General features: G+C 51.0%; 4 protein-coding genes across 7 annotated transcripts; 1 reads left to right on the forward strand and 3 right to left on the reverse strand.

The window, feature by feature from the left end:
• Positions 1-24,463: 24,463 nt before the first annotated feature.
• Positions 24,464-57,741, reverse strand: LOC133340152 (cadherin-4-like). The gene is made up of 17 exons (XM_061548224.1): positions 57,224-57,741; positions 46,224-46,328; positions 45,022-45,177; positions 44,423-44,725; positions 43,146-43,280; positions 42,214-42,399; positions 41,569-41,891; positions 40,791-40,933; positions 39,748-39,963; positions 38,503-38,751; positions 34,590-34,711; positions 32,970-33,068; positions 31,139-31,372; positions 30,181-30,243; positions 28,904-28,969; positions 28,098-28,235; positions 24,464-27,782 (listed from the first exon to the last, which is right to left on the reverse strand). Exons 1-17 carry the CDS (start codon positions 57,305-57,307, stop codon positions 27,669-27,671), a joined length of 2,736 nt encoding a protein of 911 aa, XP_061404208.1. The 5' UTR covers positions 57,308-57,741; the 3' UTR covers positions 24,464-27,668.
• An 11,854-nt stretch (positions 57,742-69,595) lies between these two features.
• DCAF11 (DDB1 and CUL4 associated factor 11) lies at positions 69,596-90,679 on the reverse strand. Of its 2 annotated transcripts, none has more exons than XM_061548232.1 (15): positions 90,078-90,679; positions 86,123-86,247; positions 84,416-84,534; positions 83,913-83,977; positions 81,557-81,657; positions 80,049-80,195; positions 79,507-79,561; positions 79,035-79,103; positions 77,167-77,224; positions 76,892-76,984; positions 76,245-76,337; positions 75,549-75,704; positions 75,157-75,316; positions 73,879-73,985; positions 69,596-70,905 (listed from the first exon to the last, which is right to left on the reverse strand). In XM_061548232.1, exons 1-15 carry the CDS (start codon positions 90,278-90,280, stop codon positions 70,795-70,797), a joined length of 1,662 nt encoding a protein of 553 aa, XP_061404216.1. In that variant the 5' UTR covers positions 90,281-90,679; the 3' UTR covers positions 69,596-70,794. The 2 variants fall into 2 exon arrangements, with proteins under 2 accessions (XP_061404216.1, XP_061404223.1); XM_061548239.1 differs by having other exon boundaries at positions 75,157-75,309; positions 75,551-75,704; positions 90,078-90,669.
• A 1,526-nt stretch (positions 90,680-92,205) lies between these two features.
• On the reverse strand, positions 92,206-106,091 carry METTL3 (methyltransferase 3, N6-adenosine-methyltransferase complex catalytic subunit). 3 transcript variants are annotated; one of them, XM_061548231.1, is made up of 13 exons: positions 106,006-106,090; positions 103,162-103,268; positions 102,402-102,649; positions 101,734-101,911; positions 101,207-101,403; positions 100,527-100,679; positions 99,244-99,564; positions 98,493-98,680; positions 97,534-97,572; positions 96,835-96,943; positions 96,039-96,104; positions 94,110-94,222; positions 92,206-93,733 (listed from the first exon to the last, which is right to left on the reverse strand). In XM_061548231.1, exons 2-13 carry the CDS (start codon positions 103,262-103,264, stop codon positions 93,628-93,630), a joined length of 1,821 nt encoding a protein of 606 aa, XP_061404215.1. In that variant the 5' UTR covers positions 103,265-103,268; positions 106,006-106,090; the 3' UTR covers positions 92,206-93,627. The 3 variants fall into 3 exon arrangements, with proteins under 3 accessions (XP_061404215.1, XP_061404212.1, XP_061404211.1); XM_061548228.1 differs by having other exon boundaries at positions 92,207-93,733; positions 101,207-101,409; positions 103,162-103,271; positions 106,006-106,091; XM_061548227.1 differs by having other exon boundaries at positions 92,208-93,733; positions 101,207-101,409.
• Positions 106,092-111,135: 5,044 nt separating this feature from the next.
• LOC133340359 (sorting nexin-21-like) lies at positions 111,136-113,702 on the forward strand. The gene is made up of 3 exons (XM_061548503.1): positions 111,136-111,148; positions 112,011-112,183; positions 112,974-113,702. The coding sequence occupies exons 1-3, from the start codon at positions 111,136-111,138 to the stop codon at positions 113,700-113,702; spliced, it is 915 nt and encodes a 304-aa protein (XP_061404487.1).
• Positions 113,703-122,111: the final 8,409 nt, after the last annotated feature.

The raw sequence follows: 122,111 nt of genomic DNA on the forward strand, positions 1-122,111 counted from the left end.
GGTAATGTATCCCTCCCCCCCACGATAAAGTTCAGCGCTTTGAAAAGTACGGTACGAGGCGTGACAAATCTGCATATGAACCAAACGTCTGCGGTCATTTGTTTTCCAATCGAGTGATAACGAGGCTTTGAGAAGCCCAAAGTAAGTTTCCACCCTTCACCCCCCACGAAGACCCGATGATATTCATGAAGAATGAGTCACCGCATAAAGAATGCGTTCAAAGCGGGAGTTTAAACAAGGGACTCATCAACAAATGAAAGTACAGTAATGCGAATAAAAAATCAAACTGTGCGTCATTACGACTGGCCTCACCACGATTGTCATTCACTTAGCGAGACTCCAATTCGTATGACCTTCAACGAGTTTCAAGGGCCGTTTATCTGAATAAAAGGTTGTTTTGTTATGGGATCGCTACAAACATGTGCACGTTGTTCCAAAAGAGGCATCCTAAACTCGCGGCCACAACGACAGTGCTCGAGCCCTTGATGTCTTGTCGAAAACGTGTGTTTAAAACGAAACTTTATTTTATCTCTAGATTTTAAGCTTTCGTGACTGCAAGGATTCATACTCTTAGGGTTTTCGGTAAAGTCACGTAGGTAAATTTTAAAAAATAATAATAAAGTTATTTAATTGATTTATTTTTGTCGCCAGGTAAGGCCCACTGAGCCATGTAGCTCTTTTTCAGAAGCGACCTGGCCACAAATGATAGCTCAGTGCAGTGGCGTATCACGTGGAAAGGGGCCGTCCATAAATGACGTCACGCACCTAGGGGGGGGGGGTCAGACATTTGTGACGATGTGTGATGATGGGGGGGGGGGGGGGTGAGAAATATGACGTCACATCAAAATGGGCAACTATAAATAAATATAGACAACACGTTCTCCTTAATTAAATATACTTTTTAATAAATGTTTTCTCCTACAACATCAGAGTGCAGCGCCACATTAAGTACGCACTACAATGACAATAGTTTAAAGCGATTTGAAGCATGGTTTATTTTTTTTGGGGGGGCAGAGCTTCGTGACGTCATATTTGAGGGGGGGTCTGACTTTTTGTGACGCCGTGTGACGAAGGGGAGGGGAGGGTCAAAAATCGTCCAAAATCGCGTGACGTCATTAATGGACGGCCCCTTATCATGTGTAAATGTATAGCAGTAGCCGAATACTCTGAAGGTTCATGAGGTTCACGTGGAAATGGGTCACACGTTGTCAGGGATTCCATCCAATCCCAGTTATAATCATCGGCCCGAGTACGTATGTATGTACGTGTATGTAGGGAGCGGTGGTGTAGCGGTTAGCGCGTTTCACTACGAACCTGGCCACCCGGGTTCGATTCACGCTGATGGCCAACACCAGTGACGATCATGTGAACCGGTCCTGGACCTCCACTTGGTGCGATGTGTAAACATCGCTACAAGGGAGACAAAGGCGGCCGGGCGTGGTGTTAATCACCCACCCGCTTGCGTGCCGTGCCGGCCTTCATAGTTGCTGCTCGCCAACAGCACTTGCCCCAACAGTATGTTAAGGCTATACGGGTGATCTTTGTCTCTGTTTTGTATGTTTAACTTCTTTCACACCGTACCCAGCCAGCCGTGCTCATCGTAGGTGCTTAGAAACACAACGGAGTTAAACACACGCGCAACAAAAACATTCCAAAGAGATTAACATTCAAACATGCTAACAGCACTTGCCCCAACAGGCTTTTAAGGCTATACGGGGGATCTTTGTCAGTGTTTTGTATGTTGAACTTCTTTCGCACCGTACGTAGCTAACCGTGCTAATCGGAGGTGGGGGGGGGAACACAACGAAGTGCACACGCGCACACACAAAACCAACAGTCCCAAAGAGATTAACATTCGAACATTCTCATCAAGTCCGGCAGACAGCGATTGCTGCGCCATTAGAGAAGGGCTCTTGTTCAAAACGTCACCGATTCAATGTTTTCCTTTTTGCGGCCACAGTGCTACGGGCGAATGTGTTGGGATGCTGTTGCTTGTGCTACATGCACCAGTGCCAACGCAGCGGAGGCATCACCACGCCATTCGCATGCATGGGTGGAAAAAAAACGATTTTTCCAGCGGCAGGCATCGGGTTTCTTCTTTAATACAATTAAACCCGATTTAGGGGAATTAAAACCTGGTTTAATGAATACGAAACTCTGATAGGCTTAGGCTGCTTCCTCGTCGGTGCTGCTATCGTACTCGGGGGCCATCGGGCACGGGGTAGTCGTAGAATGCGGCGGGCAGGTTGGTCGTGATGAACACGAGCTTCTCCACAATCGTGGGCGCCAGTGAGTTCCTTAGCTTGGAATGGATGAAGCCCATTGTTGAGAAGTGCGGTTCTGAAATTAGAACCAATTAAACCGGATTTCTCCCAATCTCAGATAATCGGGTTTAATATAAAAATACAATTAAACCCGATTGTAAAAAAAAAACCGACTGTGCCACCCATGTTCGCATGCGATTGGTTACCCTGATCCCGGCCGTGTAGAAACTAACATGTGCCACCCACCATCTTTACACTCAAATAAATGACTGATTCGTGATATTCATCAGTAATTAGTCACAGGCCTCATCTTTACAGTGAGACGTCGGTTTGTCCGTTCGTAAGATAATGTTACTGACAACAACATTAACTGTGGGCTGTTGAGAACGGAAATTAATATTTAAATACACCTGGGTTTGTCTCTCCACACAAACGGGAATTCTGTTTTAGTCCGTTAGCCTCAGAGATCCTAGACGAATATGGAAAGTCAGTGGTTGTATTCACTATTTCAGGCCTTTGTCAGTCCACTTTTGGAAGAAGACCTCCCCATGCCTGTCCATACTTCACCATGCTGGTCAGTGCGAGTTAGTAAAGTATGGGGGTGGGAGGTCCTGAACCAGTTGCATTATTACTCTCGCTACTTGTGCGAACCACGGCTGAAAATTTAATAATTCACCAAAAATGTATCCTTCTTGTGTGTGCTTTTTTTGTTCAGTAACCGTCTTTAATGAAGAATGGGGGTTAACAAATTAAACTGATAGACATTGACTGCAATAATGGTTCACCAGGTGATATGTTACCGATTATGAATCGTCACTTCCTTATGGACCTTTGCCCTGACAGTGATCCATCTGCCGCGTATTATGGTACGCGTCATTGTTTGTGGGTGACGGCATCGGTTAATTATTGAACACCGCGGGCTTCTCACAACCGGCGTCTCTCGAATATGGAGTGTGCGTGGTTTAAATTTCCAAGTTAATGCTTTTGTTTGTTTGTTTAACCAGGTCAGAGACAACTCAAGAAGGCAGATAATTTCAGGTGACTCGTGTTCATCGCCCAGTAGAGCACGCGGCCCACGTGTGTGCACTGTTCACACCAAAAGTGACAGACAGCCATGTCCTCAAATCCGTTGGGGGGGGGGGTATTTTGGCCATACTTCGCCACACGAGTCAGTGGGGGTTTGTGATGGCAGGGATCATTGAGACGTGGAATCCAGGGATTCATTTCAGTCGGGTCTACACTGGTAGGCGATGCCAACATGTGTCAGCACCGGGCACACTTCATAACACCTTATACAGGCACAAGAATTACTACTATCGCCTCCTCCACGCCATGATGGTGTGGAAGAGGTGAACGAATCACCTGGTGAACGATGGCGGGGAGGATGCCGTGATACACTCACTCATCTTACACTGACTCACACATCATACACTGACTCACTCAGACATCATACACCGACTCACTCATCATACGCCGACTCACTCACACATCATACACTCACACAACCACTGACCCATTCACTCATCATACACTGATTCACTCATCATACACTCACTCATCATATACTGACTCACTCACATGATACACTCACTCACACTACCACTTACTCACTCACACATCATACACTGACTCACTCATCATACGCTGATTCACACATCATAGACTCACACTACCACTGACTCACTCACACATCATACACTGGGAGTGTCATGCTGCCAGATATGGCTGCAAGTTTGGTCGTACATGTTATGTATATCGTTTATTGCTAAATTTGAATAACAGTTCCTATGATTATTGTTGTTACATTGTATTTTATAGCTTTATTTTGGTGATTTCGAAAACATATGGTTAAGCCATGTTTCTTGCGGAAGTGCAGAGTTGGCCTGATGACTTTAATCTAAATTGTCTTATGGTTGTTATTGTTTGACTTGCATCACACTGGGATTTTGCACACAGCGTTGTAATACGGTGTTTTTTTCTGGACGATTTGCTGGTTTATCCAGGATGTTTCTGTTGCGCGTCGTCGCTTTAAGATGTTGTGTGTTCATATTTAGTTTGTTGCGGTTGCACCCGACTCAAGAGCCGCATGGCTCACAGGGCTATACCTAATCAATGAAACTTGAAACTTGAATGATCAAGTGTACCTCTAGCGATGTCTATGAATACTAAGGCACCTGCCACCTCCCGGAATGTGTATCCAGCGATGACCCGGGACATATTCAGTGACACATTAATTAGGCCCTGCGTGGAAGCATAGAAGTACAATACTACCGATTATGAGCGATGCTCCCAACCACGTCGCCTCGCGACAGCCGACGACAAACCTGTGTTTAATGCACGCCGGCCACCAAAACAATAACTCACCAGACTCAAACCTGCCGAGCCCTTCGGACGATTTGCCCACATTCACGAGTGCCCGTCCAAGGTGAGTGCAATTCGTTTACACAGCACGGGTGTCGTGTTCGTGCGGCTCACACTTAATTGGCCAGTCAGGTGTGCTGAGATGATTTGGCTGCTAGACATTTCCACATAAGCCGCTTCTTTGAGCTATCATTTGTGGCCAGGTTGCATCTGCAAAAGAAGCTAATAGCTCAGTAGGCTTTACCTGGTTAAAAATATATCTATATATATTTTAGTGATTTGCTTACTTTTCCTATACAGTACTTTGCACGCTTTTCGTGTACTTTGTATTGTTCGTTGCAACCTTCTGACCCGCACCCACTTGGACATCTGTGGAAAAAAAAGAGCTTCCAAGCTCATCGGATTCCTCCCGCAGTCTAAATAAAGATTCGGATTCTGCGTTGCTCAGACAGTCCGCGCGTGGGTTAACAGGCGCGTGGGCGAGTCTTGAGTCAGCACAGGTGAGCGGGTGAGTGCGAGCGAGTGAGTAAGCGCCCACCCGCCAGAAACCCCGGGGCTCAGCCGTTTATGGAAGTCAGCGCCTCGCGTCGCGTCCTGCTCGACGGAGTCATTATTCAACACTTCGGACCGAGACGGCTCACGGGCCGATGAGTCATCCACACGGAGCTTGTCTGCAACCGGTCCAGAGTACTTGCTTGGACTGAATCGATGCGGCTAAAATGGTTCACTCGCTACACGCAGTGGGGTTGTTGGGGTGTGTACATTGTAAATAATACTTTTACAGGTACTGTCTCGCCACATTGTAAGGTGGTCTAGGAACGCCGCGTTGAGTCATCGGTCAAAACAACGCTCACCTAACACGCGTCAGATCGATAGATCTTCTGTTCCGAGTGGCTGGTTCGGTTAAGTTAAGGGTGCGAGTTCAAATCCCCGGTCGGGATGTTTGAGTCAACTCGTCATCTCTCGCGAGTTTAAAACGTGGGAGCCACGAAGTTGGGGGACAGTCAACAGAGGTTGTCGATACGGATAAATATATCTGTGAAAGCTACTGTTCATCTGTGAAAACGAGCTTTATAGCTCATCGGATTCCTCCAGTATAAATACATATTCTGATGATTCTGGTTAGGTGATGGGCAGGGGTCCTACGATTGGCTGGTTGGCTAGTACCATATATTCAAGGAAAATACATTTCGGCCAATGAACCTTCATAGCACGGTGAATGGCCATTGCCCGAAACGTCGCCTATTACATATTTTTCCTTTTGAGGCAGTGCTATTAACGAATGTGTTGAGTCTCCTTTGTCTCTGGTTCAGTCGCGCCCTCGCCATAGGAATGTGGAATATCCACACCTGGCTCAGGGTCTGTAAACGCTCACTTGAGCTGCAAAATCACGTTGACTGTTGTTCTGATTATATCTCCTCCAATGCCGCCTGCACATCGCGTTCATCACAAAGTAAACAACGAATCCATCGAGTCCAAACGTGGAAATGCAAACCGCGGGTTGGCTGATCCAGAGCCAGTTGCGAAGCGAGCGCCAGGTGGGTGAGACGGTGGGCGTGTGAGTGAGACGGTGGGCGTGTGAGTTAGACGGTGGGAATGTGCGTGAGACGGTGGGCACGTGAGTGAGACGGTGGGCGTGTGAGTGAGACGGTGGACAGGTGAGTGAGACGGTGGGCGTGTAAGTGAGACGGTGAGCAGGTGCGTGAGACGGTGGGCGTGTGAGTGAGACGGTGGGCAGGTGCGTGAGACGGTGAGCAGGTGCGTGAGACGGTGGGCGTGTGAGTGAGACGGTGGGCGTGTAAGTGAGACGGTGGGCGTGTAAGTGAGACGGTGGCCAATGTGAGTGAGACGGTGGGCAGGTGCGTGAGACGGTGGACGTGTGAGTGAGACGGTGGGCGTGTAAGTGAGACGGTGAGCAGGTGCGTGAGACGGTGGGCGTGTGAGTGAGACGGTGGGCAGGTGCGTGAGACGGTGAGCAGGTGCGTGAGACGGTGGGCGTGTGAGTGAGACGGTGGGCGTGTGAGTTAGACGGTGGGAATGTGCGTGAGACGGTGGGCAGGTGCGTGAGACGGTGGGCATTGGCGTGAGACGGTGGGCGTGTGAGTGAGACGGTGGGAATGTGCGTGAGACGGTGGGCAGGTGCGTGAGTGAGACGGTGGGCGTGTGAGTTAGATGGTGGGAATGTGCGTGAGACGGTGGGAATGTGCGTGAGACGGTGGGCATTGGCGTGAGACGGTGGGCGTGTGAGTGAGACGGTGGGCGTGTGAGTGAGACGGTGGGCAGGTGCGTGAGACGGTGGGCAGGTGCGTGAGACGGTGGGCGTGTGAGTGAGACGGTGGGCAGGTGCGTGAGACGGTGAGCAGGTGCGTGAGACGGTGGGCGTGTGAGTGAGACGGTGGGCGTGTAAGTGAGACGGTGGGCGTGTAAGTGAGACGGTGGCCAATGTGAGTGAGACGGTGGGCGTGTGCGTGAGACGGTGGGCGTGTGAGTGAGAGGGTGGGCAGGTGCGTGAGACGGTGGGCGTGTGAGTGAGACGGTGGGCAGGTGTGTGAGACGGTGGGCGTGTGAGTGAGACGGTGGGCAGGTGCGTGAGACGGTGGGCAGGTGCGTGAGACGGCGGGCAGGTGCGTGATACGGTGGGCGTGTGAGTGAGACGGTGGGCGTGTGAGTGAGACGGTGGGCAGGTGCGTGAGACTTTGGCCAATGTGCGTGAGACGGTGGGCGTGTGAGTGAGACGGTGAGCATGTGCGTGAGACGGTGGGCGTGTGAGTGAGAGGGTGGGCGTGTGAGTGAGACGGTGGGAATGTGAGTGAGACGGTGGGCAGGTGCGTGATACGGTGAGCAGGTGCGTGAGACGGTGGGCGTGTGAGTGAGAGGGTGGGCAGGTGTGTGAGACGGTGAGCAGGTGCGTGAGACGGTGGGCAGGTGCGTGAGAGGGTGGGCGTGTGAGTGAGACGGTGGGCGTGTGAGTGAGACGGTGGGCAGGTGCGTGATCCGGTGGGCGTGTGAGTGAGACGGTGGGAATGTGAGTGAGACGGTGGGCAGGTGCGTGAGACGGTGGGCGTGTGAGTGAGACGGTGGGCAGGTGCGTGATACGGTGGGCGTGTGAGTGAGACGGTGGGAATGTGAGTGAGACGGTGAGCAGGTGCGTGAGACGGTGGGCGTGTGAGTGAGACGGTGGGCAGGTGCGTGAGACGGTGGGCAGGTGCGTGAGAGGGTGGGCAGGTGCGTGAGAGGGTGGGCGTGTGAGTGAGACGGTGGCCAATGTGAGTGAGACGGTGGCCAATGTGAGTGAGAGGGTGGGCGTGTGAGTGAGACGGGGATCCCTTTCAGCCAGAGATGTCCGGAGCAGAGGGCTACGTCTCGTGGCTGGCTGGTTAAGTTATGGGCAGGGGTTCTCCGATTGGCCGGTTGATTAAGTTATGGGCAGGGGCACTCCGATTGGCCGGTTGGTTAAGTTATGGGCAGGGGTTCTCCGATTGGCCGGTTGGTTAAGTTATGGGCAGGGGTTCTCCGATTGGCCGGTTGGTTAAGTTATGGGCAGGGGCACTCCGATTGGCCGGTTGGTTAAGTTATGGGCAGGGGTTCTCCGATTGGCCGGTTGGTTAAGTTATGGGCAGGGGCACTCCGATTGGCCGGTTGGTTAAGTTATGGGCAGGGGTTCTCCGATTGGCCGGTTGGTTAAGTTATGGGCAGGGGTTCTCCGATTGGCCGGTTGGTTAAGTTATGGGCAGGGGCACTCCGATTGGCTGGCGAGATGGTTACTTCAGGGGTCGGCAGCCAAAATGAACAAAGAGAGACACTTTTTTGGAATTCGGTAAAAACGAAAACAATAATTTTAAGAGACGGGGCGGGTCCTGAACGTCACGAAGCGGCCCTCGGAAGAGCCGCAGGTTTGCCGACACCTGGTTGGGGGCCGTCCATAAATGACGTCACGCGATTTTGGACGATTTTTTGACCCCTCCCCTCGTCACACGGCGTCACAAAAAGTCAGACCCCCCCTCAAATATGACGTCACAAAGCTCTGCCCCCCCCCCCCTCAAATAGAAAACATGCTTCAAATCGCTTTAAACTGTTGTCATTGTAGTGCGTATTTAATGTGCCCATGCACTCTGATGTTGTAGGAGAAAACATTTATTAAAAAGTGTATTTAATTAAGTAGAACGTGTTGTCTATATTTATTTAAAGTTGCGCATGTTGATGTGACGTCACATTTCTCACCTCCCCCCTCGTCACACATCATTAAAAATGTCTGACCCCCCCCCCCTCCCAGGTGCGTGACGTGATTTATGGACGGCCCCCTCTCTGGCAATAAAACAGGTGTTAAGACGTTCAAACGCCAAATAGAAACCTAAAGCGGGGAATCAAGTACTGCATTGAGCACACTTGTGGTGAGCTTGCAAGATGACTGCCTCTGGTGTAAGGCAATCGGTTTCAAAGACAATGCAGATATAATTATACTTTTATTAGACCATGTTTATATTCTTGGTTCTTTCAGGTAAAGTCACGTAGAATGGAAATAATAAAATAATAAAATTTCAACGTATTAAAAATTCTCACGACGTTTCGGCCACAACGCAAGCAGCCGTCCTCAGGTGAAGAACAGAGCTGTCGGAAAGACAGCGTCCAATTTTATTATTTCCCTTCTACGTGAAAGGACCAAGAATATGAATCCCGATTTAAAGCTTTCGTGACTGCAGGGATTCATCTTCTTGGTTCTTTCGGTAAAGTCACGTAGAAGGGAAGTAATAAAATAATAAAAATGAAACATAATAAAATAATATAATAAAATAATATCATAATTATTATGTTTTATTTTTATAATTGTATTACTTCCCTTCTACGTGACTTTACCGAAAGAACCAAGAAGAATATGAATCCCTGCCGTTGGTTCAGGCTACGGGGGGGGGGGGGGGGGGGGTGGCCCAGCTGAGTTCTGTCGCTCATCGTTTGCTGTGCGCGTGGCGCCACCGACTGCACGAGACGAGCTCACTGCGACTGCGGCTGCGGCGCTGGGAGCGGTGAAGTGGTGGAGCTTGCGGGAGGGCGGTCGGAGCGTCGCTGCGCTACGAAACCCGGCGCCGCGGAGTTGCGATTCCCGTTCGCGGCCAACGCCGGTGACGAATATCTGAACCGGTTCCGAGAGTCTGTGAAGGCTACACAGCAGCAGTGCGGGATTAAAACACACATACATTTGTTTTAATTCGCGTAGTAAAGTAATTGTATTTTTTCATTTGCTATACCGCCAGATAATACGACAACTCGCTCACCTTAAACACCCAGTCGTTCATAAAAGTCGAAGGCAGTATAGTACTATAGTAATAGAGCAGGTGCAGAATCACTGAACCGGAAATGATAGCTTGAGAGCTGCTGCTGCCGCGTGCTGCTGCAGCTGCTTTTGCTGCTCGGATAATACTGGTAGGAACCTCCTGGTGACACCAGCCCACAGGGGATTATTGTGTCCGTCGTGCAGGGAGGGGCTGGGTTGGGAGGGAGGGGCTGGGTGGGGAGGGGAAAGTGGGGAGGGGCTGGATGGGGAGGGTGGGGAGGGGCTGGGTGAGGGGGGAGGGGCTGGGTGGGGAGGGTGGGGGTTGTGAGGGGTGGACCCGGGTGGGGAGAGGCTGGTCACCCCGTGGTGCCCTTATAAAACTCAACGTTTAACCTACTCACGCCGGCTTGTGCCCGCCCTCACAGTCGGGCATATTTGCGGGATACACCACGCCGCCGTTGACCCTGGCCATTGACCGAGCAACCCAACGTTCCTACCAGATCCCTCCGCAGGAATGTGTTCCGGCACTGTGCCGCAGTATGCTTCACTAACTTTCAGAGCGGTGGAGAGGGGGGGTTGTGGACTTTCGTCGTTTAGGCATCGTCACTGTGAGGGTCCCGCCGCACCATTTGAAACCACTGCTGGGTTTGGCGCCACGACCGTGATGATGATGATGGGATGTTCCCGTGTGGTGTATCGTCAGGGGCCGCACTAAAGCCCACCAGGGGGCGCCAGTGGCCCCGAGGCCCTTGCAACGAAGAGCGCTGCGACACGGCGAATCGTCGTCTTCGCAATGTTCATCATCATCAGGCCTGGGCGAAGTTCTCCCCAAGCCTCAGCAGTCTCTCAGTCGCCAATTGCATCGCTTCGTCTCCTCAATGGACGTCCTTCTCGAGCGCATTCAATTCCTCGGCTGTCGCTCCGCCACTGTTCTTGACCATCGATCATCACCCCCCCCTCACCCCCGACTTACGAACACGGAGAGGGCCCGGAATGACCGTGGAGAGGCACGTGCTTTGAATCACACAGAGCGACATCGTTCGTGCAAATTAGCCTCTCGCAATCGCAGACGAACCACAGACCAAGCTGGAAGGCTGCCGGGCGGGCGGTGAGACGCACGACGATAATCGCTCTGCGGTTTTCTCTAAGTACGGAGATGATTTCAGCCGATTAATGAGTGGCTACAAAAATGGTACCTTTTTGGCAGTATCAAAGTATGAAAAAAACACATTCATGCAGAGGGAGATGGTAGGAACGTTGGGTTGCTCGGTCAATGGCCAGGGTCAACGGCGGCGTGGTGTATTCCGCAAATATGCCCGACTGTGAGGGCGGGCACAAGCCGGCGTGAGTAGGTTAAACGTTGAGTTTTATAAGGGCACCACGGGGTGACCAGCCCCTCTCCACCCAGCCCCACCCCACCCAGCCCCTCCCCACCCAGCCCCTCCCCACCCAGCCCCACCCCTCCCCTCCCCACCCAGCCCCTCCCCATCCTCCCCACCCAGCCTCTCCCCACCCTCCCCTCTCCACCCAGCCCCACCCCTCACATTTTTGGATGCACGACGGACGGACGGACACAATAATCCCCTGTGGGCTGGTGGAACCAGGTGGTTTTTAAATCCTTTATATTAAGTTCGCTTGCTTGCTTGCGTGCTTGCTTGCTTGCGTGCTTGCTTGCTTACGACCGTGCAAAATTTTCGGTCGTTTTTTAACCCACTTCCCGTGATCCAATCGAGCTGACATTTTCCACACAGACTCGTTGTGTGTGACAATTAATTTTCGTGAAATTTTTTTTCTAAAATTTTACACTGTTTAGGGCAGGGGTCGGCAACCTACGGCTCCGGAGCCGCATGCGGCTCTTTACGGGCTGCTTCTTGACGATATGTACGTATGTACAGTATGTACTCAGATGCATTGCGGCTCTTGAAATACTGAATTTTGTACCGAATTGGAAAGAAATGGCTCTTCTTGTTATTTTGGTTGCCGACCCCTGGTTTAGGGAAAACTAATTAAATATTTAATTACCAATTGCTTAATACTGGCAGACAATCATCTGACCCATAGATTGCAGCCATCTCAAGCCAGAGGACGAGAGGACTCTAGCCGCCACGCATATAAAGGATTTAGAGTGAAAAACTTTGTTTTTACGGGTTTACTTGTTAAATCCTTTATATTAAGTTCGCTTGCGTGCTTGCGTGCTTGCTTGCTTGCTTACGACCGTGCAAATATTTCGGTCGTTTTTTAACCCACTTCCCGTGATCCAATCGAGCTGAAATTTTGCACACAGACTCGTTGTGCGAGACAATTAATGTTCGTGAAATTTTTTTCAAAATTTTACATTGTTTAGGGAAAACAAATTAAATATTTAATTACCAATTGCTTAATACTGGCAGACAATCATCTGACCCATAGGTGGCAGCCATCTCAAGCCAGAGGACGAGAGGACTCTAGTCGCCACGCATATAAAGGATTTATAGTGAAAAACTTTGTTTTTACGGGTTATACTTATTACCAGTAAAAAGGCAGGTGTTAAGATGTTCAGACACCAAATAGAAACAATTTGCAAGGAATCAAGCCTGGATTAACCACACATAGCTTGTGGTGAACATGCAAACAGACATGGTATAAATTTCGATTTAAAGCTTTTGTGACTGCAGGGATTCATATTCTTGGTTCTTTCGGTAAAGTCACGTAGAAGGGAAATAAAAAAATAAAAAATATAAAACAATAAAATAGGACGCTGTCTTTCCGACAGCTCTGTTCTTCACCTGAGGACGGCTGCTTACGTGGTGGCCGAAACGTCGTGAGAATTTTTATGAATGTTGGAAATTAATTATTTTATTATTTCCCTACTACGTGACTTTACCTGAAAGATCCAAGAATATAAACATGGTCTAATAAAAGTATAATTATATCTGCATTGTCTTTGAAACCGATTGCCCCACACGAGCGGCAGCCTTCTTGCAAGCTCACCACAAGTGTGGTCAATGCAGTACCTGATTCCTCGCTTTAGGTTTCACCTGTTTTATTGCCAGAGAGGGGCCGTCCATGAATGACGTCACGCACCTGGGGGGGGGGGGGGGCAGACATTTGTGAGAATGTGTGACGAGGGGGGGGGGGGTGAGAAATGTGACGTCACATCAAAATGCGCAACTTTAAATACATATAGACAACAAGTTCTACTTAATTAAATAGACTTTTTAATAAATGTTTTCTCCTACAGACCTGTAATAGGAGCAAGGAAAGAGGGGGCGGAGTCTGGGTCACGTGAGGAGAAGGAGGAGTCAGGGTCACGTGAGAGAGAGGATTTAGGGGGAGAACCGGAAGGGATCTGGGAGTTGAGAAGGAGTGGAAACAGAAGGAGGCCACGCTGGGCAGTGGCGAGAGGGTGGCGCGACTGCCACGTGGTGGGAGGCCACGGCACCGTCGGCCAGCGGTGTACGTGGGGCACAGCAGAGCTAGTGGGCTAGAGTTAGTGGAGTAGAGCTAGCGGAGGAGAGCTAGTGGAGTGTGGGAAGCTAGTCGGGAGTGAAGAGCTAGCAGAGTGTGCGGGGCACACACAGCAGCAGTGTGGCTGCATAGCGGAGCAGCGGTGTGGCTGCAGGGTGCACGGTGGAGGAGGTGCGGGTCTGAGCGAGGTCGCCGTAGGGGCGAGAGAGACAAGAACCCGAATAAAGGACAACGGAGACCTACACTGTTTGAAGAGTTCTTTATGACAGACCTGCAACATCAGAGTGCAGCGGCACATTAAATACGCACTACAATGACAATAGTTTAAAGCGATTTGAAGCATGTTTTAATTTTTTTGGGGGGGGGGGGGCAGAGCTCTGTGACGTCATATATGAGGGGAGGTCTGACTTTTTGTGACGCCGTGTGACGAGGGGGGGGGGGGGGGTCAAAAATCGTCCAAAATCGCGTGACGTCATTTATGGATGGTCTCAAGAGTACAAACTATTATTTTTTCCACCCTCCTCCCCGCCATATAATTAAGGAGTGCCTGCCCAACATCCCCGCGTCTCTCCCGCCAAAATGAGGGGCGATGGCTCGTTGGATGTGGATCGATAAATGTGCCGATGGCGAGCACAGCGGAAATCCCCTCGCTCCACGCGGTTCACCCAATGATGTCTGTTTTCTCGAACACGGCAGTGGCTGGAGGTCAGGGACGTGCGGTCAGGGGAGGCAGGGGAGGCAGAGCTTCACCTGTCATCCTCCAATGAAAATAGCTGTTACGAAAAGTAAAAACAAAGAATAATCAAATAAAATAAATATTAACATTTTTCCACTGATCTGTGTTATAAATGTAATCTATGTACGATTCCAAATATTTTTAGTCAAAATCGTCAAATTTGAGGAGCTCCGCTGCAAATACAGGAATAGACGAGAGGTGAGGCAGCGACGAGCTCAGCCTCCCCTCTGATTGCGCAACCCCTCAGTAACTGGATGGAGCGAGGGCAATAAGCGCGTGCCTGTTACTATCTCAGTATGTCACCAATGTAATGTTTGTAGACTCCGTCATTTCATGTCCTCGTCTTCCATACTCCAGGTAACTTATTTCACGTATGTGTATAAAGATATTTAGGCTCGCTGTTCTCGTCATGAAACTGCAATGAAAAAGCACCAGGGGAGGCAGCTATCACATCTGCCTCACTGAGGGGGACGTGTCTAACACGCCCCCCTCCGCGAGACCACGCACCTCAACGAGGACACGCCCCCTCAGTGAGGACACGCCCCCTCCGTGAGGCCACGCCCTCCTCAGTGTGTGAATCTGACTCTGACACGAGCCAGTGCCTCCCCAGGCATTGACCTCACCGCACGTCACTACTGGAGGTGCACGTGTTGCGCCTAGACGCGATTTGACGCTGCCAAGACTCTCATCGCCGCGTCGAGAAGCAGTGCTGCGAGAATGCTGCATCCGTTCGAAGGTGGTAATGAATCGACCGTGAGGACGGTTCATTTGACCACGCCTGTGTGTGTTTTTTGTAACGTGTGTGTGCGCGCGTGATGATGTAACCAGTGCCGGATGAAGCTAGTGCGAGACCTGTAGCATATGTTATAAAGGGGCCCTAAATAAAATAAAGATACATTTTAAAACACAATTCTTTTTACTTGCATAGTAAAGTAATTGTATTTTTTGATTTGCTATACAGCCAGATAATATGACAAATCGATAACCTTGAACACCCAGTCGTTCGTAAAAGTTGAAGGTAGTGGGACCTCCTTTGCCAGTACCAAAATATGAGAATAAGGTTTCTCCCCTTTTATCTGGCAACAAAACAGGTGTTAAGTTGTTAAAACACCAAACTGAAACCTTATACGAGGAATCATGTCTGCATTAACCACAATACTTGTGGTCAAAATGCAAACAAAAAACACACTGATAAGAAATGCATTGTCTTTGAAACTGATTGGTCCACACCAGAGACAGCTTTCTGTTGAGCCTCGTCTCAAACGGTGTTAGACCAGAGGACGCCAAAAGGCGTACTATAGTAATAGAGCAAGGGCAGAACCACTGAACCGGAATTGATAGCTTGAAAGCATTTAGCGCGGGGCCCTTAAAATTGCGGGGCCCGTAGCATATGCTACTATTGCTACGAGGATAATCCGGCACTGCATGTAACGCGCTCAGCACGTGCGCATCTGTGGGGGCCGTTGGCCCCCGGGGTCCCTCCCGCCTGCATCCCCTATTCCGTTTACGTTACCCCACCTCCCTATTACCCGCTACGGTTTCGCCGGCATTCGAACGCGACGCCCCTACTATTACAGCCTCGCGCCGCGCTCCCACGCTACGAGCATACGTGCGCACATCATCATCAATCAAACGCCGTGCTCGCAGTATAGCCCTGTGCGGCACGTTACCAATGCGCATCCGTATCCGACACGTAACGAACGTATGCGCACTCCCACACACAGATCTGCGCGGCACTCACTCAACACTGACCACTCGCGTTAGGATCGCGCACCTGTATTATACACGTAGTGAACGTGCGCGCACACACGCATACAGCTCCACACGCGATACCCACTCTTGCGCCGCTCTGCGCAGCGCTCGCCGCCTGCTGGCCACTCACGTTATGATCGCGCACCTGGGGTACGCCGATTACGCACGCCGCGAGCTTACGCACACACAGTACCACACGCGTTCCCACACGCTCACACTGCACGACAAGATCACGCGAGACCACGCTTCACTATTAATGATTTATTACCTGGTAACTAATGTTCAATCAGTGAGTCGACGAGGCTGGCCTATTCCACTAAACCGGCACCTATTCCCTATTCCCTATTTATCGGCTATTATCCTACTTCACCTCCCCACTCACTGTTTGGCGCCTGCGGAGGTTCGCTGCTCCCTGCGCTAACAACGTACCTCGATGCGTCTCACGGACGTCCGGGTCGCTGGCTGGAGCTGCTGCTGGTCCGCTGGCCTGGAGAGAAGAGAGCGATTTCCCCTCTGCGCCCCTCTATTTATCCTCCCTACCTCAAAGGGGATGCTGCGCTGAACAATGGGCTCGTGCACCTCGAGCCCGCGCACGGCGGTTCCGGGCGCTTTTGATCTGCTAATCAGTGAGCTGCGTTGGCGGCGTACATCCTAATTACTCCCTTACCCTTCCTAACAATGGGGCCTGCGCGCTCAAGCGTAATTATCCCAACCCTCCATGACTATGCGCAACAACTCCTGCGGTCCCGCTATTCATGCTGTCCCGTCCCTCCCCTGCTTGCCCCGTCGACCCGTGGAGGTGTGTGTGGGGGGAAATGCGCCTCAACCGCGGTGGCCGAATGCCCCATGCCGCGACCACACCATATTAAGGCTGGTCGCAGCGCCGCGGCGCAACGTAGCACGGGGGAGGTCGTCCAATTCCCTGATCGCCGGAAACCGTGAGAGTTAACCCCGATAAGGGTTTCTCGGATAAAAACCGGTCGGCCAGGTGACCTCCCCTCGGAGCTCTATGGGGGGAGGGGGGGGGGAATGCGTGCGGGTGTGTTCGTGTGAGGTGAGGTGAATGCGGGGTCGGCTCCGTTGCTTGGTGGTGGTGAGGTCGGGGATTTGGCGCCTGCCGAACGGCTTCGCGGCGGCGGCATCACATAGCCCCCCGAGGTGCCAGTCCCCGTCCCGGGTTGACTGGAGCACCTCGCTTGGGCCGCGCCCACGAGGAAACGTTGCGGGGTCCGGGGGATCCGTCCGGACCTGGTGGCTGGCCTCGGGGCGGGTGGTTCCGTCCTCTGTAGCTCCTGCGGCGGTCTCCTCCTCCACTCCAGCGGCTCTCCCCGTCCTCCGGCACCTGTGGGCTGGGGCACAAACTCAGCAGCGGAAGGGTTTAGAGGCCGTCGTCCGCGCCGTCTCCGGACTGGATCGGGGCGTCTCGGGGGCCCGGCGGGGCCCATGTAGTGTGTGAGGCCCCCCAACACGAGGGGTGCGGGTACTCCGGGATTTCGGGGCCTTCGGGTGACGGGGTTCTCTCTCGCCGGGGCCGCTTTCCATGGTTTTAAGCGGCGGACATTGACCACCGTCTCTCGACCCCCCTCCCCGCCATAAATTAGTACCGTCCAGGGGGATATCTGCCGCACCACGGTCCAGGGTCCCCGCCAGTAGGTCGTCAGTTTCCCCACCTGCCCGGCCCCGACGCGAGGGGTGTGTAGCCACACCTTAGCACCTGTCAGGAATAAGGGGGGTTCCATGCGGGGTCGGGTGCCCTGTTCCTGCCGCCGATGCGCGGCTTCCCCTTGCGGGTATGCTCGGCCTCGGGCTTCTCGCAGGGTCTCCAACAGGTGTTCCACGGGGCGGCTTCCCTCCTCCGGCTGGGGGGAAGGGACGCCGAATAGCAGATCTGAGGGTAAACGAGACTCGCGGCCGAACATCATTAAAAACGGGGTTTGTCCCGTCGACGTGTGTACGGTGGTGGCGTAGGCGAAAGGGCGTAGGGGAGGTGTTCATCCCAATCCCGTTGATTTGCGGCCGCCATACGTTTGAGTTTCCCCGCTAAGGTCTGATTCATGCGCTCCACCATACCGTTCGCCTGGGGGTGGTACGCTGTGGTTCGGTCCTTCTGGATTCCTAACTCTCGGCACAGTGCCTGGAACAACTCGGCCTCGAACTCGCTACCCTGGTCAGTGAGGACTCGTTCTGGGATCCCGTGCTTAAGTACGTAGTGTTCCACAAATGCCCGGGCCACCACCAAGGCCGTTTTATCAGGGATGGCCACTGCCACGGGGTAGCGGGTGAAATACTCTACTGCGACTAGAATATACCGGTTGCCTCGATGGGATCGTGGGAATGGCCCCTGTAGATCGATCCCGACCAGCTGATTCGTGCGGCTGACGTGGAACGGCCTTAGGGGTACCTGGTATCGTGCCGGTTTCGGCCCGCACTGCTGACAGGCGCGGCAGCCCTGTACCCAGGCCGCCACGTCTTGTGCCAATTTGGGCCAGAGATACTGGCGACGCAGGGTCTCTCGAGTGCGTCGTTCCCCATCGTGGCCCCCGAGTGGGTGGTCATGCACCAGCCGTAGCAGCTGGGGTCGCACCTGGGCAGGAACACAGATGCACCCCGGCTGGCCGGCCTCGGTTAACTCCCGTACCACTCCGTTCTGCACACACAACCGGGCATACAAACCGCTCCAGGGTCCTGGTAGGGCGCTCTTTTCTTCCCGCAGTGCCGCCTCCACTACCGCCAGATCGAGATCTCGCTGCTGGGTCTGTCTCAGCTGCTCGTCGTTTAGGCCCGGGAAGGCGCAGCCGACGTCCTCCTGGATCCGTCCGATCGGGTTCCGAGCCGCGGGTCCCGCGCTTGCCGGGCGGTCGACGGGATCCTCAGTGCCACCTGTGAGGGTCTCTGTGGCGCACACTGCACTCTCTCTCACTGGGGGGGGGGGGGTCAGTGGCCGCGGCCTCTCGGGGGTTCGTTGCCTGCCGGCAGCGTCCCCCCGTGAAACACGGGCAGGCCTCCTCCGCCCTCGTCTCGGCGTACACCGTGGGTCGCCTCGACAAGGCGTCCGCGTTTGCATGCGTCCGGCCAGCCCGATACTCGATTTGCAGGTTGTACTCCTGCAACTGCGCCAACCACCGGGCCATCTGCCCCCGCGGCTCCTTGAATGTAAGAAGAAACTGCAGAGCATAATGGTCAGTGCGTACGCGACATCTCCTGCCGTACAAATACGGCCGGAACTGTTTGCATGCGAAAATCACGGCGTACAACTCTTGGCGGGTCACGCAATAGTTCAGCTCGGCCCCACTCAAGGTCCGGCTGGCGTATGCGATGACTCGTTCCGTCCCATCCTGTACCTGTGACAACACCGCGCCCAGCCCGCTGCTGCAGGCGTCGGTGTCCAAAATAAAATCGGTGGTAAAATCGGGGAAAGCGAGGGTGGGGGCGTGGGTGAGGTGATCTTTGAGAGTGGTGAAGGCCGTCTGGCAGGCCCCCGTCCACTGGTAGGGGTGCTTAGGGGAGGTGAGTTGGGTGAGAGGGCGTGCAATCTCGCTGAATCCCTTTACAAATCGACGATAATAGGTGGCGAGCCCCAAAAATGATCTGATCTCCGTCAGATTCCTTGGCCGTGGCCACTCCACTACGGCGCGTACCTTCTCCGGATCGGTGTGCACGCCTGCCTCGCTGACGCGATGCCCGAGGTACCCCACCTCGCGTTGTGCGATGTAACACTTACGTGGCTTGAGCTTGAGATGAGCCGCTCGCAGTCGCTGGAACACCTCTCGAAGCCTGGACCAATGCTCAGACAAAGATCTACTGAACACTATCACATCGTCCAAGTAAATCAGGCACTGTTCCCATTGCAAGCCCCGCATCACCAACTCCATCAGCCGCTGGAACGTCGCAGGCGCATTGGTGAGTCCGAACGGGAGTACTCGAAACTCGAATAGTCCCATCGGGGTGGTGAATGCGGTTTTCGGCCGATCCTCCTCCGCCATCTCCACCTGCCAGTACCCGGACGCGAGATCGAGGGTGGAAAAATACCGCGCTCCGGCGAGGCTGTCGAAGGTGTCGTCGATGCGGGGTATGGGGAAGGCATCGCCGAGCGTGACTGCATTTAGTTTACGGTAATCGACGCAGAACCGGGTTGACCCATCCTTTTTCGTTACTAGTACCACTGGGGCTGACCAGGGGCTCGCCGAGGGCTGAATTATGTTATCGCGAAGCATGTCCCCAACTGCCTCTTTGATTTGGGCGCGTTCGGGTGCGCCCACTCGGTACGCAGGGAGTTTGATGGGTCGGGCTGCACCGGTGTCAATTTGGTGCTTAACAAGATCGGTCCGACCCACGTCCGAGTCGTGTTCACTGAATACGTCGGCATACTCCCGCAGTAACTCGCGCAGCCGATCGCCCTCTCCCTTAGGTAAATCCGCCCATGGTACATGTAACGCGTCAAACAGGGGAACGACCTCGGCTCGGGGAGTCGGGCCGACTCGCCAGGCCAGGTCCTGGTCACCCTCAGGACGACCGGGGTCTTCAGCCCAGAGTGCGAACACCGAGTCGTTAGAGTGGCGTGCGTGCAGGGGGTGTACGGTGGCTATCGGGGTGCGCCGTCGCAGTGTCGCTGGGATATTGTGGGGGTTAAACATCCGCATAAACAATCGGTCCCCATCTGCGTTTACCAACGTGGCGGATCCCACTATCCCATACCGTTTTGCCAACTCCGGGTGAGGAGTTAGCATTACCTCTCCTGATGGTCGGAGCGCGGGGTCGGTGGGGGATGTTGCCACCGGCACCAACATCTCGGTGAGCGGGCCGATGGTGACTGCCGTCGCCAGGATAGCGGCCACAGGTGCGAAGCGGGGGCGCGTTGGTTCTCATCCCAGGAACGGTATCCGCTCGCCGTTGCTCTCCATGGTGGCGCATCGCTGGCGGGGTTGCACGTTGAGTCCCAACCGTTCTAGGAGGTCGGTGCCTGCGATACACTCGTGACACAACGCACTCGACACGTAGAACTCCTGCGTGCACACCTGGCTGCCTATACGGACCTCTAGGGTGGCTCTCCCCAGCAGCCCCATTCCGGCTCCGCTCGCAGTGTGCAGCGCGCGGTCCGGGGCCTGCAGGTGACGCACGTCGACCCCGATCGCGCTGCAGTGCGCTGCGCTCACGAGCGAGGCCACCGCCCCCGTGTCCAGCAGGATTCGGGTACGCACTCCGTTTACCTCCCCTTCCACCAGCGATGTGGCCCCCGTGATCCCCGCCACCAGCTCCCGTAGCCAGTCGCCAGGAGTCACCGTTTCTGTGGGCGTTGTTGCTGGAACCTGTGTGGAGATCACTCGCTCGCCATTATTCTCACAGCTTGTTTGTGTTGGGGCTACGTCGATTTCACCCCGGTGGTCCCCTCTCTAGGGGGGCCTTAGTGTTTGACCTTAGCTCTTGTCTAGCTCGGGCGACCTGAGGACAGTCCCTCCTGAGATGCCCTCGCCGATCGCACACATAACACGCCCGGGGAGGGGTGGCGGCTCCGTAGTGGGCTCTCTGCCCACTCCCTCCTCCCCCAGTGCGCTGCTGCTCATATTCTGCTTCTAGAAGCGCTACTCTCCCAGTTAATCCTCCTACCTCGGCCTGGACCGTCTCTACCATTGTCTCCAGCGCAGTCATGTGTGCCCGTACTTGGGTTACCTTGTTGTCTACTTGGGTTACCCTGTCACCTATCTGGGTTACCCTGTTGTCTATCTGGGTTACCTGGCCAGAGACATCATTTATACCCGTTTGTATACCGGCAACCCATCCCGGGGTTGTCTCGCGGGACACTGGAGGCTCTCTTTCCCGGCCCCTTACCGTCCTCGCGAGCTCCTGTTCCTCCTCCTCGTCTTCCGAGAGCAGGCTCGCAATGGCGCGCTCTCGTCCCAGCCCCCGGAGCTGCGCGCGTTCGCTGTGAATTCTTTCACACTTACGTGCGCGCTCGACAAGGGCGTTAAAGGGAAGACGTGGGCAGCTCATGTCTGGCTGCCACCACGCCGTGCGAGACAGGTACCGCTGGATTTTCTCGGCGGCCAGTTCCTCAATAACATCAGTTGCGTACCCCGGGCGTGCAATCTTTGTTAACTCGCGCACATCCTCGGCGTAATCACGTAAATCTTCGCCAGGTTGGCGACGGCGCGCCTCTAAGGCCGATTTTGCTTCCTCCTCGTCACGCGTGCCAAAACGCTGATCGAGTCGGCGCATCAGCTCCTCTAGCTGTGTCTGTGCGCTCGCGGGTAACGCTTCTACAAAATCCCACCCATCAAGATTCATATTAAGTTGGCGTACTGCCTGCGCGTCCGTCCATCCATTAATTTCCTTGGCCCCTAAGAGATTGCGGGCGAATGCCTTCCACGAAGGCGCCCCCCGGCCGGTAAATATTAGTCTTATTTTAGCGTGAGGTAACGCGGGGGTCCATCCCACTTCTGACACCAATTTGTGGGGGCCGTTGGCCCCCGGGGTCCCTCCCGCCTGCATCCCCTATTCCGTTTACGTTACCCCACCTCCCTATTACCCGCTACGGTTTCGCCGGCATTCGAACGCGACGCCCCTACTGTTACAGCCTCGCGCCGCGCTCCCACGCTGCGAGCATACGTGCGCACATCATCATCAATCAAACGCCGTGCTCGCAGTATAGCCCTGTGCGGCACGTTACCAATGCGCATCCGTATCCGACACGTAACGAACGTATGCGCACTCCCACACACAGCTCTGCGCGGCACTCACTCAACACTGACCACTCGCGTTAGGATCGCGCACCTGTATTATACACGTAGTGAACGTGCGCGCACACACGCATACAGCTCCACACGCGATACCCACTCTTGCGCCGCTCTGCGCAGCGCTCGCCGCCTGCTGGCCGCTCACGTTATGATCGCGCACCTGGGGTACGCCGATTACGCACGCCGCGAGCTTACGCACACACAGTACCACACGCGTTCCCACACGCTCACACTGCACGACAAGATCACGCGAGACCACGCTTCGCTATTAATGATTTATTACCTGGTAACTAATGTTCAATCAGTGAGTCGACGAGGCTGGCCTATTCCACTAAACCGGCACCTATTCCCTATTTATCGGCTATTATCCTACTTCACCTCCCCACTCACTGTTTGGCGCCCGCGGAGGTTCGCTGCTCCCTGCGCTAACAACGTACCTCGATGCGTCTCACGGACGTCCGGGTCGCTGGCTGGAGCTGCTGCTGGTCCGCTGGCCTGGAGAGAAGAGAGCGATTTCCCCTCTGCGCCCCTCTATTTATCCTCCCTACCTCAAAGGGGATGCTGCGCTGAACAATGGGCTCGTGCACCTCGAGCCCGCGCACGGCGGTTCCGGGCGCTTTTGATCTGCTAATCAGTGAGCTGCGTTGGCGGCGTACATCCTAATTACTCCCTTACCCTTCCTAACAATGGGGCCTGCGCGCTCAAGCGGAATTATCCCAACCCTCCATGACTATGCGCAACAGCTCCTGCGGTCCCGCTATTCATGCTGTCCCGTCCCTCCCCTGCTTGCCCCGTCGACCCGTGGAGGTGTGTGTGGGGGGAAATGCGCCTCAACCGCGGTGGCCGAATGCCCCATGCCGCGACCACACCATATTAAGGCTGGTCGCAGCGCCGCGGCGCAACGTAGCACGGGGGAGGTCGTCCAATTCCCTGATCGCCGGAAACCGTGAGAGTTAACCCCGATAAGGGTTTCTCGGATAAAAACCGGTCGGCCAGGTGACCTCCCCTCGGAGCTCTATGGGGGGGCGGGGGGGGAAATGCGTGCGGGTGTGTTCGTGTGAGGTGAGGTGAACGCGGGGTCGGCTCCGTTGCTTGGTGGTGGCGAGGTCGGGGATTTGGCGCCTGCCGAACGGCTTCGCGGCGGCGGCATCACACATCGCTGCACGCGTCTTAGCCGCCGCCCCTGTCGTTGAGCCGGCAGCCACGTGGACGCCTCGATGGCGATCCGCGTTTGGGGGCGAACCGGCGGACTGGAAATTCAGTGTCAGAGGGCCACCGGCATTGGGGGCGGGAAGAGGGATGGAGACGGGGTTTTTTGTTGTTGAATAAAGATTGTACACACGCAGGGAATGGAGAGCGACTCGGTATCCGTTGGTACAATGATAAGGGGGTGTGGATCATGTCGAATAAGTTGAACTAAGAGTGAGGGGGTGATAGTTTCGGACGCAGGAACGCAACCCTATTTGTCCCATAAGGTCTGTTATTTGTCGAACGCGGTTTTTGCCGAACGCGGCATTTTCCAGGAATGTCACTCCCGACTGTTAACATCATCTTTACCGGGGCTGATTTTGAGGCCATGAAAATTTCAAATATGGCATTTGAAAAAAAAAAGCATTGTCCTCTTTGCAGACCACACCTTTCCACTCCACGTCAGTCATGATTATTTTTGGACGAAATTCCATCCCGCGGGCCAGTGTAGGTTGAAGGGAAGATTGGGACAGGGGGGGCTCGGACTAGTTAAGGCAGAACTCGTCACCGATGTTAGCCGTGATCAGGAATCCTGCTGGGGTCACTGGGCTTGTAACGCAGCACGCCCAGAACTGCACCATTGCCCCACAAAAAAATCAACATCTTCAACAACAAAAACCTCGCGGCAAAATGAACGGAAAACAACTCAAACGTGTGACGATAAAAAAAGGGTTCTTTATTTTCATTTTCAGACGATTTTGTTTTTCCTTTCCTACCGCTGAGCCACGCGCATGTCGCCTCTGCTCATTGATCGGTTCAGCTCCAGGTACGGCGTGACGAAAAGAGAGATAGAGGCGCGATTTATTCACACTCAAGTAAAAAATATTATCCCGTCGTGATCTCGCGAGGCTCGAAGCCGCACGCGACGAGAAAGCGCAAACAAACGCGATAACACGCCAACAACACGGGGACGTGTCAAAACACGTGACAACTTGGACAACCCTATCGATCTGAGAGGCAAGCTGCCGATTTCTAAACTCTTATGAACCGCATACCGATTTTCAAAGCAAAAATTGCATCAGACTGTAGAGTCCATAGCAGTGGTGCTAGCAAGCAGTTGCAGGGCTAGACCTTGAACTATTTTTCACCACTTAATCTGGCAGGGCTGGCAACTGTGGAGAACATCAACCAACAGTCGCACGAGGCACACCGCGCTGCCCATTAAACCCTCGCCACTGAACGCTGTGTACAATTGCGGCCCTTTCCCCATAGATAAAAAAACGAACGATGAAAAGAACGGGAAGTTGAACAATGTAGTGAATTAAAAATATTACACCGTGGCCATCTGACAAAAAAACTATGACTGCTGCGTGACTCAAACGCCCTACAAAAATGGGTTTAGAATTGAGCTTTTAGTGAGATTTATGGGTTTACGCCACTCTAGTCCTGGACTAGAATGGCGTAAATCTCATCATAATGAGTGTGAAAGTCAGACATTGAATCCCACTGAAATTCGGGTGAATATCACTGCCTGAATCCCACTAAAATGACTGTGTATGTCAGTGTGAATCCCACTGCAAACAGCATGAATGTCAGCCTGAATCCCACCGAAATCAGTGTGGATGTCAGAGCCTGAATCCCACTGCAGCCAGTCTGAATATCACAGCTTGAATCCCACTGTAATCAAGAGTTAAACCTGCAGTGTGATTCAAATGTCAATCCCACTCCGACAAGATTCCTTTTGGCGAGTCAGGTTTTTGTGTGGCTTCTGCGCACTCCCACGCGATCTGACGCTGTCAGCCACCTCTCACCCGCGCGCGACAGCAAAACAACAACAACGGCAGCAGCAGCAGCGAGAGCAGCGGCCGCCCGACGTCAAGTAAAACAAACCCATAACTTAGATCTACCAACAACCCGCAACATCAAACACACAAGGGCACTCGGGAGCATCGTGCCCTCCCCACTCACTCCCACAACACCGACGGCCACTTGCAGCCGGCACCTCCCATCGCCCCCCCCCCAGCCCCCCTGCCACCGCCCCACAATTTCTCTCCCACTGATGGAATCCCCCAGACTGGTGTAAGTCTGGGACGATGAGTGGGACGAGTCATTGGATCTGCTGCAAATCGCTGCGTCGGCATCGGACAAAAAAGCACAAATAACAACAAAAAAACCTCATACACGTTCTTCAATAATACCGCGTGTGGCCTTGAAAGTTGAACTATGTAATAGGCGACGTTTCGGGCAATGGCCCTTCATATCACATACATCAAATTCAAATGTGCTATGAAGAAGGGTCATTGACCAAAACGTCGCCTATTATATTTATTTTAGGGCCACAGCATTATTGCCGAACGTGTTGAAAAATTGCAATCGACTGCTTTATACTAAGGTGGCTTTCATTGTCGACCGCCAGCCAATATCCCGTCTCCTGAAAGCGGGAAACCCCCAACAAGCCACTCCCAAAGGGACTCGGCTGATGATCAATAATGCCATCACCATCGCCAAGTCCATCACCTCCCGTCCAGCAGCACACGCGGATAAGAGGCGACATTTTTTCCCTCGACTACGTTGGAGTTATCCGATTGGTCGAGTGACCGAACAGATACTGAGTAGAGTAAATCGATGGCTTCAATAATCGAATATCCTGGGTCCAATCTAACTTCAACTTCCAAGAGTTTAAGGTATATTGAAATCTTCGTCAAGTTTTTTTAATCATTCAGCATATTCAATGTTTAAATAATAATAGCAATAATTATATTTATTTACCCACAAAGCCTGGGATTATTGACCAATTTTTTCTTTGCGGAATAATTTTGTTTCATGTTGTAGCAAGCCGGCAGTGCCCAGAGAAGACCCTCCCACACATGCAAAGGGGATGACGGATAACGAGGTCTTCACACGTGAGTTCACATCCCATGTTGTACTCCACCATCTCCTGGCCACCTGCGCCATTCGGGAGTTCCGCAGATCTCCGCGTGATCCCACGAACTCTTTCCACCGACGCGCTCGTTCGCAGGCGCGTGCCGTGGGCCCATCGCATCGTGCTCTGACCTCACGCCTTCCTTCTCCTCCATCCGTCCTCCACCGCCACAGGGACACGACCGTAATAAAAATTTTTTTTTTTTTAACAAACTATTATCTATTTGTCGGTCAAAATTTCCCACCATGTTTTTCATTTCAAAATTAACTTATTAACACAAGGCCCAGACAAGTGAGCTACCCGACGGTCACCGCCGGATCGCTGGTTTCGCTCTGCCGCGTCGACCCTGCCGACATCGCGGCGGCTTCCCCGGGTGGCCCAGGTGAAAGTGCATCGCTCGCTTCTGGAAAGGGGGCTACCTGGGCCCACTGAGGGGGGTCCCTTTGCTTGGCTAAGGCCCAGGTGGGGGTGCCGTGGTCACCAGGGGCCGAGCCCGCTAGTCCGGTACGTGGGGTTGCCACCGGAGGTGCAAAATCGCGGCGTACGAGGAGTGCTGGGATCGGGGGTCTGTGTAGCGAGACTCCACGGTTAGAATAGGAAAGGGGTTAGAGTTTTGCAACGTGGGTAGAAGAGCCGAGCGTGGATGTGGAGTGTGCAGGCGGTGCAACTGCAATGGGGCCCACAGACCAGAGGGGCTCAGGCACTGGGCTCTGAAGAGGAGGGGATATTGGACAGGGGGCCGCATTTCATTCTTTACACCAGGGCCCATGCCAACCATGAGCGGTTGGGGTACATGGGATCTAGGGGTTAGCATTGGGGGATGGGGGTGCGGGGTGTGGGAAGCTGGGGTTAGCACGGAAGGAAGCTGGGGTTAGCATGGAGGGAGAGTTGTGGTTAATAAGGGGAGGGAAGTTGCGGTACATGTAGCTGGGGCCTGGAACGTGATAGTATTTAAAGGAAGTTGGGCGACACAGCGTGAGAAGGGAGAGCCGGGAAGTTACAGCATGTCTTGGCACACAAGGGAGAACTGGGAGCCGCCCATGGTGCCCTCCTGGTTGAAGATGAGCAGTGTGTCCGGAGCAGCCACATCCTGGTCCAGGATCTTGAGGCTCTGCAAACGACCAATCGGAGACCGACAAATATAAACAACCAATCGAGAGATGGTGAAACGACAGCCAATGAGGGACGGCCAATGATCGAGCAATTGTTGAGACAATCAACAATCAGAGAATGACAAACACCAATCAAAGACCAACAAATTAAAATCAGCAATCAGAAACCATAAATAACCAACCAGTCACTGAACCAAACATAAAGCAAAATAACCGACGACAGCTAAGTGGGTGTCGCGTAGGTGTCATGGGTTAAAGGCTCGGGGTTGGGATAACAGAACGGGGATTGAGGGTAGGGGTCATTGAGTTCTGACCTCTGTCATGAAGTAGGCTGTGTCTCCTCCGCCCTGGCCCATCTGCCCCCCACTCTCCATTAAGGCCATGTCCGAGTGTTCCATGGTTTCCCCAGAGTACTCTGCAAAGCCACCTTGGAGCTGCTGCTGCTGCTGCATCTGTAGTTAGAGAAAATGGGCAGATATAAAACATTCATAATCAACGTTGATTATGAATAACATTGGTCGCGAAAGCCTACGTGTTAAACAGATATAAAACATGTTATTATCATAGTATCACCTTTCTTATCATCATAACTACCATGCCCATTGTAATAATTGTACACGACATCATTGTCACCATATTACTTATATTCATCGCTGTCATCATTATCATCGTCGTCACTGTCATCATCATTGTCTCTTGAGCAGGACATGTCGCTAGAAGAGACGATGACTGGTGGTCGATATTAACGACAGAGTGGAAGTCAAATGACAGAAGGCGCTCAAGAAAGAACGTCCCCCCCCCCACCGCCCCCCCCCCCCCCCCCTCCGTTCAGGTGCTGCATGGCTTCCTTGTGTTGCATGACCGTAAGAGATTGCTCAGGGAGGAATTCATTCATTTAGCAGTGGACAGATCACGGCCAACAAGGTCACCAAGACAAAGTTGCGTGCTGCGCCACGAGCCCGGTGACACGAGTTCGATTCTCACTCGCGCCCAGTGGCGATTATCTGAACTGGTCCTGGGCCAGTCCCTAGGTCGACTCAGTCTCAGATGTGTACCCGGTGCAGTGTGTAAACATCGCCACTTGGGAGACAAAGGCGAAAGGCCAAGGTCAGAAACTTACGTCTATACCGCCGTTGACGCAAGATCCACGTGCGAGCGTGGTGATTGGCCACCCGCCACCACCGCCCTGCGCGCGTACGGACAACACAGAGACAACGGTCAGCCTGTGTGGCAACGCTGGAGCGAGTCACAGTTAGCGAGCACCTATTAACCCCTTTCCCATTCCGATGATGTATACGTACGTCATTGGAACGGAATCAGAAGAAAAAATAAAATAACTTTATGGGTACTGAGGCTCCATAAAGCCAGGCGGGAGGGCGTGGCACAGTTTGGCGCCAGCTATCATAGAGTGCGGTCGTGTCGCTACGGTTCTCTGCGGTGAGTACACGGTCTTTAAAAAAATTGGAGATCCGCCTCTCTAAATAAAATTCATGTCAACTGCTTGCGTGTTCTGAGATTCACCGGCGAACGGGACCCCCCACGCTGCAACTTGCGAACGTCTGGGAACGGGAAAGAGTCAAGGCCGCAGGTGTAATGGCTGAGGCTAATAACAAAGTGGCAGCCAATAGAGGGAGTGCGTCCGAGAGGACGTCCCACGTAGCGCGCGGTGCGACGAGATGGGCTCAGAATCTTTATTTATCCTGCAGAAATCCAATGAACTATACAGCTATACTCTTTGGTTCTTTTGGTAAAGTCACATAGTTAATTTTATTTTATTCATTTATACCTACTGCCTTTACCGAAAGAACCAAAGAGTATGGATTTCTGCAGTCACGAAAGCTTCAAATCAAGCTATGCAGCTCTTTTTCACAGACGTGTCTGGGCTCGTGGGCACAAGCTCGCCGACGGATTGTTGCGTCGCAAGAGTCGGGGATGGAGATGCCTTGCCAAGAACCTTCAGCGGATAATTAATGAGTTGAATTCTTTGATTACATTTGTTCTTCCCAGAAAAAGCCTAATTTTGATTGTCTTGACTTTTACAGGGGGGCCCTGCCATAGTGTCCGCAGTAAAGGGCGACGATGAGTGCTACACATCATCCCATATTTAATAATTTGGTTGATGGTGACGATGACGGAAACCACTTTCCACCAATTTTTGGCAAAAAAAACGGCCCGGTCATCAAAAAATGGTGGCGATTGGGGTTTTGGTAAAGGTTGATGCTGCCGTTACTTCTGGCTGAACCTGTGTGATTGACAATGATAGTGATGATAATTCTGCGTATGATGATGACAATTTACGCGTATTTACGATGACAACAACATTGATGAAATATGAATATGAGGATGACGACGCTTCTGATGATGCTCATGATGATGATTGGCTGTTTCATGCCGTACCGCATTGACCATGTAGCCCGAGCCGTCCATCTCAGTGTCTGACACGGAGCTGTGGAAGGTGCCCTGGGAGAGACAAACACGGCGGAGGGGGGGCGAGAAATGTGTTCATCAGACCTGTCGTAGATTCAATGAATAATGACAGCAGACTCGTGTCCGAGATCAGCATCCACGTTCAAAAGCCAAGTTAAAAAGTCATGCCCAAAAGAGCAATGATGTCATGCCGTTCTATGATATCCTGCTACAATGCAATGACAATCCACACATCATGTGACTCCCCAACAATACCAACCCACTCAGCTACCCTCTCAATGAGCCCATCACTCAACCAACCACTCAACTACTACTCAATCAACTAACCGCTCAAACACACAACCAAATACCCAGTCACCCACTTAAACAACCACTCAAACACTCGATCGCTCAATCAGCCACTCAAAACAGCCAAACACTCAACCACATGATCAAACATCAAAATAACCAATATACTTGTATGATGATGATGATGAAGGCAATGATTACAGAGATAATGAAGATAACTCTCATGGTGGTGACGAGTGCTGCTGATGGGTTCACTGTTCGAGATGACTCGTTAATGAAATGCATTTTAGATGATTTGTCTGTTAGAAATGTCCACGTGATAAGTCACTTTGTTGAGCTATCATTTGTGGCCAAGTCCCTTCTGAAAAAGAACTGACAGCTCAGTGAGCCTTACCTGGTAAAATAAAAAGAGTTGAGTTTACATTTATACATTTTTTGTGATTTGCTTATCTTTTCCTATACTTTGCATTCCTATCGGGTTTTTTTTGTATTGTTTGTTGTTGTAACTTTCTGACCCCCCCCCCCCCCCCTACTGGGCATCCGTGAAAAAAAAGATGAGCTTCGCAGCTCATCGTATTTCTCCAGGATACATTTTTTTTCTTAAATCTGATTCTGATCTTGACGACGACGAAGCGCTCACCATGTGTCCGTTGCTCATGTTTCCAGCCGCGCTGTTCTCCACGTAAGCGCCGCCTCTCATCGCTCCGGCCCCTCCGCCCGCTCCGGCCCCCATGCCTGCCCCGAAGCCCGCCCCTGCAGCTGCCCCTGCAGCTACCCCTGCAGCTGCCCCTGCCGCTCCGGCGCTCTTGGCGAACGACCGGCCCTGGTTGAGCCCGGACTCGCTCTCCGTCACGGTCTCCACCTGGTTCACGTACTGCCGGCGGAAGTGGGAATGGGACGTCGTCAACAAGCCGGAGGGCCACTCCGGTAAGCGAGGCCTGCTGCTGCCCTGCAGGCGAAGCTAATGCATTTCCCGAGAGACTCAACCAGGACCCATGCATGGTGAGCGGATCTGTTCACTCAGCTAGCCCTACCCACACAGGCAGTGGCCTCCTCACCCTGTGTGGCCACAATGGACCCACACCCACTGCTCTTCAGCCCTGCCAGCCCCTCCCACTGCTCAGGTAGCCCCACCCACTGCCCAGGTAGCCCCTCCCTACTGCTCAGGTAGCCCCACCCACTGCTCAGGTAGCCCCTCCCACTGCTCAGGTAACCCCTCCCACTGCCCAGGTAGCCCCTCCCACTGCTCAGGTAACCCCTCTTACTGCTCAGGTAGCCCCTCCCACTGCTCAGGTAGCCCCTCCCACGGCCCAGGTAACCCCTCCCACTGCTCAGGTAACCCCTCTTACTGCCCATGTAGCCCCTCCCACTGCCCAGGTAACCCCTCCCACTGCTCAGGTAGCCCCACCCACTGCCCAGATAGCCTCACCCACTGCCCAGATAGGACCTCCCACTGCTCAGGTAGCCCCTCCCACTGCCCAGGTAGCTCCTCCCACTGCCCAGGTAGCCCCTCCCACTGCTCAGATAGCCCCTCCCACGGCCCATGTAGCTCCTCCCACTGCTCAGATAGCCCCTCCCACTGCTCAGATAGCCCCTCCCACGGCCCAGGTAGCCCCTCCCACTGCCCAGATAGCCCCTCCCACTGCCCAGCTAGCCCCACCCACTGCTCAGGGAAACCCACCGGCTGCTCACAATGTTCTGGGGGGGGGGGGGGGGTCGGGGCACTGGGACAACCTTTATTAAAACCACGGGGGTTGTCAAACAACAACAACAGCAACATACAACAACGATTAACAACAACAGCAAACACAACAATAAGCCTTGCTTGGGCTCCAGCACTGATGGACAGTTGTACAGGTCCTGGCTGTGAAGAGTCAGTCTCATGAGTCTCACACACACTGATCCCCCATATAGCCTCTAACAACCCATTGGGGCAAGTGCTGTTAAGCGAACACCTATGAAGACCGACATGACACACGAGGTGAGTGGTGTGGCTAAGCACCACGTCAGGCTGCCTTTCTCTACCTACTTGTGAACTTTATACACAACACAAGGTACCTATTTGAGGCTGAGACAACCTAGCGGAAGCCAAGACCTGTTCAGATATTCGCCACTGATGTTGGTCCTCAGTAGGAGATGGAACTCGGGTAGTGTCCTAACCACTACAACTATTGCTGCGCACCAGTGAATCACTGTGGAAGACAAATATTACCCCTATAGCCTTAACAGACTGTTGGGGAAAGTGCTGTTTAGCGAGCACCTACGAAGGCCGGCACAGCACACGAGGGGCTGGGTGGCCGGCACCACACCCGGCCGCCTTTGTCTCCCAAGCGGAGATGTTTACACACCGCACCAGGTACACATCTGAGACTGAGTCGACCTAGGGGAGGCCCAGGACCAGTTCAGATAATCGCCACTGGGCGCGAGTGAGAATTGAACTCGTGTCAGCGGGCTCGTAGAGCAGCACGCACCTTTGACTTGGTGACCTTGCCGGAGGAGAAGTTGGCGCTGGCGGAGCCTTTTGTGACAAGCGGAACGATCTCGCTGTGTCCTTGTATCCCGCCCAGTGCCTGCGTGCGCGTGTATTAGTTTATGTACGTGTGTGTTTGTGTGTGTGTATGTGTGTGTATTTGTGTGCGTGTATTTGTGTGCGTACGGGTGAGTGGGTATGTGTGTGCATGCACGTACGTGCGCGTGTGTGTGTGTGCGCGCGTGTGAGGCAGGAGAGAAACACAGGTGGACAAATTAGCAATGGGGTAGTTGGTACAGTTGCTTGGGGCTAGGGGGAGGGGGGGGAGCAGCCTCCACAGGTGAAGCTGTATTCATCCATAAGTGGGTCCCGTGGGCATGACAGATAATGCCCCGCCTGGTCCTCACCTTTATGAAGAGACTTTAATAAAGTCAAGATTTTGCCTCTCCAAGCAAAAATAAAACAACATCGACCGAAGTTGTATCCGCAAGGGTTTGGCTGTACAGCAAAACTAATATATCAGTTCTGACTTCATGGATTTCATCAGCAGGATAATGCCTGTTATATAGCAATGCTGCTGAGTAACACTGGGTTTAATGGACTAAAAAATAACTAATACATTTTCCTGTATGTGACTAGATAAAAAATTAGGTCTGTTTGTTGTATTACTAAAAATGCTCCACCATATGCACGTGAGTTTCTGCGCGCTTATTTGCTTGCGTGTGTGTTTTTGTTGTTGTTTACGTGTTCAGTTTGTTCAGCAACCTCTGTTGCCGCCTTGTAACCCGCCGCCTAGGCAGGCAGCTGCCTCGCACGCGGCCTGTTTGGCTGTGTGGTGGTCACATGGGCCGTGCCAAACACGCACGCTCACGCACGCACGCACGGACACACGCACGCTCACGCGCGCTTGCACACCGACAAGCTTCCCCTGTGCAGACTACATCGAATGTTGGGGTTGGTGTGGTTGGACAGGAGTGTTTGAGCAGGTGTGGTTGGCGAGCATCCAGCAAAGGCCTTCAACACCACGCGCGCCCGGCCGCCTTTGTCACAACAGTGCTAAGGTTTTCACAGACCGCACCAGGTCTCATTCAAGGCCGAGTCGACCTAGGGGAGGCCCATAACCGGCTCTGATATTGATGTGAGTCATGTTCGTGGAATCAAATCTGGGAAGTTGGGTTCATAGCGCCGTGCAGTGCTAGCCACTATGCCACACTCATATAAAGTAACAACACCATCCCAACATTCTATCAAATACTTTTAAAAACCCAAAGTGTTTTTTTTACATATCAAATCAGCCACAAGGTTTTCAGCAGCACTGGCTTCAAATACAAGCAAACTGGGTCGTTCGCAACATTCAGTCTCTCATCACGAGAGCTCGGCCAGATGTTGATAGGCAGGGACCCTCTCGTATGGATATGAGTCCCACAGTTTTACGAAGTCCGTATAGTTTTTTGGCTGACGGAATGCGTAGAAAATATTTTATTTCATTATGCGGAGGGGCAGGTGATATGCGACAGGGGTGTATTGTCTCCTTATCTGTATTTCCGACCTTAATTGGGCGCTCGCTAACTCCCCGACCCGCCGATTCGCTAACTCGCCGACTCGTGCGGCCGTGGCTCACCTTGTCCTGCTCCTCCCCGCGCGTGGAGGTCGACAGGGAGCTCTTGGGAAGCTCCCCCATGAGTTTCCCGATGAGGGCCTGTTTCTTGCCGAACTTGCAGCAGCAGAGCAGCAGCAGGATTCCTGAAGAGTTCGGAGGGCAGGGCGAGGCACGAGGTCAGGCGGTGTGCCACAGGCGGTGTGTGCCAGGCGGTGTGTGGAGTCAGTGTGTGCCAGCCGGTGTGCCACAGTTGGTGTGTGCCAGGCAGTGTGCGCCAGGCGGTGTACCACAGCCGGTGTGTGCCAGCGGATGTGCGCCAGGCGGTGCGCGCCAGGTGGTGTGTGCCAGGCGGTGTGCATCAGGCGGTGTGTGCCAGGCGGTGTGTGCCACAGGCGGTGTGCGCCAGGCGGTGTGTGCCAGGTGGTGTGTGCCAGGTGGTGTGTGCCAGGCGGTGTGCGCCAGGCGGTGTGTGCCAGGCGGTGTGTGCCAGGCGGTGTGCGCCAGGTGGTGTGCGCCAGGTGGTGTGTGCCAGGCGGTGTGTGCCAGGCGGTGTGTGCCAGGCGGTGTGTGCCAGGTGGTGTGTGCCAGGTGGTGTGTGCCAGGTGGTGTGTGCCAGGTGGTGTGTGCCAGGTGGTGTGTGCCAGGCGGTGTGCGCCAGGTGGTGTGTGCCAGGTGGTGTGTGCCACAGGTGGTGTGTGCCACAGGTGGTGTGTGCCAGGTGGTGTGTGCCAGGTGGTGTGTGCCAGGTGGTGTGTGCCAGGTGGTGTGTGCCAGGCGGTGTGCGCCAGGTGGTGTGTGCCACAGGTGGTGTGTGCCACAGGTGGTGTGTGCCAGGTGGTGTGTGCCAGGTGGTGTGTGCCAGGCGGTGTGCGCCAGGTGGTGTGTGCCACAGGTGGTGTGTGCCACAGGTGGTGTGTGCCAGGTGGTGTGTGCCAGGTGGTGTGTGCCAGGCGGTGTGCGCCAGGTGGTGTGTGCCACAGGTGGTGTGTGCCACAGGTGGTGTGTGCCAGGTGGTGTGTGCCAGGTGGTGTGCGCCAGGTGGTGTGTGCCACAGGCGGTGTGCCACAGGTGGTGTGTGCCAGGTGGTGTGTGCCAGGCGGTGTGTGCCAGGCGGTGTGTGCCACAGGTGGTGTGTGCCACAGGTGGTGTGTGCCAGGCGGTGTGCGCCAGGTGGTGTGTGCCAGGTGGTGTGTGCCACAGGTGGTGTGTGCCACAGGTGGTGTGTGCCACAGGCGGTGTGTGCCAGGCGGTGTGTGCCACAGGTGGTGTGTGCCAGGTGGTGTGTGCCAGGTGGTGTGTGCCAGGCGGTGTGTGCCAGGTGGTGTGTGCCACAGGCGGTGTGCCACAGGTGGTGTGTGCCAGGTGGTGTGTGCCACAGGTGGTGTGTGCCAGGTGGTGTGTGCCACAGGCGGTGTGTGCCACAGGCGGTGTGTGCCACAGGTGGTGTGTGCCAGGTGGTGTGTGCCACAGGCGGTGTGTGCCAGGTGGTGTGTGCCAGGTGGTGTGTGCCACAGGCGGTGTGTGCCAGGTGGTGTGTGCCAGGTGGTGTGTGCCAGGCGGTGTGTGCCAGGCGGTGTGTGCCAGGTGGTGTGTGCCAGGTGGTGTGTGCCAGGCGGTGTGTGCCAGGTGGTGTGTGCCAGGTGGTGTGTGCCAGGTGGTGTGTGCCAGGTGGTGTGTGCCACAGGCGGTGTGTGCCACAGGCGGTGTGTGCCACAGGTGGTGTGTGCCAGGTGGTGTGTGCCACAGGCGGTGTGTGCCAGGTGGTGTGTGCCAGGTGGTGTGTGCCACAGGCGGTGTGTGCCAGGTGGTGTGTGCCAGGTGGTGTGTGCCAGGCGGTGTGTGCCAGGCGGTGTGTGCCAGGCGGTGTGTGCCAGGTGGTGTGTGCCAGGCGGTGTGTGCCAGGTGGTGTGTGCCAGGTGGTGTGTGCCAGGTGGTGTGTGCCAGGTGGTGTGTGCCAGGCGGTGTGTGCCACAGGCGGTGTGTGCCACAGGTGGTGTGTGCCAGGTGGTGTGTGCCACAGGCGGTGTGTGCCAGGTGGTGTGTGCCAGGTGGTGTGTGCCACAGGCGGTGTGTGCCAGGTGGTGTGTGCCAGGTGGTGTGTGCCAGGCGGTGTGTGCCAGGCGGTGTGTGCCAGGTGGTGTGTGCCAGGTGGTGTGTGCCAGGCGGTGTGTGCCAGGTGGTGTGTGCCAGGTGGTGTGTGCCAGGTGGTGTGTGCCAGGTGGTGTGTGCCAGGCGGTGTGTGCCAGGTGGTGTGTGCCAGGTGGTGTGTGCCAGGCGGTGTGTGCCAGGCGGTGTGCGCCAGGCGGTGTGCACTATCCCGCGTGAGTTAGCTTAACCTTTCCCATCTCAACGACCAAAACGACTAACCACATCGTTTTCTGGGAGCCATGCCCAGTGAGACCGTGTGTGAAAGACAGTGGCGGTTGGTGACAAGAAGTAATGTTAACAAGAAAGGTAATCAGAGGAGCCTACCATTGTATGCAGGTGTTAAGAGTGCAGCTCACAAGGGTGATGATGTAATTGGGCAAACAGACATGGAGAGAGGCACGAAAACTCACAGACATCTTGACACACGGAGATATGGAAATACACACACAAACACACTTGGAGACACACAGACACGAAGACACAGAGACAGATAAATGGAGACGCACACACGGAAACATTCTGAGACACAGACACACAGATACGAATACACTCACAGACAAATACCGAGGCAAAGACACACGGAGAAATGCAAACACCGACACGAATACACTCACACATTTGGGCAAATTTTTGTCACGGATTATGGCGATGCTGCTTGTTTTTCTTGTTCTCGACAAGCCAAGGATAAGTGAGAGATTGTGGATTCTCTCTCAGCCAGGCCTACAGCTCGGTGCGACACGGCAGTCGACTTTAGAACCATTCTACCACACGCCGAGTTTCAAAGCAACGATTTCATAAACTTCTTGCAGAAAATGATAATTGTTTTTTTACCCTTTTATCTGGCAACAAAACTGACACCTTGTTTTACAAGGCTGTCATGTTTGCATAGACCACAATACCTGCAGTCATAATGCAAACAAAAACACAACTCTGATCATGATATGCACTGTCCTTGAAATTGATTGGTCCACACCCGAGAAAGCTTTTCTTAGAGCCTAGTCTCACATGCACCCGATGACGCCAAAAGGCGCACAACTCAAAGACAATGCACCATCAGAGTATGAGAGCTCGGGGTAAGCATTTACACCATTGGAACCTCCTTTGCCAGTAGCAAAATATGATAATTGTTTTTTACACTTTTATCTGGCAACAAAACATTATCAGAGTTGTGTTTTTTGTTTGCATCCCGACCGCAGGTATTGTGGTTAATGCAAACATGACTCCTTGTAAAAAAGGTGTCAGTTTTGTTGCCAGATAAAAGGGTAAAAAAACAATTATCATATTTTGCTACTGGCAAAGGAGGTTCCAATGGTGTTCTTGCAGAAATGTAAACGTTTAAAATTATGCGGTGCGATTCACTTTGATATTCGGTCATCATCTTCAAGATCCATGGACAGATAGCCTGTAGGTGTTCACTGCACTGTTTCGTCATTTGTTTTCGCTTTCCTCTGTCTTGTGCCAATATGGCTCAAGTAGTAGGCACAGTCTTTCTGGCACCATTCTCTGTCTTCCTCTCTTTCCAGATCCTTCCATTTTTCCGAACAACAACACACTTTTAATATCCTGTTGTTGTCCATCCTACATATGTGTCCAAACAGTTCCAATTCCCTACTCCTCACTGTCCACATCATCAGGTTGTCTTCTTCTGCTGATAATCGGTATGCGGTACAAGCGGTGTAAACATCATTACCACGGGGCTCCACTTCCCCTCGCCGCTAGTGCCATGCCAACATTCTGGACCCCATTAGTAGGGGTGGAGGGGGGGGGGGGTCCGCCCCCCACGTACCGAGCATGAGGAAGCCCAGAATCCCCGCGAGGATCCCTGCCAGGGCCCCGTCGGAGAGGCCCCCCCCGCGTGACCCCGCGATCCCGACGGCCTCGCAGGAGGGCTTGGAGGACCCCGCCTCGCAGGGGCACGACGACACGGTGACGTTGCGCACCTCGCCCAGGCCCAGCCGGTCGCGCACCATGAGCGGCACGGCGTGCATGCCGCGGGGGATGCGCTGGGAGCGGTACTTGAGGACGGCGGAGGTGCCTGCGCGAGGGGGGAGATGGCGGTCACGAGACGCGTGCCCGAGGTTGGCCTCGCACGCACAAAGGCCAAGATTCCCCCGGCCGGTCTAGCCGATTGATAGACTACCGAGGCAAGTGCTGTTAGCGAGCACACACACACAAAACAGACACAGAGATCCCCACCGTATAGCCTTGGCAGACCATTAGGGCAAGTGCTGTTAGCGATATTAGGAAGCCACTGGAGTGATGCGCTTTTAAATCTAGATTTAAAGATTATTTGTTTAGAAATGCTTTTGTGTTTAGTCTGTTGTCCTTCCCCCGCACTTCCGACTAGCACGGTTGGCTACGTACAGTGCAAAATAAGTTCAACATGCATACATAGAGAGCACCTATGAAGGCCGGCACTGCACACGAGGGGGTGGGTGGCCAGCACCACGCTCGGCCGCCTTTGTCTCCCCAATGGCGATGTTTACACACCGCACCAGGGACTCATTTGAGGCCGAGTCAACCTAGGGGAGGCCCAGGACTGCTTCAGACAATCGCCACTGGTGTTGGCCGTGAGCGGGAATCGAACTCGGGTCGCTTGGTTTGTAGCACAGTATGTTCCCCATGCACGCATCTCCCCATGCATCTCCCATGTCCCTGTGTCTCCCTTGTCTCTCCATGCCTCGCTCTACCTCCTCCTGCATCTGCCAGTGTCTGCCAATGTTTCTCCCTCATGTATCCCCCCCCCCTTCTCCCTCCGCCTCCCCGCCACCACCACCACCACCGTCGCCACCATCACTGCCGCCACCACCACCGCCGCCACCACCACCACCGCCGCCACCACCACCGCCACCACCACCACCACCGCCACCACCGCCACCACCACCGCCGCCGCCACCACCACCACCGCCTCCACCACCGCCGCCGCCGCCGCCGCCACCACCGCCGCCGCCACCACCACCACCGCCACCACCACCGCCGCCACCACCACCGCCACCACCACCACCGCCTCGCCCATCACGTCGCCGCTAACCGTCGGTCTCGGAGACGGTCCACGCGGAGTCGGCGGGCAGCTCGAAGGTGAAGGGCTTGCCGTTGATGTCCGTGTCGGGGTCGCTGGCCGTCACCGTCACGTAGTCGGGCCCCGTCTCGCACACGCTCACGTTGCGCGTCACCACGTCCGGCGCGTTGTCGTTGTTGTCGTCGAGTTTGACGACCATCGTCCCCGTGCTCGTGCCCGACGGAGACGCTGGGGACAACGGCGCGCGCAGGAGGAAGACGTCAGCACCGGCGGCCGCGTCGGCCCTCTCGCCGTTTCGCTCGTTTGATCGCCCGAGAGCTCAAGAGGTCAGGGGTCGGCGTAGAGGCTCATTCGTGTGAGGGATTGACCCGGGTGACCGAAATGGTGAAGGCAAAACAAACAAAATAAAGTGCGGCTAACGAAGCAAATCGAATTCGGAGCAGCAAACGTCGAATTCGGATCGTTGTGGAAATTGGACCTTCATAAGCAGCAACGTCAGTATTTGTCTCTTGACCATTTAAACAATGATCATCGTCGTCGTCACTGTCCTCATCGAATCCAGGTCACATCATTTGGGTAATATCACCAGTTCCCCTGAGATAACATCGTCCGGGTTACACAGCCATTTCCACGGTGACCCAGATAACATCAATGTTTCAATGGGAACCGACGTAACTGTGTCAAGGTGATAACTACAATTTCCATGACAACTTGGGTACCATCACCGAGGTGAAACTGTTATCTATCGGAGTAATGTCGCTCGGGATTCATCACCGTTCCCATGGACACCTAAACAACATCTACTGTTCTCACGGTAACCCAGATAACATCACCCAGGTGACATTGCCATTCCTACGCCGGTAACCTGAATTATATCACCATTCCCACGGCAACCCAAACAACACCACCGTTCTAACGGTAACCCAGCTAACATCGCCCGGGTGACATCGACCTGCCCACGGCAACGCGACCCAAAATCTCCGTTCCCATGGGAACCATCGACACCGTCGCCCCAGCAACGCGGTGAGGTCGCGAGTGTCCCGCCGGTCCCTTACTCTCGTCCACGACGGAGAAGGTCGCCGTGTAGGTGTTGTTCACCACGTAGGGCGATTCGCGGTCGAGCGGCGCCCGCGTGCGGATGTCTCCCGTCACAGGGTCGATCTCCAGCCAATTAGCCGGGTCGTTCAGCTTGCCGTACCTGCGGGGCCACGCCCACAGATGGCGGCACAGATGGGTGAACACGCGGCCCCAGTTCACGAGCGTACAATCTTACACAATCGCCGATCTATGCGTCCACCTCATTGTGCCGCCCGACGTCCGTCCATCCATCCGTCTATTTTATATCTGTCGGTCTGTATCTCTCCATAACATTGATTGATCTATGTTTATCCATAGACAGATCTATCTCTGTCTTACTCTTAGGTTTTTTGCGGTAAAGTCACGTAGGTAAAAAATAAATAATAAATAATAAAACTACCTCTGTCTATCTGTATATCTTTAACCCTACCTCACCACACACAGATCTACCTCTCTGTATTTCTATCTATGCGTGTTTCTCTCTCTATGAATGTGTCTTATCTCTCTGTCGGTCTATTTTTGTATCTCCTTGTGAAGTATCCCAACCCTATCTGCGCACACGCTCGTTGTGCCTCCATCTCTTCATCTCCGAACTCTTATCTTTCTCAAATATTTTCTCCAATGTCTTCTCTCCAACTCCATTCTATCCCCAAACTCTCTCTCTCTCCTCCCTTCCTCTCTCTATCTATCCACCCTCCACCTTTCCTCACCCGCCATCCCCCGCTGTCTACCGAGTGGGATCGGTTTGTGGCTCACCGCATGATGTGGGAGGCGCCCCCGGGCACGGAGGTCGGTGCTGACGCCTTGAACTTTGCGAGGCTCTGCCCCGTGGCCTGGCCCTCGAGCCGGTCCACGCGGATCATGTTCGGCGCGAACACGGGCCGCTCGTCCACGTCCAGCACGTCCACCAAGAACATGGACATGGAGTTGTGGCTGCTGCTGCCGCCACCGCCGCCGCCACCACCGCCGCCGCCCGAGACGCTCATGGAGCTAGAGGAGCTGCTGCCGCTAACGAGCGAAACCTCGTTCTCCACGCGGATCGACAGCGACTGCGATGACGTCATCTCGTAGTCCAAGGGCTGCGGGGGGGGGGGATCGGCGAGGGGGAGGGAGGGACGCGCAGGGTCAGTCACGGGAGAACACATGGACACGTGGGGGGAATGACAGGGCCACGGGGGATATGGGGGGTTACGGACGGGGACACGGAGGGCACGGGAGCATGGGGGTCACGGTGGCAGGGGGACATGGTGGCATGGAAATACGGGGACAGGTGAACGTGGGGTCACGGGGACACAGGGGCGTGGAGACGCGGGGATGTGGAGATGCGGGGCCGTGGAGGACGTGGGCCGTGCAGGCGAGCGAGCAGCGAGGACCCCGTGTGACACCGTCGTGTGGTGGTACCTTGATGAGCTTGACGACGCCCTCGTTGGTGACGGGGTCTGTCTCGATGGCGAAGTTGCCGCCCTCGTTGCCGCTGACGATGAAGTAGCGCGCGCGCCACGCCGGCGTGTTCACCAGGTCGGCATCCGTCACCTTCACACGGCCGATCACCACATCCTTCTTGTTCTCCTCCACCTTGCCGGTGAACTGCGGCGCATGCACAGAGAGAGCGATGTTGTGAGACGCCCGACAGTAGCTTACCATCAGGGTTACCATTCCTCCTATGAAGGGCACTCTCATCCTAGAAACTTGTCGTGCGATCTACACGAACTGAAGAATTCGAACGTTCATATCCTTAATTTTTACTGAATAAATAAATGCTTTGTTGCCACAGTTGTATTACCACTTCGGGTCGATTGATGGATGATTCCAGCGCTCGCCGATCCACCCCAGTTGCTCAGTTGCCTCCTTATCACTCTTTTTCCCATGAATGTCACTCGGCCATCCCTCTACCCGTGGTGTACCAGACTGACTTGACTGGCTTATCTCATCCGCACTGTTCAACCACCACACTGGACTAAAACTAAACTAAATAATTGTTTTACTCTACCAGGCAAGGCCCACTGAGCTATAGAGACCTGGCCACAAATTATAGCTCAACAAAGTGGCTCATAGTGTGGAAATTGATAGCAGCAAAATACTCGAAATGCATTTTTATAAATGTGGAGGGAAAAACTGGAGGACTAGGAGAAAAATCCATGCGACCATGGAGAGAGAAACTTGCAAACACCAAATATACAGCAGCAGCAGGCGTCAGGGTCTGGATTGAACCCATGACCTCCTGCATACCAGGCGAGGGAGTTAACATCTCCTTGCCACCGCAGCGCCCACGTTCAGCTCGTCGGCTTTCGCTGGGCATCCCGTCAGGTGGCGCTGCTGCCGCCGCCCCTTACCATGTTCTCGGAGAACACGGGCGGGTTGTCGTTGATGTCCCCCACGCTGATCGAGACGGCCGTCGTGCTGGACAACCCCGAGCCGTCGCCGTTTTTGTCGGACGCCTCCATCACCAGGCTGTACGAGTCCACCGTCTGCCGAGAAACGCATCCCACCGGCGGTCACAAGTGGCCATAGTCTCCGGATAAGGAGACGCAGGAGTAAAGTTGGACTTACGAACAAATCGACTTACGAACAGACCTCCGGAGCCTAACTCGTTCGTCTGTAATTTAGAATGTGCAATGCACGCAGTGTCCATTCAGTTGAGAGACAAAATTATTTCAGAGGTGCGGGAAACCACAGACAAGTGGAGAAGACAGCCAGTACCGGACACAAAACGTTCTTAAGCTCTATGGCCCTATATAGGGATATTTGGCCAACTCTAAAGAGTGTAATTTGGGAGGAAAACCAGAGTACCCGGAGAAGACCCACACGTGCAATCCGCATACAGACTGAAAATAATCTAAAAATAATAAACAAAAACATACAACACAACTGGTATTGGGCCAAACATCCCAATGCTGAAAATGTATTTGCAAATTAGTCAGCAGCCCTCTTTATTCCAGGCGATTACTGCGGAGGCATTCGTCATAAGAATACGCGCCATCTGCTTCACGGTGGACGTTAAAGATCGCGCGATGTCATTTGCCAGCGTAGGTCATTGTGTTTCCAGGGCCGTGGTCGAAATATGAAAATGTTTCCACAAATTTATCGGTTGGGATTACGCGTGGCAGCATCGCTCCCCCTCGAAAATAACACGAAGGCTTGAGACTCAGTGAGGCTTTCCTGGGTAAACAAGTGCAATGATGATTGTGATAATAACAACTAAACAAAAAACTAAACTTTTTTTTTATTTTACCAGGTAAGGCCCACTGAGCGAACTGGTCACTAATGACAGCTCAACGAAGTGGCTTATCACGTGTAAATGTAGAGCAACCAAAAACTCTTAACTGTGTGTTTCTAAATGTGGAGGGAAAAACCGGAGTATCCTGAGAAAAATCAACGCGACCACAGGGAGAGAGACACGCAAACTCCAAATATACAGCAGGCACCAGGGTTCGGGATCGAACCCACGACCTCCTGTATACCAGGCGTGGCAGTTAACATCTCGCCTCCGCTTGCTGTACCTGCCATTCTCTGGCAAGGCAGCCACTTCGACGCCGTCCGGTGGCGTTTGACCGATCGACTCCTGAAAACCCGGTCTCCGTGCGTGCGACATGCAGCGGCCCCCCCTCACCTCGCGGTCCAGCAAGCTGGTGGTGCGCACCACTCCGGTCTTGCGGTCCACGGTGAAGGCGTTGGCGGGGCTCTGAGACACGATGCGGTAGGCGATGGCGCTCGCGTCCGTGCCGGCCTGGTCCCTGTCGGTGCCGGACATCTGCATGACGAAGGCGCCGACGGGCACGCCCTCCTGCACCGACCCCTTGATGTTGGACGACGAGAACTCGGGCGCGTTATCGTTGATGTCCTTCACCACGATGTCGAACTCGAGGGGCTGCTCCAGCGCCTGCCCTTTGTCGTCGTACGCCTGCACGTTGAGCTGTGCGCGGCGACAGGGCGGGTGCAGGGCGGCGAAGACAAGGACATCGTCATCATCGCAACGCGCGCACTGCCGATCGCGATGGTGGTGCAACTACTGCTACTGGTGGTGATGCTGCATATGATGATGACTGATTTCATAAATAACACTTATGTTGCCGCAACCGATACCGCTACTCCTGCTCTAGCTGACAATGCCAACAGGAACCCATGGCGGCACCTATGCGCACACCTGTGGGGAAACCTATGGGTGACGCCTGTGCGGACACGGCCGTCCATGGCGCTAGAAGCCCGCACCTTATAGGACCACCGCTCCTCGCGGTCCAGCTCCTTGTTCTGGAAGATCTTCCCCGAGACCTCGTCGATGGAGAAGCAGTCGCGCGGCTCGAGGTCGGTGCCCTCGCCCGAGATGCGGTACGTCACCTTCATCAGCTTCTCGTTGTCCGTGATCACCTGGCGGTGCAGAAGTGGGGTGGGGGGGGTGCAGAGGAGATTATATGGGGGAAGGCATAGAGGGGCCCGTTCCCCCTATAATTAAGAGCAGTGCCTAGCCAGTAAGTACACAATGTTGGGCCAACGCTGGCACCTGACGCGGTTGGAAATGTTCGTCGAATGTTGTTCCGACGTTCATTCAACGTTCATCCAACGTCGTTCCAACGTTCGTTCAACATCGTTCCAACGTTCGTCCAACGTGGTTCCAACGGCCTACATGAGCCTCTTCCCCCCCCCCACCTTAAATCCAGTGGAAGATCGACAGGGCGGCTACCAGAGGCACATCTAGAAACTTCGAAAGAGGGGAGGGAAGGGGGCATTGCCCCCCCCCCCACTCTCATCCACTACTGGTGGCAGGGGAGACACTGATGGTCACTGTAGAGCGAGCTGCAAGTCGTGGCGTGGTGTTTGAGGTGGTGAGGAACACTGTTTGTGTTCCGTGCAGAGGTGACGGTGCTTGCGTGGTGTTGTTGCGGTGTCACAAGGTGTGTGTATGGCGTGTACAGTGTTTGTGTGCGGTGGTGTGCGCTCTGGTACGGCCAGGCGTGCCACAGTGTATGGTTTATGGTGTGTGTGTGCGTACCGAGGGTATACATTGTGTGCGTACCTAGGCAAGGTATTTGGCATGTGTTTGTACCGAGCCGAGATATATATGGCGTGTGTGTGCATATCGAGGTGAGGTATTTGGTGTGTGTGTGCGTGTGTACCGAGGTGAGGTATTTGGTGTGTGTGTGTGTGCGTGCGTGTGTATCAAGGTGAGATATATATGGTGTGTGTGTGTGTGCGTGTGTTCCGAGGTGAGGTATATATGGCGTGTGTGTGTGTGTGCGTACCGAGGTGAGATATTTGGTGTGTGTGTGTGTATCGAGGTGAGGTATTTGGTGTGTGTGTGTATCAAGGTGAGATATATATGGCGTGTGTGTGTGCGTGTGTACCGAGGTGAGGTATTTGGTGTGTGTGTGTGTGCGTACCGAGGTGAGGTATTTGGTGTGCGTGTGTGTGCGTACCGAGGTGAGGTATTTGGGGTAGGGGCCCGTGGGCCCCTCGGTCACGGCGATGGGCGGCGCGTTCCACTCCCTGCGGGCCCGGGCCTGGCCCAGGTGTGCGAGTAGCTGCCACGGGGAATGCAGGGAGCAGGGTGGGGGCGGGCGGGGGGCAGATGCACGGTCAAGTACACCGCCACATTAAAACACAAACAACTAAATGTAAAACCTCTCTCGCCGCCGCGGTGTCAGGCTGCGTGTTGTTCGCAATGACGTCGCGACGCGCAAGCCGAAATGTTATCGCGCAACGTTGCCATGTGGTTGGAACCATTGCACCGACGTTGGCCCAACGTTCACCCAATGTTTGCCCAACGTTCACCCAATGTTTGCCCAACGTTCACCCAATGTTGCCCAACGTTACACGCTTACTGGGTACACAGGTAGTGACATATATACAAATTTGTGACTATCTATTTTTACAAAAATGCATTCAACAATGTGCAGCCCTCCGTCAATCTACCGCTGGATGGAAGCTCTCCCACGCATGGTTGGTTGTCGTGTGCTGATCAGTGTGGGTTTTCTGAAAGTGGGGGTGCACAGGAGTTACAGCATAATACAGTACAACAATGGATTCTGCTGAACTTTCTCTAGCGCCGCAGCAGCCTATGACAACCCGTTCCATTCATGCTGGTCGACCCATGCAAGCACGAATCCAAGTTCGAGCCTGTTTAGCTTCCGAGATCCGATGAAATCGGGACGCATTGCTGGTGAGTTTGGCTATTCATATTCTTGGGTCTTTTGGTAAAGTCACGTAGATAGGTTCAAAGAAAATAACAAAAAATAACAAACAAAAAACTACGACGTTTCGATCGCAACACAAGCGGTCGTCTTTTTTTTTCTTCCTGAAGATGATCGCTTGTGTTGCGATCGAAACGTCGTAGTTTTTTGTTATTTTTTTGTTATTTTAATTTAACCTATCGACGCGACTTTACCTAAAAACCCAAGGATATGGATTCCTGCAGTCACGAAAGCTTTAAGTCAAGTTTGGCTATTGGTGATGCGCACCCTGTCACAGGCCTCATGCTGACGTGTGTCCTTGTGCCACAGCTCAGTGGCGAGTGATATCTGTGGCCCTGTCCGAGGCCTCCCATTGGGTTGACACGGGGGGGGGGCGGGGAAGACAAATGCGGCCGGGCGTGCTGTCAACCATACCCACGTCCTCATGCGCCATTCAGGCTCGCTGGCAGCACTCCCGAGTGAAAGTCTGGCTGCACTGCTGTGTTTGACAGTGTGTGTGTGTGCGCATGTTTTGGGGTGAAGGGGCGTTAGAATAGTTGTCATGGTGATGCGCTACGAACCTGGTGATCGGAGTTCGATTCCCGGTCAGAATCATCAGAATATGCATTTCTACTGGAGTAATCCGATGAGCTATAAAGCTCTTTTTCACAGATATCCAGTAGTCATGGCTTACGAACACCTGTGACCATTATCTGAACTGGTCCTGGGCCTAGGTAAAAAAATTATAATCAATAAAAATAAAAAAATAAAAATAGAAATAAAATAATATTTTATTTCTATAATTTTTCCTATTATTTTTATTATAATAAAATAACATAATATTTTAGTTCTATTATTTTTTCTATTCTATTCTTTTGTTTACGTGACTTTACCGAAAAAACCTAAGAGTATGAATTCTTGCAGTCACGAAAGCTTCAAATCTAGAATGGTCCTGGGCCTCCCTATGTCAGCCTGAAATGGGTACCTGGGGAGACAAAGGCGGCCGCGCGTGGTGCTGGCCACCCACCCCTTTGCGTGCCATGCTAACCTTCATAGGTGCTTGCTAACTGCACTTGCCCCAAGAGTCTGTTACGGCTATACGGGAATGTTTGTCTTTGCCACTCGTACAAAGAAGAGCTAACATTGGGCAAGAAGGATGGGCACAACCTGTAACGTGTTTGATTACCCCCGAGTGGTGAAAACAAACCAGTTTAAGTTTTCATTAAAAATCGGTGCCCCACGGCGTATACAGCCAAAGCTCTGAGACGAAGGCTGGGGATGCGCAAGCCCCTGTGAACTAAGTAAAAAGAACAAAACCCGTAAGGTACATTGGATTGCTCGATTGTTGTTGTTGTTTTTAAATCGATGCTTTTCAGTGTTGGCGGATCACACGAATGCCGCGAAACTCCCTTCCCGTGGGCGTTGAGCACGTGCCATACCCCCCCCCCCCCCCGTGGCTCGCCAGGAGGGTGGTACAGCAAAGAGAGGACGAATCTACATCTGTTCCCATCTGTACAGGAACAAAGTGTGACCTCCCCCCCCCCCTCTTCTGCACGTGGGGTTTCTCCGTGCACTCTTCGGTTTCCGCCCCACGTCAATAATAAACACGCTCATCATTAATTGGCTGAGAACATCGTACAAATAGAAAACCAAAAACGTAGCAGGACCCTCCTGCAAATGGGTTTATGGACTCGGTGTGGCTTTCCTAGATAAATAACTTTTATACTGGTAGGAACCCACTGGTTCCACCAGCCCACAGGGGATTATTGTGTCCGTCCGTCGTGCAGGGAGGGGAGGGTGGGGAGGGGCTGGGTGGGGAGGGTGGGGCTGGGTGGGGGGTGGGAGGGGTGGGGCTGGGTTGGGAGGGGAGGGTGGGGAGGGGCTGGGTGGAAGGGGTGGGGTTGGGTGGGGAGGGGCTGGTCACCCCGTGGTGCCCTTATAAAACTCAACGTTTAACCTACTCACGCCGGCTTGTGCCCGCCCTCACAGTCGGGCATATTTGCGGAATACACCACGCCGCCGTTGACCCTGGCCATTGACCGAGCAACCCAACGTTCCTACCAGCTCCCTCCGCAGGAATGTGTTTATTATTATTATTATTATACATTTAAGCCTCTTCTGAAGACATCTCCATTCCGTCTCGGGTTGTTTGACCATACTTCATCGTGCTGGTCAGTGAGGTTGGTGAAGGGCGAGTTCAGGTATCACCACTGGGGCGGAGGAGCGGTCGACTGACACCATCACCTGCATTAGCTCGATAAACTATGCACCACTTTGTGACAAGTCAATGGGAATCATTCTATGGAGACATCCAGCCGTGGATAGTTCATGGCTGTGAATCGTGATGATGATAAATAATGCTCGTTGGGAAAGGTACTCTATACAGCGAACAAACAACACGTGGTACATAAATTGTACTCATCTAGGTCAGCTCAGCATTAAATTATTCAACACCCCGGCAGGTGCAGGCTTACCTCCGCAGTCGAACCTGCCGGCTGGTTGCACGGTTTACCACAACGCCGGCGTTTCATCCGCGGTGCGCACAAGGGGCCAGCCCCGTGGCGTGGCCATCGAGTGGTGCAGGCGGTGCCACTGCACCAGGCCGCACGGGCCGGAGGGGGCCCAAGGAATCGGGCTACCAAGGAAGAGGGGGAAATCTGACTGGCAACGAACGGCCTCCAATTGAATTCCCTGCACGAGGGGCCCACGATTAAGAAAAGTGGCCGCTGAGCTTGTGCCCAGCTAGGTACATGCAATTGAGGGCCACGTGGGATTGGTGAAGGTTCGGTGTAAAGGTCACACGGGACAGAAGCAGGTGTTTTGGTTTGACTGATCTGCATTGGTTGCTTGCATAAAACAACTTTGAGTGACAGAGGATATTCAATCAGAGACCCTCTTACGCCTATGACCACAACACTGCGATCTCGTCGCAATCCGCAAGCCGAGCAGTTGTTGAGCCTGGTTAGTACTTGGATGGATGACTGCCGCTCGGGTTTATCGGGTGCCGCAAGCGCGGGGCTGAGAGGCATGGCCAGGAGATGGCAGTGCTGAATGTCCCCCACCTCTCCCATGCCTGTTGGATTTTCCCCATGGGTACTCCTGGTTTCCCCGCCACACAATGCCAAACCCAATGTGAGCAGGACCCTCCTGACAACAACAACTCTGGAGGCTCAGTGACGCTTTCCTGAATAAATGATTGGGAGTATTTTTTTTTATGATTATCGTTGTTGTGCCACTGGCTCCAGGGTGATTGGCAAAAATGGAGCCACCCTGCATTTCCCGCTGCCAACTGTCTTTGTTTTCATTCAAATTCATGAATCTCAATAATTGATGCCAATTATTGGAACAGAGATTCAAGTGCGGTGCAACAGACCACACTTAACCCAATAATGTGGATTAAGGGGTTGTTTGTGACCACCTATTAAGGCCAGCATGGCAAAAGACGGGTCGGCTGCCTTTTTCTTCCCAATGTTGCCATTCTGCTCATTACACACTGCGAGTGGTATTCATCTATGGCTGATTCGACGTCAGGTTCTTGTGTCACGTGCCAGGAATCAAACGCAAACATTTTGATTCAATGCCAGCACTCTCCGCAAAAAACTCCACGTACAGTACACGCACACGCACACATACTATGCATACAAATATTCCCAATGTAGCCTCGTCAAGGCTATAGGGTAGGGATTTGTATTGCTGTTGGGGCCAGTGTTGTGAGCAAGCGCCTCTTAAAGCCAAAACTGTTCACGAGGTGGTCGTGTGGCCAGAACCAGAGCTGACGTTTACACGCTGCGCCAGGTACTCTTTAAGACCGAGTCGAAATTGGGGGAGGCCCAGGACCGGTTAATATAATCGCCACTCTTAGCTGTGGCTGGGAATCAAACTTAGGTGGTTGGTTCATAGCGCAGTGCACGAACCATTGCGCTAACCCTCGCCATACCAAATGTAGAAGACAAAGATCTCCTGTATAGCCTGAATTGGCTGTTGGGGCAAGTGCTGTTAGAGAGCACCTACGGGGGCCGGCACGACACGCGCCCGGCCGCCTTTGTCTCCCCAGTGGTGATCTTTACACATCCCACCGGGTACTCATTTGAGGCTGAGTCGACCTAGGGGAGGCCCAAGACCCGTTTACATACATACACAGGTACACGCAATACATGTACACACATAGAGCCAATACATAATCACATCCTTCAAGGTCAAGACTTGCTTCAGGGAATTTAGACCCCTCAAAGTGATCGTTCCGGTTTTCAGACTATAACCAGAGACACTTTACAGGGCAGGAGATTGATGTTAAAAGCTTCAAAATATCTCCTACGAGAACAGGAACACAATGGCCGACGCCTATTGATGACGCCTATTGCTGTATCGGCATACCCCAGAACAATGACCCGGAAAGGCATGGAAGTCGGTCGACACAGATTTGTATTCACTTTTTTAAAATTCCTTTTGTCAGTCATTTGAGTAAATCTGGGGGTGCAGCAGTGGTGCAGTGGTTAGTGCGCCGCGCTGTGAACCCGGTGACCCGAGTTTGTAATTCCTGACCACAGTTCTCATCGTTGTGCAGAGATATCCGAACAGATCCTGGGCCACCATTTTACCAACGCATGCCCTCGCGTGGTGAAGTATGGCCAAACAACCCCCATGATTATTAACTGGTACGAGCTAGGTGGGGGGGGGGGCAGATACCCAAATGCTTTGGACATCGACCATTGCCCCGGGGAACTCACCCCCCCCCCCCCCCCCCCAGTGCTGAAAAACCCTGCCACTTCCGACTCACTGACTCCTCGATGCGAACGATCACGGGAACTGTAAAATCTACGCCATTGCCGTGGCTTCCTGCGCCGACCAATTACTTCGCAGCAGCAGCAGTGGATTTTCGCCTTTGATGCTGAAACACTCCTCTGTCAATCGCACCGATCAGAAGAAGTCGACTCCAATCTGCCAATGAGCGACGATCTGAACGTCCCAACAACGTCCCGCATCCACGGCCGAGATCCCGAACTCGGCCACAGTGGAGACGCGCGGCCACAAGCTCTGCGCGACGCAAAATGTCAACATCGCGACGGCGCGGACCACTTTCGTGGCTTGCAAGCACCTGATCAGCGAGCCCACCAACACACTGGCCCTGCTTCCACGACACAATGGCACATCGGCCAGCCCACCACCGTGACACCACTTCCACGGGAACAATGGGAAGCGCTTAATCGGATCCGCACAAACCGCGACAACCAATGCACAAGTGGTGAATAAAAGACTCTGTCTCTCTCTCTCTCTTCCTGTGGCTACGGACACCAAGCCATGGACCATCCAAATTTGCACTGCCCCAAATGTAAACTTGGAGGCGGTGAGTGGGTGGGTGCGTTGCGTCTGCAATTTACCAACTCTCAGGCAGGAGCAATTGGACGGCTAAGTAAATATCACTTTCGAAATGAATTTACAAAATGTGCTCCTCATTGACCACACGAAATTATCTATCACCTCCTTGGCCGGCATGGGATAGGGATTCCTCTATCCAGCAGCGGATTGACCGAGGCCTGTACATTATGTATTACTTCATTAAAACGAAACTGGTAGGCCTACCGCTACAATAAAACCACTCGCCACTATCATCGTTCAGCCTGCTGTAGAGGGCACATGTAGTGTTGTGGATTCAGGAGACACCGGAGACGGTTCTTGGAGGCAACACTATTTATTAAAACACCTCGCTCGGCAGTACAGTCCCAGAACACTCAGGGTTACTGTCCTCCTGTACCACTGTCTGGGTAGGTACTGCCTCCGGGCTCACGTGCCCTGACACAGGACGACACTCAGGGTCCTCCGGCTATGGGTGCCTAGGGGGAGGCCCTACCTAGCTGATCTTCGGCTTCGGTCTTCAACTGGTCCAGATCGGCTGGGGAGGTGCCCTTTTATGCCCCTTGCCCATCGAGGGGTGGGGTTGCGTGGGATCCTAGATCCCCCGCAGCCCCCCCGTTGGTAGCGCCGAGGGGCTTAGCTGTCTGGGATCCTGAGCCCCCAGCAGCCCCTCCCCTCTTGGACTGGCACTGCAGCCCCTCCCCCTGCAGACGGGCCCCGTCTACCACTGCCGGTAAGTGCGGCCCATCTACGGTACCACACACACAACGACGTCTCTGAGTGAGCTGGTGGTGTGAGCTGGTGGTGAGTAAGGGTTGATTTTGCACCGACCAGACGCTGTCATATAGAGGACGTGCGTTCTGCTGAGCCCCAGAAGGACGCACCGTGTTCACAGTTGGTGTAAACACTTTAAAAGGCCAATAGGCCACTGGACTAATACACATCCTGTCTATATTTATATTGCGCACATTCGATTAGCACGGTACGAAAGAAGTTCAACATACATATTGTGTGTAGATATACAGAACGGAGGTTGATTTATCTATCTAAATGATATTGTATGCTGAGGTTTTACGCAATGACCCTTATTGAGAACAGAGGGGGAGCAGACAGATCAAGTGACTTAGGGTTGGAGATTGCACGTAGCACCGTGCAGCCATGGAAACAGTGGAAATAAATGCGGAAAGCTACGAAGAGTGTTGACATCTGAACTGGTAGGTGGATAGGCAAGGAGGTATTTAGGCAGGTAGGCAAACAGGGAGACGAAAATGTAGATGAGTAGGTGGATAGGCAGGCAGATTCGTAGATGAATGGGTAGGTATAGCTGCATATGTAAGTACGTGGGTACATCTCGTGGCAGGCAGGTGCCGTGAGATTGCTGTTCGCAGTGACATCACAATTGCTTTTCGCACGGTGATTGTGTGTCGTCGAAATTGGCACGGGCTCTCGATGCTAAGCTCGTGAATGCATGCAAGCACTGCAGAGTCTACACGAAGTACCCACCCATGGTTACTTTTAGAAGTTAATAAACAGGAATTAAGTTATACACACACTGACAAAGCATCACAGCAAGTGCGCCGACAATGTAACTTCGGAAGGTAGGAAGGTAAAGTCGGTCAGAAGGTTGGTGAGACAGTGGGTAGGCAGGTCGGAATGTAGGTAGGCAGGTAGATTGGATGGTACGGGGGCACATCGCTAGATTAGTGGGTAAGTAGGTTGGTAGATCAGTAGACACGTGAATAGGTAACTGGGTAGGTAGTAGCAAGGCCGTAGCCATGGAGTCAACATTGAGGGAGACCAAATCTTCTAGGGGGTGTGGGGGGTCCCCCCCCCCAGAAAAAAATAAATCTAAATTTGAAAACGAATTTCCTGCCTAAAATCTAAAAACATTCACTAACACATAGGATGGACTTTATATATATATATATAACAATGATGTATAATAGTGTATTGTATTAAGTTGCTCTGTTCTATCTTTTTTACCTTTTCTTGTTTCATTGTATGTAATGGCAGAGATTAGGGATTAATTAAGTACAACCATGACTACAATCATATAAACAGAAATATATTTTATAGCAATATATTGGGGGGGGGGGGCATTTCCAGCATATTTGAATAACGGGGGAATGTGTGTCCCCCAATATATATTATAATTACGACCTTGGGTAGTAGGAATCTAGATTGGTAGATTGTGTGTAGGTACGTTGGTAGGAAAGTGGGATTGGTTGATTAATGAGTAGATTGATTGGTACGTAAGGAGATACCGTGGCTATGTAGGTTGGCAAATCGATGCGTAGATAAGTGGGTTAGTAGGTTGTAAGATGAGTTGGTGGGTGGAGTCGGCAGACAAGCAGGCAGGTAAGTAGGTAGGCAGGCAGGTAGGTAGGCAGACAGGTAGGTATTAGATGGCTGGGTAGGCTGGCAAGTCGGTGGCTCGATGTGGGTTTATAGGTTGGGGGGCGAGTTGTTAGCTGGGTCGGCAGACACGCAGGCAGGTAGGTAGGCAGGTAGGTAGGCAGGTAGGTAGGCAGGTAGGCTATATTCAAGCTGGTGAGAGCGAATTTACACAATACGTCTCATGTTCGAGATGAGACGGCGGCGAAGACAAACACAGGCCGCAGTGATCACCGAACGCCGACGATCGCCACTCTGCGACCAAGGCAGCTCCAACCAGAAAGGGCTCCAACCCTGGTATTTGGCGTAGCCATCGTGCAGGCGACGCTTTTACAGTCAAACAAATCCAGCGACGAAATGTTTCGAATTTGGAGCCAGCAAAAATGTCGGGCAGGGGTTGGTTGATTGTTTCACTCCAACGGCAGGCGAAGCCTACAGCCCCCTACGGTGATTTGAGTCTTTCGCTCAACACTTACAAACATAGCGAAATGGAACAAGAACAAAATGTCTCTCATACCTTCAACTCTCCATATTTAATAAAAAAGGAATTCTTACGAAACCAATAGGCCCCACGGCAGCACTAACACCCAGTGCTATACCCGTGTGTGTATATATATATATAACAATACAATACCATTGGTGTTATTCTGTGGCTATATTTAAAACGACGGACCTTTCGCTTTCAGGTGATGAATTGTTTCAGAGGCATCCGGTCAAAACAAGCAAATCTGTGAACCGCCGTCGACATGCAGCGTCTCATCAGCAGCGTCAGGCTTGCTTGAATCAACAATGCTGGTGAACTGGCAGGCTGTTCCAGGCGATTGCCCCTCTTATGTAAGACATGCTCTGGTTCGACATACAATGCAACATCATCACACAAATCACCGTCCACTGCGGTGCTATGAAAACAGTGGAAACTTGCGCAAAGCTATGAACAGCGTTTGCATGCGAACGGGTAGGTGGATAGTTAATGGGTATTTAGCCAGGTAGGCAATCAGGTAGGCAGGTGAACAAAGAGGAAAATAAGCAGAGTTGGTGGATACGCCGGTTGGCAGATTCGGGGATGAATGCGTAGGCATAGCCGCAGAGGTAGGCGATGTATATGAGCAGATAAATTGGTCGGCAGCAGGTCTGTGGCTAAGTCGAGTGCAGTATTTGAAGCTACAAAGTATAAGCTCAGTGTCAACAGTGAATCAAGCAAGTCGCCTCCCGTGGAACGTGACGCTCTACGGCGGCGTTCTTCATGGCCTCTAGTGCTGCCCCAGACAATACACAGCACGTGACAACACCCCCCATCGTCGTCGTCATCATCATCGTCATATACCTATGGGACATTGTTGGCAGTATTAAACAAAATGAAACAACAAGAATATGGGGTTTTACCATTCCTGGCAATAAAACAGGAGCTGTTAAGATGATCAAACACCACAAATTCGCTGCCTTGTGCAAGGCACCAGGTCTGCGTTAACCACACGCGCTGCTTGTGGCAAAACGTGCAAACTAACGTGCTCGGAGAATATAATATTTGCGTTGTCTTTGAAACGGATTGGCCTACACCATCGTGCTACTGTCAAACTCAACAATTGTTTGGTGATGTCTTATCGGCGAAAGTACCCCCCTCCCCGCACTCTGAAAGCGAGTGAAGAACACGGATCTAAGCTGACGGTAATCTTCAACGCGCCATCCGCTCCCTTCATTGTGACGCATCACGCGGTGCGAGCGGTGTCGCAACTTGTTGTTGGCCATCTCTAGGGTCGACTCAGCCTTAAATGAGCACCCGTGGCGCAGTTGTATAAACATTCGTAACAAAGGCCTCTCAATAGGTGCTTGCTAACAGCACTTGGCATAAAAAAGGCGATCTGTGTCTTCAGAAATGTATCTACAGGCGGCCCTGGAAATTACACATTCCTATGAACGAGAGCCAGCGAGATTTACAAGACCACCACTGTTGACGTGTTACTCATTCGCCTATTTTATCGACCACAGTGGGAATGATGATGGTGATAATGTCGACCCTTCTAGCAGGAAGAGCCCTAACCTGAAATTCTGGAATTAACTCCGAGATGAACTCTTGAAGCCTCCTACAAGCCTCCTTTTTGTGCGTTTAATTTGCCGTCCTTCGCCCGCACCTCCAAGCAGCATGGTTTTGGCTACGTGCGCTGCGAAATAAGTCCACCACACATACAATTACCCCCCGTATAGCCTTAACAGACTGTAGGGGCAGGTGCTGTTAGCGAACACCTATGAAGGCCGGCACGGCACACGAGGGGGTGGGTGGCCAGAACCACGCCCGACCGCATTTGTCTCCCCAGCGACGATGTTTACACACCGCACCAGGTACTCATTTGAGGCTGAGTCGACCTAGGGGAGGCCTAGGACCGGTTCAGATAATCGTCACCGGTGTTGACCGTGAGCGGGAATCGAACTCGGGTCGCCAGGTTCATAGCGCAGCGCGCTAACCGCTACACCACCGCTCCCCACACACACACACAAGGGCTCACCTCGTGAGAAGACACCATCACCGCCATCGCCGCCAACACCGCTAACATCACCATCCTCCGCAGGCGCGCCGCGTCTCCAGCCATGATCTCTCTCCCTTCGAGTGACCCTCCCCCCACCTCCAAAGGGAACCTTCTTCTCTCTCGGCGACTCTGGAACTCCGCGGGACTCTTCACGCAGAACACCACCACCACCGGGTGTAGAGCTCTTCCTGCGGCACCTCGCCTGCCTCGAGCGCGTACCGACGACGATGATCCGGTGCGGTATTTGAACTTGAGCGTTCGATGAGAGGAGATATAAGAGAGGGCACGGGGAACCTGCGCTGGAGGGAGGAGAGAGCCGAGTGAGGCGCGGGAGGAGTTTGGGGGGCGCTAAAAGGCGCGACCCGCGACGACCTGCGGCTAGGGCGCGGTGCGCGGCTCTGGGAGGGAGGGAGGCAAAAGACGGAGGGACGGAATTGACGAGTTTGAGAGGGAGGGGAGGATAAGGAGTGGTGGTGGGTTTGGTGGATGCAAGGAAGAGGTGAGGGATGGAGAGGGGGGGGGTTAAACTTCGCTCGGAACCCACGGGGCAGAGACTCCAGGCACCGGGCGACGAAAAGGGGACATCACAACATCCCTCGCACCACAGCCCGTGCCAATCAATGATGGTGATAACGATTGGTGAGGATAAGGAGGAGGTGGTAATAGCGAGTGTGTGGGGGGGGGGGCTGAGTTAGCAGGTAACTCTACCGCATACCCAACATCATCACCACCAACAACAACAACCACCACCACCCCGCGCCCGCCTGGGTGGAGCCCGTGCGTCAATTCAACCGTCACTCATCACACAACAACTTCACACGGGAGACGACTCTGCCATAAACAAATATTTCAAAATACTTTTTTTTTAAAAACACGCTTTAATGAAATGTACCGTACGAGTAATGGCAGAACTCCAAACTCTCTTTCTCTCTCTCTCAATCTAGTCTCAAGAGAGAGCTTTCAGACAGCTGGGGACTTGGGTGCATCAACACCGCAACAGCCCTGCCGCCCCTGCACATCTCCATGGCAGCGTGGCCACCACACAGCCCGAGGGCTTGAACCTCACCAACCAGGTCCGGCCGGGCCTCGCCTGTTGGTTTCTCCCAACACAGATATCGAGGGTGCAGGCGGTGCAGCTGCGCTAAAGGTCATGGGCCGGAAGGGCGGGCGGGGAGGATTGGACAGGGGGAGAGCGTTTCAATCCTCATTCCTTTCACCGGGGTTTATGTTATGCAAACAATGCTGCGCTATGTAATAGGAACCCTTACACTCACAGACACCCATAGGCTCACATATATACCAAAAAGACTCACGCAGAGGCCCATAGACTCACACATCCAGTAGTGGATGGACTAAACGCTGTACATAGTGGACGATTAAGCCAGTGAAGAAGTTCGGATTTAAATCCCGTGACGAGGGATAAAATTGATTCATTATTTACTGCGCAGATAACAAACATCACTCGCGGCGCTTTTATTGGTGATTCGGCTCGACTGGAATGCGCGCGAACAGCAACCCAGCATCACGCACAGCCCAATGCCTCCATCAGCTGTTGGGTCACCTGGCAGGCAGCACGTGTCGATCATCATCATCATCATCAGTAGCCATGGTCAATCCACTGCTGGATGAAGGACTCCACAAGTCACCGCCATCCTTCACGGTCTCGCGATGCAACAACTTTCCCGCGAAGGACCCAAGTGCTAAATATTAGATCTGAATTCATGTGATAAATATCAGATCTGAGTACATATGCTCAACATTAGATCTGAATTCATGTGATAAATATCAGATCTGAGTACATATGCTGAATATTAGATCTGAATTCATGTGATAAATGTCAGATCTGAGTCCATGTGATAAATGTCAGATCTGAGTACATATGCTGAATATTAGATCTGAATTAATGTGATAAATGTCAGATCTGAGTACATATGCTGAATATTAGATCTGAATTCATGTGATAAATGTCAGATCTGAGTCCATGTGATAAATGTCAGATCTGAGTACATATGCTGAATATTAGATCTGAATTAATGTGATAAATGTCAGATCTGAGTACATATGCTGAATATTAGATCTGAATTCATGTGATAAATGTCAGATCTGAGTACATGTGCTAAATATCAGATCTGAGTCCATGTGATAAATGTCAGATCTGAGTACATATGCTGAACATTAGATCTGAATTAATGTGATAAATATCAGATCTGAGTACATATGCTGAATATTAGATCTGAATTCATGTGATAAATATCAGACCTGAGTACATGTGATACATTTCAGATGTGAGTCCATGTGCTGAATATGACACCTGAGGCGATGCCCTCATCCTAAGATCTAGACTCGTGGGATTGGCATCACTGCAGGGCCCACCGACGAAGCACGAATTTGTTTGTCTCGCTGCATGAAGCGAGGCCTCTCTGTGTTAGAGACGGGGGCCTCGGCGCGTCTCTCAGAACCGGTTTTGCGGGCGGTAACGTGAGAGCCCTCGCAACCCTTGGAGACCGCGGACTGCGCGTGACTCACTCGCCCGGGGAGCAGGAGGGGCGGATGACACGGCCCCACCCCACGCCTGTCCCTACGTGGATGGGGGACATCGAACCCTGGGAACCTGGTAAGCTGGGTTCGTGTCCACGCTGAGTCCGAGTTCACGGGGAACCTGGGCCACGAGGAGATTCGTGGTTGGACCTGTGAACGAACCCCAGAGGCACCCGTGTGGCTGGTTACGCACGTGCACCTGTGTCCGACTGAACTCAACATTCAGGTTTCAAGTTTATTTGTGTAACCAGGCGTGGACTCACGGGTACCAGGATGAGTCCAAGTTGCGAGAGTGACCTGGGTAACCAACATTACAAAAGCAAAAAAACCGAAAAGAAATAAAGTGCCGCAATTAAATACTGTAACAGCATTGTTTCTTAAATCGCCACGTGAGCTTACTTATATAATGCGTCTTCACTATCAGCCAGGGTCAGTCCACCGATGGATGAAAGCCCGCCTAAGCCGCCAGAAACTCGCGCTCCTACGATGCAATAATCCATGATCCATCCAAGCACCTGCACACGGACTCATTTAATCGCTCCATCTCCATGGCGTATGTACTCTCGTATGCATTACATACATACCTTTATGCAGGAAGTTTAAGCACATTAACCGTATCTCGTGTAATGCATATACAATTACCAATCACTTTGATTTTCGTAATTTACAAGACAATTTCGAATTATTAATGTAATTCATTTACATGTAGTTTAAATAACGCGTAATGAAAATAGTGCCCATCCACACCAGGGGTGTTGCGATCTGCGAATATGAAACATATGTGGCTGGCCATCGATTGCGCATATCGTGAACAGCCTTTTCTCTACTGCTGGATGAGAGCCGAGCTTACTCCGTGCTGGTCGTCGGGGGCTGTGGCGGGGGGGGGGGGTATTTAACCATAATTCACCACCCCGGTCAGATCGGGCTGGCGAAGGTGGGTTGCTTCGACGTGGGAGCATTTGTTGCACACTCGAAATGAAGGACGTGGGCAGGTGCTCCAAATCGAGGGCAAGCACATTTATTTATTGTGGTTAATATTAATCTTGTGAAGAACCGCACCGTCACTCTGTAAAATGCAACAGCGCGTGTTACACGCAGCAATTCTTCCGAGACGCCATTGACCATGTGGCTGGTTTACACGTGCGGTTATTCATTAACCCTGCCAGCCACCTACAGGCCCGACTCGGTCATCACATGCTGCTGTACACACATGTGTTGATGCACTGCACAGCACATCGGGACCTTCACAGAACCACACTTTACTCCCTTGCTACACAAGGATATAATTAAAAGAGTGATCCATTCCTAATGTGCCACACATTGAAACAGAGCCCAGCAGTGGATGTCGCTACACCGCCCTCTGCTGGTTCACAACGGAGCTCTGCAACCTATAGCACCTGTTATGCACGGTGGTCTCCGGACCCAGCACTATCCAGGGTTAACACCGCGATTCGCGTGCTGACGATGTCAGCTTTGTTCTGGGGCATCGTGCGGAGCCGTGTGTGTGTGTGATGTTTTCGTGACTGCAAGGATCCATACCCTTTGGTTTTTTCGGTAAAGTCACGTAGGTGAAAAACTAAAACAAATAAATAAAATTACTGATACAGTAATTTTGCTGTGACGGTTCCACCCGAAGACGGAAGCTTGTGTTGCCTCCGAAACGTCGTGATTTAATTTCTTTTTTCTTTTTTAACATACGTGACTTTACCGAAAAAACCAAAGAGTATGAATCTTAAGAGTGTTGTAGAAAGGCCGTCACTGAGATTTGGGCACACATACCGCATTTATGAGTCTCTGCTCATAACGAGACAATCGTAAAACAAAATGTTGGGGTACTCAAGAATTACGACCGAGAGGAGTAAATGGTTTCACTCAGGGCAAGGTCAGTGTGAAGTTCTACATTTGCGTTGAGTCTCGCGCTAAACCCTTACAAATATTCGGGTCTCATAATCAGTGAACCAAGTAATTCGTCTCCAGTGGAGTGTGCCGCGAAAGTCAAACGAAAGTCAACAACGCCTGCTGCTTCGTCCACTTGCGTAACGAGAAACACATCTCCGCACGCTCCTCATGGATTGAATGCGCCTGTACACACACGCACGCACTGATGGGCTGGTGGGCTACCCACTCATCTGGTGGGCGACACACACCCCTCGTGGATCACACACCTGGTTGGCTACATACAGCTTGAGGATCACACACCTGGTGGATTACACACCTGGTGGGTGACACACCTGGTGGGTTACACACCTGGTGGGTTTACACACCTGGTGGGTTACACACCTGGTTGGCTACATACAGCTTGAGGATTACACACCTGGTGGACTACACACCTGGTGGGTGACACACCTGGTGGGTTACACACCTGGTGGGTTACACACCTGGTGGGTTTACACACCTGGTGGGTTACACACCTGATGGGTTACACATCTGGTGGGTTTACACACCTGATGGGTTACACACCTGGTGGGTTTACACACCTGGTGGGTTTACACACGTGGTGGACTACACACGTGGTGGACTACACACCTGGTGGGTGACACACCTGGTGGGCTACACACCTGGTGGACTACACACCTGGTGGGTTTACACACCTGGTGGGTGACACACCTGGTGGGTGACACACCTAGTGGGTGACACACCTGGTGGGTTACACACCTGGTGGACTACACACCTGGTGGGTTTACACACCTGGTGGGTGACACACCTGGTGGGTGACACACCTGGTGGGTTACACACCTGGTGGGTGACACACCTGGTGGGTTTACACACCTGGTGGGTGACACACCTGGTGGGTGACACACCTGGTGGGTTTACACACCTGGTGGACTACACACCTGGTGGGTTTACACACCTGGTGGGTTAGACACCTGGTGGACTACACACCTGGTGGATTACACACCTAGTGGGTGACACACCTGGTGGGTTTACACACCTGGTGGGTTTACACACCAGGTGGACTACACACCTGGTGGGTTACACACCTGGTGGGTGACACACCTGGTGGGTTACACACCTGGTGGACTACACACCTGGTGGGTTTACACACCTGGTGGGTGACACACCTGGTGGGTGACACACCTGGTGGGTTACACACCTGGTGGGTTTACACACCAGGTGGACTACACACCTGGTGGGTGACACACCTGGTGGGTGACACACCTGGTGGGTTACACACCTGGTGGACTACACACCTGGTGGGTTTACACACCTGGTGGGTGACACACCTGGTGGGTGACACACCTGGTGGGTTACACACCTGGTGGGTTTACACACCTGGTGGGTGACACACCTGGTGGGTTTACACACCTGGTGGGTGACACACCTGGTGGGTGACACACCTGGTGGGTTTACACACCTGGTGGACTACACACCTGGTGGGTTTACACACCTGGTGGGTTAGACACCTGGTGGACTACACACCTGGTGGATTACACACCTAGTGGGTGACACACCTGGTGGGTTTACACACCTGGTGGGTTTACACACCAGGTGGACTACACACCTGGTGGGTTACACACCTGGTGGGTTACACACCTGGTGGGTTTACACACCTGGTGGATTACACACCTAGTGGGTGACACACCTGGTGGGTTAGACACCTGGTGGACTACACACCTGGTGGATTACACACCTAGTGGGTGACACACCTGGTGGGTTTACACACCAGGTGGACTACACACCTGGTGGGTTACACACCTGGTGGGTTACACACCTGGTGGGTTTACACACCAGGTGGACTACACACCTGGTGGGTTACACACCTGGTGGGTTACACACCTGGTGGGTTACACACCTGGTTGGGTAGAGAGCTGGAGGATTACACACGGACACTTACTGGGCGTGGTGCTATTGGCAGACGTCCTTGTGGTTTAGGTCGCGCCCGTTGAGGAGAGGGCGTCTCCGCGTCTCGGTGTTTCTGTATTTCAAACGTGTTTTGAGATTTTTTTTTCCTTTCAGATTATTAATATCATGACGACAACTAAGCAATCATGGGGGCATGACAAAAACAGTCTCCTCCGCCTCTAGGATGTATACGCAGACGCCTCGTTCCCATATTTTGGATGTGTGGCTGATGGGATGTATACGTTTTAGAAGTATTTTTACATCCCATCGGCCACACGGCCTTCTGGAAGTCCATCTGTTCAGCAGCATTGGTTTAACACAAGCAGACCCTGGATCAGTTTCGACACCCATTGTCTCATCGGCTATAGATTTCCACATTGAGCCACATCGTTGAGCTATGATTTGTGGCCAGGACGCTTCTGAAAAATAATAGCGGTGGGCTTTACGTGGTAAAATAAAAAAAAAGTGTATAGTTTATTTCTTTATTTTTTAGGGATTTGCTTAGCTTCTCCATACTTTGCACTCCGATCGTTTTTTTGTGTTGTTTTTTGTAACTTTCTGACACGCCCCTACTGGACATCTGTGAAAAAGCGCTTCACAGCTTATCGGATTTCTCCAGGATAAATTAACATTCCGATTTAACCAACGTTGACGAACTGCCTTACTTTTTCGAGGCAGTGAACCTTTCCGCGGTACTGTTGATCTCACATGGCCAGCGGTTTATTTTTTGTCGCGGGCGACGGTGGCTATGCACGCGTGTAACCCAACACCGTGGTGGAGAGAGTTGGGTGGATCACACAAATGTTGTGAAACAACCTTCCCAGGAAGGCGTCAGTGAGCCGTAACCCTCCCTCGCCAGAAGACGCGCGGTACAGCAAGCGTGCACTCCGCCCCGTTCCATCTGTACGGAGTCGAGTGTTGTTGCCTCTCGCAGGCGTGGGCTTTGCTCCGGGGTTTCCCTCTCGCGCGTACCCAACACACACTCGCTTGGGTGACGTCTGAACACACGAAAACGTTTTGGATTAGCCATATTTGTTCGTTGTTGTACAGAGTTAGACCGATAACTTCAATCTAAATTATCTCATGGTTGTTATTGTTTGACTTGCATCCCACTGGGATTTTTTTCACACAGCATTGATACACGGTGCTTTTTCTGGAAGACTTTGCTGTTTTTTCCTGGATTTTTCTGTTTGCGCGTAGTCACTTTAAGATGTTTTCTTGTTCATGTTTTTGTTTGTTGCGGTTGCACCCGATTCAAGAGCCGAATGGCTCACAGGGCTATACCTAATACATGAACTGAAATGAACACAGAGAGGGGAAGCGCAAGGCTTGGGCAATTGTTGGCAATGCGTCGGCTCCTCGCCACGTAGCTGTTGTTGCCTTCACCCCCTCCTCCGTCTGTGCTTCGTCGGGGAAGGAGGCCGTGATGCACTCACTCATCACAACACTGACTCACTCACACATCACTCACTCATCACTCACTCACACTACCACTGACTCACTCATCATAAGCTGACTCACACATCATACACTCACTCAAACTACCACTGACTCACTCACACATCATACACTGACTCACACATCATACACTCACTCACACTACCACTGACTCACTCACACATCATACACTGACTCACTCATCATACACTGACTTTCTCACACATCATACACTGACTCACTCATCATACGCTGACTCACACATCATACACTCACTCACACTACCACTGACTCACTCACACATCATACACTGACTCATACATCATACACTCACTCACACATCGTACACTGACTCACTCATCATACGCTGACTCACACAACATACACTCACTCACACTACCACTGACTCACTCATCATACGCTGACTCACACATCATACACTCACTCACACATCATACACTCACTCACACTACAACTGACTCACTCACACATCATACACTCACTACCACTGACTCACTCACACATCATACACTGACTCACTCATTATACACTGACTTTCTCACACATCATACACTGACTCACTCATCATACGCTGACTCACACTACCACTGACTCACTCACACATCATACACTGGGAGTGTCATGCTGCCAGCTATGGCTGCAAGTTTGGTCGTACATGTTATGTATGTCGTTTGTTGTTGGGTGTAATCACAGTTCCTATGATTACTGTTGTTATATTGTTTTTATAGCTTTATTTTGGTCATTTCGAAAACATGATTAATCTAAATTGTCTTATGGTTGTTGTTTTTGACTTGCATCACACCGGGATTTTTGCACACAGCGTTGTAATACGGTTGGCTTTTTCTGGAAGATTTGCTGGTTTATCCAGGATGTTTCTGTTGCGCGTCGTCGCTTTAAGATGTTCTTTGTTCATATTTTGTTTATTGCGGTTGCACCCGACTCAAGAGCCGCATGGCTCACAGGGCTATACATAATCAATGCAACTTGAAAACGAGTCCCCTGTATTCAGTGTATTGTGCGGTGGCGACGGCGGCGCGTTACAAAGTGGCCACTTTGTTCTCTCGACTGCGCTCAAACTAAATGGTTGCTACTCATTTTACCGACGTCCGAAGGATGATACTCATTTCACCGACGCCTGAATGATAGATTGCACGCACATCCACACGAGCAGTTCAAACAAAGACAAACATCCCCCGTATAGCCTGAACAGACTGTTGGGGCAAGTGCTGTTCGCGAGCACCTATTGAAGGCCAGAACGGCACACGAGGGGGTGGGTGGCCAGCACCACGCCCGGCCGCCTTTGTCTCCGCAGTGGCGATGCTTTTACGCACCGTACCAGGTACTGATTTGAAGCTGAGTCGACCTAGGGGAGGCCGAGGACCGGATAATCGTCACTGTGTGTGTTGGCCGTGAACGGGGGTCGAACTCGGGTGGCCAGGTTCGTATCGCAGCGTGCTAACCGCTACACTACCGCTCCCCCCACACACACATATACCTTTTGTCTATATATGTACCCACACACATCTATACGCATTCCCAGCCACGGCTGACCTCAGCAGCGAGTGATATCTGCGCCAGTGCAGGACAATCAACCCCCCCCCCCCCAAAACTATCTGAACCAACCCGCACTAACCATCGTGGATGAAGTATGGTCTAATAGCTCCCCCCCCCGACTGCCCCCCGGCGGAAGACACGGCGTGCGGAGGCCTTCATCCAGCAGCGGATCCATCGTGGATGTTGTTGCTGATGATGACACATTTGACTGCAGAGTGAATTCACCGACACAACAGGCGCGCCTCGCCCAGGAATCCCTGCGCACTATTCGCATGGTTACAGCTCTCAAGCCTTTGGGTGGCGACAATAACGCCGTCATGCTGTCGGAAATGTGATCTCATCTGATCGGATGAGCTTAATCTCAGATTCCAGCGCAGGGCTTCGTAGTGGGGTTATTTTGTGTGGGGGGGGGGGGGGGGGGTGGAAGTGGCTGAGCGCATCCAAGGTCAATGCGGGCGCACGCCTGCTTAGCTTCTAACGAGATTGTGCGCATTGCGGGCTGATTTGGTCTTCGGCTGTGTGTGGATATTGATGAACTCTAAGCGATGTACGTACATCTAGCTTTATATAGATTTATATAGCGCCTTAGTCCAAGTCGCTTTGTAATAATTATGGAGTTGTGCATAGGATAGTGGTTGAAATAGAGAGTGGTGGTTATTAAAAGTGTAGTTATGGTGACAGGATAGATGGGAATGGTTAAGTAGGGGTTGGGGTAGTGATAGGGGTTGGGGTAGTGATAGGGGCTGAGGTAGTGATAGGTGTGGTGATAGGGGTAGTGATATGGGTTGGGGTGGTGATAGAGGTTGGGGTAGTCATAGGGGTGGTGATAGGGGTAGTGATATGGGTTGGGGTGGTGATAGGGGTTGGGGTAGTCATAGGGGTAGTGATATGGGTTGTGGTGGTGATAGGCGCTGAGGTAGTGATAGGCGCTGAGGTAGTGATAGGCGCTGAGGTAATGATGGGGGTAGTGATAGGGGTTGGGTTAGTGAAGGGAGGTTGGGGTAGTGATAGGGTTGTGATAGGGGTAGTGATCGGGGTTGGGGGTGGTGATAGGGGTTGGGTTAGTGATAGGGGTAGTGATAGGGGTTGGGGTTGTGATGAGGGTGGTGATAGGGGTTGGGGTAGGCCTGGTCGTAGCTGGGAGGCTGAGGCAGGGAGTAGCAGTAGGATGGGCAAGGGTGAAGAGATGGTCTTTAAGGGTTTCTGTATTTCAAACGTAGCTCACGTACACAGATACAGTCCACCAGAACGTAGGACACTCCTCCTCTGTTGATATGCAAATTCCTATGTCAAGGCGCTCTTCCCCCTCTAACCCAGCTTAAATATACGCTTTCAAGCTTGGTGGTGTTCATTCAGACGTTGTCTTTCCCACAGACCTGCTCTTCACCTGAGGACGGCTGCTTGCGTTGTGGCTGAAACGTCGTGAGAACTGTATTTTATTGTTTTATTTTTATTATTTCCCTTCTACGTGACTTTACCGAAAGAACCAAGAAGAAGACACTCGTCCTGTTTGCGAGCACCCGAGGCGAGCAAGGTAGGTAGGAACACGAGGTGTGCTTCAAGCGAGCACCACGCGCGGCCGCCGTTGTCTTCCCAGCGCTGATGTTTACATCCTGCACCGGCCATGACTCATCCACTGCTGGATGGCCTCCCTATTATCACCACAATCTCCCAGGGCATCGCAACGCCACAATCCACCGAGCTTCTGCAAACGAGCAAGATTTCATCGTTACATCTCCCAGTAGGTGGACGTCCTCTAAAGGGGGCGTTATCTCCCTTGGCGATATCTCCCAACTGCAGCGACGTCTCGATGACCTCTCCCCGTGACATGTCTTGCCCAAGCCCCAACGTCGTCTTACACTGCATACATCTCGTATACAAAGGAGCAAAGTGGGTGTTCACGCACCCAGTTCGCGCCACTGCCAAGTTGCAAATCCCCGGGTTCTAATTGCCCACGTGGTTTGGAATTGGCCGACCAATCTCTGACAGTGAATAAGCATTAGGACAACCGAGTTGACCCTTCTTTTTACCGTGACGTCAACATTGACCTTACAGAGCCACCGACAGTCAAGACGCCGCCAACAATTATTAGTCGGGGTGATCTCATACCCGAGACTGGCGAAAGCCTCGAAATTCACAGCAACTATACACAGGCTGCTCGAATCATCAGCCTGGAGCTGTTCAACCGAGCTAATGTAGGGTTATTTACACGACTCCACGTATGCGTACATTACTGACCTGCTTTAAAAAGGCACCAAACATGCCCGAAAGGTATTCAAGAATGTGTGCTTTGAAGAAGGGGCAATGCCCAAAACGTCACCTATTATCGAAGGCAAGTTTTTTTTATGGGTTTTTTTTAACTGTGCTTGTGTACCATTACCAAAAGCATCACCAAATACTGTGCGGATATGAGGGTGTGGGCAAGCGCGCTCCAAACCTCGTGACGAATTTCCATGAGGCGATGTCACTCGCCGAGGTGCGATTGGATAAACTTGCAAATGTTTAAATAGAAAACAGACAAGGCCATGGGAGCCTGAAGCAGGGAAGGAAGACACCTCCAGCGCCGTCAGCCCACTCCGCAAGGCCGCCGAGAGCAACGCGTTGCGCGTGCCGGAAGTGCCGTGTGTTTATAGCACCGTGGTGAGCACAGGTGGTGCACATCTGCCAGTCATCTCAGTCATCTCAACCCACACACCTAGGGTCGGACTCATTACCAGGTTACCTCCCCGCCAGCAGCATCTTCTGGACACTTCACGTGGTCTTAAAAGTGTGCCTAGCCTGGCACAAGCGCCGCGGTTTCACCTAAAAACTACGTTTGGATGCAGGAGCTCAGTAGTGCTGGCTTGAGTTCTCAGGCCTGGCTCTTAGTCACTGGAACCACACGGCCAGTTTGAGCACGTCTTCTGCTACCCACGAGCTAACTGCCGTTTCGTATACAAGCAGACTCTCTGGGGGTCATTAACGAGTGAACGCCTTTAATTGGGACACGGGCCTCTGCAGTATCCATCCTCACATGCATCTGTACAACAGGGTTCGCCTTATAATTACATACAATCAATAAAGGACCTCATTGAACCTGCCAGCTTCCTTGCACACAGACAATAAAACAAGAGGTTAGACGAGACAAACAAAACGTCCCTCTTTCTCGACAGCACACAATGTCCCCCCCCCACCTCCCCAAGGGTCACATTTCCAAGCACGAAACGGCAAACAGAAAATACAAAAGTGCAAAAATTTCCAGACGTGAATACGAGAAAAAGGATGGCTTTTTGTACTTCCGGTGACCGTTTTCGGCATTCAAAAAACAATGTGGTCTGACTGTCTGCGAAAGAAACCATGCGAGACTATTAAAGCGATTGGAGATTAAAAACAAGCTTGCAGTCCCTCCATCCATCTGTCCATTCATCCGCATGTCCCTCCATCTGTCAAACAGCACAGCACAGTCTGCATCCCCCTTTCAAACAATAAAATAACAAGCTAGTGTGTCCTCTTTAATTAAAGAATGGAGCTCACAGGGAAAGTCAGACGCGGCGGGGGGGGGGGGGGGGGGGGCTGTGCGTAGTGTGGGCGGGGGGGGGGGTAACAAACAAGATCGACGCGACCAGAGTCCTGCGAGAAAAACCTCCTGCCAAGAAGCTCCTCCACATTTCCAATACCAAGTCTTTTAAGTGCTCAACAACAACAAAAAAGCAAACCGACGACGAAATTAAACTCGGTTACATCTCTCTCCCTCCCGTCACTCCGCAATGACAGGTCACCCCCCCCCCCCCCCTCGAGATGAAGCCTTCGTCAGACACGCCCCGGAGGACACCACGCGGGGCGACCGAAGCAAGTCCTGTTCGACGTCCGGGACTCCTCGCCCACGAAGCCTGCAGCCCCCGTGAGCCCCTGAATCTGGGGGTCGCTTGTCTCAAACTGGTGGTGGGGGAGGGGGGCGGGGCAGAAGGGAAGGGTGGGGGGCTTGTACGTGGGGGGGGGGGGGCGCGCGCTAGCTATCGCAGCCGCGTCGCAGACCTGCGCCTGCGCCCCCCACGGGGCGGCTGCGAACCGCACGCCCGGCTCCTGTTGCCGGCATTCGCAAATAACAAAAAAACGCCGTAACGACCACCGTGGAAGGAGTCGCGCGGGTCGAGGGGCGTCGGGGCTGTGCCGCGAGCTCAGGGCTTGGCCGCCGGTTTGCCGTCGCTGCTGCCCTGGAGGTTGGACGGGTCACCGCCCTCGTGGAATTCTCCCTGCTTGTACTGCCACAGGCCCAGCACGCCGTCCCACTGCATGAGCACAAGACAAAGATCCCCCCCCCCCCCGTATAGCCCTTAACATACTTTTCGAGCAAGACGCTGTTAGAGACCACTTATGAAGGCCGGCACAGTACACCAAGGGGTGGGTGGCCAATATCACTCCCAAATGCCTTTATCTCCCCAGAGGTGATTGTTCACACACTTCAGCAGGTATTGATTTGAGGCCAAGTCAACCTTGGGGAGGCCCAGGACCGTTTAAGATAATCGACACTGCTGTTGGGTATGAGTGGGAATCAAACTCGGGTCATTGGGTTTTTAGCGCAGCGCGCCGATCGCTACGCTCACGCTCCCCATGCGCACAAGTACACGCACACACACATTTACGCACACAAGGTGAGACATGTTGCTGGAAGAGATGATGTATGGCGGTCGAGAATAATGACAGTGGCAGCTAGAATGTCAGCCAAAGAATGGCGAGAACACGCCCGATACGCTGAAGTCAGCTCGTGTGCAGGAGCAAGACACGCTGCTGCATCGCATGAGTGGCCTTCATCCAGCAGTGTAATGATCACGGCTGATATTGTAATGTACAGATAGTCCCCGACTTACGATATTTCGATCTTACTGATGGCGATAGCGATACGACAAAATTGTTAAATATTTTACATTTCGCGCGGCAGGCAAACGCAGCAGCGTAAGAGGTACGATACTGTACGTTGGGACACTGTAAATTGCTCTGTTTTGCTAAATTATCACCATTCTTTAAGACTCCTGGGTAGGCTAGGCCATTTTCGACTTACGATATTTTCGACTTACGATGGGGGTCGTCGTAACGCATCTCCATCGTAAGTCGGGGACTACCTGTATTCCCTTAACTCCTGCAGCAACTGGAGGGACTGCATTCACCATGACGGGGAAATAACTATTGACGTTGGACTCAAAAGGTGTGAACCCAAAATCTTGATAATTCATTAAATCATTATATGCCTACGAACACTGTGGGTAGAAACATGGCAGTGGAACAACATCCATTGCAGTGATCGCCTGTCGTCCTACGTTAATGCTCCCAGCTTTGACCATCCCGCACTGACCAAAAATGGGGAAGTGTCGTCAAATATCCCTGACGACCGCATGGGCACGAAGGGGCCCTTACTCAGCGGTGGCCTGACAAACGCACACAACGAATGATCAAGACCACTTCATTCCTTGACATTTGAAAGCAGAATTCAGCTCGAGAAGCTAACGCAGCCAAGGCACCACTTCTGCTTCACGGCGACCATGACCCCCCCACCCCCTTCCCCCCCCCCGTTGCCAGCTTCGAGCCCGATCCATCCATCTCGTGAATCCGACCACACTGCTTTGTGGAAATCTCGCGCACCAGACGCGTGCATCACAACCGCAAGCAGAAGGGCGTGCACCCCGCGGAGTCCGACACCCCGGGGCAGTGCTCGTCACGCACACGGGCCGAACCCCAGCAGGGCGCGCGCGCAGACAGAACTGTTGCTATAAATGGAGGTCGCTCCGGGCAAGAATCAGGCAAAGCAACTCGCAGCTCATCCTGACCACACCCCAACCCTCGCCATTATTCTCTCCGGACTTCCAACCCCTCTCTTGCTACTTAAAATAAAATAAATATCGAACATTTTATCCCAACTTTGCTATCAGCGTCACATCACAAGACGAGGCATCCATTCGGATCTCCCGCAGAGCAGTGCGACCCTGATGGCTAGACAACGGCCCACGGAAGTGAATACCACAGAACTACTTCTGAGGTTTCTTCAGGGGGCGCGGTAGAGTTGGGCGTGTGCCGGGTAACAAAGTGCCTGGGAAACCCCCAAGCCGGGTGCATTTCTGCAGGGCAATTGACTTAGCCACACACACGATAATAACATTTACACACATTTTGTGTGATACTATATTGGTAGTGATGCATAAGCAGAAATGACAAAAGCTTCAAGTATTCATCAACAACACTTTGTTTGCTCAAGGAAAGCCGAGCTGAGTCTTTAGACTTCATTATCAGGAGAATTCTACATTTAGGATGTTTGGCCAAGTCCACTGTAAGCAGTGGGCTTACGGACGGCAGAAACATCTAAAACCAGGCCTGGAATTACCTCCACATCCCCCGCTGCCATGTGATGTCCTGTCGTCGTTCAGTCTCACAACTCAACTCAAGAAACGATTACTTCTGTCTGTGGCTTGTGCCGCCATGTTCGATCCATTAGCCGAATTTGAAGATTTGCATACACAGTGCACGGAATTTTCATTCGTCCTTAAAAGAAGATTTTTTTTACATACTGCTCTATGCATTTATCCAGATTGAAAGAACTGTTTTTAATCGATGAACTGATGCATGCTTACGAGGGGACAGCTGTGGTGCCGCCTCCTACCCACCCTCGCAGCCCAGTGGGTTTGGGAGTTTCACAGATCTCTGTGTGACCCACCAACCTTGACTCACGGATGTGCGCCAACACCAAGAAAGGGCACGCTAAGATGGACACAGCCACTGTGAGGGAGGGGCTCAAGAATGAGTTCGACCCAGCTGCTTGATTAAAATGAGTCGTACAGCCCATTGACGCTCGGAGTGTGTGAGTGTGTGGCTGGCTGGTGTGGCTAGAAGGTGTGGCCCACTGGTGCGGTGAAGTACGTGCAGCCAGATGGTGTCACTGGCCTGTGCTGTGAACTGGGTGGATTGGCCAGTGGTGTCATTGATCAGCTGGGATAGTCAGGTGTCACTGGGAAGTGTGCATGAGATCGCATCTCCTGATTTTGGCTGGTGGGTCGGGTGTGGCCCAGTGTGGTGAATAGATAAAATTGGTTGTCCTGGTGCAGCCGGTTGGGTGTGTCTGCGCCGATATGGCCGGTGGTGTGGCTTGTAAGGTTTGGCAATGCGTCTGAGATGGTGTGGCCTCGTTTTGTGTGGCTGGTGTGGTGTGTGTCCTTGTAGAGGTGCGATTGGTGGGAGTGCAACCGTTCTGGCGGTGCCGGTGCGGTTGGCCTCACCGACGTGCTGACGATCTTGCCGTCGTACGGGTGCCAGTGGACGTCGCGCACGCACGCGCGGTGCCCGTTGAGCCGCGCCACCACCTTCCCTGACAGCACCTCGTAGACTACACGCAGGTACATACACGCCGAGTGCACGCAGATTGAGTGTGCACACACACACCCCCAATTCACTGTTCCAAGAGACCTGGAACACAAAGTTACGTGAGGAGGGTATGTTTTGTCCATTTGTGATTAAATTAATTTTGGATTTGGCAAGTGGCATGGGGTGAACAAAGAAAACTGTGACGATAAAAATATATAATTTACAGCTAGTTGTTAATCCACTCATAGAATTAACGTCTTTCCACACGACAGATAATGGGGGTTTTGTTTGATCAGACTTCACTACGCTAGTCAGTACAGATTGGTGAAGTGGAAGGTCCAGGACCGGTTCAAATAAAACTTGCCACTGATGGGCCCAAATAGAACTCAGGTCGTCATTTTCATGGTGCAGTGCATTAACCACTGCGCCACCACTCCCCCCAAAAAAGACATCACAGGGTCTTTAACTTTTGCACTTTGATATCGGACATCTCACTTTGTTAATTTACTTTTAAAATGACTTACGTGACAAACATTTCTCTGAAGCAGAACGCAATTATACTCTTAGCATTGTCAAATGATGAAATGTTTAATTCAGTGGCAAACCAATTTAATTCGGTAGCATTCTTACATGTTTTTATCGGTGACGAGGCCGAGACCGTGACTAATGTTGGCCTCAGGCCAGTCATTGTTCGTCATGGAGATTCCTATTCCACGTTTAGTCAACTCGGTACAACCATCGCAGTAGTCTCACCTGGCCACCAAGGCAATTTGTGCTATTTATAGGAAGTTTTTTTCCAGAGTATTGTTTACTTACCAATTACTGTTTTCTATTGTTATTTCTTTTTTTTATATCAATGAAGCATATGTAAATTTTTTGTACTTTCTTAAACCGATTAATGAGACCAGTCAGATATAATTGGTCGAATAACTACAACTGAAGCATGTGCGTCAGTCTGAGCGGACACTTATGAACACATTGAATCGCCCGCTCGCTCGGCTAATCACTCGTGAACTCTCTTGCCGTGTGACCACGGGCCCACCAGCTCGCCCGCAACCCATCAACCCGTTTGGTCGTTTACCCATCTGCTCACTCACTCACCAGCCCGCATGCTCAGCCATCCACTCAATTGCTCACCCACCCACTGGCCCACCAGCTCGCCCGCCGGTCTGCTCGCTCACTCGCCCACTCACCCACGACCTTGCCGGTGGAGCAGCCCGTGTAGACGTATCGCTGTCCGGTGCTGAACTCCGGAGAGAAGCGGCAGCGGATGAGGGTGTGGAGCACGCCGTGACCGCGGTACGTCATGACCGACGTGTCACCGGGCAGCTTGTGTTTCTTTAGGGCTGCACCACCAACACCAAACAAAGACCCCCGCCCACCCCACCATATAGCCTTAAAAGACCGTTGGGGACAAGTGCTGTTAGCGAAGGCCGCCAAGGCACACGAGGTTGTGGGTGGCCAGCACCACGCTGCCTTTGTCTCCCGAATGGGCAATGTTTACACATCGCACCAGGTGCAAGCGTGCAAACACACAGACACAGTGCACAGGAGATATTTGTGTTTGCACGATAATGAGTTTCTTACCACGCTTGGGCACCTGCTGCCAGCGGTAGTCCCAGTTCTGCTGCGTGACCGCCTGCCTCGACGCCTCCAGCCCTTCCTTCGGCGAGAAGCGCCGCACGTCCCACAGCTTAATCGACTGGTCCTTGGAGTTGGAGATCAGGTAACGAGCGTCGCCCTGTCAACAACATACACACACGCGCATCCTATGAAAATATAGACCAGGCGTGGGAACCCTTTTCCTTAGTAAGGGCCGAATAGGATTTTAAAATACCGTTGGCTGGCCACACATTAACGCAGGTCACCCACTGAAGGGGTCTCTTCCAGTGGCAGCAGTGACCGAGTGGGATATATATTTGAAGTGTGTTGTTGCTACGCCAAGAGAAAATTTAAAATGCCAAACTTGAAAAACATTTTGTAATCCTCAAAGCCGTCAATTTTTCCCAGGTCAGTGACAAAAAACTGATTTAATCCGACGGTTCCGTTTAAGCAGTTGCTGGTGACATCAACTCGCTGCACTTCAGGATCTGGTTAACCAACAGGTGGATGAAACCTGGCTTTGAACCCGTGGCCTCAGCAGTGCCGGCTGAGCATCTCTGACATCTTATCAGACCCTTGAGTAACTCAAGGTGGTCGGTCTCACTTCGTGCCCCCCCCCCCACCCCCTTTGCTCACCCAGTAAGCTCCCCTCCCCCATGCCCAGCATGCCGTCTCTCACCTTCGTGTCGATGAAGGTGACGCCATCGCGGTGTCCGGCGAGCACCCCCACGGGCTGTGGCGAGTCCTCGCGCAGTGTGCGCCGGTCCCACACCTGGGCACCGGGAGGGAGGGGATGGGGGAAGGAGAGGGCAACTCTTGTTCAACACCACCGTAATCGTTCACATTACATGAGAACAACTCGCTTCCCTGGTCGCCTCTGCTTTGACTTACAATGCTTTAAAGTTATCGTATTACGCTCTTGGGTAAGCATGCATGAAGATCCATCGGAAAGCTTACGGATGAACTGTTGAGATGAAGAGGGACATTGTCTCAACCCCACGAAGAAGGAAGCAATGTGTTATAGGCCACTGCCGACATTAGTCGGGACAGGAAAGTCAGGAAGGCGAGCGCATTTTATGCTTCTGTAGCTCCTTGAAGCACACTCGCAAAACATTGGCCTACATCAGACACCAGCAGTAGCCGGCAATGCTGTATAAATGAAGGAGAACTGGAACTGATAATTAAAGTTAGAATAAGAAGCTCCAAGTACACGGTGTGAAATGTCGGACAACGTGCCAAACATCACACGGTGCAACCCGTAAACACGTCAGAGAACTACAAGAGCGGGAACACGATCGCGAGCGCGACGCGGCGCCGGCTCCGCACCTTGCAGAGGGCGTCGTCGCCACCGGAGAAGAGGATCTGGGAGCTGGCATCGGCAAACGCCACCGTGTTCACGTCGTCTTCGTGAGCGTCGATCTGCAAGCGTGCACGTCGACACGGGGAGAGGTCAATCCACCACCTTCATCACAGTGCGTGGAGCCGCACTCTCGCCCACCACAGGTGGAACGATCGTCCTCGTCTGCCGGGCAGCTCGAGCGATCGCGTGTGCGTGCGCGTGGCCGACAATTCATGCCCCTTGCTCGCTCGTAATGTCGCACCTTGAGCGTGCGCTGGTTCCTCTCGCGGTCGAAGACGTAGAGGCAGCCATCGTTGGCCCTGACGCACACGCGCGTACAGGCACAGAGACCACGTAAATTCACGCTCGCACACACACACAAGCATAATAGCCAATGCGTGAGCGCACGTGGGTAAGTATGCAAAACGCAAGGACACAGGTACAGGTAGGAGCACACCTGTATAAGCACATATGAAAAAAGACAACACTGCCTCAAGAGACATACATATAAAAAAGGTAACGTTTTGGGCAATGCCCCTTCTGATGTGCTATAAAGAAGGGCCCTTGTCCATATTATTGACATTATACACATGTGGCGACATGATCCAAAAAACTATTATTAATCGTAACATTGATCACAAATTCCCGTGTGTGAAATCATTAATTCGTATGCGAGTCAGTGATGCACACCTCCCTTGTCAACTACGCAACACAAGGTAGCATGGTTAGTGACTTTAAACAATTAAACGACTGTGAGTCATTAAAACAAATATATATCGTTAGCATATCCTTGCCATTGGCAGAACGAAAGGTGTTGGAAATTTTACAGCAGAGACAAAAATACACAGGTCATTAAACATCCTGATGACATACTGAAAACATTAATAATCGGCGGCCAAATCCACAGATGTTTGTGATGTGGTACAGATGAGCGAGTCGGTGAGTGACTGACGCGTGTGCAAACATCGCGTTTAATAAAATACGAACACAGGAAAGAAGTCACATGGCACCAAACCAACGCTACACCCAGGACTCCCCTCTACAACCGAACGAGACTGAGCAAAGCCACGAAAGGAATCGACGCCCGGATTAAAACCGACCACAGCTGCTTACGACGCCACCATGTCTAGAATTCAACGTGGCTGGACTTGCCTCGACTCTGTAATGAAGCACTAAGTGGAATTGGCTTCAACAAAACCGCGGCTGAAAATTTTACGACAGGTGAGATTCAAACTTTCTTTGCGTTTCATTTTAAAGATACGTTCTTTATTTCTGCCAATTATGATGTTCCGATTATTTAGTTAGTGTTTAGTAATGAGATGAAGGAATCACCATTTGTAATTCCTGCAAAGAGCACCTTGCGCCAGAGAATGAACCTGGAAGGTGACAATCGCGGAACGACTTCTGGAGTAATTTCAGATGGTTTTCCATACAATGGGGACACTGTCCTCTTAATACACTCCGCATTGAGTGTTTGTGACAAATCAATCAGACTGACATTCTTCATTATTCAAGTTGGAACAGTAAGTCTCATAAAGTGAAAAATGTACTTTCATCAATATGCTAGAGATATTTTTTGCACAGTTATTGGTGACAGGGCTGACACCATTAACTTGCTAAACTTGAGGACCTGGTTTAATCAACGGGCATTTTAAATCCAGATTCAAAGCCAGGAACACGGCAGTTTCGGCAGCACAGTGATCTATTAGCCCCAAGTCACACTGTGGGAAACGCGCATATTAATAAAAAGGCCGAAAATACTATCACCATGGTGATCTTCTCTACGGTTTGTGATGGATACGCCAATATAATCGAGACACAACATGTGAACCTGCTCGAGTCTGCGAAATGTGTGGCATTTCAAATGTAGACGTGGAGCGATCCAACCCCACAGCGATACGATTTTGTTGTCACAATTCGGTGTCGCGATTCGATTGAAGAATTAATTCCCTGTCACGTTCTCACCATCTCATTTGTATTGACTGTATATTTTTTCCTGTCGAGTTTGTACAGTTTTTTTCTCTAGCTCCATTAGCTAAATTCAGGTCCGCCTATCATTAGCGCAACTCGTAAATAATACGTTTCGACGAGCACCTCCCGAACCTCTTCGTGTCACGTGGCGCGACTCACCCGCCAAGCACCTCGCGGCTGTCAAGCGACACGGTGAGCGAGAAGACGCAGAATCGCCGCTCGTCTGGGCTGCGGGGGACAAACACGCGCATTACGCTACCGACAGCAAGTCCGCTTTGATTTTCAACTTTCGTGAAGAGAATAGTACACCATAGCCCTGGACCTCTATCCCTAACCCCAAACCTACCTGTGCAATTTTTTATCACTTTACAGTTAAGGATGAGAGCAGTTATGCATTAGCTCTGTCCGCCCATCTCTGTTCATCTGTCCATCTGTCCTTGTGCCCTCCTGCCCGTCCACGTCCTTTTGATCGTCCATTTATCTTGCCATCCGTCCATTTATCTTGCCGTCCGTCCAATCGTCGGCTGCCAGCTAAGGTCACGCCACTGCACTTCCGCCAAAGTCACAAGCGGGTTGAGGCGTTTCCCGGGGCGGTGATGTTGGGTTTGGAGAAATTTTAGCCGAGACTCACTTGAGATCGAGCGCCGTGTGGGTCTCGTGCTCGCCGTAGATGTTGCACACGTGAACTGCGGGGAAGTAGAGGGTGGCGGCGCAATGAACCGGCGATCACACGCGTACATGCAAACACGTACCTATCCAGTGAAACACAGCAATGATAAGACGCTGTCAGAAAATAGTTCACCCACGGTGGAGAATTACTGTCAATATTATAACCTCCGTATCATAGTCAAATTAACACAAACCAGGGGAGCAGTGGTGCTGCAGTGGTTAGCACACTGTTCTATTAACCAGGTAACCTGATTTTCATTACCACGCCACTGGCGTACAGTTTTGTAATTATATGGTCTGAACCCCCCTTCACCAATCCCGTACTGATCAATGTGGTGAAGTATGGTCAGATAACCTTCAATGGGTTGGCGATAAAAATGTTTCAAGTCCCATAGTGCCCCATTACTACCTAGTGACTGCCCCATTAGCATCTCATGAGTGTCCCGTGCCCCGTCAGCATCTTGTGAGTGCCTCTCGAATTCCCCGTTCGTCCCCCGGACTCACTGTAGTCGGACCAGCTGGAGTAAAGGAAGTGTGTGCCGTCGGGCGTGAAGGCCGTGTCCAGCACGCTCCAGCCGACGTCCCGGGCCTTCACCGTCTTGAACTTCTTGAAGCCACCCTTGCGCGCGTCGAACAGACGCACGTTCTGGTCTGATGGAGCAAGTGCACGCGGATCAGTGATGCATGTACACAGACACAAGCGCACATGCTCACATGCAAAATACACGTGCATGCATACATGCATATGTACAACACACAAGCGTGGGTGCATACGACCATATAACAATCGTAATTTTCCACTAAGGGAAGGTAATGTCAACACAATTATTGTGGTAGGGTCAGTGCACTTCGAGGTATACGTAACATGTGCACACACAACATACGCACACTTTATGTGCACACCATTCAACACGCATATGCACGCACAAAACAAAGGCACATGCATAAAAGTAGATAACATTCATTATCACAATGCACATATGGGGCACACACAAAACATGTATCCAAACAAAACATGCACACACACTTACAGAAAACAAAAAAGCCCCACAGACTGTAATTTGTGACAAATGCATCAGAGAGAAAAGTGTGGCAGGCTGGTACAAACCAATACATTTTGCTTTCACCGAATTCACGTATAACAGATGTGCCACCCATCGCAACCTCTCATCTACTTCATTCACCTATCTCCACCATTACATTCAAATGTACCGTTGTTAATTCTTTGTAAAGCGCCTTCATTAAGGTGCTATAAAAAAGTCCGATACGAAAAAAAGATTGTTCGTAAACAATGAGAAAAAGCCATCAAAACAGAATAAGAGTGCAGGCGGAATAACCACAAGTTTCAAACATCACGCAAAAACGTGGAAAAAGTAATCAGATTATTGTTGGCATTAGCCAGGCCATTGTGCCCCACGGTGTGGATGTAGGGACTACTGTGCTGACCAGCCCCAATGAGGACTAATCCAGTCCAGTGGTCTTCACTGCATAACTGCTATTCTTAGGTTTTTTTCGGTAAAGTCACGTAGGTAAAAACATTAAAAAGTAAAATAAAATACATTATTTTATTTATTATATTATTTTATTGTACTTTTTAATGTTTTTACCTACGTGACTTTACCGAAAAAACCTAAGAATATGAATCATTGCAGTCACGAAAGCTTCAAATCTAGAATGCATAACTGCTGCTATCAGTCGATTTTGTTTCCTGCAATTTATTTTGATGGTTGATTAATGCACTTCTTCAGGAACTGCTGATGGTTTTCACATAAAGCACAAATAACATGTGCTTTTTTACAATTTTTTTGTGTTGTTATACTGCAAAAAGGTGCGATTGCGACTATAAGATCACCCTCCCATCATGCCTTGCATGTCACGCGACACCACCATGCTGCACGTATACTTGACATGGCCTTCTTTTGGAACCGCAGACTCAAGAATCAACATTGTGGCTGCACATAGAAATTTGAGTGTTTGACTCTTTCCCCACGCCGCCAGCCCCGCTCACCCACCCTGGCAAGCAGACATGAAGATGGAGCCATCTTGGGAGAACACTCCACAGAACGCTTTCTGGGTGAAGTGCGCCGCCTGTGTCATCTGGTTGGGCAGGAAGCTGAGGGGGAGGCGGAGGGGAGATGGGAGCCAGGAGACACGGGGCGGTGATGCGAGTCGGGGATAGGGTGGAGAGTTAGTTAAGAGGCGTCGGGCAAGCCGCTCAAACGGCGGGCGCCACGCGGTTTGTCCGCAAACCGCACGCAGCACGCACATGAACACTCAACACAGACACACAAAAGCACCGATGTACACCCCCATTTGTCAAGCTACTTGGGCGAGGGCCTCCCTCACCCACGTGCGGATCCTGGGGTTTATTTGACCACTCTTCATCATGCTGGTTGGTGCCGGTTGAAGGCAGGGAGCATAGACGTTAGAGCATTGTATAGTTCAATAATGCATTTCTGCTGCACTGCCCACTGCTTACAACGCAGCAGCCTACGACACCCATTAAATGCACGGTGATTACCCATCCAAGCACTATCCAGGCTCGGCTTTCTGAGATCTGACGAGATTTGGCAATTTCTGGGTGAATTGGCCATATGCCCATAGCAAAATTGCAATGTAATTGTAGAAGACAAAAAACACGGAAAATGCATGGGCGAGACGCAGACACCACCACACAACGCATATCAGAAACAAGCGCTCGCACGCCCCCTGCCTGTAACGAGTGCCAGACGCCAGAATCTGCGTGGGTTCAAACAGTGGTCGCTCCGCTCTAGAGCAGCGTTTTTCAAAGTTTGGTCCTCCATGTGATGGAAATGCAGGTTGATCAGAAAATAGACAAATTTCATACATTTTGTGTCAGAAATTAAATACAATTTTACTCATATTTAATAAAAAAAATGAAGTTGGCTAAATTGCCCTGATTAAACTATCCTAACCCTAAGAGCTATGCCTCCCCTATATGCATATATCTAAAAACCTTATTGCTGCGTTTAAGAAAAATATTGTTCCGGTAATATGAATAATTTTGTTTTCTAGTATTTAGAGAAAAGTGAATGCGTTTTGCCACCAGGGGTGGGGGGGCTGGCTGGTCCACGCGTCAAACAAGTTTGAGAAACACTGCTCGAGATGAAAGCCGTCAATGACGTTGACTTCCTGTCCCTGTTCAGACTTTAATTTTATTTCAACTGCTAAGGCCCACTGAGCAAATCAGCTTTTTTACAAGGACAACTAGTTCAAGTCATCCAGGCTCAAGAACTTCCTCTTCTCCTCTGCTGCCTATAGATGCCGTATAAATATGAATGTTATTGGAACACAAAGCCACCAGATTATAATCGAACTTCAGCGCTCACCATAACCCTATAATATCAATATAATGCACTTCAGTATTCCATGAAAGCCTCAATGAACCTTGACAACTTTTCAAGTCGAACCTGCAACATTTGGATATTTGGACAATCCCAGGTGGTCTCTAATCCAAGTACTAACTACAAGTTCAAGCGGTCACCACGGACATTGCCGCTGATGTCACCGCACCTCGGCCATCGGCTCCTTTATTTTGCCAGAACTCACAGCTTTAGACACAGCTGACATCCGACCTCCAAGGTCGGCTCTTACATTACCAACGGCAGCATCCATAATGGCAGCGTGTGCCAGCGTTAATAATTTCCACACCCTACAGAGCGCCACTCTTCTGACCTGCGTATTATTAACTTGGGCGTAAAGTGCAGACCAGCCCTGACACATTTAACTCTGGTTATTTCACCGCGGGCCAACTACAAGTGCATTGCGTATCATATTGCTATTACTGTACGAAAAACAAACACGGCGTTGTATCGTATTACCGACAAAATTCAGCACGCTGCATGAACAATATGATCGTCTCTTAAGACGATGTTGGATGTGAGGTGTAATGTGCTGCCATCGGTTGCAGAGGCAACGAGAACAGACGCCTCTGGCCACTGGAGTACAGGTGCACACACAGAATGGTAGGGGATGTTTTGACTGGATAGGGTAAGCAATGTGAGGGTTTCTAATGGAATCGTTTTTAATCGTGAGGAGAAAGATGCTCTGACAGCCATTACTAAGCCCAATCCACCTAGCCACATCGCATATATAGATCTTCAGAATTTAATTATGGATAGAGACACAAGTACCAACGTTGACATGACGATCAGCAGCGGCAAAGAAGCGTGACTCCTTAATACAGTTGACAAAAACCAGACAACGGCAGCGCAAATATAAGCTGGGGAGAGCAACAGCCGAGAGGGCGATCAAAACAATAAACACGCAAATGGCTTTACACAGATGCCCTCAAGACAGGTACGGACCTCCCCCTGAACCACAACCTCCGACCCCTGGACCCCTCACCTGGTGGTGATGTGTGAGCACTCCCCCTGGGAGAAGGCACTGCTGCGACACATCCCGCGCTCCCTCTGCCACGACAGATCAATGCGAAACGCGGTTAATGGCGGCGGTTTACCAGTTAGCAGCGATGATTATTGGTTAGCAGCACTGGTTATTCTCATTTTGTTCAGTTAGTGGCAGTGGTTGTTTTGGCTGTAGGTTGTGGCGGTAATCGGCAGTTATTCGGAGTGCTTAGTGGACAGCAGCAGTGGATTGTGGCAGTTGTTGAGTGGTTGTGTTAATAATCTATGTTGGACTACATTGGTGCATGACAACATTAAGCAGGTAGTGGTAATGATAGCTTGTTGGATGGCAGGCAGTCGGGTGTGCATGCAGGAGTGGGGGCTGACGTCGATATGGGCTGTTGAGCAGATAGATGGTGTTGTGCGAAAGCCAGAGTGCAGAGGCTGGTGTGCGGGCTACTGTGCTGGCCGGAAAACAAGTGTGCAGGCTGCCGTCATGCTCACCTTGTGGAGCAGGTGTGTGAGACCCCTGATTGGACGGCCTCCCAGGCCGCCTGTGGCCAGCAAGATCTGCTGCTGAATCTCACTGCAATCCAGCTCCTTGGTGTCTGGGTTTTGGTCAACTGCAGCCCAAACAAAGAGCAGCAACAAATAGACAGTAGTCAGTGCGGCGCGATCACCAACACCGGGGCTCTGTAAGAGTCTCAGAAGATGAGGTTGAATCTGTGGCCGAAACCCATTTCTCCTGGATGTGCAGCAGTACATGTGATGCGGTGAGATGCATGGTGTTGGAAGGACAGGGAGTGAGATGAAAAACGAAACCCATTGCGGGATGACGCAACCCAAACCACATAACACTGCACTTATTTTATACACAAAGTACCCAGGCTCTGTGTCTTGGGCAGTCCAACGTGAGGTTGAAGTTCCGTTAATGACAACAAAAACTTTAAAAGATGGATTCGAACCATGGACCTCGGCACCAAGCGGTGAATGTGCGACCACTGGGCCATTACGAATGCCGGCGTGGAAGTGATACGGCTCTAATTTGCCCGACTGAGAATTTAAAGTTTTTTTTTTTCGTTAAAAATAACGTTTCAAACTTGCGTCAGACAAACCAGAATACACGGCCTACGTACCTATCTAGAATAGAAGTGCAAATTGTTTTCTGGGGTAAAACTTCTCTTTACTAAAGATGTCGGTTCACGGCCATCGGGATAAAGACCCTTGGTGACCATGAGCATCCAATCATAGGTCTGGTTATTATACAAACCAATGCAACAATTAATGTTAATTCTAAAGCTCACGATACACATCGAATTGCGCACGTAACAAGTGACTTAAAAACATTATCTGTCTATTTGTAATGCATGTGTAGGGACATATGACGTCACTACTGTGTTGGGTCTGCACGGGTGCTGTAGGCGGGGTGTCACTGAGGTCGCGTCAGGCTGTGACACTCTGCGTGAACCCGACAGGCCACGTGACCGGACGAAGGGGGGCTAGGGGCCCCAGTGGGGAGCTTGGTGGTCACGTGGCAAGGGGCCCAGACCTTCCCGAAGGATCGGGAAGGGGGGCGTGTCCGAGGGCGGGGCCAGACACGCCACAGCGGTTATAAGCGGAGTGTGAAGAGAGAGCGTGGCTGTTCGACCCCGGGAATGAAGACGCCATCTGGGGTCGTCGAGTCTCCGATCTTCGTCCGTGACCAGGCAGCCTGTTAACCTGCCCTGGTCACATTATATAGTATTCCCCAGAGTGTTAGTTAAATTAAGAACTGGTGGTCACCACCTGAAATGTCGGTGTTCAAGTTGTTTATTTTGTTGCCTCCAAGTTAGGTGTGCGCCTCAATCGAACCCATTACATATGTGGCCGAAGATGAAATGATCAAGTATGTTAATGAAATGTCAGATTTCAAAAGCTAAGCAGATTTGAGTCTGGATAGTGCTTGGATGATGCTGCTCAGGTTGTCGTAGGCTGCTGCAGCAGCTATAAGTCGTGGGTAGAAAAGGTCTGTCCAACAAAATCGACTGTTGTACTATACCAGATTCCAGGTCTATTTTTGCATTACATTACAAAGAGGCGTTTGAGTGGTACTTGGGTGCTTGTCATGTGACAAGGGAGGGTATTATGTTACTAGGGGGGTTATTGCAATATCAGGGAGTTTACCACTTTACCAGGGAGGGTATCACATTACCATGGCATTTATAGCATTACCAGGGGGATTATAGCGGTCTCCCAGTCTCCCGTCCCAGCCACTGTCGCTGTCTTCATCCGACTCGGAGAAGTTGCTAACCAGGTGCAGCCCTGTGCCGGCATTGCGGATGAGCCGCACCTGGCCTCTACACGCGCACACACACACACGATGATCTTATACAGAGTAGACAAGTGCTGTTAGAAGGCACCTACTAAGGCCAGTACGGCAAACGAGAGAGGGGGTGGTGTGGCCGCAACCACTGGGTTAAGCACGCCTGTGCTGAGGTTGATTACACAATGCACCAGGTATTCATTTTAAGCCCGAGTTGACCTAGAAGAGACCCAGGACTGGTTCAGACATTACTCGCCACTGATGGTAGACATGGACAAGAATTAAACTCAGGTCGCAGGGATCGGAGTGCAGATAAACAACCGTGCCACATCTCACATGCACACACGCACTCATGCTAAGCAAACAATCACTCCTTATAGTATTATAGACTGTAGGGTCATGTGCAGTTAGCAAGCATATACTGAACTAAGCTTAATTTAATTATGTTTAACCAGGTGAGAACTCAAGAGACCATGATGAGTCTCATTTGCAAGAGTTATATTGGGCATCAGTCTACCAGAAGGGGGGGGGGGGAGGCAATGATTAATGTATATGTCTCAAGTCAGTAATTTGTGGGCAATTCTAGAATTAAGCAAGTTTGGTCACTTACGCCGGCACACAATGCAAATGACGTCAGGGGATCTTTAAGGTCCACTATAAACAAACTGTTATTGCACCCACGTTAATAATCAAGGCGGCCGCTGGATTCGAACCACTAACCTCTGCATCAAACGGCGAATGCGCTAACACTGGACCATTATTTGGGTCATTACTACGGCCGGCACAAGTGGGTGGTGTGGCCAGAACTGCAATGTTTACAAACCACACAGGGTAGTTGTTTACAGAGTTGATATCGAGGTCAAGGACAGGTTCAGATATCACTTTCTTCTGCTGTTGTCATCTGAACTCAGGTTGCAAAGATTGTACCACAGTGTACCGCCTTCAGCACCACTGCTTTACACAAAGCACATGCACAGTCTCACATGCACGCATACATATACAAGCATATATACAAGCACACACGAGTTGTTAACAAGCATTTACTAAGGGCAGCATGGCACATCGAGGCACAGCACAGTGGGGGTGATGTGGGCCAGCACCACGCATTCCTAGCCACCTTTGTCTTGTAGTTTTGATGTTGATCACACACTCCACCAGGTACTTATTTTAAGGTTGACTTGACCAAGGAATGGCCCAGAAGTGGTTGAGACAACTTGCCACTGTTGTGCATAATGTCCAAGAACTAAATCACGTCATTGGGATCATAGCGGAGCGCATGAACCACTGCACCACTGAGTTTAATATACATGCATCCACATAAAAAAGACAAATATCCCCCACTGTAGCCAAATAAGACATGTAGACAGTGCTGTTAGGAAGCACCTATTAAGGCTGGCATTGCGCAATTAAGGGGCGGTGTGGCAAATACCATGCCCACCCGCCTTTACCTCCGAGTTTGAATAGATGTCAAGTATGCGTGGATTTTCTTCAGGAACCCTGGCTTCCTTCCACAGGAAAGCAATTGCAGTGCTTAAAATAACAAGTCACCGAATGAAAGTGAGTCTTTGGCCACGCTGAGCTTTTCCTGGATGAAAAGAATAATCGTATAATCCCTTGGTTGTCTAATTGGTCGAGACTGCGAATTAATTTGCCTCGTGCAGGAGCTAGGTGGATTGCTCGATTCCTGCATCACGAGACTGGGAGAGATGGTGGGAGATGGTGGCGGCTTGGAGAGGCGTTCATCCTGCACAGGATAGATCAAGAGTGGCACAGTCGGGTTTTTTACATTCGGGTTTAGTCTTTTTATATTAAACCCGATCATCTGAGATTGGGAGAGATCCGGTTTAATTGGTTCTAATTGCAGAACCGCACTTCTCAACGATGGGCTTCATCAATTCCAAGCTAAGGAACTCACTGGCGCCCACGATTGTGGAGAAGCTCGTGTTCATCAAGACCAACCTGCCCGCCGCATTCTACGACTACCCCGTGCCCGACGCCCCCCCCCCCCGAGTACGATACCAGCACCGACGAGGAAGCAGCCTAAGCCTATCAGAGTTTCGTATTCATTAAACCAGGTTTTAATTCCCCGAAATCGGGTTTAATTGTATTAAAGAAAAAATCCGATGCCTGTCGCTGGAAAAATCGGGTTTTTTCCACCCATGGAATAGATCATGGCCGATGATGACGCGTGCAACAATTCGACCCTCACCCAAAAATATTGCTTTGATTAACTTTCACATTTCAGGCTTGGGATGCAATTCTTGTTTTGCTTAAATTGTATTGCTTCCAACTTTGTTTGACGATTTGTAACATTTTGTTCACTCCACCGGCCTCAACGTAAAATTACTGATAATTTTGAAAAAACTTCATACATTTTTGCGTACATTTTATGCGTGTATCCAGAGATTAAGAATCGATTTTAATCACTCAATTGCAACATGTCTGATGAGTAATTTCCCAATATAAATAAGGATAAGAATGGCAGTGATATTAATACAGTACAACGCTAAGACAGGCATCATCATCTTTCCCAACACAGCTCCAAGTGGAATGTCAGCAGGATGATGCTAAATTAAGAACATTATTTGCTTTGTCACTACTCTACTGCAATAGTGGGAAGAGCTGATTAAGGTTGGTGTGACGTAGGGCTCAAGGGTTTATTGTCATAGGTTGAGTTTAGGCTTAAGATTTTGGGAAATCGATTAGGGGGGTTGGGTTAAGGTCGGACTTGTGTTAAGTTTATGGTTACAATTACGAATCGGGTTATGATTATGGTTAGGTCTAAGGCGAGGTGTTTGGTTATAGTTGGGGCTTGCATTCGGAGCAATATTAGGGGTGAGGTTTAAGGTTTGGATTAAGAATTGAGTCAGTGTTATGGCTTTAGTTATGGGTAGAATGTGAGTTTTCGATCATGCATATTGGGCCTTTGGCCAGGACCACAGTTTCGGAATCAGCGTTACACACATAGCTGCCTCCACCCACCCAGTTTGGCATTACAGTATCTTCTATTTTTGTTGCGATGCAATCCCATTATTATTCCTCTAGATTCCTACTCCGATAACAATCTGGCATAGACCTGCATGCCAACCCTGACCCATGGACTAACACAAGGCTGACATGACCCCCTCCCCCTACCCAACAGGACTCCCACACGTCACAGCCATAGGTTTCGTAACTACTCAAGACACTCGTTAGAAAAAAACAAAGGAAGTCACGGGTCGGGACATTTGTTGATTTGTTTTTTTTGAGGCCCTCTCTCCCCGCCGTTACATCAGGCCCGTGAGACATCGAGGCCTCACAAACGTGCAGATATTCTCAAGCCACAACCCTGGGTTTATCTTACACGAAACCGCTGTTTGTTACTTGTTTTAATACAGTACCATATTTGAGAACAAAGGGCAAGCGAAGGCAAACGGAGGCGTTCGCATGCGGGCGAGGCCATAGAAAACCACGCACTCGAATTACCAACGACTTAAAGGGGGGGGGGAAATAGACCCACGAACCTGACAATTTAACAACAACAAAATCCAGGCCTAGGAATTCTGGGCGAGACTAATGACGGAATGGCAGCCAAAGGCACGACAATGCCCCCGAGAAGGACCCCACAGCGGACACTGGCCGAGCATCGCATTTGGCCGTGATGGGATGGCAACGACGTGGGCCTTCGTCCACAAGTGGATAGACCACGACTCGCGATGATCGCAAGCACCATTCTTACACACGGTCAGCGGTAAGTGGAACAAGGCAGGTGAGGAAAAGCTAAACGAATGAGTGAACAACACTTAGAGCGGCTTGTCAAGCCAGCAATACAGCAGCTGTACACGTGGTAGGGTTGGCGGATCACAGAAGGACGGGCGAGGCCACCTGTGCAGCAGGAAAGCAAGAATCTGCGCCAAATCCACGTCCTCATCTCCTTCCTCGCTGCTGTCCACCTCCCTGACGACTCCTCCTCCTCCTCCACCACCTCCACCACCACCACCACCCGCTCCTCCTCCGGCCACTGCTCGCTCCGGCTGCTCGGCTCCATCGGCCTCGGCGGACATGGTCCTCGATGCTCGAGATCCCATCACAGGTCGGTGTAGCCGAACATTGCGGCCCCACGCAGACGGCGAGGCCCCGCGGGCCGCGCGGGAAGGGCCGGCGAGAGGAACCGAGTGTCGTGTTGAGACCGCCGAGGTGCCAGAAGGAAGAAGAACGAACGGGGAACGCCGGATTAGAAGCACCGTAGAGCGGCCATTGAGCAACCCCCCCCTCACCCCCCTACTGAGATAGGGTAAACAAGGTGGACAAGTCCAACTCAAACAGGAGGGGTGCGGAGTAGCGTAGTGTCAACATGCCAAACTAGGGATATGTTTACGGTTGCATCGGCAAACTGATTAAATTTGTATATAATTATATTGCATAGCGGCGGATATGGAACGTTTCGTTGCGAAATAACAAAGTTGTCGTGGTTGCGAAATCGCTTTGCACCCCTTGACCCCAAGTGATGGAATGGACGAGTCCGCCTACCCCCCCCCCCCACCGGGGAGTGGAGATGGGAGGCGCTCTACGGATGTGACGTAGCCCGGGCGGAAGTCGCCTCCCTGGTCCAGGCCGCGGTGCCACTGCGGAGGTTTTACCTCTGACAAAAGTAGACAAATCCATACTCTTTGGAGTTTTTTTCGGTAAAGTCACGTAGGTATAAAATAAAATAAATCACGTTTCGGGCGCCCATCATCAGGTGGGAAAGCGCTTGTGTTGCGCCCGAAACGTGATTTATTTTATTTTCCACCTAAGTGAATTTACCGAAAAACACAAAGAGTATGGATTCCTGAAGTCACGAAAGCTTCCAATCCAGATGAGACAAAGCCCGTCTGAAAGCCGCATCTTGCTTCCGAGGAAGAGCCTCGCCTCTGCCACCTGCAAATCGTCGTCATCGCCATCACGATCCATGGGCAGAGTAGCCCGTGGGTTGTTGTTCGCTGCACATTTCCAACCGTGTGTTTCCACTTTATCTTCTGCCTTGCGTTCAATATGCTCAAAGTAGTGCCACATATTTCTCAAATATTTTTGGAAGAACATGAATGCACTTACAGTTTACGCCAAACACTTGCATCGTATCAAGGCCAAACGTTTAGGTTGAGCCCGTAACTCTGGGTGGCCATGCAAAGCTGCATGAGCAAGTGATCAAGGTTGTGATGATGCAGTTCACGGTGGTGTGATGGTGGCAGCATCAGCAGCAGCCTTAGACAAGAGGCGAAAACTGCCATCTGTTCACGGCTCATCTTGGCAAGAAGACATTCTCTTCACTTGGGTTGCCACTTGTCGGGGCTTGAACTGCACCGTCGAGAAATTAGAAATGTGTTCAGGTGACAGGAATAAACAATCCCTGATGCCATGTTGTCCTGATTAATGGTATTTTGCACCGCTTTGATTGACTCAGGCTGAGAAATGTCCAGATTTGGTCTACAGTGGGAGAGGTGGCAACCCTGAATGACTTGGCGCATGTCGATTTCAAATTTTGTTGTAATTAAATAATTTGCATGATAAAGTGCCTGCACGTGACTTGCCGTCACGGCTCAGCCAGCCACCCAAATGACGAAAATACGTCAAAGCATGTTTTATTTTATTATCAAAGATGTGACCAAAGGTATTCTTTCCTCGATGGACTGACCCCAATCTACCTCCCTCCTCTCATCCCACGCACATGAGCAGCAATTACGGCGGTCTAATCACCCAGTTAACCTTCGCTCAGTGGGCGGCCACTCGTCATCCTCTGCTGTGCCCAGCCTGAAACTCCCTTGCGCCAGACATCTGTGCTGTAGACTCCTTTCCTGCAAAAGTTTCGGCTCGAGACCTGTTTCATCTGCCTATGACACGGTAGCATTTAGACGCTTTATAAATCATAATCATTGCATTTCTGAATTGATGACAACGCTCAAACAATTGTCCGACAGCCCTCTATTCACAGCCCTCTATTCACAGCCTTGGTACACATGAAAGAACAGTTTTTTTTAGTGGTGTCTTTCTATAACATCTCCTTATCAACGGTGGCAGGTCTGTGGTTCCTGTTAGCAGGAAACCTCACATAACCCTGGCATGAGGCTTTGACTAAGACCACTGTATCATGCCTCCTTCCTTACACTTCACAACGGAATGCAAAGTGGGGTTTACATTTCACGAGACAAAGGGTTTAAAAAAAACATAACTTTATTTTTTTTAAACGTAAACAACACGTACAATTCCCACCTCATAACGGCCTCTGCATGCCTAAAGTGTTTTATGAGTCGCAACTGACCTTTGACAGGTGTTTGAACTCACAGCTCTTTTCCTTACTGGGGGGGGCAGAGAACTTTCAAATCACTTTGGTGGGCAATCACACATTCACACGCTAACTGATGTCACTGCACGAGGTCCTTGCAGTGACAGAAGTGACCTTGCATGCTAAAATTAGAAACCACCCACAAGGTTGAAAATATTCCCATCCAGTACCCGATTAAAACGGCTAAAGATGCTTGCGGTGAGGTCTTCCGAAGTGATAGGACTCGCGTGGCCACAGGGTTGTCCAAAATTAAGTCGCGAGCTGTATCTGGTCCAGACGTTTCTTGCCAGTGGCAGATTTTTGTATGAAAAGCAGTCGGTCATACAACACATTATGGTTTAGTCAACGTGTTATTTCATGAATCACGTTAAAACGCTACCGAAGATAATCTCCTCTGAAAAGGAAACCTAAGTAATAGTTTTTACTTAAGGATGTTTTGTAATTAAATCTAGTATTTAGAAAAGTCTCAAGACTTTTTCAGAAGGATCCAAGATTGGAATGTTTGTCCAATTCCATAACTGGTTTTTTCTCTTACACAATGGATGGAATCAGTGTCTGGAGAAAGCCTACACGTGAAAGCACTCGAAAATCTGCAGGTTGACACCCTGTTTTGTGTACTGCAAACTGTTGGCTAGCAGCCCAATGAGCTTTTCACCTGTTGATCTCTGTGATCCCTCAACCCCATTACCACAATGGATAAGTGTGCACTAGCATGCCTCCCACACATTCCACAGCCATCCACGGTACACCACTAACAAATCCCAGAACTCAACAGGAAGCCTCTTCACATTTTTAAGCATATTCTTTATATAAAAACATTGTTTCAGGGTAAAGAGATTCATTGTGAGGTCAGGGGTCACAAACAGGGCTTAATTTCGCACTGAATATTCTCTGGGTCGCTGGTTGACTGGAGACGACACACGACTAGCAACTAAGGCCGTAATGAGCAGAGATACACTGAATGTCGTGTGATGGGTGCTTTAATATTTTCTGTGTCGCCAACTCAGACAAAACCGACTAAAATTAAGCCCTGGGCATGACTTCCAACCTCCGCCCTATGCCGTCTGTCCTCACGCGCGCCATGCTTGTTTCCCAGAACTCATCTCGCTGGCGTTAATTGGCTTTGGTGATGATGCCGTCAGGGTAGCGCTTCTTGAAGCGAGCCACCACCTCGGGGTCCAGCAGGTGGATTCCATCCAGCTGGTTACCCAGCGTAACCCTGGCAACAAAGAAATTAACCATGAAGCAGCGTAAACTGATCAGGAAAGAAGAAGTGCAGAACAGAACATTCCACAGCAGAAAGAGCAGGAAATGAGCTTCAACGGTGACGAAGACTGATCATGACGAAAAGCAGGAGAGGAGGGGAAAGTAGGATTAGTTCCGTGGTGATAAACAATGGTGGTATAAACAAGAAAAGTATCTGGCTGTACTCTTGAAACAGAATTAATGTAACAATACTGTCGTCTATAACAGCAAATTGAGCTGCCCACTTTTGGCCTGCAATGACTGCTGGGGAGACAAGGGATGAACAGACTTTAGTGCTGCCAATGTCTGCTTTAGCTCACGGACTTTTCTCTTTGTGTGTGAGCTCCTACCAGTTGGGCTGGATGTTGTGAGGTCTCCCGAACAGCTCGATCTTGCGAGTTCCGGGGGAGAGGCGTTCGATGATTCCATAAATCTCGTCAGGCTTATGACTCGTGGAGCGAACCTGTACCATACGTGGGTGCACAACGGCACCAGTCAAACAATGATAGAATCTACATTCTCGCCGACTCAAATAACAACACGGTTTTAATTTATAAGTGTAAAATATACATATTTTCAAAAATTGTGTATTTAGATGCAGTATACATTCTAAAGTGTTTATGATAATGTGCTAGCCAGAAGAAAATAGTTTTAAAGATCCCTCTAGTGATGAATCATTCATTTTTGGGTCAGGTGGCGCAAGTACAATGTGTGCCATACAGCCTCCTCCCCCTGACAAAGCCGAATAAAGTTATTATGTGAACATGGTAATTTTTATTGCTTAAGCAAAGTGGTATGTTGACCCAAAACTTTCTAACAGAGGATGGTAACGGACCGCAACCAAAGGATGAAGTTACGGAGATGAGTAGTCAGATGGGCGTAAACGTGTTTTAATGTTAAAGAGCAATCCATATTTGACAATGACGATACGGTGCGACGTTTCGCTGGTAATCATAGCCATCATCATCAGGCGATTGCCAGAGTTCATCTCCTGCATTGAAAATGTCCTGCGATCCTCGGCCTTCGCAGTCGGGGGGTACTGATTGCTGAGTCATCGGAATTGAGTAATTTTCAAGTAGTTTTCAAATTTAGCAAATTTGGACCACCGTGCCAGGACACAATGGTTTACTCTCGCAAACGAAGTCACGGCATGTTTAATGTCCACTGTGGGCAGTTGGCGCGTCATAGTATTATTACGGTTATTACACCCGCAGTAATAACCAGGGCGACCACTGATTCGAACTATGAACCTCTGCAACAATTGGAGAGCACGCAACCGCTGGGCAATGTAAACATCTCTTAATTATCCTCAAGTACGATTAGTGATGTGTGCAATTAAGTAGTGTCTTATTTAAATTATACTGGTGTAAGTAGTTAGTTCTATGTTATCTTGATTAAAGTAACATCATTTGAAGGAGGTTACCGATGCGATTACGAAACACATTCCTGCGGAGGGAGCTGGTAAGAACGTTGGGTTGCTCAGTCAATGGCCAGGGTCAACGACGGCGTGGTGTATTCCACAAATATGGCCGACTGTGAGGGCGGGCACAAGCCGGCGTGAGTAAAGTCAACGTTGAGTTTTATAAGGGCACCACGGGGTGACCAGCCCCTCCCCACCCAGCCCCACCCCTCCCACTCCCACCCAGCCCCTGCCCACCCTCCCCACCCAGCCCCTGCCCACCCTCCCCACCCAGCCCCTCCCCTCTCCACCCAGCCCCACCCCTCCCATTTTTGGATGCACGACGGATGGACGGACACAATAATCCCCTGTGGGCTGGTGGAACCAGGTGATTCCTACCAGTATAATTTGTTCCGAAGCCGCACTCAGCCTATAGCTGCACGCTCGGTTGAAAGAATAATAAATTGCCTATGTAGCACTGCATCGATTGTTGGGGTAAGTGCTTTTAGTGAGCACCTATTAAGGCTGATACAGCTCATAAGGAGGTGGTATGGCCTGAAACATATCCGACCACTGTTGTCTCCCCTCTGGTGAACTAACACACTGCACCAGGTCCTCAATTAAGGCTGAGTCGACGTAGGGAGAAGTTCTGAAACCACTTTCCACTGATTTTAGTTGTGGCTGGGAATTGGACTAAAATGAACGAGTTTGTAGCGCAGTGAGATTACCATTATGCGACCACTAGCCAAGCTATTACACATAGGAACTCACACATGAATACATTTTGCATAGTATTTGCAGGTGCGGAATAGTGTGCCATGAGCTGCTGTTACACTCACTCACATGTGCACACACACAAACAAGCATGCAACACACTTGCCTCGGCGACCAGAACATCACAGTCCAGCCCCCGGTTAAAGCCCTCCGTGTTCCCCTTCATACCAACCTGCGCACAGTGACAGACATGCAATCAACATCAATGTCCCTTACATAACCAGGCGAGCGCTCACACATGGAGAGTGCTTTTCGGGTCATTTACACACTACTCCGTGCTGCAGCATGCGGTAGCGTGGTGCGCGAGACACGTTTTCACCAGAAGAGTCTAAACTGCAAATGCAGACAGATGCAGCCGGTAACACGTTGCCCTCTGCCCATACTTTATGGGGAACTGAGAACACTGAACTTGATGCTGTGCCCTAGCTTGGTTTCGTGTGCATAGGCTAGAAGAATACCAAATTGTGCCCATAATACATGTACGTGTTTGCATGCATGTGAGACAGCGTGCATTTCCCATTGTTTGTGCGTGGAGGTATGTGGTTGTACGGGCGGGTGTGCATAAGCAAGTGTGCACATGTGTGCGTGTGTTTGCACGTGTGTTCATGTGGAAGAGAGTGTAACCACGTCGTTATGCATGCGTACATGCATGTGCATGCGTTTGTACATATGTACAAGTTGCACGGGTGGCGCAGATGCCAGTCAACACAGTCAGTTAACCCAACACACCTAGGTTTGTTGCACGGTCTCCTGCCACTTAGCCATTGAAACTTCAATTGACCCTAAGTGCAATTATCCTGGCACAAGCGATACGGTGGCAATTTGCCACCAAGTAATGTACAACAACAACAGCTGTTGTTGTTTTACGTATGCGTAAATGTATGCCGGTTGGATGCTGGTACCAGGCAATGCTCCTTGCCGTGGTTGAGCCAGTGGCCCGTCCGCCCTGTACGGATGATCCGCTGCAGTTGATTTGTCTTAACCCAGATGAGCTCATCCACTCGCTCATAGCTGCATACATACACATACACACACGACAATAATTATCATCAGACAGTAAACATTTTGCAACTACAGTCCCCGCAGATGTAGAGAAAGAAATCGACTCTCTGGAATTTGTCTTTACATGTTTATCCAACAATTGACCACATTTGTCAATAACACTGCCATAAAAAAAGTATATAATAGGTGACATTTTGAGCAATGGCCCTTTTTCATAGGATATAAATGAAGGGCCATTGGGTTGTGCTGACCTGTGAACACAGCTTTCCAATTCCTGCTTATTTCCTGTTGCGATTATGAAATATGAACGCACATTGCGTCTTTAGTTCTAGGGTATAGGTGTAAGGTTAGGCATTAGGATTTAGAAACAGGAGTTAAGGTTATGGTTTTGAGATGAGGGTTATAAGTTTAGGGCCCAGGACAGTATCACCCGCATTTGTGTGACAGTAGTCTAAGCCGCAAGTGTTTTGTGCTGTGGTTACTGCTTCTTAGCCACAAGCTGTGTAGGCATGAGTGGTCTCATGAAGCTACGATATGATGCGGCCTGAGGTTTTGTGGTTGTGATGTGGGCTCCTTGGAAGACCTTGGGAACGACTTACCCCCAGAGCTTCAGGCACTCCCTGCCCAACTCCATGGCTCTGCGGCACAACCACACACGCACGGGCACGCAGAAATGCAAATAGGCACGGAAATGCGCCCGCGCGTACACACACAGCCATACGCACGGCATACTGTACATGTGCAGCCCTTTTGTCAATCGACTGCTGGATGAGGCACCCTCCCACGTTGTGCAGGTCGTAGTTTATTTGAACAAACTTCACCATGCTTAAGTATTGTTAAATAGGTGGCGAATATAGATGTGGAAGCATAGAAGTAAAGATTTTTTTTTAAATGGTAGAGTACAATAAAGTATTGTGCTGCACTGCCCTCTACTGCCCATAACGTAGCCCTGCTTGCCTATTACAATCATTGTGGTTGCTCATCCAACTATCCAGGCTCAAACCTGCTTATCTTCAAAGATATATTATTTATACTATGAATTAGAACGGATTTGAATACGTATATACCCAAAAAAATTATTAATGTAGTTATGGAGAATATAAATAACAAAATAAGCGGGCAATGTCTCCAACATATATCCGTCTATAAAACATTTTTTAAAATGACAAACAATTTTTTGTTACAAAATGCACTTGCTACACAGACATTGATTCAAGACAGGCAAACTTTGAACCAGTTTCGACAAAGTGTCTCATCAGCAAAGTCGGAGTCAACAATCCAGTCAGCAAGCAAGCATGACTGCTGATGACACGTTCTATGTCAAAACTGGTCAAGAGTTTGTCTCGAATCAATGCTGCTTAACTGTGCACTCCCAGAAGGCCATGCGGCTGATAGGTTGGGTAAAAAAGAAGTATCACGAGTGTACAATCTCCTTTAATTGATTAATCGCTTGCATCTTTTCTTGGCATGGTGTTGTGCTGTATCCATCACCATCTATCGCTGCCGTGCCAAACACAGCGATGGACAGTGATGGCCACACTCGTTGTGCGCCCATTACCTGCCCGTCACCCACAGGAAGATGTAGCCATCGTCCTGCAGCACGGGGATGTTGAGCCGGCGCATCTCGTCGTCCGTGAGTGTGCCGTACGGCAGCTCCATATGGATGTCCCAAGGGGGGTCTGCCATCACTACCGAGAACTTACCCAGAATGCTCATGTCCAGGAAGCGTATGTCGCAGTTTATCCACTGCGCAAACACATGTGCACGCACACCGAAGACATTAAGTGTCCGATATAGCCTTGTAGACTATAGTGGCAAGGGCAGAGCAAGTGCACATTGAAACCCATACATGTACACTCAAGCATGCAAATACAAGCTCCTCCATTAAGCTTACATAGACTGTTGTGGTAAGTGCTGGTAGTTAGCAAGAAAACAGTAAAATGATACATGTTCTTTCTAGACTTGAAGCTTTCGTGACTGCAAGAAATCATATTCTTAGGTGTTTTCGGTAAAGTCACGTAGGTAAAACATCAAAATTAATAAAAATAATAAAATAAAATAAAGATCACGACGTTCCGAAACGTCGTGATCTTTATTTTATTTTATTATTTTTATTAATTTTGATGTTTTACCTACGTGACTTTACCGAAAACACCTAAGAATATGATACATGTTCTCTCATGCACATGAAGATCCCCCAAACAGCCTCAATAGACTGTGGGCACAAGTGTTGTTAGCAAACAAACAGGAAAACGCGACATGTACTATCGTGCAGTGATGTTAGCATGGAACGTCCATGCAATGCTCACCTGCGAGGGAAACAGTTTCCCCGCGGTGGTGTCATCGCGCGGCCTGTTCACCGCCACCGCCGCCGCCGCCTCCTCCATGCGGCCCCTCCGGCCTGGCCCCCCCATGCCACCACCGGCGGCCAAGCCACCGCCATCGATCTCGTAGTGCACGTACTTGCAGGTGTCCATGTGGAAGCACGTGTTAAGGAAGGAGCAGTCGCCCAGCGACTCGTCCGTGTGCTTGTGGATGATGCGGCGGAAGTGCAGCTTGGGGCACGGGCGTGAGGAGCCGCACGCACCCATGCACTCCTGCTTGGTGCCATGCTCACAGAATTCCCGAACCTGCAGCACCGTGGTGGCATGTACGAACAGAGACAAAGATCACCCATGTAGCCTCTACCAGACGGTTGGGGCAAGTGTTATTCGCAGGCACCAATGACGGACAGCAGGGTGCGCAGGGGGTGGCATGGCCAGCACCATGTCCAGTTGTCTGTCTCTCCAGTGCTAATGGTGTTTAAACACTGCTCCAGCTCCTCATTTAAGGGCGAGTCAATTGATTTAGATATAACTGGCCACTGAAGGGGACTGTTGCCTGGAATAAAACTCAGGTTGTCGGGTTCGTAGAGAGGTACTCGAACCACTACAGTTTGGGAAGAGCTTAAAACCCCAACCTGCTGATCAATGAGGTTGACAACTGGCACAGTTGGAGGAATATCATGCCCAGAGCTGTCAACATGATGCCCTAACAACGACATATTTAAGACAGGCCATGAAGATGAATGGAAAATGGATAAAGCCTGAAGGCATAGGGCCATGAGCATGTGGCTCAGGGAAGAGTACGGGAGTGTGCGTGTGTGCCTGTGTGCGTGTGCCTGTGCGCGTGTGCCTGTGCGCGTGTGCCTGTGCGCGTGTGCCTGTGCGCGTGTGCCTGTGCGCGTGTGCCTGTGCGCGTGTGCCTGTGCGCGTGTGCTTGTGCGCGTGTGCCTGTGCGCGTGTGCCTGTGCGCGTGTGCCTGTGCGCGTGTGCCTGTGCGCGTGTGCCTGTGCGCGTGTGCCTGTGCGCGTGTGCCTGTGCGCGTGTGCCTGTGCGCGTGTGCCTGTGCGCGTGTGCCTGTGCGCGTGTGCCTGTGCGTGTGTGCCTGTGCGTGTGTGCCTGTGCGTGTGTGCCTGTGCGCGTGTGCCTGTGCGCGTGTGCCTGTGCGCGTGTGCCTGTGCGCGTGTGCCTGTGCGTGTGTGCCTGTGTGTGTGTGCCTGTGTGTGTGTGCCTGTGCGTGTGTGCCTGTGCGTGTGTGCCTGTGCGCGTACCTGTGCTCCCCCTCGTGAGCGGAACTTCTCGAGAATCGACTGTTCCTTGGCCGTGCTTGCCGTGAGCAGCTGCAGTATCTCGGCCGACACCTTCTTGCTCTCCTGCTCACGCGTCGACTGCTGCGACAGCAGGCTCATGATCTCCTGGTCCAACTGGAGAACCGGCAGTTGCAAACATCACCACAACGCACCCACTTCCTCATCTGATCATCATCAGCCACGGTCAACCAAACTGCTAGGTGACGACATCCCCAAGTCGTCGCCATCCTTCACAGTCCCACGATCCAACAACCCACCCAGCACCAGCACATGAGCCCAGCTCATCGCTCAATCTCCGCAGTGGATTTTCGCTTTGTTAATACAATCCACCACAAAAGCCAGATCGCTTCAGACTTCAAGATAAGGAGGATTGATCCTGGTGAGTGCTCGTATTGGCGGCCATAATGAACAATAGGTTGTTATAGGCTATGGGCAACATGGAGGGTGGTAGAGGGCAGTTCAGCTCCATCTAATGTTGTACTGTATGTCTATGCTCCCTACCTTCACCAACCAACACTTACCAACATGGTAAATGACAATCAAATAATCTCCATGGACTGAAAAAAAGGATTGCACATGCATTCGTTACTGTCTTGAGTCTACGTGCAGCGTGAGAACGCAGCCAACGATGACGCTGTCACCTCATTGCTTGTGGATGATGTGGAGGTGGATGAGAGCTGCGTTTTCTTATTCATCTTGTCGGGAGGTGCTCCCTCGCTGGCCTCAGCCTTCCGCTTGTTGGCGCTGGAACTGGGCACCAGTGGAATCGAGCTGCCCCCATCCTGCCCCAGGTCGCCCTTGCCGACCCCACCAGATCCACCTGGGTCCGCTGTCACACCTGGTACTGCACGGGAAGGACGTGACCCTTGGTTATTTGATACTTGTCACAATTCGGGGTGGTGATTCAATTCAACAATCGATTTTTTTTTCCCACACTGCCGAGATCCTGGGTTTTTGAATCCAGATTTTAGCCATTCATGATTTAAGCAGGTCTCTTAAATCTAATCAATTGATGGTCTCAGCTGAACAAATAACTGCACAAAAATGTCATCACGATAGATTTTTCCAAAATTACAGTTCTGAAAAAAGGAAAATCAGTTTTACTGCCAGTTTCGCGCTCTGACCGGCGAGTCATCAGAGAACCCAACGATAAACTCCGGTTACTCACCTGACCCAGAAGTGGTGGCTGCCCCCAGCATGGCGGACAGCTTGGAGTGCTCGGCGTCTGTGACGAGCACGCATGGCCCGCCGTCCGGCAAGCAGCCGGCGCTCACCGCGATCAGCTCCTGCGCTGCAAACTTGTGCAGCAAGCTCTCGACGGACGCCCGCGTTACGAGGCATTCGGACTGCGCGTGTACACGCACGACATGTGCGCAGACACACACACGCGCATGCAAGTCGAACACAGATTATTGTACATCACACAAAACGAGTACACGGTTCTGCACGAAAAACGGAAGCGAGAAATGTCACGTCGAGCATAATTAAGTCTTGGTGGGGGGGCCGGGGGGCGAGTGGTGTGCATGGTGTTTGATGTCCTCATCTTGGCTGAAAATACTTATGCCACCAAGGTTTGTAAAACCCATTGATCAAGTTGGCCGGTTTTATGTAGGGCACGTCCCTAATACACAAGTTTACGTCGAAAATGCATTTATATTGGATTATATTTACGAAGGTTCTTGTGACACCCTCCTATACAGATGGACAGAGCTAAGGCATTAATGCAATCCACCTCAGCTGGAAGGGGTTAAAAACACTTCTCGAGAGCTCTACACAGCCGTCTTAACATCCCCATCACATGCCACCGTACACTCAGTGGCCACTGTGCATCATCACCTGTGAGATGGCAGTCTGGATGGCAGCCGAGTCAACGGGCAGTGGCAGGGCGAGGTCGGAGAGGTACGCGAGAAGCCGGCTCTCGAGCCGCGGGTCCACCCTCACCTCCAGCACCGGGGCTGTCACCTCGACCACCCCCACTGCCCCCCGCCGGAGAGAGGGCTCGGGAAGGGAGCTCGAAGGCGAGTGGCCTGTGGGGCTCTCGCTGCGCGCCGCAGGCCCAACCACCCCGCCGGTCACCTCTGGGTCTGGTGGCCACCGCAGAGAAACAATAAGGCTTGGAAACTGCTTGCAATATAGGGTATCTTAAAAAGTTTATTCACCTAGAAATTTGATTTCTTTGATCCCATTAATTAATTGCCTGAAACATCTTTTAAAAAAAATGTTTTTCAGCATTGCTTACTACCCCACAACTGTCAGATTTCTCAATCACACCCCTAAACAAGACGTCACCCCAATAGTCTGATGCCTTCATTGGCTATCAACCCCAGATCAATTTCAAGACCGCTCGCACAATCTGCAAAATCCTCTATGGACCTGCCCCCTGCCAACCTCTCTCCTGCCTCTGCAAGGGCGTCTTGCAGTGACAGAAGTGAATGTAATGTGTATAAACATGTGGCTGCCAAAGATAATTGAAAGTCCTTTACAGCTCTCAGTCAGGGAAATATTCCCTATTTATGCTATCTCATTCAGTTTGGGGACCAGAGTAGTCAGATTACGGGAAGAGAGTGGTCCAATATAATCCGTTGTGCGGAATCACCAAGGCCAAGCTGAGTTGGGTCCTTCCATCTCCTCTGGAGTCTCTCCCGCAGGCTGCTCAGCTGCTTCTTATGAGCCTGGATGCTGCTCCACGTGTCCGACATGATGCTGCTGACACACACAGGCAGGGATTAAACTCATAAAATATTTCAGACTCTGTCTTCTCGACAGACCTGTTCTTCACCTGAGGACGGCTGCTTGCGTTGTGGCCAAAACGTCGTGAGAATTATTTTATTATGTTTTATTATTATTTTATTATTTCCATTCTACGTGACTTTACCGAAAGAACCAAGAAGATGAATCCCTGCAGTCACGAAAGCTTTAAATCGAAATTTCATAAAATATTTTACAGAGATGCCTAGCCATTAATCCATCGGAGCCCACCTCCTCTCCAATTAATAGCACAGCAATTATATACCTGAACACTGTCACCGTTCACACCACAACAATTGCCAACATCACCACAGGCATCCCAACAATCACCAGCATCACTATCAATATCACCGTTACCACCATTGTGATCATCACATCACCACCATTATATCAACACCATGATAACCACCACCATGACCACATCATCACCATAATACCATCATCCCCATAGTCACCACCATTACAACCATCATCATCACAGCCGCCAACATCAGCACCACTATGAGCAAAACAAAAATCACCACCAGCACTGTTATTTTTACCAGCATCATTACCACCACCGTCATTGCCAATGCTAATTTTCACCAATATCCTCACCGTCAAGTTCCATCACCACAAAAAAAAACTATAATCACCACATCCGTAGTGGTTGGCACTCAGGCTCAGGCGAAAAAAATTGCGGATCGGGTGAGGCGGTCCCAGGCTAAGCATTCAGTATTTTACTGATTTAAAAAGACTCGGCACCATACTCGACCAGTATATGTGGTTTGATCCTGCAATTTTCATATCAGGGCTCTACGACACATCCGACCACTATTGAGTCGTGACATAGCCAACACAGTGACGTCTAGCATAGTATCGACAAGGTTCGATTAATGCAAATCATTACTTTACAGGAGGTCTGGCAAAAACATTACCAGGGTGCAGAGTGTACAAAATGCTTTGGAACGTGTTGTGACGGGTACTGCAAGATCTGACCATGTCGGTCCGGTGCTTGCCGAGCTGGTTGCCGAATACATTATAAGGTCGCAATCATACACAAAATACTTGCCACAAATGAACCACAATACCTTGCTGAGCTCGTCAAAGAGCATAAACCATCACGCTAACTCCGGTCATCCTCGCAGCGGCTTTTGGCTAGCCATCGAGCAAACACTGTCACTATCGCGCGCTTTCATATGCGCTTCTGCGGCCGTCTTTCCGGAACGTTCTTCGTTCCAATATTAGAAATCCACTTGAGCTATGCACTTTGAAATCTAGATTGCAAACGAATTTCTTTATACATTTTTTTTTTATTATTTGGGTCTTTCGGTAAATTCACGTAGGTAGGTTCAAGTAAAATAACAAAAAACGACGTTTCGATCGCAACACAAGCGTTCGTCATCAGGAAGAGGGGGTTAGCTTCGAAAAGCAAACCGTTTATAAAGGTTTAAAATGGGCGTAGCCAATGTTAATGTCAGCGGTGGGCAGCGATCGCGACGGTGGTGGGGTTTACACCAATCAAAGGGCTGCCAATGAGTTTATTGTCATTCCCCCGCACCTCCGATTCGTGCGGTTGGCTCCGTACGGTGTGTGAAAGTTCAACGTAGATTACATACCCACCACCGTCGCCACCGTCATTATGATCAACAATTGCTATCACCATCATTACCTTCACTACTGCAACCACCGTTATAATCAACACATCTCCGCCACCATCATAACCAACAATTGCTATTAGCGCCACTACGTTTGCCATAACTTCCACAACCACATTCCCACCGCTATCACCATCATCACGATCATCAATTGCCATGACCATCGCCACTATTATTATCATCACCACCACCGCCGCTGTTAAGACCACGAATCGCCACCACCACAACCACATTCCCACGGCTACCTCCATCATCATGACCATAAATTGCCATCACCATCGCTATCACCATCACCACCACCACCGCTGTTTAGACCACCTATTGCCACCACAATCACATTCCCACCGCTACCACCATCACTATGACCATCAATTGTCATCACCATCGCCGTCGCCGATTTAAGACCACCAATTGCCACCGCTACCACCAACGTCTCCACCACCACCGTCTCCACCACCACCACCACCGCAGTTTAGACCAACAATTGCCACCACAATCACATTCCCACCGCTACCACCATCACTATGACCACCACCGCCACCACCACCGCCGTCTCCACCACCACCACCACCGTCACCACTACCTCCACCACCACCGTCACCACCACCACCACCGTCACCACCACCACCACCGTCACCACCACCGTCTCCACCACCACCGTCACCACCACCGTCTCCACCACCACCACCACCGTCTCCACCACCACCGCCACCGTCTCCACCACCACCGTCACCGTCTCCACCACCACCGTCTCCACCACCACAACCACCGTCTCCACCACCACCACCGTCTCCACCACCACCGTTTCCACCTCCACCACCACCGTCTCCACCACCACCGTCTCCACCACCACCGTCTCCACCACCACCACCACCGTCACCGTCTCCACCACCACCACCACCACCACCGTCTCCACCACCACAACCACTGTCTCCACCACCACCGTTTCCACTTCCACCACCACCGTCTCCACCACCACCGTCTCCACCACCACCTCCACCACCTCCACCGTCGTCTCCACCACCACCTCCACCACCTCCACCGTCGTCTCCTACCAAGTCTCCGCGTCTCCCAGCGCGCGTGCCCGTCTCCGTGTTTACCACTCTCTACTGTACCGGCGCACGCGCACTGTACGTCGCGTTTCCGGCGGAAAAATTGCGCGCGCCGGAAATGAAAAGTGATTTTTTTCTGTTCCGATCTCGTTGCAGATTACAAACTACATTCTAACAACACTAAGATATGTTAGAATAACTGACAGTGCACATCGCAATTTGCAGTAGAACAAAAAAAACTCTAGCAAAAAAAAATGTTGACATATATCGATTCACGCCTTCGCAGTCTATTTCGATTCCCATTCATGATTCTGTAATCGATGGGTGTGCTATTGTTCCTTTACGTGGAATCGATAGCTGCTCAAAGTACATCAATATCATTGGTAACGATCACTCGATGGTTCGATAATTGATCTGGAATCGGAATCTACGTTCATATATATAAATTCGATTCCTCTTGCCTTGACATTCTGCGAAATAGTTAATGTACGATTCCGTGGAATCGATAGTCTGCCCCTATAGACTCGTATTAATCGCATGTAAATATATATTTTCCGTTTCTAATTACTCTATCGGTTAATCGAATACAATAAAATCTAAATGACTCAATGCAATTTTTTTCATGAGACCAGCGAAATCCATTGTTTGTGATGCACTTACAATGCTCCCTTCCATGAACCCGGAGTGGCCAGTATGGTCCAGTCTGGACAATTGACCTCCACCCAATCCAAAGGGCTGTACTCTACATGGTGGTCCAATATCTTACGACCTCCCCATTTCATTCTCTGAAACGTAATCTTTATTTTAAGGGAAGGTTTATTTAAAACAAAAACGAGTATGCAAAGGAAAAACGTTATACTGGTAGGAACCACCTGGTTCCACCAGCCCACAGGGGATTCTTGTGTCCGTCCATCCGTCGTGCATCCAAAAATGGGAGGGGTGGGGCTGGGTGGAGAGGGGAGGGTGGGGAGGGTGGAGAGGGGAGGGTGGGGAGGGGCTGGGTGGGAGGGGTGGGGCTGGGTGGGGAGGGGCTGGGTGGAGAGGGGAGGGTGGGGAGGGGCCGGGTGGGGAGGGGAGGGTGGGGAGGGGCTGGGTGGGAGGGGTGGGGCTGGGTAGGGAGGAGCTGGGTGGAGAGGGGAGGGTGGGGAGGGGCCGGGTGGGGAGGGGAGGGTGGGGAGGGGCTGGGTGGGAGGGGTGGGGCTGGGTGGGGAGGGGCTGGTCACCCCGTGGTGCCCTTATAAAACTCAACGTTTAACCTACTCACGCCGGCTTGTGCCCGCCCTCACAGTCGGCCATATTTGCGGAATACACCACGCCGCCGTTGACCCTGCAGGCCATTGACCGAGCAAGCCAACGTTCCTACCAGCTCCCTCTGCAGGAATGTGTTATGGGTCAATTCATTGGAGGTTCCAAGACCTCTGCATCACCCTGCGCATCTATATCGGCTTGAGAACACAGGGCCCTCAGTGGTGACCGATGTTGACTGACACCTACCTGGGTCCTGCAGAGTGATGACAAGTTTCAGGTTGATTTTGGTTACCCAGTTGAGAACTCGAACTGAGACCAGAATGAGTCTCCAGGGACCATGAGTTTGGCAGTAGCAGGCGATGATAGACGCCGTGTATAGTCACAATGCAGTAATTTCCAGAGAAATGTACGAATCTGGCAAATGTGGACCATGCTACCGGCAACACTGGGCCACTTGCTAGTGACCCAACGGGATCTTTACCTTCTAATTTGTAGAATTTAATACTTAATGCACCCGCAGTATTAATCAGGGCGGCCGCTGGAATCGAACCGTGGAGATCTACAACAAGCGGTGAACGCGCACCAGCTGGGCCACATCACGAGTGGTATCTCTGACCGCCAGTAGATTTAAATTAGAAGTCAGTGTCAACGTTTTATATTTTAAGTACCAAACATGCGAATTAGTTACCCAGGAAAGCCTCACAGAGTCTTAAGACTCGTTCACGATGGTCCTGCTACAATTGCTGTTGTTTGACCGATCCCATTAATTTAATAGGAGATTGGCTTCGTATGGGAGGGAAATGGACAACTCGGAGAAAACCCACGACACATATACGAGGGGGCGAACTCAAAAGCTCCGCGCAGATAAATACAACAATCCGTTTGATGTACACTGCCATGTATTGGTCACACACCCCCATGCCTACAACACCTGGCAAGCCCCTCGTGTTGGTTGGTCACTCATACAAATACATAAGGGGCCGTCCATAAATGACGTCACGCACCTGGGGGGGGGGGGTGTGACGAGGGGGAGGGGTTGAGAAATGTGACGTCACATCAAAATGCGCAACTTTAAATAAATATAGACAACACGTTCTACTTAACTAAATAGACTGTTTAATAAATGTTTCCTCCTACAACATCAGACTGCAGCGGCACATTAAATACGTACTACAATGACAATAGTTTAAAGCGATTTGAAAGCATGTTTTATTTTTTGTGGGAGGGGCAGAGCTTTGTGACGTCATATTTGAGGGGTAAAAAATCGTCCAAAATAGCGTGACGTCATTTATGGACGGGCACTGATCAAATTATTCACTTATTTGGCCGTAGAAACTAATCGGTATGTGTTACCAATATCTGCTCCAGCCCATGGACTAAGTGGAAATCCACTGCTGTACTTGATACGAGACACAGCCACAAGCAGATTGTGTACACGTACAGATATTTTATTAACATGTTTTATATTATGAAAGTAATTGTATGAGTTGACGTATGACCAAAACCATTCGCCAGATCCTTTCAGATCTCGGATGCCTAAGCACGGTTGAGCCTGGATAGTGCATGGATTGGCGACCACCATGCATAACAGGTGCTATAGACTTGCCGGGCTACGTGGTGGGCTGTACAACAAAATCAAAAGTGTTCTACCAATAGTGCACTTCGATTACGCCACGCAAAAAAAATCACGGGCCGAAATACATTTGGACACCGAAGCCGTCATTCTCCAATGTCGTTCCACCAGGGAGCGCTAGCCATCTCAGTTCGCCCGGGACGGTTCTCAGCTGGGAACTTTTAAATGGGGAGGATCGGGACGAGACCCCGAAGAGGACCGCTCGGCTGGGTCGCTCTCCTGCCAGCGAGGGGTTCTGAACGCCATGAACACTCAGCGTGAACAGCGACACGAGGAGGTCTCATCAGGTGAGGGCCGATTGACACCGACACGTAATCTTCACCACCAACGTTATCGACGTGTTTGTTATGATCAATCATGCGTAGTCACGGTTTTTACTGTCAACATCAACAGCCGTCAACGCCATGTGTTTTGCCACGGTTATCGACGGCAGAGTTATTGTTAATACGGTACAGTTTGGATTAATCGGGTCTCGATATAACCGCATATCAGTCGTGGGGACGTGCATCATCATCATCGTGATGTTAAGCATCGTAATGGTTATCGGCATGAAAAACACAACTCTCAACTTAACGGAACGGCTCGGCGAGAGAAAACGAAACGTGCGGCTGGTCTCACAGCGGTTTTTTTCGGCTGACCGCCGACCACAATATATATATTGCACAGACCCAAGTATGCATTTGTTTTGGCGATGTCTCCGTCAACAATCACCAATAGACCCCAGCAAGGCTATGGTGATGTTTCGCGGCCGTCTCGTCAACATAAGACTCTTGACTCAACGAGTGTTGTTTATCTCGCGGCTCAAGCCTTGGAGAAGTTGTTACACCATGTCTGACAGGTGTTGCTCTTGTTGAGTAAGTCTGGCAGGTAAAACATCATTGCCACGAGATATCCGCACGCCTCCTGTGTTTCCTCCAAGGACGACTAATCCTTACATGAGTACATAACGCAGGATGATTGAATTGCCTACTTGGGAAGCAAATGCGGTCGGGCATAGTGCTTGCCTCGATAACAGTATTACTAGTTCCAACACAATCCATGTATTTCAAGTCAAGTTTATTTTGTTTAACCAGGTGAGAACTCAAAGAGACCAGAATATAGTCTCATTTGCAAGAGTGACCTGCTTCATCAAAATGACAAAAGCAAAGCTAATAAAGTACAACAATAAACGAAGAGAAAGCTGCACAAAAACAAATGTGCTGCGTGATAAATCGTAAAATACTGCACAAACATAAATCAATATTACTGGTAGGAACCTCCTGGTTACACCAACCCACAGGGGATTATTGTGTCCGTCGTGCAGGGAGGGGCTGGGTGGGGAGGGGAGGGTGGGGAGGGGCTGGGTGGGGAGGGTGGGGCTGGGTGGGGAGGGGAGGGTGGGGAGGGGCTGGGTGGGGAGGGAGGGGCTGGATGGGGAGGGGAGGGTGGGGAGGGGCTGGGTCGGGAGGGTGGGGCTGGGTGGGGAGGGTGGGGAGGGGCTGGGTGGGAAGGGGCTGGTCACCCCGTGGTGCCCTTATTAAACTCAACGTTTAACCTACTCACGCCGGCTTGTGCCCGCCGTCACAGTCGGGCATATTTGCGGAATACACCACGCCGCCGTTGACCCTGGCCATTGACCGAGCAACCCAACGTTCCTACCAGCTTCCTCCGCAGGAATGTGTTAAAACATTCCCTGCAATGTAAGTCGACTCGGGCAGATTATTTTGAGACTGATCATAGTAAATTACAATCAAGTACCAGAAACATGAAACAGATATAGGGTGACAATTGTACTAGCATTGTACCAATATCTGTATTACTCAATTGTAACTATACAAAGCAATAATCGCCCCACCTCCCACCCCCTACTGGCAGACTCGTGTCCGCTTGCAGGCCAGGTGCCAACCCTCTCGATGCTCACATTGACAGCTGCCACTTAGGAGGACTTTCAAATGTTTGAGTTGAGATGTAATGTGAAGTGCTCGGAGCGCTAAATTAAACACATATACAGACGTCGCTTGCATAACACGCGACAATACGTTCCTGAAAACGCGCTATATGAATTCCATTTTTCCATATACTTGTTATAAGGCGTTAGCCCTGGGTTTAAAAAAATACTTAATAATATCAACATTACAAAACATACTTAATGTGGGGTTAATAATAAATAATCATTAAAATGAAAAGATTACATACTTACAAATACTGCTAAATAAGGATTAGATGCAGGGCTTCTTGAGCAGCACGTGGGATGCAAAGGAAGTCGATCTAAGATGGCTGCTCTGGGTGCCGCCGTGATGCGGTCACCCCATCAGAATTGTATTTTTCACTTTGAAATTTTATCATTGATACATTTAAAAATATAGACATTTTTATTTTTTCTTGAGCGCGTAACTGAAATGCATCGCCTAAAAGTTGAGTCGCCGAACTGAGAATTTGCGCTATGGGGGGGGGGGGGGGGGCGTGACACGAGGGACATCTTTATCATTGATTCTTGGGTCAGATTGCACGAGTAAAATGGCAATGTGTGTAGTAAACCCTCCTCCACCCGACGCGGTTACATCCAGCAACATCAACAACACCAGCGAAACGTCTTACCAAATTGTTAAATGTTATCGATCGCTCTCTCCAACATCATCGGTATGCTGAAGCAATAACTAGCGCGTTGTTTACGCGACATTATTTATGTGGCCGTGTTGGGTGGAGGAGGGTGTATGACACGTTGGCGTTCCACTCACGCGATCTGACACCAAAAACAAACCATTGGTCGTGAAAGCCTACGTGCTAAATCAATGATGTCAATACAGGGACTCCTCTACTTACGAACGAGTTAGATTTTTTGCATAAGTCCAACTTTACCGGTACTCCTGTTGATTCCAAACATGTTGTACGGCATGTACGCTCAACATGGGGAATGGCTTTAAAAGTTGTATAACCACCTGAAGATGCCTACTGGATATTCATGTTCTCCAGATGTAGATGCCACCACCGCCATCTATCGCGCGGCGGTTGAACTTACGACTCTCAGTCCGAACAGGCAACTGGACATACAGACAGGTTTTGTTTGTATCTCTGAAAGTTCGTAAGTCTAATGTTCGTAAGTAGAAGAGTCCCTATATTTGTCCCTTCTCTCCCCACGTGTTATTAGAGAGCGCACGCATCCTGGAACGGGGCTGCGACCACGTGACACGTGCGGTGCAGGAGGCGTGGAGGCGCGCACGATTGGAGACCCCGGCGCCTTCGCCCTGCGCAAACCTCCTCCTCGGGGTCGCGAGCGCGCGCCACGTCACCAACCCCCGCGGTCTGAGCGGGGGCCACACGGTAGGTGCGACCCCCCACCTCACCCCACCTCACCCCAACTACCACACCCTCCACCTCCGAAGCCCCAAACCCTAGACCACTTGGCACTATCTCTCCCGCACGTGAAAATATGTACCTACCTTACGGAGTCGGGTTACGAAAAGTCAGAAGCCACTGGTCAGGAGAAGCTTTATGGGTCAGAATTGGATCAATACATTGGCACGTGTGAAAAGTAATACTGTCATATTATTGTAGACAATGCTGTCGGGTCGTGACGGGTTAATGACAATCATTTTGGTATAAAATTTCCACGTGGCCTAACCCAAAAACAAATATGGATCAACCAACACTCTTGACATTATCCGCAACATTATTAGTGGCAGACGCGTAATCACTATCACCATCAGCAGCATTATCATCAGTATCATCAGGGTCAAGCTCAAATCTTCACTTGTTGATTGACTCAAGTCACTCTTCGAAGAGAATGGAGTCTGAATGGGCTCCCACCTTTAAGAGTCAAGCATTATCTTCCTCCTCTCAAACTGCCATCTCAACCCTCTTCGACAACGACCAGTCTCAAAACAATGTGCCCGAGCCGATTTACGCTACAGGGAATATATTAGTTAACAATGATTCATGTTTGTGCAACATTGTACGATATCATGTGATACAGTAATATTTGGGCCAATTTCTACTTGCTTCATGGCTGCGCTTTGTTTTACCAACGGCATTTTGGTGACCCAATTCTGGCCTCTTGAGTTCTCAACTGATTTAATAAACGTGAATCCCTCTCCACCCCCACCCTGCCCAGGTGTACGAAATCCGCGTCCTCGTCGCGGGCCAGCTGGACTCGTGCCCGTGCACGATCGAGCGACGCTTCTGCCAATTCCAGCTCCTGCACCGCGCACTCCTCTCCGAGCTGGGCACGTCGGCCCTGCGGGGCACCGCCCTCCCGCGCTCTCTGCCGGCGGCGCTCTCGCTCTTGCCGCTGCCTCCGCCGGCTCCGCGCTGCCTCCAGCTCTACCTGCGTGCCCTCTGCGCGCTGCCGACCGTGCGCGCCTCGCGCCGCTTCCAGGAGTTCCTGTGGCTCGAGGAGACGGCCAGGGGTCACGCGTGCCTGCGTGGGGGCGCCTACGCCGAGGCGGCGTCGCTCCTGCGATCCGCCTCGCTCCTCCAAGAGAGGGCGGCGTGGGTCGCCGCGGACAGCGCGCACTCCGCGCCCACGCTCTCCGCCCTTGCTGTGTGCGCCAGGGACATGGGGCGCCCGCGCGACGCGCTCGGATACTGCGAGCGAGCGATCCAAGCGCTGAGCGACGGCGGGGTCGATGGGGTTAGGACGGTCGTTGGCGGACGGGCAAGGCCCCTCCGCCAAAGATACCCCGAGCTGTGGGCCCCGCTACTCCGCGCGCGAGCCCGGCTGCGCTGGGAGCTCGGAGAGACGGACGCCATGGACGAGAAGGAGGATAAGAATGTGGGAGTTGATGGGAGTGGTGACCCTCGCTCGCTTAAGGAGGTCGTCATTGCCCAGTACCTGCGGTGATGGAGACGAGGCGGTGGGGTGGGGATGGGTTAAGCAGCAGAGGTGAGGATGGGGATAGAGGAAATGATCGGAATGAATGGGTATGGTGTTAGGAGTTTGGTTGGCTGTTGTGATTTGGGGTAAGTGGTATGGCTGGCATTTGGATGGCTGATGTGGATAGGATTAGGGATAGAGTTTCGTTGGGTAGTATTTTTATGGTAAGGGTTAGGGTCTAGTTGGATATTTATTCGAGGTATTTAAGGGGGGGGGGAGGGGCATCTTCTTGAGCTCAGGTTTATGCGTTGCAGCCATTGCACATACCAAGCACAGACCTACACAGCAAATACTGTTAGGGAATAACCTATTAAGGCTCGCATGACGCACGTGGAAGCGGCGTGGCTATAACCACGCCTGTCCGCCTTTGTCTCCTTAATGTCGAATTCTTATTTAAGGCCGAGCATCGATTTCTGTTCGTCTCGTTTTACCACACCCTTTGTATTGTCACTCGATATATCCGTCTCGTTTGTGCAGTTTCTCTTGCTCATTAGCCTCAATGTACCGTGACATCATCGAATAAGATCGACACAGCGTTAAACAAGATGCTGCGGAAGCATTTCTGGCATCCTCAAGGCAACCATTACCTCTGGGTTGGTTGATATTGCAACCCGGGGCACGTGTGACAGTGGCCAGCCGTGCAGAACAGTCGCTCGAGACCACGAACCCAAGGCATCTGCTCGGCCAGGTCCAGAACGTGACCTGCATCTGCGGTGAAGAGCGGGCGATGCCTCCTCGCTCACATCTGCTCCGCTGTCGTCTGCTAGACGAGCCGTTCACAGCTGATGGCGATGATGATTTAAGCACCGTGACTGATCGTGCGTGGGCCTGTGCACGCATGGTCGTTATTGATTTAACTCGGTTGGTATGAAGGACACGGAATGAATGAAAATGCATACACAGAACCTTTCCTAACCAGTGAATAAGCTACCACATGCGCAAGCTTCTAAAGGATGAGGTTAATAATTTGTATTTAATGTATACGCTCTGTCCCCGCAGATACGCATAAAGGGCCCGAGTCTGGAATTACCCTCCCCGCCAATTCTTATCCATAGGCCAGATTTGTCGGATTGGTTTAAGGGTTAGGATTGAGGAGTTCAGGGTGTAGAGGTTGTGAGTTTAGGATTAGGGGTTTGGAGTGTGTTTGGGTTTAGTCGAGGATTTGGGGTGATAAGTTAGGGGTTTGGGAGTTAATGTTTAGTCAGGTTAATACGCAGACTTTCGCGACCAATAACCACTAGGGTTTTTTGGGGTTAGATCGCGTAAATATAAATGTGTCGTTAAACCCTCCACCACCCGACACAGCCAATTAAGGTTTGTCACGTAAATAAAACACACCAATTCATTGCGAGTTGAGCACACCAATGTGTTGGGGAGTAAACCCACAACAATATTATTTTGTGTTTGTGTTGAATGTTTAGATTACCACGTAAGGCTTTCGCGACCAATATCATCCATAAGAGATTTTTTGGTGTTTGTGGGTTAGGAGTTTGGATTTTGTTAGGGATTAGTGTAGGGTTTGGGGTGATGAGCTTGAGGTTCATGGCTTTGGGGCGTCGGATCATTCTTGGAAGTTGTTAGGGTTAGGGTTTAGAGCTTAGGGGGTTTGAGTATATGGTTTAGGGTTGGGGATGATGGTTAGGGATAGCATTACCCAAGCATGATTTTCTTGCCACGAATCTGGTGGGACACGTAGTAACCTCTCGGCATGTAGCAATTCACCGTTACCCGCTGAATCCGTTAGCAGTGCGCGAACCAACTTCCACGTGGTGGCTACGTTACGGACAGCTGCGATGACCGCGATGAGGCGTGGGGAGCCTCGCGAGACCTATTTTTGCCCTTGTTTTTATCTCACGCTTCCTCTTCTGTACCCGGTTTTATTGTCGCACGCTTCCTCTTCAAAATAAACGTTTCTCGATCTTACCCGAGGCATGGCGACTTCGCGTAACGACTCGGAAAGTCTCGAGGTGGCTCGTGTTTTGCAGCTGTACACTTCGGTTGTGTGAGAACTCCCCTGGTTGTCCCGACACGAGTTTAAAGTTGCGTTAATGAAACAGCGATTAGTGAGGTGCTTCATTACATATGAAGTGGGAAAGGTCCCATATTGTAGCCGCTCACCCCGAGCTATAAAATCCCTGATAGTGCATTGTCTTTGTGCTGTTCGTCTTTTCGCGTTCTCTAGTTTAACACTTTGAGACGAGGCTCTAAAGAAAGCTGTCACTGCTGTAGACCAATCAGTTTCAAGGACAATGCATATATTATCTGATGTTTTTTTTGTCATGTTCACCACAAATACATGTGGTTAATGCAGACAGGATTCCTTGCAAAAGGTTTCTGTTTGGTGTTTTAACATCTTAACACAACTGTTTTATTGCCAGAAAGGGTAAAAACATATTCTTATATTGTGATACTGCCAAGAAAGGTCCCATAAAATAAACCCGCTTCATCATTCTACTCTTCGATTTGTACTGAATGTATCATATAGGACCCACTATTGTGACCTCTACTTAAAATACAATCTCACATCACTTGGTACAAGAAGAAAGCTCCGTCGGTCCCTGTTCATCCATAAAATCATTATCAGCAAAGATTTGTGCTATGATTGTTTATTCATTAATCCCATCTTCAACCACAAGAAACCGAAGACGTCCATCCAATCGTCGTTTAACTATCCCAAGAATTGCAATCGGTGACGAAGCCTTTGCCGTTGCAGCACCAACGTTTCGGAACAAACTTGTTTCCTCCCTTAACATCGTCAAGCTTCCTTCAAAAATATCCTGAAGCCGAAGATTAGTGCTGGTCACAACCACATTTGCAAATGGAATTTGTAACTTTTATCCTTACCAGTGTATTCATAGTTACGTTTTAATGTGCACTTTTTTTTATCGTGGGGCACTGTGTGTTGTCTTGTTGTGGTCTGGGCCTGTTTTGTTACCTTGCCCGTGTTTGGAAATTGATGTACTTATGCAATTTAAACTTATATACGTTTTGTGATTTCCCTATCTTTCCTATATTTTGCACTTATATCGTGTTTTGTATTGTTTTTTTTGTTCTAAGTTTCTGACCCGCCCCGACTAAAAATCTACGAAAAAAAGAGCTTTACAGCTCATCGGATTTCGTCAGGATAAATACAGATACTGATTCTGTATGTCGCAACCAGTTGCGCAGCTGGCTGCTTACAGAAAAAAACACTACGGCAGCAACTAATAATTAGCGATCCAAATAATCCACGAATCCCTGTAATGTGCGGTTCATCTGCGCTTCGCGGTTGCTCCAGTAATCCGCGGAATACCGCGATGGACTGACAATTGTTCGCGGGCCGCTAAATCGCGATCCGTAGATTAGGGCCGAGCGAGCGTGGAGCTTCAGGGAAACGCAGAGGTAAGATTTGTTTTTTAATCAGTTTGCATTGTTTTGGTTTATGTCGCATAGACGTGCTATTTAGCAGAAATGTGTTTTTACTGGTAGGAACCTCCTGGTTACACCAGCCCACAGGGGATTATTGTGTCAATCCGTGCAGGGAGGGGCTGGGTGGGGAGGGAGGGGCTGGGTGCGGAGGGGAGGGTGGGGAGGGGCTGGGTGGGGAGGGCTGGGTGGGGAGGGTAGAGTGGGGAGAGGCTGAGTGGGGAGGGTGGGGAGGGGCTGGGTGGGGAGGGTGGGGCTGGGTGGGGGGTGGGAGGGGTGGGGTTGGGTGGGGAGGGGCTGGTCACTCCGTGGTGCCCTTATAAAACTCAACGTTGAACTACTCACGCCGGCTTGTGCCCGCCCTCACAGTCAGCCATATTTGCGGAATACACCACGCCGCCGTTGACCCTGGCCATTGACCGAACAACCCAACGTTCCTACCAGCTCCCTCCACAGGAATGTGTTTTATCTCATTTTGCATTGTGTTGGTTTATGTCGCATATACGTTGTGATATTTAGCAGAAATGTGTTTTTTTTAATATATTTTTGTTGGACTGTCCTTGCACAAACCCATATGGCAGATTTTCCCCATTTGGGTCACAGCAAAACGAGTAACCGCGGGCGCCCCCCAACCCCCACCACCTCACAACTGATGACTGCCTTGCCCTGTGCCTCTGCTGTTACAAGGACTCTGAATTTCTGAAAGCCCATTCGTGATCCTGCGGCGTGCAATCCACCCTGTGGTGGGAAAACGGGAACTTCGCACCGGAGAAAAAAGGGACACGGGGATGAATATGAACACGAGGACGGTTACTTTTGGGAAATGTTCACGATGAAACATAACAGTCTCGATCCGCCTTTCGGCCACTTAATGGAGCATTCAAGTGCAGATCTAACCGTCGATTCGTGACGTATGGTTAATCGGCTTACGATACGAGATTAGATTTGTACGTGCAAGTATCTATTATATTTAATTAGTGCCAGTTTAACCCGCGTTTTTCTTTGAGGTCACAGTCTGTAACAAATTCTGGGTCATTATTTTCGTGTTAATTATAGCGCCTCTCGTGGCTGCGTGAGTCACGTGATCCATACATAACATTAACGACGCTGACGTCGGTTTTCTGAGTATTTTAGTGGTGAAAACGGCCTTGGGGCCACTAATCTCAGATTACAGACGCACACAGTGGGGCCCCCTCGACAAGTGACAGTTGAATTTTGCCCGGCCCAAGACGCAGTTCAGTTACACAGCAGGTGCCGTACCTGGCACGGGCACCTCCACACACCGTTCCGTTTGAATAAGCTGCTGTATTTCGGTAGTCGAATAGCCTCGGACCACTATTCTCAAATCATAGATCTACTCTACGAGTACAAATGTCACGTGCCAAACTTGGCACATGTGCCTACGTGCATTTTTCAACTCCAATAAGTAGCTGGGGCATTTTAATGGCCAAATTATCTTGGGCCACTAATCTTGTGACACCCAAATCTGTTTTTGGAGTTGCCAAATTATCTTGCTTCGTACAGTACTTATAGAGGATGCAAACCCTCTCATTCCCCTCTGTGGAACTGTTCTCTGAGATTAGTGGTTCAAGGCCATTTGACTACTGAAATACCGCAACGAGGTATTAAAATGGAACGACGTGTGTAGGTGCCTGTGCCAAGTTTGGCACTCAGTTTTATAACTAAAAACTGCGTTGAGGGCCGGGCAGCTTCAACTGCCACACTCATACACTGGTCACCCCCCCCCCCCCCCCCCACCTCTGTGAATCTGTGACTTGAGATTCGTTGCCACAGGCCATTTCACAATTTTGCAATATCCAACTACTTGTTCCAAATGTGGCTGCGAATCATAAGCCGGTGGAAGATAAGAAGCCAACCCTGAGCATTGTTACTAATTTAATGTTAGCGAGCGTTTGGCTTTGAAGTTGGAGGAAACCAGAGGGTGCGGATAAAATCCACAACGCACACGAGGGGATAACGATCATAAATTCTGTTACACAGGCGACAGGGCCAAAACCTACTTGCTGTGCTGCTATCTCATAATACAAATTTAGTTGAATCAATTTGGCCTATTTCACCAATAAAATAACATCCAGTCCACCAGCTGATCAGCCTCCTGAGCCAATCTTTTCCAGCAGCATCTGTCGTAGCAGTTTGGACTGGTTTCACATTTCTGTCTCAGCAGCACATAGCCTTCTGAACAAATGCTGCCGAATTGTCTATTGTTATTGGTGAAAGTCCTCCATGAACACTGTGGGGACTGATCAGAGCAGCGCAGCGAGATGACACAAATTGTATCCATGTTGTCTACTGGTATTTCATTTATTAAGAAAAGGCTGAGTCTGAGGACTTTTTTTCAAGAATGGTGCTGCATTGATTGGGGTGTCTGGCGAGTTCCTTTGAAGGAGAAAAAGAGTTCAACATCGTGTAATGAATGGTCTCTGCACGATCTGCCGACCCTCAAAGTACCATCTCCGCTGTATTGCAGGTGTGCCCCATCATGGCCGTGGCACGCAAGTCCCTGAGCGAGGTCGTGGGTATGCGTGTGTTTATAAAAGTGTCTCTCGCCAGGCGTGCGTGTATAAAAAGTGTCTCTTTATTGCGAGAGAGTAGAGTCACATCACTGCAGAACCTCCCATAAGCCCGCTTTGGGTAAGGTTCACTGCTTTAAAAAAAAACATGCAACACAAAAACTGACGAGCGAAAGAAAAGGTAAAATCTCCTCCGGGGGGGTGGGAGGGGGTGCACATCTCGGGGGAAGGGCGCTAGTCAGTGAAGCTACGGCCCTGACTAGAGTCCAAACACTCTAGCCAACCACGCTGCAGTTTTGGTCATCAGCCCAACCACACTAAGAACCTGACCCTCGCCCTAACCCTTGTCATAACGACACAAGCCCAGCTTACCCTAACACTAACCCCAACGATAACCACACTAACTGACCAGCTCCTACCACTAGCCCCGAGCCAAAACCACTATATCCAACCAGCCCCCACCCCTAAACTTATCACACTAAGTCAACCAGACACTAGCCCTACCCTACCCTTAATCCTAACTATAATGGCCAATTACACACTACTCCTAACATTAACCACACTAACCGTATCCCTAATCTTAACCATACTAGGTAAGGCAGATCCTACCCCTAAACACTAACCACAACAGCCAACCTCCAACCCTAACTTGCCAACCAGCGGGTTCCTCGCACTATCCCTGATGCCAGTCCCTCCTCGGCACTGTTGCCCGTCCCAGTTTTCATCGATTATTCGCGTTTCCCTTTTGGTCGTCACAGCTGCTGAAACCGTGGCAGCTGCTGCTGCTGCAGTTGTTGCTCGAAGTGGCGTTTGGTGAGCTACTCAGCAGAGGAGACAGCTTTTCTCCTCTTGTACCGGTGCACCACAACGGTCCGATTCGCATGCCATTAGGCAAATGGTTTCCCCCCACGCCCGTCTGTTTTTACTTCGGCCGATTTTATTTTTCACGAAAACTGCGCCGATGCCTCCATCTCTAACCGGTCGAGCGAATCGCCGAGCCGATGCGTGATGATTCTTGGCCATTTTTCTGAAAATTTGAGTCCACGTCTGGTTGTATAAAATGGCTCAATTACTACTTCGAATGGAAAACGAAGGGGTAATTCGACAACAAGGTGGCCACTGAAACTGATCCTATGGATACACTTGCCTGACGTGTACACTGGCGCTTTACGCAATCGATTGTGTACACTCACCTGATATGAAATTAGCCATTGGCCCAATGTGTACTATTGAACACTGGTCTTATATGCAACCAGCCAGTGACCCAACGGTTATCTCTCCGTTCTCTTCCATCCGTCGTCGCATGGCAGGTGACGATGGGACTGGACGAATTTTTTTCCCCTCCTTCCTTTCTCTGGTCATAGCAATCGCTTCCTGCGGACTTTCGATTGCCTTCCGTGAGTCCTCCTCCATCACGCCATCAGTCCGCCTTTCGTGTGGACGACCTCTGCTTCTTTTGCTCCTTCCACGCGGCAGTGTGAGGGCACCAACGGTCATCCATTGGACTCCATTTTCCTTTGGCACCCAAATCAAATAATCTTTGAATCGTTTGGCTTCTGTTGGCGTCGCTTTAAAAAAGTCTCCGGCTGGCATGGATTATTCCTTACTTCTCAGCTTTCGTAATTTTCACACTCCCCCGGATCCTTCTCGACCACAGCAACTTACATTCCAAATGCGTCCATGATGTGACAAACATCTCAGACTGACAAAGAGCATGGCGAGAGGCGCCGGGAAGGGCGACCAAAGGAGAGGAAGTGACCGATCACAGAGGGCCTTAGCTGGTTGGTACTGCTACCAGCATCTCTCCTTCACCCTCTCTCGTAAGGGCCCAGTATTCGGTTTTGTCGAGTAGAAATAGGATGACACCATTACACACTCCGTCTTTATATTATCTATACTTGTTATGTAAGACTGGCTTATGTTGCAACCAATCACTGGCTCCGGATGTACATGGTCGGCTATTGTGGGTGGCATCAAAACAGCACTGGTTAGTCTAGGGGTGCCATCAACATTACACAAGTACCATGAAGTTCACACTAGTATCACCACCATCAACATGACACGAGTACGATCAACATCTCGCCAGTACCATCAACATCACACTAATACCATCAATATTACGCCAGTGTCATTAATCTCACACCAGCATCATCACCATCACACCAGTACCATAATAATCTCTCACACATCCCAAAGTGTCTCTCTGCTCAAACGACTCCGGAGTGCCACTCAACTCCACTTCCAGGCAGTAGCATTAATTGTATCATATCATGGCGGAGACCAGCTTTTCCATATAACTACCATCGATACTGTGGAGGTGTGATGATCTGAGTCAACCCCTGAGAAGACTATGTACTTTTGACCTTTCAGATTATCAGCCGAGTGCTCTGACCCCAGAGACACCTGGATCATAAGTCCTGTTAAAAGCCCTGAGCCAGAG

Source organism: Lethenteron reissneri, chromosome 9 (assembly GCF_015708825.2).
Source record: "Lethenteron reissneri isolate LAM-NWPU_2019-01 chromosome 9, ASM1570882v1, whole genome shotgun sequence".
Lineage (NCBI taxonomy): Eukaryota > Metazoa > Chordata > Hyperoartia > Petromyzontiformes > Petromyzontidae > Lethenteron > Lethenteron reissneri.

Coding starts and splice junctions, on each gene's coding strand:
- LOC133340152 (XM_061548224.1), bottom strand. CDS start 57,307: ATGGCTGGAGACGCGGCGCGCCTGCGGAGGATGGTGATGTTAGCGGTG. Junction 42,400..43,145: donor CCGTGTTCTCCGAGAACATG/GTAAGGGGCGGC, acceptor CATGCGCCGCAG/TTCACCGGCAAGGTGGAGGA. Junction 34,712..38,502: donor TCTGGGCTTCCTCATGCTCG/GTACGTGGGGGG, acceptor CGAACTCTTCAG/GAATCCTGCTGCTGCTCTGC.
- LOC133340359 (XM_061548503.1), top strand. Junction 112,184..112,973: donor GTCTGAGCGGGGGCCACACG/GTAGGTGCGACC, acceptor CACCCTGCCCAG/GTGTACGAAATCCGCGTCCT.
- DCAF11 (XM_061548232.1), bottom strand. CDS start 90,280: ATGGGATCTCGAGCATCGAGGACCATGTCCGCCGAGGCCGATGGAGCC. Junction 84,535..86,122: donor AGACCGCTATAATCCCCCTG/GTAATGCTATAA, acceptor TTTGGGCTGCAG/TTGACCAAAACCCAGACACC. Junction 80,196..81,556: donor CTTCATGTCTGCTTGCCAGG/GTGGGTGAGCGG, acceptor TTGCTCCATCAG/ACCAGAACGTGCGTCTGTTC.
- METTL3 (XM_061548228.1), bottom strand. CDS start 103,264: ATGTCGGACACGTGGAGCAGCATCCAGGCTCATAAGAAGCAGCTGAGC. Junction 101,912..102,401: donor TCCAGACTGCCATCTCACAG/GTGATGATGCAC, acceptor GTACACGCGCAG/TCCGAATGCCTCGTAACGCG. Junction 99,565..100,526: donor GCTCACGAGGGGGAGCACAG/GTACGCGCACAG, acceptor ACGGTGCTGCAG/GTTCGGGAATTCTGTGAGCA.